At 39.2% G+C, this 144,179-nt stretch overlaps 5 protein-coding genes across 11 annotated transcripts; 1 reads left to right on the top strand and 4 right to left on the bottom strand.

Annotated features, from left to right (window-relative positions):
* Positions 1-38,019: 38,019 nt before the first annotated feature.
* Positions 38,020-67,621, bottom strand: klhl4 (kelch-like family member 4). Of its 2 annotated transcripts, XM_044364051.1 has the most exons (12): positions 67,458-67,620; positions 62,322-62,788; positions 54,275-54,442; positions 52,962-53,098; positions 51,963-52,159; positions 47,310-47,522; positions 45,004-45,190; positions 44,691-44,915; positions 42,885-43,047; positions 41,499-41,711; positions 39,920-40,091; positions 38,020-39,544 (listed from the first exon to the last, which is right to left on the bottom strand). In XM_044364051.1, the coding sequence occupies exons 2-12, from the start codon at positions 62,780-62,782 to the stop codon at positions 39,485-39,487; spliced, it is 2,196 nt and encodes a 731-aa protein (XP_044219986.1). In that variant the 5' UTR covers positions 62,783-62,788; positions 67,458-67,620; the 3' UTR covers positions 38,020-39,484. The 2 variants fall into 2 exon arrangements, with proteins under 2 accessions (XP_044219986.1, XP_044219987.1); XM_044364052.1 differs by lacking the exon at positions 62,322-62,788 and having other exon boundaries at positions 67,458-67,621.
* A 2,664-nt stretch (positions 67,622-70,285) lies between these two features.
* On the bottom strand, positions 70,286-105,332 carry ahnak (AHNAK nucleoprotein). 4 transcript variants are annotated; one of them, XM_044363600.1, is made up of 7 exons: positions 105,071-105,331; positions 97,483-97,546; positions 91,046-91,103; positions 90,764-90,920; positions 90,409-90,635; positions 82,710-90,309; positions 70,286-81,968 (listed from the first exon to the last, which is right to left on the bottom strand). In XM_044363600.1, the coding sequence occupies exons 4-7, from the start codon at positions 90,918-90,920 to the stop codon at positions 71,296-71,298; spliced, it is 18,657 nt and encodes a 6,218-aa protein (XP_044219535.1). In that variant the 5' UTR covers positions 91,046-91,103; positions 97,483-97,546; positions 105,071-105,331; the 3' UTR covers positions 70,286-71,295. The 4 variants fall into 4 exon arrangements, with proteins under 4 accessions (XP_044219535.1, XP_044219534.1, XP_044219533.1 ...); XM_044363599.1 differs by having other exon boundaries at positions 70,286-84,677; positions 85,386-90,309; XM_044363598.1 differs by having other exon boundaries at positions 70,286-86,810; positions 87,168-90,309.
* Positions 105,333-116,069: 10,737 nt separating this feature from the next.
* Positions 116,070-123,307, bottom strand: eef1g (eukaryotic translation elongation factor 1 gamma). Of its 2 annotated transcripts, none has more exons than XM_044362997.1 (10): positions 123,210-123,307; positions 122,233-122,391; positions 121,909-121,972; positions 121,283-121,425; positions 120,956-121,099; positions 120,674-120,803; positions 119,515-119,719; positions 118,483-118,655; positions 117,225-117,349; positions 116,070-116,435 (listed from the first exon to the last, which is right to left on the bottom strand). In XM_044362997.1, exons 1-10 carry the CDS (start codon positions 123,219-123,221, stop codon positions 116,277-116,279), a joined length of 1,314 nt encoding a protein of 437 aa, XP_044218932.1. In that variant the 5' UTR covers positions 123,222-123,307; the 3' UTR covers positions 116,070-116,276. The 2 variants fall into 2 exon arrangements, with proteins under 2 accessions (XP_044218932.1, XP_044218933.1); XM_044362998.1 differs by lacking the exon at positions 123,210-123,307 and adding an exon at positions 123,078-123,100.
* Positions 123,308-123,527: 220 nt separating this feature from the next.
* Positions 123,528-128,361, bottom strand: polr2g (RNA polymerase II subunit G). The gene is made up of 8 exons (XM_044363001.1): positions 128,216-128,361; positions 127,892-128,001; positions 127,080-127,239; positions 126,493-126,543; positions 126,325-126,390; positions 124,389-124,460; positions 124,160-124,193; positions 123,528-123,892 (listed from the first exon to the last, which is right to left on the bottom strand). The coding sequence occupies exons 1-8, from the start codon at positions 128,225-128,227 to the stop codon at positions 123,879-123,881; spliced, it is 519 nt and encodes a 172-aa protein (XP_044218936.1). The 5' UTR covers positions 128,228-128,361; the 3' UTR covers positions 123,528-123,878.
* Positions 128,362-128,566: 205 nt separating this feature from the next.
* On the top strand, positions 128,567-134,757 carry si:ch211-175m2.5 (uncharacterized protein LOC568697 homolog). Of its 2 annotated transcripts, none has more exons than XM_044363000.1 (6): positions 128,567-128,655; positions 128,942-129,047; positions 129,142-129,327; positions 129,421-129,520; positions 132,849-132,979; positions 133,301-134,757. In XM_044363000.1, the coding sequence occupies exons 2-6, from the start codon at positions 128,994-128,996 to the stop codon at positions 133,583-133,585; spliced, it is 756 nt and encodes a 251-aa protein (XP_044218935.1). In that variant the 5' UTR covers positions 128,567-128,655; positions 128,942-128,993; the 3' UTR covers positions 133,586-134,757. The 2 variants fall into 2 exon arrangements, with proteins under 2 accessions (XP_044218935.1, XP_044218934.1); XM_044362999.1 differs by having other exon boundaries at positions 128,590-128,712.
* The last annotated feature ends 9,422 nt before the right edge of the window (positions 134,758-144,179 follow it).

Below are 144,179 nucleotides of genomic sequence, written 5' to 3'. Positions count from 1 at the left end.
AAACTTCTAGCTGCTGCTGTAAATCAATACAGTGCACAGACACTAATTTCATTAAGCACTTCAAGGCTAGAAACAACCTGATCTCACAGAAATACGTGATGTCATTTCACGTATTTCTGTGAGATCAGGTTGGCTAGAAATGCTACCTATCTTGCTAGCTAACCAGCTAGCTTGGCTTGTGAGCTTGGATATTTTTTATTAGTATTTTTCTGTCAAAGTGTAGCTACAGCAACTAGCTGGTTAATTCAGAGTGATCTCAGCAGTTTTATTTGTTCAGGTATTTATTTGATTATATTCATTCATATTTATTTAATATTAGGCAATTTGGAGTTCTGTATATGTGTAATGCACCAGCGAAATGTTGATGTACTTCTATTTAAATATTGCCTAGATAAGTATGTTAAAACAGCAAACAAATATCTTAGAATCAGAATCAGTGATTTCATGTCCTAACCTGACGTGCCATATGGTTTATTACACAGAAGTCCCTAGAAACTGGAAAAGGGCAGGCACTTGTCAGGTGATTGAACCATCTGTCTATCACCGTCTATCATGTGCTATCGTTTGTTGCTGTCATCACACCTAAACCACGCCCATAGATGCCAGTAGGACACTGATTGGTCCGAACCACTGGTGGCCTGACAAGATGGATTCTCGTGTGATCTCTTGATCTTGTCCAGCCTCCATAGTTTCTCTGCAATGGGACATTGGAAAGAAAGCTGTCAGACAATAACAGCTTTATAGAACCAAAGTGCCACATGACTGAGAAATATATAAATAAATTTCTAAGTGTGAGTTGTAGTGTGTGTGCATACATGTGTGTGTGCTGCTCAGTATGTGTGTTCATGTGTGGGTGATATTTTACCTTGAGCCAATGTGGCAGTTCCTGTCTCACAATGGATTCAAAAGGGAGTTCATCTTTGTGTCATTCCAATCCATCTCACCGAGCAGTTTCCAGAAAACTGATATGCCTATGAATATATGCTCCCATCCTTATGTAGATGTGTCTTAATGGACTCTGACAGCTGCGTGGCCATTATTGATATCTCTGGGAAGCATAATGAAAGTGAAATCACTCCTCAACAATAGGTGTCAGTTAAATGGTGAAAATATTCGCCCACTCTGACAGGTTAACATGTATCAAAAAATTACCTCTCCATACACAGACCAGAGTCGTTAGTGAACTAGAAACATCAAATTCATTTTATCTTGAGACGTCTTGTGAAGATATCTATCTTGTACACAGGGGCGCCTTAACATTGCTATAGGTCCCGCTGCTACGGATGTCTTGGAGCCTGCCCTCCACCCTCTGTTCCAAGTGCACGCCTCCCTTCACAATATGCCAAGGCAACATTAATTCAGCACGCTGCATCAACAGACAGTGACAAATAGTAAATTAAGTGCCCTCCTAATCAGTAAACAGAATATGAAACTCACCAAATAAGGCAATACGTCAACTAGTGACCCTATTAACTAGCGACTTTCAGCTAATTGTGTCGTGGTTGCTCTTAGTGACTGCTAGTGTCCTCATGAATACCTTAATTTTTCTTTAATGACATTTTAATACATACTAATCTGTGTTTTTCTTAGTTGACGATTTCTATAAGTGAAACTGTGTGCTGAGTAAGAAGCATTCACTTCTTGTTATTTTTAATGTAGGAAATAATACGCATAGTTTAGCAGTGCAGCAGATTTTATACCATTATTTTCAGTTGGAAAAGTGACTCATATTCATATTAAACTTAACTTTCTCTGTCACTGTGGACTTACACTGTGCAGGAACGTATATTGTGCACAAACTGTGTGGTGGTTGCACTTCCAGTAGCCACCAGATTTGACCAGTCTCATCTGTTTAACCTGTGACCATCAGAGTGGGATACTGCAACAAAGTGCAGTGTTTCCCCTTAAACAAGCAAACATTTAAAGAGATTAATTTCAGAAAAAAATAACTGATGTTGCTTTAATGTAGCATGTAAATGATAATAACGCAATAATGCAGATTGACAAATTGTGTATTAAATACAGGCTATCTAACTGACTGATACTCCATAGTGGATAATAGCCTAAATGTTTTTACACTGGCCATGACTGTGAATAGCTCCCACAACATTTGATTCTAAAGTATCAAAGCCATGTATGTACAATAAGATCTTATAATACATCCATAATCAAAGCAGGTTATTGGTTGGGCCACATTTTCTACTGACAGTAATGTGAAGTCCTTCATGAAACACACTCAAACTAACTTTAAGAAAGGTGGATGCTTCTTGCTGGCAACACAGTTTCATTTACAAACTTAGACCAAAATAATCTGACAAATATTCATTAAACTTGTAATAAAAGTAAAATTACTGAGGAATTTGCGAGGACACTCGAGACACTGTTGTCTTGGTGTTTTCAGCGGCTGCTGTCTCTACGAGCAACCAGGAAGCACTCAGCTTCGCCGGTTAACACAATCAGTTCAACTGCTAATATTTTCATCTCATTGCGCACAAACTCCTGAAATTGAATCACTTCTGCCACAAAGTCCTCCTCCAAGTCCACAGGATATTTTTGTTGTCCTTTTCAATGTCTTTACTTTGACAAGCAAAAGCAGCTAGCCATTGAGCTGGATGAAAACTGCTGCTGCACCGTGCCGCCAAGTAATGTAGTAACGTAATGACGTAAAGCATGTTTTTACATAGAGTGTTGAAGCACTGCAAGAGGATTCACGCCTCATCACAGGTAGCTTACTCTTCTACATTGTGTTAACTGTGTTTTGTTTTGTTTTTTTAGCTCATGTCTCGTGAGGCCCCTGGAGGCCTGAGGCCCGGGGCGAGCCTGTGCTGCTTGTACATGTAATGAGTTACTGCTGTATAATCCTCTGATGATCTTGCCCGTGCAGCAGGATTTTTTATGGCACATTCCATGACAGAGATTCAAATGAATAAAACAACAATGGCAATTTTGTAACTAAAACTGCTAATTTGTAAATTTCCTCAGTTTTTCATTGGAATCAAGGTGGCAGGCATTGAAATTCTGGGCACCTCCCAGCTATGGTCATTGTTAATTAAGGCAGCTGTGTTCTGACTTATTGACCCCCGTAGCTCAAGGGATTTTGATGGGTTATGGAAGAGCTCATGGAATCTGGCCCATGGCCCAAGTTCTTTCCGTTTTGGTCATCCGCAGTGTTTGATGCATGGCAATTTAAATCCTCTCGTCTAATTAAATGTGATCTGCACTTGTGCTAAATGACTTTTTTTTTTCTTTTGCTCGCTGAGAGATATCAGCTGCCTCTCACACAAGGTGACATTCCACTTTTCCATTATGCAGGATTATAACAGGTAGGTAGGACTTGGAGGATATAGTGTATGTAGAGGGTCGCTACCACACTGGAAGTCCCTTTTTTATTTCTGGTGAATAAGTAATGGTGATGAGCAGACTGCCAGCCAGGGGGAATCGAAAGGATTTGGGGCTTAATTCACAGCTTAGCTACCCCATCTCTGGTGTCAGCACAATGCAAAGTTCAGTGCTAAATCATTAATAAAATAATGCCATCAGTCAGCCAACAGTCAACGCAAAATGTTGAATTCTAAAACCTTTTGTGGTCAATACTTGAACTCTCAGACACAGCAGAATGGAGAGAGAGAGAGAGAAGTGTCAGTTCAATTGACAAACGTGTATTGTGATAAACACAAATACAAGATTTAGAAATATATTACATTAAATACACAATTCTGATATGTAATGTGCTGTACTTTAATAATCACAAGCACACAAATACCCCCCAATTTGAATAAATCAATCATTATTGCTCATAAGAATGAATCTAATAACATTTGCATCTAAATGATTTCTGTGCAAATTAATATGTATTAATGTCAATAAACATGTATGTCAATAAACATTGCCATTAGATTTTTTAGATGAGTCACTGTCTCACAGAGAGAGACAGCTTATGAGACTCTTTATCTCTGAGAGTCGAGTACAGTACATGGATCGGACACTGTTGGTGAATGAATCAGAAAAAAATAGTAATTCTATCTAAATGGGCTAGATAGCAAATGTTTTCAATCATTACATCACATGAAGAACCCCACCCATATATGTAAATCTGCAATTGAATCATGATGATTCATGTGTGCAGATTCAACATATTGTTAATAAATGCAAACATAACTTCACAGTTTGAAATTAATGTTTTTATTGACTAAATATATTACAAATAATATAAAATAATAATATTAGTACAAATATTTTCAAATATAATACTCATGAACCTTCAACACTTATGCCTAACAGCAGGTTTTTCTTCAGAAGCAGTTTTTCTAGTGGATCATATGCTGACTAAAAAGAAATTACTTAAAGAACTTTGGTAAATGGTAATGGTTGCCTAATTAATGATAAAGTGTGATCCTGCTTTCACCCTCTAACAATGCTTTGTAGGCTTACCCACTCATCTTTAAATTTTTCTCTCTAAATTTTTATGTATGCTGAGCCAATCAGGAGAGGCCTATGGGGACTGCTCCCCATAAATGGACAGTAGTTATACTGCTCTTTATCCACTTATCAGTTGAGCTTCAAATGCCTCAAAAAAAGAGCATAGCACAAGCTGAGCTATGGCGGCACACTGACTGCTGTTGATAGTGGACAATGAGATTGCTGAAAAGACTCAAACACTTTCAGTGCTGCAGCTGCAGTAACCCTTAGAATGTAGCACATCTTTCTCTGTTTCTTGTGTCCAAATGTGAGCAGTGGGCTAACTGCCCTTCTGAGCTTTCTCTCCATCGGCCTACGGTACAGTGACCTTTCGCAGTAAACCTATTCCCATTGCTCTTATGGTTAAGCTGCTGAGCAGGAAAGAGCAGGCTACTGGGTTTGGCCCAGCTACCAGGGCTTTTTCTGAAGAAAATCCACACCAAGCTGTACTGAACCACGACTGGCAGGGAATTTTTGCACCCTGGGGAAGCAGCGCTTCCCCTATTCTTATTAGTAAATGTCATTTTGTTATTTGTGACAGTGAAAAAAAAAATCCAAATTGCCAAATAAAAGACAATTTTGGAAACAAAATAAAACTTTCTTGCCATTTAAGGCTGTTTACCACTGGTGCCATACAGGCAAAACTACTCGGGTAACAGCAAGTGCAGTTTAATACTACAGCAAAAACGCATTGAACAGCTACTGTCAAAAATAAAAAAGAGCAGTCAACTGTGTATATGTTTACAACACAACCAAAACAGGCTCATACTGTTTTAATAAATAAGTCTGTCAAAAATAATTACAACCACATTCTGATTTCATGCTGCAAGTAGTAGTCCACACAACAACTTGTTGAGTTGGGGGTGTACAGCCTGTCAACAAACCTGTCTAGTTAAAAAGGAGAAAATACACATTTTATCAGATTATGGCAGTAATCTGTATTAAGGCCTTCATTTTCAGCTGTCTGACTCCCCACAATCATCTAAAGGCAGCAGCATAGTTATGTACATTTAATCAAACCTTTCACACTTTATTTCTGTTACAGGACATCACTGCTCTGATGGACTGTTATTGACAGCTGTACTATTAATATTTTGTAATATATTTTGTCCAGTAATACCATTGTTGGTACTGCTAAATTTGTTATGTTTTTGCCTGCTGACTTGAAGCTTCACAGTGCAAAATTCATGTGAAAAGAACTTGCCCACAAACGCAGCAGAACACATCACATTATAAAGCAATTTTAGAGGCATCGATTATTATAATGATGAAATCTCATGAATACACACTTGCTCATGGACAGGTGGTATTCATTCGGTTGAAATGAGCAATTTAGGACAGTTGAGAGGAGAGTTTCGTGAAACTGACTTGGAACACTCATATGAGCGAGCTTGAAAGAGAAGTAAGAGAGATTTAGGATAAGAATCCGAAAATGTTCTCCCATGAGACCCATTGTGTTGCTGCACTGGTTCTGTGCTGTCTTATGACTTATGTAGCATCTGCTTGAAGGATGACTGGTGCATTCTACTGTAAAACTATATGCATCAGCGATTGTCTGTTGGCGTGAGGGGTTTGCAGAAAGGACAGATTTTAGCAGTTCTGTCTTGAAGCATTTTATACCGGGCATTGAGAAGAATCATACAGTGATCAGTTTCTCTGTCCCTTAATGGGGATTGCCTTTGTTTCTTAAGGTCCTTTTCGAAGGAGCCGTTCAAGTACATTTGAAAAATTTATTAAGTCACTGGCAATTAAGATGGTGTTACTACTTTCTTTGACCTCAACAAAGAGAGTGAGTGATTTGTGTAGCTTTCGGTAAACCTGAGCTGCATGTTTAAAAGAGTAGATCTAAGTGGTGCCTCAAACAGAATCCATCCCTCATGCTCTGGTGCAACAACTCAATGCACTCAGTCCTCCCACTCGTAAGGATGACAGGGACAGTGACAGAGAGGTTGCATAATTCGTCCCGGGAAGATGACATATCAAAATGGGATCCTCCTACAGCTGTTCGTGCGCATTCCTCAAGAAGTGTTCAGGCATCGAGACTTGTTCAGTGCAACCTGTGAGGAGGAGATTTGTGGTTGATTCCTCTCTCCATTTATCAGCTTTACCTGCCGAATATATCTGGGTCTTCACAGCTGTACTTGGCATTAAAGGATGCGCATAAAACATTTGTTTTGTGAGACCAAGCCTGTCTCCTAGAAATTAATTTTATATACTACTAAATTGTTTTCCCAATTACTTTGCACTGACCAATGTAATTGCTGTCTGGATTATGTTTACAGGCAATGTTTTTGAATGAATGTACGCTACATTAATTTATTGCACTGAAGACAAGGGAGGTGGTCAGGGTAGAAGGCAGGCACACAAAACACAGAACGTTGACACCAGAGACCGAGGTTTGCATTCTGAATCCCATGCATGGTTAGATTATGCACTAAAAACACTTTGGTTAAAGGGTAGTGAAAGATTATAGTTTCGTTATGTCATGTCTTGTGCTTCAAGTCACCACAGACTTTTTTCTGTATTAAACCAAGACCAAGATTTTTCCCTAAGCAAGTGCTGCCATTGCCTAAATGTAACCATAAAAAGTTGAATAATGCTGACATCAATACAAGCAGATATAGTAGCTTACTGCAAGTTTGGATATTTTGGCGAAAATAAATTCCGTTGTCATTGAACATTTTACTCAGACGTTAGTATGAACTTTTTGTTACTTGCCAGACTTACAATACTAATGGTCACAGCTCACAAACAGTGCAGTAGACCTCATATGTTCAGCACAAGGGCCACCTTGTTCTTGGCTAGCTTCTGTTGAGGCTAGGATAGATGTGGCAGATCATTACAGGCTGGCCTGTTGCACTGTGTCAGTCAGGATTCAATGCAGTGTGTGGCATTGGACAGCCCCCTTCGGAATAACAGTATAGATTTAATTTAAGACTTAAGGCGTTGTACAGTAAGTAACTGTTTCTAAAGTACCTTTCAGAATTTAAAGGTACTTCACAGCTGCACAGAAAATATAGTACCATTAAACAAATCAAGAATTTCAGGGAGTGGCCAAACATATGTGGAGACCTAAAACAAGATATTACAAAGGACAACATGAAACCTTTGGGTCAAAATCATAAAAAGGTTATAAAAATATAGTCTATACAAGAGGGTTTTTAAAAGCTTTTTAAAATGTGGCACTACTGATTCAGGGCATGATCCTCCTTTTTCTTAAGCCTGAAATGCAGATAATATTACTAATATATTATATATAATATTATTAATATATTATCAACTCAGCAGGCTATGTATGAATGATCTTAGCCCCTTAAACAAGTAGGGTCCCATAAGAAGCCAAAGCCAGACAAAGAAAGACTGATAAAAATAGTATCTGTAGTCTGAAAGGTGTGAAATTGAACATAAATTTGAGGACACTAGGGCTTTGTCATTTTAATGAAACATATGTTGTTTAGGAGAACTTACTGAAACAACTTATTTTTTGTTTTTCTCGGAAGGACAGTCTCAACAGACAGGCACAAACTGCACGTACATGGTCAGTGTGTAGGTTGCTAGCTTGCTTCAACATTAACATTGCAAGCAGAGCCCTCCAGTCCTGGAGACTCGGTGAATGAGGGGTTGTGTAGCTGCTGCTTTGTTATGGGGAGAGAGCTCTGCCAGTGATCATTGAACTGCTTCTATCATTATATAAAAGTGAGAAAGCTGATGAAGAATAAATTATCTTTTGCATTTAAAGGGTCACTCATCAGTACCACAAACTGTAGTGCTTTATATAGCACCCGTTATTGTGCAATACATTACTCTGTTACATAAAAGTCTGTTGGAACCATGAAAAAGCCAGTCTTTGCCTTACAGCACATGTCAGTTGGCTTTAATCCATTTGAAAGAATAGTACATCACAAGACTGTATTTTCAAAAAGACAAGAAGAAAGCTTTAGTTGTCAAGACAAAGTCTAATTTATGATAATAAAGCTTTGTATACTTTGAGTGTGTGGCACACCCTTCCCTCTCTTCCTTTGGTTTTCTATCACTGTCCAGCAAAAAACTCAGTTATCTTGATCATATTCTTTTTTTCCCAACTTTACAGGAACAAAGCAGCGCTTTATTCTCCTAAGGGGGTCGAGATGTGCTGTCAGAGACTCTGATGTTATAAGCCTACAATATAATGGTTACCTGATGTATTGTTGTAGAACCATTCACAAAAAGCAGCGAAAACGATACTCACTAAATGGAATGGCAATGTATGACTAACTCAAAGGAGACACATCAATTGAGTCACAATGTGTTACTTTTTAGCAGCTGTACATCCAACTAGAAGTACCCGTAGCTTGAAGTGTGCTTAGTGTGGTTGCCAATTTCGAAATGAATACCCACTCTTAGCGTCCGATACCAACATTAGCAGGCAATTGGCTAGAATAAATGGGAAAGTGGATAAACATTATCTATCACTTTATGCAAACATAAACAGACTGTCTAGATTATTGCTACAATATTTACCAAGATTACAGCTCATCTCATAGTAATACCTTAGTCCAAAGAGGCACCACTAAAAAAACAACACTTAATAATTTAAATCAGTGTCAATTTTAGGTATTGCTGTGACTTTAAATGACACTTGTTTCTGAGTGGTCATTGTCAGGTAAACAAAGGAAAATTAATGTGATGAATGGTCAGGTTGATTTTAGCAGCACATGATTTCCTCTGAAAACAAAACCTTTGGTTCCTCTCCAGGGTTTGATTAAACTTGGCTGCCCTGTTTGCATACTAATATGATGAAGTACCCCAAAGTGTCCATCCTTGATTGCAATATGTGTTTTGATTGCCATTACTTTCAGCAGATAGTCCTTTACAATTGAAGACTGAAGTTATGTTTGACATGTATTTATGTGATGTTTGGTAGCATTGCTCCACTTAAAATGGTGCTGATACTATTTGGAAGCAAAGTATTTGAATCAGCACAGAGTGCCCTGGGAAACAAAACAAATGGTCCTAATTCTAACAAATTGTTGCAACGCCACTGGGCTTCTTCCCAGTGGTTCTTTTATAAATTGGGACATAATGTGGCGGTAAGTCAAAGCATCCCTCATTTTTTTATGGGACAAACTCGATGATCTGTGTGCCGAGTGTGGGCTAGAAGACACACCCATGCAAGTACATTCAGACACAGGCACATACAGACCCAACACCTGCAGAATATTAGACCTAGCTAGCTGGCGATAGTGGGAGGGGATATAAATGGCCCATAGTGGAGCCATTCCCAGTGGGCAGATAGTGATAGTCAAGCAAGTTCAAGGTATAATCTCTGTTGGCCCATGAGGGGGACTAATGAGTGACTGGAAGAAGGGGGAGGAAGATGATTATACTTTACATACTAACCTTGGCAACTGGGCCTGTCCTTTAATGACGGCATAATTCAGAGTTCACCTTGGGAGACTGCCACGGTTTTTGGTTTATGAGGTCACCCGGGTAACCTCAATCATTCAAGTGCACGCTCTGTCTTTGCTTCAGTGACTTCCCTCAACACACAGACACACACACAGGCACATACAGACGCACACTGCCCCTGTGTTACAGATAGGCTGCCTGCCACCACCACTAGCGGCAGAACAGGTCAGATCACAATCTTCCTTTACAATCCATCCCTGTTTGAGATCCTTGTGCAGGCCTGACTTGTAGGTATGAGTGGATTGATAGATGTGCACATAACTCAGGATTAATCTAGTTTGTGTAACAAGGCAGAACAGTAACAATTGTATATAGAGCCTATACAATAATAGTATTAAATTAGTGTCTGTCCAACTCTATATGAAAAGTTAACCTCAGGAAAAATAGTTGTTTTGTCATCCAGTTACACTGTGAAAAAACATATATAAATGTAGTATTTGAACATCCTTTATAAATATTATATATATCAATGTTTTTCATGCAAAGGTCTTGTGTTTGTGAATAAATGCAGCACATTTTAATTACAAAAATAATTGCTTTGCCAGGAATCTTTTTGCCACTTTTGTGTCACCTTTTCAGTAATTATCTTCTTACAGATAGAAAAGTCTTGCACATACAAAACCAGAAAGACATAATTCCTTTGATCAATAGAGTTGTTATAGCTGAGCCACAGCATAATGATGCAGTAAATCTAAAGATTTCAATATTCTGCTTTCAAAATGGCACTTTTAAATCTTTATTGTGTCATTTGTTTATTCCTACTGCAGTGATTTTTCTGCTGTTTTATTTACCTTTAGAGTTGCCATTTTTCTGCTGCTAAATCTCTACCCCCAACCATCACTAATTGATACTAGATCTTATTACATATTGATCAAAAACAGGCTGCACCACGTCCGAGAACATTGTCTAATTAGATGATGTATATTTCATATGGCTCTTTTGCAATACAATACAACACACTGATGTATTAGAATATCCATTATTCATACAGAATGCCAATACATTTGACATATTTATTTTTCAGTCTGCTTTGGCGGCCAAGCTATTTCAGAAGATGCATGCATTTGACACTAATTTTTGGATGCATTGTGCGGGTGGGGCAAAGTGGCTCTTGTCTACATTATTAAAGGCCTCAGATGTGTTTTTCTTGTTTTCAGCTGATGGAAATATATTATCGTGAAGCTGGTGAGAGCTGGAGCAGCACAGAATGTATTAACAGCTCCTGACTTGCTCTGGTGCAAAGTACAGGATGAGTATGCTTGACTCTACAAATATTGCCTGTGCTCGCTACATATACAGGAGAAGAGGCACAGCTTGTGTGTCTGTGTGGTGATCAGAACAGAGTTTATATTTCAAGTGTATGAAATCATCATTTGCACTTGTTATGTTAACTCTTTTGAGTGTGCAGAGCTCCACGTGACTAGAGGGTTAAAATATATAAGAATGGGAGAAAAATGTTCATCCAACAAAGGGAGTAAAATAATGATTCAATAAATACTTTTTGTCAGCAAGCAAACCAGTTTTCAGATGGCAACAAATGTCCTGCGGTAGTTGTCGATATTTTTTAAGCTGCATAAGGCTTTTTTTTTAATGTAAAAAGACACCCGTTTTATCAGCTTCATCACAAAGTGAGGATGCATTAGAGAAGACAGTCCCATCCTCGCTAATTGAAAAAACATTGATTTGGCCTATATTTGCCCAGATGAAATTCTGGTGTTGTTATGAATATCTCTCAGCAACCAGACCTCTGTCCAGAGAAAGCTTACCAGCTGTAGATCTTTTTGTTCCTTTTGCTGTATTTCTTTCTTTCTTTTATAATGGTGTAATGGTAGCATGCTGTTTACAAATATCACCTTACAGGATTTCTGCAAATGAAGTTATAATTTTCAAACAGTTGACTAGCTACAATTTGGAGCCACTTAAACACAGTAACAGGATGAAGCATTTACTCTTAAAAAGGAACCAATGGGTTGCATTATTGCAATCCATAAAAATTATACTGACAGTATTTTTGACAATGAACATAGTATACAATGACAGCAAATTTTGGGAGAAATTGCAGCTATTCTATCACTCAATCTCCTGCCCTCTCTCAATTACACTCAGTACTTAGTCTTGTCAGATTTATCCATGTAGAGTCTCTTTAATGACGACTTTCAGCTCCTCTTTAGAATTTACTGAGAGCTTTGATGTGAGTTGCCAACTCAGATTGCATTCAAGCACCTGTCACTTTTCCACATTTGAAAGAGGGAAGACAGGGAGACATACAGAGAGAGAAAGACCAGCGGGTGTGTGCTAAGCCTAGCAGTGTAGACAAAATACTGTAGCCAGACACAAGCCAGAAAACAGATACAGGCAGCCATTGACAGAGGCGCTGTTATCATTACTGGTGAGTACTCCTCAACCAGAAGTCCCACTTTTATTTGGCCATGGTTTGGGCAAAACAGTGAAATTGATCTGGAATTGATCAAAACGCCCGTACAGCTCTCTGATCTAAAGGGGATTTCATTGATCTGCCAAAGTCCTTCTCTATAATTGCTTCAGTGAAGTGTAGGAACAGCAGTTTCAAGTGGTTAGGTATCAGAGGAAAAAACAAGGCTTGGACAATTTACAGATCCTTAAAGTAAAAGGACCACCTCACCCCGCATCACCACCCCAGACTCCATCCTCTACACCTGCATCGGCAAACACAGTGATCTATTGAAAGGAGAGGAAAAAAGTGTTTACCAGAGTCAGCAGCATCCCGTATGTATGGAACTTCTTTTTTAAAGTTTTATTTCCAAACGCAACATAAATGTTATATTCTGATGCAGATGTAAAACAGCCAAATCTTGTTAATCCATATTATCGGCTCATCTCTCTGTGTCTTGATGTATGCTTGCAGGCTTATGTCAGCCAACAGGTTTTGTGTTACCAGACTGCCACCTAGTGAATGCTCTTGAAAGATCCCCATCTGGTTGCTAGATAGATAGATGCAGCTGCTTTGAGCAAGGTGTCTCAGCTTGTCTGCCAGAGATGCTTTTGATGGCTGTACATTTAGGTTCCTGCCAGCAGTCACACAGAGAATGAATTGTTGATTTGTAAAATTTGGTAAGGAATCCAAACATGTTTCATTTGGTTGCTTTGACATTTGAGATATTATAAAAACAACTGAACAAGAGAGATTTCTGAGTAAGTTGTTATATTTGTCAATCATTTGCAACCTCTTAAGACTACATCAAAATGTAAGCAAAAGATACAGAATGTTGTATGTAATAAACAGGATGCTGTACAGTATCAACACCAATTAGAACTGTACTCCACTCATCTGTCATCCTCGCCATCTAACTCTCTCCTCCTCTCCGTTTGAATCTCTCTTCTTCTGCCCATTCTTCCAAGAAAAAGTACGCTTTCCATTTGTCCAATCCACAGTCAGTGGATTGTCTAATGTAAAAAGCAGAGGCAGTGGCTGTTGTTAAGCCTTCAGAGAAACTGAAATTATTCAGCATAGCTTTTATTAGGTACATAAACCACAGTGAGTTGGCTTCCTGGTGTCTGACAGAGACTCATAATAATTGTCAAAACACAAAAAAGAGGGTTCCACTGGGTATATGAAAGAAGGAAATGTACAGAAGCGAGATAGAGGAATAATATCAGAAAGGTCAGAGACCCTTTTTCTCTACCAGTAAAACAACCGTTACCCCTCCGATGAAGCAGAGCCTCAGAAAATACAGAGAACAGAAAATACATATACAATTTGTACAAACTGAGATAGTTGCTGCAACTTTTTTATGTATCCGCAAAAGCCAGAAAATCGAAAAACCAAAGAAATGCGAGTGAGACATTGTGCGGATTTTTGTCTCCAGACTGTCATTGCCACTTGGCAGTGCAAATAGAGATTTTGTGTTCTATGGCCAACGTTTGAGCTCAACTTGACAAGAACTAAAAGAAATGAATAATATGTAGGTGGTTTTAACAGAAAACCAAAACTGTTCTCAGTTAGTTTTGATGAATTTGGACAATTATGTATTCCTTATTCATCATCAGGAGCCATCAAATTTGGATCGTTTGTATCAGACTGTACATTATGTCTCCCAGATATGCAGATGGCTGTCCCTATCTTGTAGAAATGAGTAATGACTAGTCTTGGTAAGTATTGTTAAGGGACTGTTACAGCAAACCCAATAAATTGCACAGCGGGGGCTAATTGAGAGAGAGAAACTGAGGCATGATTGTTGCATTCTCTAGAGATGGTTTTGTCTGAGGCCAGGCGAAGGGGAATGTCGCCTTATCTCTGCTGTGATTACCATGCGTCAGAAAAATATTACACTCATAAGTATTACTATGTTACTGATATTATTTATTAAAAAGCAACATCGCTTGGCAACTGGATCATTCTCTTAAGATTAATCAGACTTCTTATTCATTCACTTTTCATTTCAGATTCTAAAATGGATCTTAATAATAGATGACTTATAGAACAACAGCAAGAAGGGGTAAAAATAACAGTTAACTGTCATGCCAGTTCTGGTTTTTTTAATGTCATGCAGTGATGGGTTATTTTTGCAGGCTTAAATCAATTAAAGCGCTTTAAGGGATGAATTACTCAGCATTTTACTGCAAGCATATATTCTGCCAATCTATTGTACAATGGCATTTGTATAGACATAATTTAATGAACATCTGGTTTTCAGAGGATGCCTAATGATTTCACATTCATCTTGCTCTAAATGGCTAAAGTGCACGCAATTACGTTTTTAATTAGCTGTGAATATGTTTCTGTCAATTGAATGATTCATCTCTTGAACATGAAATGATTCACGTGATTTCAGAAAGGGTGTGTTGGCTCTGATTTTAGAACAAGTGTATGTCTTCTGGGTTAAAAGTTCTGCTATTAAAATATAACTCTCTGAAAAAAGAAATCTTTAATAATTCTTGATATTGCTTTGTTCTCTCCTCGCAAGTAACCACAAGGGGAGACAACTGGATTCTCTTAAAGCAATGTTCATTCTCTCCCAATTCGCAACATAAAAAATGTAATGATAGGAACACACATATATTTAATCATTGGGCTTCCCAGACCTGCAGTTAAAGCCTGCTGTCTGCTGCTCAAAGGAAATTAAGAAAATCTCCAAGTCCCTAATGAATACTGTTTGGCACTTCTCAGTCTCTGAGACCTTTTGGACTCCTCCATGTGGTGCTGACAGTCATTTCTTCTGGCCCGATCACTAATTCCTCATTAGAAATGATGAGCTTCTTCATCACCTCTCTTTGGAAAAGGTTAGGCCTGGGCCCAGAGGAAAGGTAGGGAGTCCTTCACTCCGGACCTGATGGAAAGCTTCACAGGCCTGCAGCTATTGATTGGGGGCTTCAGGTTGCCTCTCCACCAATGTAGGGGTCTGCACTGCAGCATACTAAGCTGATGTGTAATCAATGACTCATACCACAGCCGGCCTCTGTGCACAGACCCGTCAAATTATACAGTAGTCATCCAATATCTGACATAGTGTGTTTTTAAAACTGCCTTCCGGAAGAATGACACACACAGTGCACACATACACACCAGCGCACACAGGTAAATACACTTTGGATGGCACACAAGCTGAACGGTATACAAGGATGTGCACACATGTGCAAAACAACCCACATGCACACACTCTATCTTGTACACCACACTCAGATACACACAAACAATCACTGGGTCCTGCAGGGCTACTCTGATTTTTCTGCCTCTGTCCAGATGAAATGTTTATCATCTCAAATACTTTGTGAAAAAATATACAAGTTATAAAACCCAATCCCTCTTAGAAACGGTTGCCTTTGGAGTCTAGAGAACGCCAGCTGTGAGACGTGGCCTATCCATGCACTTCGCTGGGCAGCAGCTCCAACGTGCCCTCCTACTCCTCTTCATGGGGCTTAATGATATGCACAAGCACACTCCGGGGCCAGCTTCCCAAAGCATTTAATCCACAGAGATATGATACTATGCTGGATGTTGTGTCATCCATCACAATCTCTCTCCTCTCTTTCCTTTCTCTCTCTGTCTATACCATGCTCACATTGTTTGATTAGGTGCTCTGTCATCTATCTGTTTATTTGTCGAACTGTCCTTCTCGTCTATAATTGACGCGGTAATCCCAATTCTTTTAAAGTTTCAATTAAAGACTTTGCTAACAACAGTTTTTGTTGTTTTACTTTGCCTTTGGCTTTGGTGCTAAGTGCTTATTGCTGTGGTGTTGCTGAACTAAGCTCCCTAGAGATGTCTTCTCAGTCAAATACTGTTTATTTCAGTTGCATCTTTTTAGTTTGATTTTCCATCTATGAAGTTTGAGTGACTGTATCTGGTGATGTTTCCATTATCTGCTCAACCTTAGTGGGCATCACAGCTCATTATGGCAACTTTGTTCTTGTGTTCAGTTTTTCCTTTTTCTGTTGATGAGAATGCAAAGCATCACCTTCTCTGCACCAGAGGATTTATTTTTATTTTTTGTAGAAGCACTTTGCGGTGTTTAGTGTAGAACATGTAAAGGCTTTCACAGTATCTAATATAATGTAGTGATAAAGAGTAGCAAAACACACATTTGTTTTTATGAAAATGTCACACATTATTACTTTATGTTGAGGCAAAAGCTTTGAGCTATTCATTGTATGAATCATAAAAACTGCATTAGTGTTTTGGTGAAAAATGTTTTTGCATTTATCAATATAAATTCTCCAGATCAATATTGTTAAGTCAACACATGCCCATCAATACCATCCTTTATCCATTACATGGTCCATTACATTGTCCCTACGGCTTCCGGACAAGCCATTAGGTAACAAAATCTTGTGAAAGAAACACAATCTTTCACATCACAGGGCGGTCAGTTTGGAGCCTTCATTACGATATGTTGCCCCACCTTCTTCTGAGTTTTACTGCGCAGTATGGAAGACAAATGGGGAGCCATTAGTAGTGTATTAATTACATGCAGAGAATTACTTTGTTCATCAATCAAGCAATTTCCCCTCCACTTGTCAAGTGTAATTTGGTGACACAATGAACAAAACCTGGAAGGCCTGTTTTGTTCTGATCTCTGCTGTTAACAGCCTGTGTGGTGTTGACAGACTGGAACACTGAATGCATCTGCCTCTTGTTTCTTCTACAGACGCACACCACCGTGCCACCCTGCTGAGCAAAGGTTCACAAAAACACCTCAAATAGAACAGACGCAAATTATCATGTCAAGATAGATTAATTGCAAAGATCGCTGAAAGACTAATGATTACCACTGTCAGAATGCATAGATGCGCAGACACAGCAGTGTAACCGCTTTTTAGTGGGTATCATATACAATTATCTGTTCTTCTCTGCAAGAATGAATGTCAAAGTAGCAATGCATCTAAATCCAAACACCACAAATGATTAGAATGCGCAGACTTTGATCCATCATTACAGAATAAAAGGACATATTTCTGTGCTCTTTTAAATTCATTTGAATTACTCAAAAGTTATTTATGACTTATACTACTGCACAGTATTTGTGAGGTGGCTGATGTAATGCATCATCATTTGGGAAATACAGTATTTTTGGAAAGATACAGGTAAAAAAAATACATGTTAGTGTGATAAGTGTAAGTGAAAATCACATAATTACATGTTAAATAGTTCTACCCTGCATATAGAAACATTTCATGAACTCTCTGCACAATTACGTTTTTGATATTGATTAAATTGAACAACAATCTTGATTACACCACTACAAAGGAAGAGATGCTGATAAAGAGAAAGTTTAAGACGTGGATTGGGCAAAAGTGCCTGCAACTCAACAAGGATGCCCCTAATATTTTGTTCATTTAGTGACCTGATATACCTGACATATTAAAATATTCTTGTATAATTAACTACATTTATATCACATGTGGATTGACCTATGTTATTGCTTTGCAGCATTAATTGAAACTAAAACTGCACTGTTTCTATTCAATACATTAATATTTGCGTATTTTCTATAAATACAGATACATTTAGTCTTGTAGGATGAACAGCTTTGCAGAACACTAAGCAGAATATTGGATTGTCTCTGCTGAGGTATGAGTAACTCTGGTGTAGGCCCTGAGGCACGGGTATGACAACAGAGGTAAGAACAAACATTTTTACCTCCTCTGAGCCTCTGCACTGCATCCTTGGCCGGTTTAGTGTGTACAGGGCCCCCTGCGAATACTCCGTGTGATACCATTGACACAGATTATGGATTTTACCTGCTTAAAAATATGCTATGTGGGAGCGTGGAAATGTCAGGGAAGGCACCCAGGCTCCGAGATTTACTGGGAATTTATAGATCACCACATGCTGCTCTCTAAGGAAAACGAGAGGGAAAGTCCATGCAGCATGCTCGTCAGAATGCAACCACTGTTTCCCATTTTACCCCGAGTAAGAACTGATATCTGGCAAATTTGCATATACATGTATTTTCACAGATCCAATCAAACGTCAAGGTGCCGACACAATTCCAGGATTCAAAGCAGAATACCAACCAGTGTTTCAGCTGTAACTAATACCCACTGCCCAAGGAAGTGGAGGGGAGGGTGCTCTATCTTTGAAATAGATAACATTTGTACCACTGAGGAGTTTTAAGCAGACGGCATAGCAACACAGGTCGGGTCACTTGTTTTTGTTACAGCTCCAGTGTGTCAAGCAAGTAGAATGGATTAAGGGTGGACAAGTTATGCTGTCATGTACAATTCAGTTCAATAGGGCATTTGTTTATGCATAGTGTTGATTAATTAATTATTTTTAGAAAGCATCTCTTGCCCATACAGTATTGCCTGATAAACAGAATCTTAACATATTTTCATGGTGGATGTGTGACCAATTTCAGATCAAATCGAGGTTACCTGGTGAAGCCTATGGCCGTATTGAGATAAGGAGTTATGCTTACATCAATCCTCATATCTGCAAATCTCTGCATAGAAAATTTCAAACCCTTTGCTGCTCATTTCTTGGTCTTGTGCTGTTTCTAAGACTTCTTTCTAGAGTCTTTTTTTCTATATCAGCAGCCAGTGACCACATACTGTAATAGCAAGATGCATCGCTTGTTAATATCATATATAATCAAAGTGCAATGATTGTTGAAAATCTTTTTTTTTTTTCTTTTCCTGAAATACAGCTCATGAAAGTGGAGAAACACAGTGGAGGAAAGGAAATGGAACAGAGGTGAGTGAAAAAATGTATTAAACTCTGAATGGAGAGATAGAGGGAAAATATTCCTCATTCGCAGCCTTCAGAATGTGTTATTAGGGAATGATTTCAACAGGCTCTTAGTAGCTCTCATTAGATGGTGTATCAAACCAGAACAAAACTCACTTCTCCTAACTATGTGGAGGAAGTGGATTGGAAAATTAAATGGGGAGAGGAGAGTGAGGGAGCAGTCTCTGCCACGCTCTTGTCACCGTGCCCCTGCTCCCACTAACAAGTCCGCTCAGTCGACTCGCGCTGAAAGTCATTCACATGGTCTTTAATTTCACTTCATTGATTGGAATTTAAAGCCCCGGAATATAGCAAGGAAGACATTAAGATTATCTATTCCCTAAACCGTGCGCTGAACATTTGTTTTTAAATTGTGGTACAGTATGGCTGAATCCTTTTGAGTTTGCAAGCCCTAAAACTTCAGAAACTTGACAAACTGAGCTTGCACTTGCTGTTGTGTACGATATGAGTGTCTGCAGTTTCTAAAGAAGTATATATTTATATACTGCAAGCTGTAGATCAATAAAAGTAACATTTCATTAATCTTGACATGCTGTTCCTGCTTGATGCCAGATGCTGGGGACACAAGCTGTCGAAACAATAGACATGCTCTTCAGTGCTCACTTTCCCCTTCCCCGTTTTTCTTTGTTTGCACTTCCAAGGACAGCATTACATCTGTCAGCAAGATATGATTTACATAAACATCAAACTATTCTTATGAGTATCTGTCAGGGAAACTCTTGAGACTTGCGAAATATTAGCATTTCAAGGTTGCATTTACACCATGTTCATATCTGTTTTGCATATACTATTTACAGTTATATGGTCGCTCATAGTTTGAATTAGTCTCTTTCCAAAGACGTGGTGTTGAGATTTTGGACATGAAATTGGTCATTAAATAGCGATCAGTTTTGAGTCTGTGAAACAAACAAACACTGCCTTGAATATCAGATAGAGAAAAAGTCCATAACTGGGCATCTTGTGCGGTAAGATGCAAGAAAAACATTCAAAATCATGCAGTATCCAGCTGGTGATAAGAAAATCAATCAAGAAAAGAAATATAAACAGTATTCCAATTCACTTCACTCAGCAACTGCATGCAATCACATCTTGAAATGGAAATTACACCTTGCACAAGTGCATGGCTATTTTATGGATTACTTTTGCCACTGATTGTATATCACTCATAAAGTCCGACAGCTTCTGCATGATGGAATTGCTGTTAACGATAACTGTATGGAAATTTTGTGATGTTCGTCTACAGTATGTATTTTTAAGTGTATCTTTGTGTTGCTGTTGCGTGGATGTGTGCGTGCTTATGTGTGTAAATGTCTATTTTGTGTGGGCACAGAGTGTCTCCTATGAAAGATACAAAAGTGGCACTCTCGATGCCATTTGCATGATTAGTTGCTAAACGGGGCTGAGCACTGGCTGTAAATTACAATTGTACAGAGAAAACCAAATGACCAGATTGATTGACTTTTTAACACCTAAAAAATCTGATTAACATGGCTTGTATTTCTGTAAACAGCTAATCTGTGCCTATTTAGAAAAGCTTTTCTAAGTTTTTTACAATCTATACATCCACTTCAATACTCCTGAACCTATTCTTTTGTTGTTGTGCAAGCAAAACACATACATGTACACACAGCCCTAACCCCTCAACTTTCCCCTTGTTCTTTTCCTGTGTAAACTAAAAAAAGTCCTGCCCTACAAATTTTCCAAGGTTAGAGGACCTGCACATCACTGAGATCAGATCAGACCTCCTCTTGGACTTACAATATGTGGTCCACTGAACCTGTATCTTAAACATTACACTGCAGGTACTGTATACATCAATATTGCCTTTATATGTGGTATTTTACTTTGCTCAAGAGTAGGGATCGATACTCTATGAATTTTTAAGCTCATCTTGGCTTCGGGGATAGACTGTAACCTGTGGCACTGACAATCTCATTTGTGCCTTCAGTCCTCTTCAAAGCTCTGAACTACGTTAAGTTTAAAGTACCAAATTTCTCTAGACAAGCAGGTGATTCTCGTGTGCTCTATAATATCAGCATTATAATGTTCAACACCATGGAAATGATTAAACATATTCTTGACTACATTACTGGCTAAAACAAATTGCATTCTGTGGATGGGAACTTGTAGACATACATGTATTATGATTGTATATTCACTCTTTAAATTCCCTCAGCTCTGTGCTGTGTGTGTTCACACTTTCGTCCTGGTGATGGATCTGTAAAAAAGGCATAGCTCATCTGTCAGTAAGGAAAAAATGGTGGAGCAGAGAGCTTGATTTACTTTCACATTGTTTCATTTTAGTTAAATGAGAAATGAACAGTGAAAAGCAATAAATTGCAGGTTTGGGTAGCATTTTAATAATAATGGACCAGAGGTTCTTCTGTTGTTTCCTTTCCATTGCTGACCATTGCACATGTGCCTTAAAATAAAGTTTATGTTTAACAGTTTTCAGACAGCAACTGCCATGCCTGTGATGTATTTTCAACTAACACCAACTTACACAGACTACATAATTGGCTGCTTTGCATTTTCTGTCTGTGTTCAATTTTTTTTTCTATTTCGAGCTGACATCCTCAGCTGGCTTTTTTGCAGAGTTTTTTTTAAATGCTGAACATGTGCGGAAAACATTGTCCTCAACTCTAAACGTTGTATTGGCTGCAGCAGAAGTGTTCAACAAAGCAGTATGACCTTTGATAACTGGGATTCACTCCTCTAAGTGACATGTGCCATAATTTACTGCTGCAGTGAATGAAGTACTCTCGAAATAAGACGTTTGATTGCTTTAATCATACTGTAAATCTTTAAGTGTGCTATAATCATGAATTTTAAAATAAAGTTTATTTTTGCAGTTAGTTTATTGAAAATGGTATGACATTATTGACTTTTTATTGATAAAACATTTTTTATCTGTTGTAAAAGACAAAAAAAACAGCAAATCATTAAGCTGCAAATGTATTAAATGTCTAGGGTAGATATGGCTTCATCTCAAGAAATTCTATGTAAATGTAAAGTGTTAATTTAACTAGCTAATTTAAAAATATAATTCGGTTGATGCAATTTTTCATGATAAAGCCCTCAAGGTGTCTCCAGGCATTGGCAGGTGAACCTGTCCGTTTTCTTGGAATTAAGGCCAAGAGCTTTTTGCCCCTGATTTCAAAAGCCATGGGGCAGGAGCTTGAGATGAGTGATTTAAATATTTCTGATGTTGTGCCCAATTTGAGAGTTAAGCTCCAGCACAGCACAGTTCTGAATACGAATAACTTCACCTTGATATAGATTTTGGTGGCATATAAAGGAAACATCAACATAGAAAGTCTGTTTTGTGGTGTTGGGCCACTGAGAGCTAGAGAAAAACTTCCAGAGGAGCTGAAGAGTTTATTTTTGGAGCTGCCAATGAAAACTTTTTTTACACATAGGATGAACAAATGTCGGCTGAGCACACATTATACCAAATGTCTGCCACCATGAGAGGTAGGAAACCAACATTTTATGGTATGATAAGGAATATAGATAAACAAGGGGAATACACAATTTGTTACCAATTGACTAAACCATTGACTTCAATGACTATTATAATATAGATATTTCTTTTAAAAATGTGTCTTCTTTTCTACTGATTATAGACCTGACTAAATCACTCCTATACAACAGACACTATTGTTCTCTTTCTTTTACTGTATATTCCTTGTGTATTGTATGTGTTAAATGTTTTTGAATCGCTGATCAATTTTTTTTCAAATAATGAAAAATCTTTGTATATGTTCATGTGGTGCATTTAAAGCAACACATCCTCATAATTAAATGACCTCATAGGTCGATTGCACTATGCACTCCAGAATGACCCATAGGAGTGTTTTCTAATATGCTGCCTCTATTGTTGCTTTCCAAAACCATTACAAATCACTGTTAAAAAACAATGATGTTTTATGTTGTGACAACGCTGTGGTTAAGGTCTGGTTAGGTTTAGGCACAAAAAACACTTAGTTAAGAATTAGAGAAAAATCATGGTTTGGGTTAAAATTATCACTTGAAACGTGATGTGGGTTAAAGTCATAGTTACGGTTTTTAAAATACTATCCCAACTCATAGCTGGAAACGAGAAGTGAACAGCAGTCTCCTGCAGCTAAGTCCACTTTTTGCCATCTATCTATGTAGCCCTCCACCACCAGTTATGGAAATATGTCACCTTACATTGACATCATTTGAACTGCATCACTTCTTTGAGTTACTGCAGCCGCTAGATGGCGTCTGTCACTCAAATGTGACTGTAGGTCATTTTTGACGGCTGAATTTTCTAACTGTACTGTTGTTTTTCTTTTTAGACATTACACATTTTTTTCAATTTCATCAGAAAAAATAAGAAAAAATCATTATGATCTTTAATCTTCCATTGCCAAAAAAAACCCCAAAAACATCCTAAATTCATTACCTTGATTTAGGGACAGTGCATTGGATCTGTGTAGTCAAAATAGTATCCACCTTTGATGTAATTTCATGTAGTCTGAGTTTCCTGTGACATATGATTTCTGGTCCTTATCATCAGCTCAACCTTTCCTTAAGTTCCTTTGGCGGAGAGAGGTAATACACGTGGAATGGGTTGGACTATAATCCCTGTGGATACAGTGAATCTACATTGGCAAAAGGACAATAGGAATGATATTCACCTAATCTCCCTTGACAGATTCAGGACATGCTTTTCATTAACACAAAAGTGGATAAGAGAGCAATAAGCACTGTTTCAGAGTTTACCTAAATCCTTTAAAGCTAAGTGAGATTCATATTCTGGTGTCGCCCGTCTCTGTCTGCTTGAGCTTAAGCCAATGCAGGTACCATATTTACAGAGCTCTTTGACATACTTTTTCGGCTGTATTTTTCAAGGTGTGACGACAAACAATAGCAGGGACAAAGTTAATTTCACACAGCTGCCCATGTAAACTTCCATCCAGAATTCCTAAAATCAGTAAGATGCTGTGCCTCTGTGCGTTGCTTTAATGACTACCAGTGACATTAACTGTGAACAAAAAAGGGTTATTTTTAAATCTTTACTGAAGCTGTTGAAATCTTTTTCAAAAGAATTCTATGTTTCCTAATGTGATGGTGCCTAAAATCTTCATAAAAGCGTGTCTATATAATCTAACTGCCTCTGCAGCTGAAGTGTTAATTCCCAAAGCATTATAAACATATTGGGATAAAGTGATAATGAGCCAATGATCTCATCAGATTATGATCTTATTCAGTTAAATTAAAACACACAGGTACCTGCCTGCAAAGTGTATCTTCTTTGTCAGCTGCATTCTTTGTCTGAAAAAGAAGACTCAGATTGTGCTGTCAGTCATTTTTGGTAAGATCAAGTGTCAGTTTTTTCAAATAGAGCTATCTCATTTTATAAAGAAACTTTTTATTTATTGATGTTTGAGGGAAAGTTAATCTGAAGAATCTCAAGAAAAGACTATTTCTCCATGAAGTGTAAGGCTGTCAGCAGAGTTTCCATTCAGATTGCAAAGGAGGTAAGAAGAGGGAGGATAGCACTTATTTTTCTTTTTAATTAGCTTCATCTGAGGAATTATCCAGCCCTAATATAATGGCTCGATTCATCTCCCACACCATCTGGTGTGAGAGCGGTGTACCTCTGGAGCTGATTGCTTTCCCCCGGTGCTGTGTTGGGGTAATAGGCTGTTCAAAGGCTGTTCTGGGCTCGGACAGCTGAGCAGAGGTGGGGCAAGAGCAGCTGGCCTTGGCGCCATCACCTGCTGCCTGTCAGAAGGCTTTCGAATATGGTCCATCCATGCCCTAAGTGTATGTATCTATGTGTGCATATGTGTGTGCTTGTGTACATGTGCAACATACTTGAGAGTCAACTTCAGGCAGAGCACAAATCCCATGCTCTTCCTGAAGAAGATAGGAGAGAGAAGGAGAGAAAGAGCACATCATTAGGACCCTTGTGAACATCTGGGGGAGATGAGACAGGTGACAAATAAGAAGTAGTGTCTGGAGATGATTCCAGCACTTCAGTTAGTTTGCACTTCTGCACCACATGTCAAATGACACAGCCAAGAAGACATATAATTTTCTGTATATAAATTGCTTTTTGGTAAACTGTTCACAAGCCTGGCTCTCGGTAGTATTTCAAACACTTGAGCACCCCCATCTTTTTTTTTAATCATGTCATTGTCACTCAAGTTTTGCTTCAAATACTATGTTTGTCGCAATGGTGCAAGTTCATTTGACAGATTGGCAACATCTGGTTTGCCCTGAGTCTTTCAAGCCTGTCCCACAGTGCAGTGCACCCGCAATGTCACCGACACCTGTTGACTGACCTGCTTTCAGCCAACAACTGTGGTATAAATCTACAGTTTAGAGAGGGATGTTGCTTCTCGTGAATAAATGATGATGATAATGATAAATCTGGAATAATCTATATATTTTTCTATTTAATATGGATCAAATTACGTTGTGTATTGTGAAAGATATTGCTTATGGTGACAAATCCACAAAGAATCATCAACAGACTCTGCAGTTCGCCTCAGCTCTACAGATGATTTTAGCATCTTTCAGCTCATTGTTTTGGTTTTACAGCCAAACTATACTGATTGTGAGTCACTGACGCTGCTCTTATACTCTATGCTAACCCACTTGCCATATCAACTGTATAAGGTGATAATATGTCATGGTTGTGTTTACAGCATGGATGTATGATAAGAACTGGATACCAGACTCCAAAATGGCATCTGAATGAAAATTGCTCAACAAGCGCAAAAGCCATTTTTGCTTACGTGTTGTGCGGCTGACAGCATATTAATGTTTGTCCCACTGGCCCACCTGCCTGTTCCCATTCGTCCCATAAATTTCACACAGGGATGACTTCACACACATAAAAGTCACCTTTCAAGGCTCAGGGAAAGTTTTACAAATACACAACCTTCATGGACTCAAAAATGCATAATACAGAGAGTAATCATTTACATTGTTAGAAGTGCCCTGTCAAAAGTTTTACAGATGTCTCTTTTATAATGGTGGTTTATGTGGAAAATACTATTTGGGCTGCAACATCCATGATTTACAGCTCGGTGCACTAACCCCGAGTGGTCAAAAAATGCAGGTTTAATTAACAGTTCAGTTTTTTAAATATTCCTCCAACATTCTAGTAATTAGCACTAATACGTTTGTTGATGGGGATATTTAACTCTCAAAAGCTTCCTCCCTCTCAAATTTGTTTTCCATAACAGTATTATCCAAAATGTCTAAATCAAACTCAGCAAGAACTTAAGAGGAGTAGATTGAAGACATAACGACCAAAATAAAGATCTCACTGGCTGATTGACTGAGTTGATAACAGTAGCTACTTTTAGCTTGCTATAATGAATTTTATACACCCACTTTTGGGCAATTCAGGCTACCATGAACTACAACCTCGCCCAAAAACAAGAATGACAGATGATGTATGAGGGCACTTCTCTGTGTTGGTACTAATGAAGCAAAGCAAATACCTGCAGAGAAAACATGTAAAATAAATGAAGACATATCAACTGAACAATGTTAAGCAGAGGACCTGAGTATGCGTGTCTGTGTAGAAGGGGAGGGGGTGAGAAGGAGGAGGTGTGGGGTTATTGAGGGTATCTTATCTAACAGTTGAGCAGCTTTATGGCTTCTAATAGGCACCCTGTCGGATTGAATTGTAAATATGGAGCACCATTGTGCATTCAGAGGTGTGTACATCCTCTGCTTCATTTACCAGATGCTAAGTGATGACCAACTCGTTTATTACACCTTGCAATCCACAATTAAAATGAAGAGAAGCTCGCAAGGAAAAAGCCATTTACCTTAGCCCAAACTGCACTTACACACCAGACACAAATTTCACTGTTACTTGAAAACTTTCCATGCATGGAGCTCATTATCATTTGATTTCCATCCAGAGTTCTCAATTAAAATTATACAGAGGTTGCATTTCATTTACCTGAGCTCGGGGCAATTTGCCGGCCATTAAGCTCCTACCTGTATCAGTGGAGATGTTTTCGAGGTGAACATCTGGGGTTGAGGAGGCAGAGCATGAAATGAAATGCCCCTGGCTCTCTGCTCTTCCTTTTGTCCAAAAGGGCCAAGGGTATTAGAACGCCATGCATAGTAAAGAGCGTGTTTCCACGGGCTGAAACAAATTGGTCTGGGATCTGAATTGAAATAGAAAATCGACAATGAATGCTGGATACCAAGTTTGTCATACAGCCACCAATAGCCACAGTAAAGTATTTCAGTCAGGTACTGCTGGATAGAGTTGTAGTGGATACTGGTATTTATCTGTTGTTTTCCACCAAATGAATTATTAGAAGGAGGAGAAGGCTTGTTTCAACATGCATTTGGCTTCAAAACACCACAGACATGTCACTAGTGAACGCTTTTCATTACTGTCTAAATCCGGCAGACCTGTAAAAATGCAAAGTGTTCCTTGCTGAATTCCCCATAAGGGATCAAGATTCTCTATAAAACTGTAATTGATTTCTGTGTCATGCAATAATAAAGACTTACCATAAAGAAACTACACTCATGAGACCTTTTAAGAATCAGACCTCATTAGACCTTGGATCTAATACTTTTTACTCTAAATCATTTTTAAAATACAAATTGCAATTATGTTGCCTAATGACATAATGTAATTTTTTTGGTAACATAATAAAAAGAGAGGCTTAAAAGAGAGGCTTAAAACAACTCTGGAAGTCTCTGATTGAGATCTGATATGTATTCCTTGTGAATGTTTGCACAGTGTGAGGTGCTGAAATATGCCCACAGACTGCAGTTAGAGATAAAAAATAATCATATCAGATTTTTATTTCAAGTCATGTAAATGCCATGGTGATGTGCTTTGGATGAACTTCTTGGAACATAATGTTATTTTTGTAATTTTAGTGATTATAGAAATTTGTTAACCTGACATGGGTATTTTGCCTCACTTTCAACAAAGTATAACTTAAATTGTTGAAGTTGGAAGCAATAGCACATTTTTATTATTAGTTACTCATTATGGTATAATATCCCAAATTTACAGTCTGCAGAATGAAAAGCTGATTTTAGGCAATGTTGTATTAATTTACGTCTAAATAATTGAATCATTAGTATTGCATATTGAGGCAAACACATTTACAGAAGAGATAATATGAATGGATTAGAACAATTGGATAATAATGCCATTAATAATGTCATTGCATTTGATTTAGCATCTGTCATTACATTTGAAAGCATGCTGTCACTGGTTTCCTTCATGTAAGAAGTAATATCTACTGTATGTAAAGAGCTGTTTTATCAAGTGTTACTGTGTTTGCTATAGAGTACCATCCTTTAATCTTCTGTACTTGAAAGAAGGGACAAGAATGAAAAGTCAGTCTAATATCTTTCATAAAAAAATTGAGAAAAAATGATCAAAACCTGTAGCAAAACCCGCACTTAGTGCAGGGCAGCTTTGGTGTGTCTCTGTTCACACTGTTGTGAATAATAACATTTCTTTGTTGGGGATTATAGGTCCTTGCTACAGGGTGTTCCAAATAATTTTGCTTGTGACAGCCTGAAATGGCTTTCAGTTTGTCAAATAACTGCAGAGTTGCTGTCTAAGTCATGCAGTGAACATTCGAAAGATCACTTTCTTCAACACTGCGAGGCGGCTGTGAAAAGAGAGCCTCAACACAAACTAGCTTTTCATTTCTGTTATCATACTCAAACAGTATGGGGATCTCACTGGAGATTTGTGTGGTACAAGTTGTATTCTAGATGATATGCAGTAATCAGGCCCTTTGAGTCTCCTTCTGTCTCTCTTTCTCTTTTTCCCTCTCTCCGGTCTGTCTCTCCCTCTTTCCCCTGCCCTCACTAAAGCTGGTGAGCACTCAAGTTTTGCAGTGTTTTAAGCATTACATCATTCCACATGGCACACTATTAAGCTTTTGGGAACTGGGAAGACAGCCCAGGCCTTCAGATTTGTCATAGCATTGTGCTCCATTGTTGCACTGAACAGATGAATCGCATGCTGACCAAACCGCCACTAAGCTAGGGGAAATAATTAATGCACAGTCCTATTTTTTTCTCCTCTAATACAGCGCATGGACAAGACACGGCACTGCGAGTAGTTGTCAGATTTTGTCCCTTTTGTGTCAACATTAGTGACACATATTTATTCTGCAAGGGGCATGGCCTCTATCCATCTATCCCTCCATCTGCCCATATGATATTCCATCCAGGTACGATGCCATGGCGACGCTTAGTTATGCAGTGGAATTTATTGTCTGCACTGCGGCAGATTACCATTGCTTAACATGCCACACAGGAGACTTAAAGAGGCAGCACCTTTCACAGTGTTGCATCCTGCTGGCAAGTATGTTGGAAAGCCTGAGGCATGCTGGGAAGCCTGGTCTTTATGCATGGTTTCCTGTGCTGTGAAGGACATAAAGTATACAGCACAGAGTAAGAGCAAGAGAAGGGGCAGCTTGAACACAATAAAACGGTGGCATTCACTGTTTGTCTTGGCATATATTCATGTTTTTGTTTTATTTTATTTTAAAACACTGACCTGTTAGCTTAGGACTGCTGTAACATTTTACTGACTATTTGTCACATGTATTGACTGTAGAGATTATAGTCATTAAAAGCCGGCTCACAAGCACTACTCTCCTGAGAATTTTTTCTTGAGAACACTTTCACTTGTTAAAATGTGAGGTGCTTAGGGGCAACAGGGGAAACATTAAGTCATGTAATGATCAGGTGTACAAACCCAGTATTTACAAGGTCAATATCCTGTGCTTAATTCACCCAAAGCAGCCTTCATACCCTGTAACTTGATACATTTTAGTATTCTTGCTTCCCACTCCATTCTATAACAAAATACAGATTCACTCTAAATAATTCAACACCTCTGCACGTCAAACAGGGGTATCAGGCATGAGCCTGCCTCAGGATGAATTTGAAGGGAAAGCTCTTTACCAAGCTAAAGGCTATGTAACACAAGAATCAGGCTACTTTGAGTACAAGAGATTTTCCTGCAAAAAAAATGTGTAGTAAGAAGAGAATGAATCTTTTGAAGTTGTTATCTGCATGCATACGCTCTCAGATTCAGACGCAAGGCTATAGGAGGATAAGAAAGGTTCAGCTTTTGTCCACCGTGGGCAATCCTCCTGGCAATATGGCTGCCGTGTGGGTTTTGCCTGTGTGATTCTGATTGCCTGGGGTTAAGCAAGAAACAAAATGTTCTAAAAATTGATTAAATCGCCCTGGTGTGTCTGTGTTCAGATCCCATCTGTAGGTAGTTATAGACCAGATCGCCTACAGCTGGAATGTTGTAGCAGAAGTGTTCAGTTTTGCAATATCACACCATTGTACTTGCACTTTACTTTAGAACTTTCATTTTCTTGTCACGTTCATATAAATGTCATTTCATCTCTGTGCATGTATATGTATATGTGTCACATCTGTATTGTCTAGGGAGAAGTTACTCAAAGATGTAAGATGATTTGACCAAACCTTTAAGTCTCTATATAGTTTTCAATAAAGTACATTTTCCTGTAAGATACATTTGAAGGTTTTAAAGTGATTTAAAGATGAAAGTAATCCATTATAAAGTATTTTTACAGAACGGAATCCCCTTTTTTTACCCTAATTGCTCATGTTTGGCAGGACTTTCCTTGGAAAAAACGTTAGTGCACAAGAAGGAATACATTTTACTTTTATAGATTTTGTCTTTTGTTATAAACAGAGGGAGAAGAGGATAGAGTAGCACAAAGCACTATGGCTGAAAAAAATAAGATAGCACCAGCAGTCATTACACCACTCTTCATAAAAAAAAAGTCTCTGGAAAGTGCTGTACAAAAACACAACAGGCTGGCACCAAAGATGATGCCAGAAAAAAGCAACTAAAGTGTAAAGTTTATGACTTAAGCGTTCTTTTACTACTAACTTTTACTGTCTCAAAGATTATTTGGTACAATATGTGTTCATTAGAAGCAAAACAATCAACAAGTCAGTCAGTTTATCAATGAATCAAACAACTGTGTCACCATATTACAGTACATGAGGTGACTTTGCCTGAGCTAAAGCTTTTACATCAGTTTTACAAAATGTTGCTTTCTTTTATGGAGCATTGCTTGTTTCTCTGACATTAGTTATGATAACATTTGCTTTTCAGTTAGCTATCACTGAATCACACAGTGGTTTTTTTTTTTTATTTCATCATGACCAGATACATAAACATTTAACAATTTAAAATGAATATTTATTGATTTGATTTTTATGATGTTCAGAATCTACACATCCCACAGGAAATTGGAACTGCAAACAAACGGAGTAAACAGAGAGCAATACATGGTATAAACCAATAAAGCAGTATTCAAGGTAATGATCTCAGTTTGAATTTTAGTTTGAATAATACAGTCTAGATATAATGTGTTATATACTATAAAAAAGACATATGTATTAACATTTGCATATTCCTCTTTTTTTCACATTCTTTTTATTCTTTTTTTTATGGCAGCCAAGAGAGCTCAATGCTCTGCAACTGAAGAAAACACATAGCAAGAAACAAGAAACACATTCACCAATCTGACAACACATATACAACATTAAGAGATGTGCAAATAGGGAACACAAGAAAGTGAAGCAATGCTGCAAGTTGTATATCACAACAAAAATAGTTACAACCAGCACTGGGCAAGTTACCTGAAAACTTTAATCAATGTATTACTCATTAAAAAAAAACTTTACTTTCATTATTCAGCCTAGCTCCGTCAAAGGTGCCTTTAAACAACTCCAAAACCTCCTCTGGTTTACCAAGCAGCCACCCTACAGTTTAGAGGTATGTACTGATGACATGGAGCATTAATTAAAATAACTTTGGAGATACTGGAATTCACATATTTGTTACTTTTGGTAGAAGTTAGCTGCTTTCCCACACCTCCATCCTCTGCACTAAGCTAACGGGTCTGATCACACAGAGACAGCATTTATTTAATTTATTTCCCTCCATCAAACCCCTGGAAAGACAGAGAACAAGTAAACCCCAAATTGTCAAATAGAGCCTTACTGTAATGTAATTATTGAATTTCAAATTGTAATCTTTTCTATCATATTACCGTAACTGCCCAACAATAGTCACAACACAAATAACAACAAACAATTAAAACTGATAAGCATGCAAGTAATTAATACATATTAATTCAGTTATATCAAAGTCACCTTATCAGAGTGTTAAAACTAAAATAAACATTGTTAGCTAATTTTTAATCACCATTGCCCAGTAATTGACATATTAATCGGTTTAAGTGTGCCCCGCAGTTGGTCTTGCAGCTTTTCAGATGCTTGTGTTTTCTGTATTTGCAGTACATTTCTTCAACTTTCAGTAAGTTTCAGTAATATTCTTGCCATGCATCCCTCAGACCTCTGACATGGCTGTATAAACTTGACCCAGTGCATTCAGAGCAGTGGACATTTGTTGGCTCCTAGTCCACTCCAAGACCTTCCATTATGGCCCTAGATGACAGATGTAGATATTGCAATGTTCTCCCTTCAGGCTGTAAAGCATGAGGCCTAACCTTCCTTACAGCAGAAGTAATGGTCCACACCTTTAATTGTCGTGGGCCGTTCATCTTCGCTAACAATAGCAGTAAGCAATGGGTCTGGGAAAGAAAAGCAGTCATGTCTGACAAAGGAAGTGATTTAGTTCTGGAGGCAATTCATAAGCGGGCCTTGCAGGGGCAGCTGTAATGTGCCAAGAGAAAGATCATATGGGGTAAGAGGCATAGCTGACACAATAGTGGCACACAAGCAACTCTAGATGCTTTTTTTCCTCCCATTGCAAAGATTCATCTGAAAAAAAGAGGCAGTAAAATGTATATTGTGTGCGTCCTTCAAAGAGGGAGAATTTATTATTGAAGTGGACATGATGTTCTCTGAATGCTGTAAAGGCTTAGAAAGTGAGTTGGACAAGAGCAACTTTGTTGTCACAGCTGTATCAGTCAGAAAACAAACAACTCGTCTTATTTAAAGAATTGGGCTGTTTGCGTATGTGATTCTTTTTCAGGTTTTGATGTTTCCTCATTATTCCATTTGATGTCAAAACATCATTTGATGCTCAACTTTTAAAAGTGTGCTTTTAGCTCTGTGTTTCTTTTATTCCATCCAGCCTTCTAAAGAAGCAAAACTGCTATGAAAAAATGTGCCATTGATGGGTCACTGGTTTCCTGACTGAATTAGACACACAAAATAAGAAATAGACGAGTGTAGTTACCAAATTAAAGCATGTTTCCTGGGAAAGTTGAGGCCCATTAAAATGATAGATTGCATGGTGTATGCAAAGGGATGTTTTACACCCACAAAACAGTCTAATTGCATTCATTCCTGTGAGAAGTCTACAAATGTTGAATCTAGATTCTCAGGCGTATTGGCAGCAAGCTGCTAGACAGCAGATGACTAGCTTCAAACGAGTAGTGAGGGGGAGGGATGTAAAATCTTGACAAACAGTGAGAGCCAGTGTCCACATCATCTCTCGCCCCTGACAGGCTTTCCCATGCATGAATTCAAAGCTGGTAAAAACATGGCTGGATTCATTTTGATCTGACATCCATCATGTATATCAGTGTAGTGGTTTCACTGTACTGTGTCCACGATAAGATGTTTTGGCAATCGGCCCATGACATCTTTTAGAGCCAGTCAAGAGAAACTGGGACCAATTTGGCACTTTTGTCACAAGTTATTGTTAGCTTTTGGCTTTGGGTACTACTCATTCACATTAGAATAGTCACACAAGCACCAAAATTAGTGTCTGAAAACTGAAAATTTAAAAAAGTTAATTAAGAAGTATGATGCTCTATATGTGTGTGTTTATTTTTGAGGCTGTAGTTTGTGGTGTCATTGCATCAGATTGTGTGATTCTGTAATATGTTCAGAGTTTTCTTCCTCTCTGTTCTGTTTCTTTACCCTGGAGAAGTTTGCAAATTGGAAAATAGGGAGGGACTGTAGAAGTGAAATTTTGTTCTCTTTTCATTTGTCAGAAGGAACCAGAAAAAAGCCTTGCAGCCAGTTGCCCTGGGGGTAAATGAGTTCTGCGTTCTAGTTTAAAACCATTAAGAAACAAACTGCATCATAGGCTGCAACATTAATGATGATATGAAATGCAGAATAGATGCATGTCAGGGGCTCTTTGTTGGTATCCAGCCCTGCTTGTACTCATCCGATTCCAAAGTTAGTATTCCCGCACTGGCTCATATTTAACTGTGCAGTGATTTAGTTAATAGCAGTGTCCCAGCCTGCTTCTTATACGAGTCTTCTAGCTGAGATTTAGAACTACGGATTCAGTAGCAGCGTGTATGGCTGAAGCATGGCGGTATGTGTGTGGAAAGCGTTAGGCAGATGGGATGTGTCTGATATCTCTCACTCAACATAATGAGACAAGAATGCGCTTCACCAATCTCAGGGCCCGTCTGATGGCAAGAGACACAGTGCCCACTCATACGGGAGGGATCTTTCCCCTCTTCAAAGATAATGAGATGACAATGTATTCAACTATCATTAGACAGAGACAGGGTTTGGGGGGAGGATGGAGGGAGAAACATTCTACAGCACTTGTCTGCTGCCTTTGATCAGACGAGAAAAGCAACTGTCATTCTTTGTATCTGTGGTGGACTTATGAAAGCTCAGCTAACTACTTCATCACCGCCGGTGTCACTTAAAGGCTATAGTTTGCATTGTAGTTCCTCAGGTAAGCAGGTAATTTTTCAGGTTGGATTGTTCGCTGAACGGGAACGAACGTCTCTGCAGTTAGATATTGTCCTGCTGCCTGTGCAATATGTTAAATCTCTGTCTGAATTCAGACGCTTGACAAAAAAAATGTTGCAGTGTAAAATCAATTTGCCATCACCTGGGAAGAGAAGACACAACATTTTGCCTGACACGGCACTACATTGCAAGATGTCAAAAGTGCCATGTTAACAGGCTTATTTAAGCAGGCTTGACGAGACAATCTTATTCTAAGTTGACAGTTTGTTGTGGCACTTGTAGAGGGATCCATCTTGTCTTTTGTCCCTGTGGTGAAGATGATCCCTCACATGCTATATATATATTTTTTTATTATTATTATTATTCTCAGTCTTTCTTAGAACACTGTGTCTTGACAAATAAATCATCCAAATCCTTTTTTTTTTTCTCAGGCATTCTTCAGTGAGCATTAGGCCAACGGATCTGCACTGAAGTTCTGAGACTGTTGACAGCAAACAATTATGCTGCATTATCATTTATCTGACAGAAAAAAGAAAATGTTTGGTGAAATCAAAACTCAATGACTGTAACATGTTATTTTTGTATTGCAATGATTTTTAATTTATGAAAGCTTTCATGTCTCCTAAATCCAAAAATATATATTACATAAGAAAGCAACCTAGTACACGTACTGTATGTCTTCACCACCAATCAATATTGTACAATGTCTGCAACTCATGCTGTGCTGTTGCATCTTTCTCTCATCACTTTCCATCTCTGTTCACTGTCACAAAAAAAAGAATAAAATACGAGGGAGAGCTGCTCCCTCACTCCTAAAAAAAATAAGAAAAAAAAGGCTAGGAGCAGAGATCAAAAATAGAACAGTCTGTCTACATTTGTCACACAATTATAAGAGATTGTTCAAACTTTTGTGATACCAAAATCCTTTTAAAACCTGACAAATCATCTCTCATGTCAGAACTCATCTTGCTCGTAGGCTTCTCCTTAAAACTCAGCAAGATGCTCATTTGTAAGTAAGAGAAGGAGACGACTTAACATCCAATTTCCCAACATTTCATCATCATGTCTCAATAATTATGCAGGGTTATTAGCTCAAGTATTTGTCCTTGGCATTCTTAATGCTAGTTGACATTTATTATGAACAGTAATGGTACTGGAGATCTTTGATTTGCCTTTTGCGGTGGTAAGTGTGGTTTGGTACGTCCTCTGCAGTGCAACAGCACCCTCTCTGGATAATTTATGATATGATTACATCACCATGAAAGAGCAGACTGACTGTGTGTGATGGTGGTGGAAATATACTAAAACCAAAATTGCTAAAATTAACAAAGCTGATTACTCTCTAACAAAATCAAAATGGATGGATGTATATTTAGAATAATTTGACTTCATCCTTTCATTAAAGTGCCTGAATTTGAATTTGACAATGTAAGTTACTGCAGGGACTTCTGCACTCAAAAAAACATCCTATTTCTACTTCCTTTTTATTTTGTTCTATATTGAATGAACAAAATCCATTACTCATTTGTCTCAAAGCCTAAAACGAATTCTGCAATATGTCTGTTCCTCTCTTTCCTCCATCTCCTCCTTTATAATGTTTCTGGGTTTCAAAAAGGAAATCAGTAAGGCACAGTGGGTTTTATTCTAATTCATTCAACACTGGAAACATGAAACAAATTCATTCAGTGTTGAAATCTTGAAAAAAGAAAATGTTCCTTCTAAGTGTATGTTTTATATTCAATTTATTTGCCATAATGACCCAGAACATAACGTCCTAATTATTCTCTCTATTATTATTCTTTATCATTTCAGGAATAGCTCTATTTTATGGTGTAAATATGAATAGTTTGGTGTGGATTTGTGGATTTTAATTAGTGCACTATTTCAATATGGCATTGATGGTGACTACAATATCAGGAAACATGCAATATTCAGATTAAATTAATTCAAAGTTCAAGAGGAAATGAAAAAATTCTTCAAAAGTAAGATCAGGTTTTATTTCAAGTGATGTCAATCATGTTAAATACTTAAAAGGCTTACATGTTAGGATTGCAATATGATAATAATAAGTTTAATGAACCTCTTTACCTCTAAATTGCTTTAGTAAATTTTATAACTTAAGAATTCTGACTGCAAATGCAACAACAGTCAAATTAAGCCTTTGTCATCTTTGTGTTTTGTTGGTTTTTCCAGCTCTGTTCTATAATGTAATAATGTCATATAGCACATGTTTCCCTGAGCCCTTGAATCAGATTTGGAAACCTGATGACTTTTAGATAGTGTATTGCATCATACTCACATAACATGGTACTGACTGTCATTGTTTAGATCACTGTGTGTGTTTAGCTGTGGTTGCTAACCTACTATATGGGTGGCAACTAAACAGACAAAGCAGTTTTGTCTGACAGATGTGGAACTGAAGATTGAGCAACACTAAGCTAAAACCAACGGATGAATATAACAGAGAAGTATGAATTCGAGAAGGATCTTCCACATTTGCAACAATCCAATGCAGGGCAAATTGGATGAAGCTATTTTCATCATTATGGTCTCATGTTCCTACAGCCATAACACTATGTTTCTCCAATTAATTGGACAGAGATATATTAAGATAAATGTTCTACATGTTGACAGTAATCTTACACTCTGACGAGGTGATTTCAGGGAAAAGCTATTGTCCTTAATTGATTTCCTTTATAAGATCTGACAGGAGGAGATGCAGATAAACAGAAATAGAAGGTTGGAGAAGGAGATTAATTTTCAAATCAACTGAGATATGGATTGTGCAAAGGAGGTTTTGCTCTAACGGGTGTCTAATATTTTGTGTATTCTGAAGAGACCTGCAAGTTTCTGTATTAAAACTGTACATGTGGACACATAAGCTGGTATTTTGTAAGCAAAAACCATCACAATCAAACCGAACAAGCTATAGGAGAGTGCGGAGGAGGGAATTTGAAAACTATTTGGAGGGTAAACAGTGAAAAAAAACAAAGGAAAGCAGTAGCAGTTGGTCCTCAGTCTGTTGATGAGAGTGAAAAATACACAGCGATATCAACAAACATGCTTGCTTGATTTAAAAAGTGGGTGCTGAGATGAGAACAAAACGGAGGTTAATGCTGACATCAAAGTAGTATCCAAGTCTGTTTAGTCAAAGAATCAGTTTAGTTTACTTAAAGCAGAACAACAAGAGAAATAAAAATATGCCCGCTGAGGGGTCACATTCAGTTCGAAACATGGATTTGAACATGCAGAGAAGACTGAAGTCATTTAATTTATAGGTTTGCATGCTGTACAAAATTAGGATAAAAACATAAAAAGTAACATTTGGCCCCCAAAACATGTTATAATTACAGTTACAAATTGTTCTCATCGTGAACAAGTTAGTTATCTTTTACTTTTAAGAGCAGAACAACCAACTACAAATCTAAAAATTCTAATCAAAGTCACATCAGTGAAGTGCTGTGGAAATCAGGTTTTCGAGTGTTTCACATAAAAATGTAAAACAGTACTTGAAATTCTCTCATAGACTTGGGTAATTAGTTTGGATGTAGTGTGTTGTGTCAGTGAAGATCATCTACATGACCCAGAAGGCATTATATACTTAAAAATACAGAACAGACAGTGATATATACTATTGTATAAATCAAATAAAACATTTGCTCAGCTAGCGCGCCCAGAAATAAAGACAAAAGAATAATAAGTGTAGTCACCAGAGTACACTGGTTTAGGCATGGTTCTATCAACACAAATGTAGTTTCAGAAAGTTCACAAAAATCTGTACAGCAATGTGAAATATCAATATGATATATTTTCTGTAATTCACAATTTTGTAAACCTTTATTTAATGCGTAACAAGACTTCTAAGACAAGCAAATGACTTTGGTGTTCTGTAGCTACAGTTTCAATAAAAAAGAACTATAAACATGTCCAAACACATTTTTTCAGCGAAAACGTTTGATTTCCTCTCTGTTCTGCAATTCAGCCTGGACAAACTCTTCACCCTCAGTGTTCACAGTGGTCCTTTTTGCTAAAGAGTCTGTTCAGACCACTCACTCAGGAAAGACACTGATACATAGTTACATCTATGTATTATAACATTTTTATTTGAGTGGCTGTAAAGGGAAATATAAACCCAAAAATATACTGTTTGTGATGGCACTGATAGGAAATGTTATAAATGGTAGAAATGTAATCTAACCTGTAGTTAGGCTTACTTGATCAAAACTTGTAAATCTATATCTTAAAGACGTACACAGAACTTTTCATAAATCTAGTATAACAAACCAGTACAACAAAGACTTGGCACTGATTGCTACAGCTTAGCCAAGTCTGTGAAAATTCTTGATCGGTTGAGAATGTAGAGAATGCGCCTTGCATTCCAGTTTCTGAGCAAGTCCTCCCCAGTGGGCAGATGTGTGCACTAATGATAGAAACAATGGTTTATGGGCAAGGCTCTGTCTGTGTTTTCCTCAGAAAAATCTGGAGGAAGAAAAAAAAACAAAAACTCATGACTCTCGAAGGATGTGTCCTTGATCTGTTGTATTGTTTGTCCACTCTTCTTCGCAACTTCTTTTCATTTCTTTCCCATGCTGTCGTGAGACAAAGCGCTCAAGGCAATTTCACCACCACCACACAGGCACCTGCCCTGCCAATGTTGAGAGGGACCTCCTACAGGAAGACAGAGAGGTTAACATGCAGCTTCTCATCTGAGGTTGTCTTAAAAAAAAATCCCATTTGACTTCATGCAGATAAGAGGGTTGCAGTGGCAAGATTGGAAAAATATGTTGCAAAAAAGAAAAGCAAGCCATAACATGTTTGATAGGATTCCGTGACTTCAGCAGATGAACCCAATGGGTTTGTAAAGTAACAAAGTGTGACAAAAGCAAGCAACAGTTCCTTAAAAAATGTAACCAAAGGTTCCCTAAAACAGAATTAGCATCATAATATTTTTACTAATATCTAAGAGTATGAGTCACATGCACTGTGTTTTGTGTTGTGATGGACAAATACTCATAATAAATGAGTTTTGGTTGATGTAATTACCTCAGTCCACTCATTGTTTTGTGCATCGTAGGACTCGACAGTGTTCAGATATGACTGGCCATCATATCCTCCCACAGCATACAGCCTGTCACCCAGCAGGCAAACACCCACTGCATCCCGGGGAACGCTGAGGGAGGACACAGTGGTCCACGTGTCTGTCTTTGGGTCATATCTGAAATTACAACATTTGGTCAATGATTGTTTTTGCATTATGGTACTGCATGGTTTATCATCACCAGGATGAAGGGTGAAACGAGTTTTGTAAAAATTCATCTATCCAAGCAGCCTAAATCTCCAGTGGAAAACAGTCCCCCATCCCCACTAATTGAGACATCCTTATGTCCGCCCTCTTTAATCACAGATGTCTGAATGGTCACTAATGGGAACTTCTTTCAGCACAGACAGAGAACCAAATTGGAAAAAAAAGCAAAAATGCAAAACTGTCTCTTGAACAACATCTGGCGGATGCTGGGTCCAGAGAGAGCTGGACTAATCAGCGAGGGAAGAAGTTGCTGCATAAAGTAGTTTTTTTCTTTACCATGTGGACCACTAAGATGATAAAATGATGGTGAAAATGATTTACTTTCTATAATTTCTGTGTAGTGAAATCACTCAAATGTTCTGAAATTCATTGATGTTTTAATGACACTCGAGGCTACCAAAGTTTGAAGTTGCCTTATGTTGCTTTAAATCAGTAAGTTAAATTAATAAAATAAAGATGTGGCAGAAGGCAATCTACATAATTTTATGCACATAGACAATAAGTAAAAAAAGTAAAACAGAATTACAGTAATCACACAAATATATGACTCTGTAAGCACTAAGTTACTCATTATTTGATTTTACAAACTGGTTAAAGTGCCTAAAACATGCAAAAGTTAAAAGTTTACAGTTTGCCCATCTCTATTGAAATATAAGTAGGTCAAAACAAATGCTGATAATGTTTTTGAAAATCATTGAACTCCTTACAAACTGATACGACACAGAAAATATGTATCAGTCAGAATCAGTCTATAACAGCATACTGTAAGGTAATACACATGTCAATATATAGATGTCATGTGCCCATCTAAAAAGATGATTCAATCTATACTAACTGAGTAAACTTCTATCAGTACCACTCTCAAAATAAAGGCATCAATTAGCATTTCATGTTATTTCAACATTATTGCAATAATCATAGAATCCCTACACGAATTCACAAATAATGGGAAACAATTTAATTTATTTAAACAAGAGATGTTTTTCTTAGCAGTAAATTATAACTGAAGGTGTCATTCTACCTACATCACATTAGGTTCAGATACGGGAGAATATTGTGGCCACAAGATGGTGCCAGATACTATAAAATGAAAGAATCAGTGGAAACTATGATCTCTTCAGTGGAGTATCACGTAGTATAACGCCGACATGTCTCAAAATGCAGGAACAGGGTGGGGATCAAGATGATTTTAGCTCTCTATTGTTCTTAAGAGAAAGTCAACAGCCTCAGCCCCACCTTTGACTGAGTTCCATCAACTGCTTGCACAACATTTTTTCTTGTTTGTGTCTTTTCTCCAGAGAAGAAGCGTTTACTGACCTCTCTACACAGTCGGAGAGTCTCGAACAGTGGTTGGAGGCGGGAGCATCGTGTCCGCCTACAGCATACAGGAAGTTGTTGTATGTCGCCACACCCACTCCTCCTCGCCTCTTGGCCATGGGAGCACACATGCTCCACTTGTTGGTATGCGGATCGAAGCACTCCATGGACCTCAAACATGAGCTGCCGTCTCGACCACCTACTGCAAACAATCTAAGAAAATAAACAAAACAGGCTCAAAATCAAATATTTAACATACTGTACATACAGTACCTACCTCTGCATCTCTGGCAGGAATAACTCATATCAGTTGTCGAATAGTGACAGACCAGTGATAATGTGACAGATTTTATGAGATATAGCAGTGAGCAGTGGAGAGCATCTTGCAAAGGCTCTTTCCTTGAGAGTGTTCCCTCCAGAAATATCACATCAGTGTTTTAAGTGCTTGTAGCTCAAAGACCCGACAGCAAGAAAGTAGAGGCTAGGGAAACAGTTTCCTTCTTGTCTATTTTTGACCTAGATGCAGAAATAACTCAGCGTCGACTTTAACACTGAATTCTGGATGTAGCCGAGCAGCAGCAGCCTCTTTTCTCCTTCAGCACAGAAACATATTTAAATTAGGCTGAGCTGGTCTGTTTCTTGCTTAATTTACTTTCAAATAGCGCAGTTAGGAATTTAATACATACAAATACATGAAGTGTTTTGCTTTTATGGAGTCTAGATTACACAGTATAAATTATCAAACTAATCAGACCAGCTTCTGCCTTGAGCTGCTGAATACAGCGCTTCTGCTTTTCTTGGACCAGCACACTGTAAGTTATACAACCGTGCCAATGTTATTGTACGCTGTATTCCAAGTTACGTATTACATTACTGCTGAATGTTGACCATTTTCCAAAGCAAAGCATGCAGTAGTGTTTTAGATTCTTTCTCATTTTTCCATTTTCATTTATTACTGTACATTATGCAAATTAACTTGCAGATTATTGAATATTGTGGATTAACATAATACAGTATCTGCTTTTATTTATTTTTTGGAGAAATAACTTATCTTTAGCAAAAATAAAAGCAGACATGATGATAAAATTTCAAGCAAGTCTAAATACAAAGTTAAAACATGCAACAATATGCAAGAACACTGGTAACTTCAACATTTAAATAGAAGAATATTTCAAAATTCTGCACTAATACTGGCATTCCTTTTTTTATTGCACATTGCCTGTACTTGTCTGCCCCCTCAATGTCTGTTACGGTTGCCACTGACCTCAGCCTCAGTATGGAAACAAAGTAGCAGAAGGACAACAATATATTTTGCCTTATAGTGTAATTTTATCATTAGGCCATGTTGGGATAGTCTGTGAGTTGAATATAGACAAGGCAACTTACTTTCCATTGAGCGCTGTGACTCCCATGGTGCTCCGTGGTGTCGACATACTGGCCACGTAGTTCCACTGTCTGGCCTGAGGGTCCCAGCGTTCCACTGTGTTGAGATAGCTCCAGCCGTCGTGGCCTCCTACAGCATACATGGGGCCCTCCAGCACAGCAATACCTACACAAATTGATGCAAGAGGCACATGTTACCCAAAATAACATGCAGTTTTTTTGGATGATTTTGTAAAATAGGAAGAAAATTATAACATTGAATGATTAATATACTTTATTATTACTTCGTACTTGTGTATTTTTATGTTTATTTATCTATGCAAACACAAAAGGACAGCGCATTTGTAATCATTATCAGCAATATAAGCACTTAATGAATTAGTACAGGAGTACAAGTAGTACAGGCACACAGTTGATGCTGTAACATCTGTGACCTCCAACTGTTGTTTTTATAATGCTAAACGTTTTATATCAAAAGGGTGACTAAAGCTACAAAACTTCTTTGAGGCTTATGAAACAAAGATCAGTTTCTTTTTTCAAATTCTCATCACAAAGCATAATGCCAGCACAATGTAATGTAAACCACATGCTAGCAAATAATCAGTGAAAAGAGATTAAATGACATTTTAAAATTGAACCCCCTCTTTCAACAGTTCTTGGAAAGAGCTGAGGCAGAGGTACATTTTTAATCTTAGAGCTGAGCATGGAACAGAGTGAGTCATGCAGCTGACCAAATGTATTCAAACAGGAAGACTATAAAACAGCATTGTTATTCCTCATTCCCAAGTCACAGAGGAAAGCGATTTTCACCAGCAACAATGCAGAGGATGTTTTAACACAATGGGTTTTTATATTACCACCCTTATCCTTATTTCCTTTGGTGAGAGTTCAATTATTTTGAGGGAACATAAGAGCAAGACCACATTCAGAGAACTCATGAATGACATAAACACTGTCAGACAGAAGCAATTCTTGAAGTGGCGCTCTCTTTATACTACTGAATGGTGGTTTTGGAATAAAAAAGAAATACTTTTGTCATCTTCAAGAAATTTCTTTTGTTGTCGTTACTCATAATGCACACAGCAGGCAACGGCTGTGCAGGGACGCTGGTGGACACTAAGCTCAAATATATTCATACTCAAAATATGCACACCACAAGCAAAGCAGCAAGAGATATTTGCTACATGAAACATCAAAGACAACACAGGTAATCTGTACAGTGTTATCTCCTGGGCGCTCCGATACCTCCGACCACACCGAGTGAGTGAGCTGAATGCTTTGACAAGATCTCCCTGTTCTGTTACCCAGACCTGTTTCAACTGTGAATCAAAACGCCTTCTGATATGAAATTTATTGGGCAGGGAAGGGTAAGGAAGAGCAGGGCCAGCACAGCCTGCCAATCTTTGATAGGGGAATGGGAAAATATCAAAGGTCTATCTCAAAAGAAACGTGTGATTTTTTAACAGCATGCCAGCTGTGACGCCTCCGAGCATGCATCCTGCAATTTTGGGTGTTTTATAACACCAGGTAGGCTGACCGATATAAAACCCAAACCTTGAATTTGTGTTTTATTGTCAACACACTTCATGTCATATTTGGATCTTTGAGAATAGTAACAAATAGTTTTCTTTGTAGCAGATTTACTGCTTTGACAGAGGGTGTCCTTGTTTTATTCTCTGTTTTAATCTACTAACTAACTAATCTAAGCAAAACAATGTTGTTATGTCTCCATCATTAGATTATTTATCAGTGTTACTTTCTTTTTAACGAAATAAGTGGAGTTGTCTGGCAGACATTGTGAACACTCACCAAGTCCATGTCTGTGTGTTGACATGGGGGGCATGGTGGACCACACTTTGTTGATTGGATTGTAGCACTCCACCATGTTGGACGTCTTGAGTCCATCTCTTCCTCCGACCACATACAGCTTGTTGTCAATCACCGCCACGCCAAACTGCAACCGGCGTCCATTCATAATTCCAACCTGCACCCAAGTGTTAGTCCGCAGGTCGTACTTCTCTATAGTGGTGGAGCCTGCAACCATAGACACAGCAGGTATTACAATTTAAATAACATATCCACACACAGCTGTATATAGATACATGCTGTATATGGGCCATACCTTTGGTGGCATCCATCCCTCCTACTGCATAAAGTGCACCAACAGTGGACTTTCTAGGTTTGGTTCTTGGGCTCTGAAACATGGGACGTCGCTCAGGCAGAAGATGGTACTTCATGGCCTCCATCAGCAGCTTTTGGCATTCCAGATCATCAGAGAACATCTTGTTGTTTTCCAGATCTGCAAGAAGCTGGATTAAAATAAAAATCTCATCAATAGGCTACATCATAAGAAAGAATGCATTAAAATATAAAGAAACATATGTGGTTGATAACGTTTATGGTATTTATACAAATGACCTTTGGAGGGATGCAATGAAAGGCCTGTTAATCTAAAACCAGGTTAATCTCATGTAGAATTACCTTGAGTACTTTATATGTGAAATGTTAGATTAAATGTAACAGAATGCAGAGTAACAGTGAAGAGCAGTTTCAGTAACAGATAAACTCAAAGCACACTGTTGGAAATGTTTGTCTGGCACAGACATATTCAGTGATTTTAGTATCTGTCTTACTTAAATGATTAATTTATGATCAGAGTCAAGTGAGGACATTTTATAAGACCCTTGTACACAAAACTGTCTTATCTTTAGATTGGATACAAGCAAGTCTTAACATATTATTATTTATAATGGTTTATGTTAAATGCAAAATATTTATGACAATTCTATAGTCACATTTTGCATCTATTTGGGAAATATCTAAACTCAAAGACTTAAATGTCTTATGTCCATGTATCATCAAGCCTACACTGAAAACTAATGCAGCTGCTTTATTGTCTCCCATAGGAGAAAACTGTCTTGGATGAAGAGAACTGCTGCATCAAACCAGACATTACAACAAAACACATTAAATGGAAACACATGTGCAAACATCAGCCTGAGATAAAACAACTGAGCAAATTAGTCACAAAGCCATTCACACTATTACAACTTATATAGATTTGAAGGCATACTTTTATACATCCTAGTAAGATCTTATGTGTTTTTATTGAATACCAACACATTTCATTTTCATGAATTAATGTTTTGTATAAATGTATTGATGTTGATATGCCTATGAGTAATGTCAGCAACACTCATCTTCTTAGTTTTTAAAAAAATAAAGTTCTGGTTTTCATGAAAGCAGTGGTTCATTTCTGTTGTTTATTTGCCTCACAGTGAGCAGTATCTCCCAAGCCGATAGATGAGATAACTTATGAATTAGATCATATTTTCCACTTTTTTTTCCATTCATAAAAACATTGTCTTCATTGTTGTTTTCAAACAGCAATACTGTGAGTTATTATTTCCTGCCACCCCTGTCACCCAATATAAAGTGAATTATAAAACTGACATGTGCAAAATAAGCTTTGGAAAGTAATCCATTAAGCAGTGTTAATGTAAAAAAAGGGAAATATTTTCATATTTCAGATCTGCCAAAAAAATGGCTTATTTGTGATTGATGTTATGTAAATTAGGATGACACAATTGTAAAACAATGCTCCCTCTCAGAAATATGGCATTCATAAAACATGAGTTGCGGTGTTTAAAACAACAATAATTCAAACATAAGCAAGCTATTAATTGCCTCATGCAAATAAAAACTTGTTGTCATACTGCCAGTTTGATTTATCATTACGAGAGGAGATTTTACTTCAGCCACCAACATAAATAAAGTCATTATTGACAATTCAGTGGTTCATTGCTTTTCAGTGGTCAGTTGAAAGGCTGAGGTTATACTGGGCAATTCTCCTGCAGTAAATGTATGTGGCTTAGAGCTGTGGCAATTAGTCGATTAATTGATTAGTGCATCAACAGAAATTTAAGTGTCAAATATTTTGATAATTAAATAACTGTTTCACTCATTTTTCAAGCAAAAATGCTAAACATTCCCAGCCTGGTTCCAGCATCTCAACTGTAAAGATATGCTTTCCTTTGTCTTATTTGATAGTAAAATTAATATTTTTGGATTTTAGACTGTTGTTCAGACACAGCCAGACAAAACAAGACCTTTGAATATGTAATGCTAGCCTCTGGGACATTAGTAAAATAATTTTTCACCTTTTCCTGACATTTATAGACAAAATGATTGAAATCCTATATAAATATGAAGAGACATATTGTGAAATAGTGCATTATAAATCCAGCAGTTTGCATCCTTGACAGATTTGGCAAAGGGGGGGAAATGACAGCTATTGTTGACAGTGTGGACAAAGGAAGCATCGTGACAGCTTAGTTCTCAGCTACATACTCAAGCAAATGCACCATATACAGTCCTGATCATATGGTTTCCTCCGCCACCACCCTACGTCTTCATTTGCTGTCTCACCTGTGGAGGAAGAAGAGGCAGACGGATATAGGCAAGGAGCACCCCTAGGTCCTGTTGTCGATGCTGGACATCATACCTCACCCACATCATCAAAGCCTGGAAGATTGTTTCCTCATCTGGAACGTTGATGTCATCGCTGGAGAGCAGCTTAACAATCTCAGCCGTAGGGAGCAGCAGGAACTCCTGGTTCTGAATGACCTCCAGGAAGTGTTCCTGGAACATAGAGGAGACGTGGAGGAGGCAGATAATCATCAGTCATTAGCCAAGGAGTACGCGTGGTGCACTGAACTGTGTGTGTGTGTATTTCTATGCCTATGAGGACCAAATAGCACACAGAGAGGTGAAGAAAATGAATGCAAGCACAATGCCAGTTTGAAGGTCTCCATCCATTATATCCTAGACTCCTACATCACTAATAACAACAGTGAAGTACTCCCTATTTCCAAAATTTTTTGAAAGAACAGATGAAACTATCATCTGTTAAGCTCATTAAATAAAAATGATCCACGCAACAGCAGGCTACAAATCAATCTGGCATAAAACATCTCCAAAAAAAAAAAACATTCTTCATCAGCTTATAAAGCATTTCTGCTGCTGCTCATACATGACACCATTAAGCCTTTATAAGCTTATTCATGAGAAACAAAGGGGCACAGCACACCAACATTAACATCACACCAATGCAGTGCCCAGCTCTAAATTTTGTGGGAGCTGTTCTCTATTGCCTTCCTAAAGATTGATCTTCCATTTACTGGCCACAAGCCCAGGCGATATTACAGCACTGCATGGCTACCTCTCAAGGACATGTCTCTGGATACTTCCATTAGAGATTATGCCATATAAAACACCCTTCCTGCTTTACACCTCTACAGTGTGTTATGTCCAACATTAAAACATATGAAACACATACATAGCAGGCCTCGGCCATAACGGTGCCATGTTACCTTTGTGACATAAGCAACTGAGCATTAATTATTAAACTGCCCTGAATAACACTGATGATTTTAGACTCTTTTTAGGGGTGCACAAGCACACTTTAATATCTCAGCAAGACAAAAAAAAAATACATATATTATTATTATAGATTTTGTTAGATTTTTCAAACTTGTCTGAGGGCTTAAATGCTTGTAAATTGAAAATCAGTGCCATGCTACCCACCCCTAGTTTCAAACTGAGCGTGTGAGATGTAGCTAAGTAGTGAATTTAAGATTTGATGGTGCAGAAAAACACAAGTTGAAACGTTAGCAAATAAAATTGCTGAATGTTCTGACAGAGAACGTTGGGTCAAATTGGTCATTATTGCTGTGCAGTTGATTTGATGTATTTGGCAATGTATCAATGTAATTTTAATGTACGGCTTAAAGGTGAAGAAGTTATCAGACACTGACGTTTCAGAACAAGCCATAATGTTAACTGCCAGTAGTTTCAAATGTTAACTTTATTAGTGAGCTCACAAGCTAGCTAGCTAGCTAACTTAGAGATTATTGGGTAATGTTAGTTCTCTTGTTGATAAATAGGAAGAGAGGAGGATAGAGAAGGAGAGAGAGCAGGATAGAGTAGGCAGAGAGAGAGAGAGAGAGAGAGAGAGAGAGAGAGAGAGAGAGAGAGAGAGAGAGAGCAAGTACCAGGTGAGAAAGTAGACATATAACCTTTGTAAACCTAGTGATGGCTTTGTGGCTCAACATTAAAGTAAGTTTTCACAGATTTGTTGGTGTCTTTCTAGTCACATAATTGAATAGTTGATCTATAAGAGGAAATGCTTTTATTAACAGGTCTAAAATGGTCAGCAGAGAGTAGCTGAACAAATTGGCAACTCTTAATTACAGTAACACACTCACACACATGCAGTTGTGTGCACATTGGCAAATCAGTTTGAGCTTGAGCTCAAGTTGCATGGACTCACTTGTAAATAGCATTTTCTAAGTCTCAGCACTGACCTTTCATAACATTCAAAACATGGCTTGCACTGGATCACTGCCATTCCAAGATTGAAGCAACAGACTATAAACCTATTCTTCACTTTTGGGATTGGGGTTCATGGGTGATGGTTTGTTTGAAGTTTAAAACCATGGTGCCTCGGGCCATTTGTCACTCAGATCTTTAATGAGTTTCCCCCCATTTTTTAGAAAAAGTAATGGCTTCTTTCTTGCCATCATGCCATATAGACCATACTTGTACAGCATTCAGAAAATGTGACTCATGTACTCTTTTTCTTATTGCAGGCACTGACCTTTTTCAAAGTTGTTTTTGGTCTCAGGTTGTTATCTCTTACCAGTTTGCTTCTTGCCCAGGTGCACAGATTGGAGTGATGGCCTGATTTGACAATATCTGTATTGTATGATGCTTTGTTCATTCCTTGATGATGTAGTGGACTGTCCCCATGTGGTTCAGAGACTGAACAATGTTTTGTACATTTCTCCTCATATCTGCTTTGCTATAACTTGATCTTTTACTTACTTTGGAAAGTTCTGGTCATTATGAATGAGTATTTGCCTCAGGTTTCATTAACTGGCTGAGGGTCCTCTCTAAAACAGGTGTATTATATTGAAATCTGTGATTGTTCATTCTGAACCATTATTATAATACACTACAATAGACCACCCAACCAATTAAGTTGCTTCTAAAGGTAATATTGTGTACCTAATTGAATTGAGGTTTACCAGTGTGAAACCAGTGTTATTTACTAGTAATTCATTAAGAGCATTACTGTTGTAAAATATAATATATAGAAAAATATTAATGTATTCACTCCAGTGAAATGAGTGATTTAGAAGGGGTGTTGAACACTTTTGCAAGGCATAGTCTACATGTCATATTCTCATTAGGTGCTGAGCCCCCCTCAAGGTCTGATCCTAGATTCCCCCTGCCGAATAACTTTGACAAATCCAGCGCTCACTGTAAATTGGATGCTCAACAATTACGAAAAACAAGCATGCTATTGATCATCAACTCTCAACAAATTACAGTGTCCTGCTCCAATTTATTATGAGAGCAGGTTTTAAGAGCTTAACTCAGAAAGCCTTAATGAAATGAGGGACATCCATTGATCTGTTGTGGTAATAGTGAGGGAGAAATGCCATCCAACTCTCTGACATTGCCTTAGACCAATTATTTGTAATTACCAGTCTGACAACAAAATTGAAAGCTCAGCCCAGTTTGTTTCATAACCATTTAAAAGGATGTATTTTCAGATGCTGGCAAACTCATTGGTGGGTAAACTGCTTGGAAAACAAGATCAGCAGGAAGGACACTAATTGATTTAACCACAGCACAAGAGCAATTGTGTAATAACTGTTTTCTGATGAGGAGGGACACTGATGTTTAATCAGGGAGCGGCTGGGAGGATCAACATTCAACAACTTTTTTGTTACCATGTAATTTAGAGAAACTAACCACTATATTTTGTTATTTTTTGAAACTGGGATTCATTAAGCAAATCTAAATAACGTAATATTTGAGATATGTGAGATATACTTTTTTTGGAACTGGAAAGAAATACTGTTTTCCCAAACAATGAAACATTCCACTTTTATCTACTGCAACATAAAAAAGAGCAACTCTTTTAGAAAGGAAAAGGATGTCAGAGGCGGACTGTGGCTGCCATGCTCAACCAGGAAACACAAGCTTATCAAAACACAACTTGCTCCACTCAGAACCCAGAGGATAGACTTCCAGGAAGCCCACAGCTCTTGCTGCTCATTACTGAAGTGATTGAACAGGAAGTTGGCCCTCTTGTGCAGTTTGATGATTAGATTAACCTCCTGGTCCTGGATGGGGACTATGTAAACAGGCTGAGCAGATGTCCTTTAGGAGATAACGCTTGCCTCGCGCTGTCACTTCTGCCTGGCCAGCAAGACCTTATCTGACAAATATGTGCATGAATCTTAATCCAATGCAAATATCTCTCTCAGAAATATATAGAAATTGCAATTTCTCAAGTCAGGCAGTGCACTAATCAGTGAGCAGCTACGTGGTATCTCTTACTGACAGCCACATAACCAAATTAGATAAAGTGAAAGCATGAAACTATTCAATTTCTATTCAAATGTGCATGTCACCCATTTCTCTGCTGAAATTAGATGATATAAATAACCAAGACGCCAACAGTTTATTCCTTTACAGGTTATGACAGGTTATTTGAATTAACTAGCCTCAAAGCAGAGGATGGTCGTAAATAATCAAATGTTTTATGTACAGTATATCCAGCCATGACACTATCTATAGGCCACATATTGCATTACTGACTGAATTCACAAAACAAATAAATTTTAATGTCAAGTTGAACTGATCTGATTGAACTGAAGATTATTTTACAGGACACGGCGGAGTTTATGTGAGAAAAATAAAAATCTGAAACAGGCTAAAAAGGTTTATTCTTAAGAAATCTCTGTAAATCCTGTGAGTACTGTACTTTAGACTATGTGGTTGATTTGATTCACTATGCTGTCTGCTGCCTTTAATGTGAAATTACATAGTGGTGATTAAACTAAATTTTTAAATACTCCTGTTAACTTTATAGCTTTCATTATTACAGCTGCCCTTGTGTATTCAAGCAATGAAGACTCACTTTGAGTGTGCAATCCCTTATTACAAAATAAATAATTTAGCCCACCCAGCCATATAAATATAGTCTAGCTCTATTTGCCTTCCTACCATAGTGTAGTTATGAGCCACATTGAGCAGGTCCACACAGCCCTGGGCATCTGCAAAGGAGCGTATTCCCAGGCAATTGGAGGGATGAAGCTGCTTCATCAGGAAGTTACAGCAGACCTGGATGACTTGTGAAAGCTGGAGGAGGCAAGCTGCCGCCAATAAGCTCTCAATGGTCTCCTCTTTCAGCTCAAGGACACCTGCAATGTCAGGACAAGCATGATACATTTTATATGTACAGACTGAATGTAGCTGCAATGTCAGAAACAGCTGGTGGAAGAAGTATTTCATTCAAAATTTCACCAAAGTAATGTAAACAAGTATTGGCAGTAAAATGGACCCACATGTTAAAGGTACAGGTATGCATAGTTCCCTTTTCAATGCATATCAAGTTACTGATATGCATTGCTTAAAGGACCAGTGTGTAAGATTTAGTGGTATTTAGTGGTGAGGTTGCACATTGCAATCAAATGAATACACCTTTCCTCATTCTCCCCTTCCAGACGTGTAGGAGAACCTGTGGTCTTTTGCAAGTTTTCGTGAAAAATGCGAAAGGCCTTCTCTAGAGCCAGTGTTTGGTTTGTCCATGCTGGGCTACTGTAGAAACATGGTGGTGCAACATGGCGGCCTCCTTGGAAGGGGACCCCCTGCTATGTAGATATAAAGAGCTCAATCTAAGCTCACAAAAATACAATGATTTTTATTTTCATATTATATTCCATTTCTGCCAAGTCTGTTCTGCTAGATGCCACTAAACTTTACACACTGGTCCTTTAAGTGAATATACAGCAAAACATACTGGAAAATCTTCATTATGATGTTTTACCATTTACCACACATGGTAGGAGATTTATCAAAGGGGAATTGGCTCTTATGTTGAAGTGATGCCCTGTCAGTCAGCCAAGTGATATATTGCCTTATTGATCCATTTTAATCATGGTTGGATTTCAGAAGTCTCATAACTACTTACAAGAGCTAGTGAATGTCTTTATGAGCACTCACCAGTGTAGGCGAAATGAACCAGAGATCTGAGGGCTTCAGGATCGACTCCCTCCATCTTGATCTCCTCTTGTTTTGCCTCTCTTACGTCGCTGGTGAACATAGCAGCAAAGTAGTCCGATACAGCACTGAGGACTAATCTGGCATTTAAAAAAAGAAAAAAAAATGCAATGAATTTATGCTCTTGTACATTAGGGCATATCTCCTGTATCACACTGTACTGTAATTTCATACACTACTGTTTCTCACAGGGAATAAATGATGTTTGTGTGCTTTTTGAACCATGCTAGGTCACTGAGAGATTGTGTAATTTACGTTCCTCCCACATTCTGTATCATACACTTTGTCAGTGTATGATGAATGAAATTATCCCACATGCTTCATGTCGCTAATAGCTACAGAGGTCAGACATCTAATTATGTTAAGTCATTTGTCTAGCTCACATAACACATCAGCTGATTCATGAAGGAAAGGATAGATCAAATGGCATTACAAGGAAATGACATTGAGTAAAGTGACATAAAACTTTCCACATCCGTATTTCCATAATCTGGGAGTGTCTAATATTTATATTTATTTTATCAGGTGCTGTTTATTATATCTATACACCACCCCCACCCCCCACCTCCACCCCCACTTTAGGTGGATGTGTCCTATGAGCAAATAAAGCCACGTTGAAATAGGCAGTCGCAGCACTGTTCATTTCACCCAAGTAGGTCAGTGACTGATACTTTTTTTTCTCTCTGTGGAGTATTCTGGTTTCTGCTTCATGACTCTGTCTGGATGAACTAACAAAATATGCTGGTGGATAGACATAGAAGCACATGCTCTTAGTGAACACAAGGTTTCGCAGCATTCAGGGGATGGCATGTGATCTGTTCAATTCAGCCATTCAACTGAGGGATGGATGCCCAAATATTGACACCTCTATGTGGTGGATCACAGTGTTCTTCCATGCCTCAAACTTAATGTGGAGATGAGGAAGGGCAGAAGTGTAATTAGATCACATAAGTGTACATTATTTAGATGCAGACCGCAGTTTCATGGGTTTGCTTATATTTCCTGTCAACTGTCACCTGAAAATCTGGCGAATCCTGCTTTGAATTTGAGAGATTATTGGATTATTCCTCAGATGGATGTGACTGATGTGTTAATGATATGTTTCAGTATGCAAAATGTGGTGGAGACCAAAGCTTGAAAAATGCCCGCATTGACAACTTAATGAACTGAATCCAAATGAGCTGCTGTATCTTTTAACTAAAGCAGATGCAGGTGTAATTAATTCAATGAAAGCAGACAGAGGCACAAACACCAACCTGTGAGCTGGAATCTTATGATCCCCTGCTATCAAGAGGACATCACACAGCTGCTTGTGCTGGAGGTAGGTCTCCATCTTACGGAAAGTCTGTTCTGCATGATTTGTCGCCTGGAAAAACTCATCGGAGGAGTTGGTGTTCATTCTGGAGAAAGTGCTCAGAGCTAACCTGAGGAAGACAAACAAGAAGGGAGAAAGAGAAGAGAGATGTGATGTAACCAAAAACATGGACTAAAGCAATGAACCCCATCTGAATAAGTATAGCATATTTGCTTTCTGTGCTTTTTGTGCTTTCTTTTGATTGAACTTTCACTTTTCTACGTTCTGAACATTTGAATGAATAGATCACAAAGGTACATATAGTTCTGCTGCATTAGGTTTGTCCAATACTACTTTTTTTGGACATAGACATGTATGAAATAATAAGCTGTAAGCAAGAACTTCATTTGATGGGGACTTTACAGAACATGACACAAAAAACATAAGAAAGGTGAAATAAACAAGGAAATTTAATTTAGGGAGACAAATTAACAAAACAAATTAATTAATTTCACTTACTGTTTCCTCTCTATGTCCATTATCACAAGTATGAAATAAAAATTTAAATTAAAAAGCTGTACACAGCGAGATAAGCAACAAATTATTTAAGACACAATAGGGCTTTTTTGGGCACATGACACCCCCGAATCCTCTACTCCCTGCAGTGCATCTGCATCTTTCTTGCCACTCTAAGCTGAAATTAAAACTGTTCTGGACTAAACTCCGTACATAAGTGGATAACTAAGCACTGCAATCCAATGGGACGAGCAGTACCACAATCTACGCAACAGCCTTCCATACAGAATCTGCCTGTGTTTGTATGTGTGCATGCCTTTGTGTGCGTCTGCATATCTGTGTGTGCACGTGTGTTTCCCAAAGACAGGGACATAACAATGAACAAGCCTGTTCCTCATAGCATTGTGGTGAGGCTGAGTCCCTGTCCCCACAGGCTGCTAGATTACATGCTGTTTTACAGGCTTCCAAGTAATCCCTCAGACGCGTGGCAAATAATGCAGCCCAGTCACTTTGGTGTCCTTCACAGAGCAAGTCCACTCATTGACATTTAGGGTTGTTTGTTATGCTACATAAACAGACCAAAACCGTCTCTCTGAGGGAATTTACTGTCATCTCATGGTCCTTCTGCTGTGTTAAGACTGATAGTGCTCAAGAAAAAATGTCACTGCTATTTAAAGCAACACTTTATGTCCTCACTCATTACCACTCATGTGCTGATATGAGAGCTGCATAAATGTGTACATTTACAGATTCGTCAATACAAATGAACTGAAAACCCTGTAATGCTTGGCAGCACAATGTATTGACATACACTAAGATTGATAATGCAGGGAGGATGTAGGGGGTGGTGGCTCTTATTGACACCCTGATTAACGCACTATTATAAAGTTTTTAGCCAAGTGTGTGATTTTCTCCTCTTTGATTCCCAAAAGCAATAACATTTTTTTTCTGGGAATTGTTTATATTGCACTCTGGTCACTGCAGTATCCTATAGTCTAATCTTTATTGGGAGACTTTTTGCTAAATGCAAGTGCAATTTATTGCCTTGTCACTATAATTCCCCACTGACTCTGGTGTCTTGGAGAGGAACACCAAACAAGACTGAATAAGCAATGGGGCCGTAAAACTGAGATGCATTGCCTTTGTATTGGCTCCAAGGCATGCTATAGGGATTTCTCACGCCTACCAATCTCTTCGACACTAATTGCTTTGGTATCACATTCTGGGGGGCAGTAAATTTCTCGGAGGTGTATATTTCGCTTTCAGTAGTGGGTTCGATCATCAGAGGTATAGCCCAATTTTATTGAGGCACTAAAGCCCCAGAACACCTTACTCCAGAGAAACTGCTGTAGGGACAGTGCTGTACATCACATATTACTAAACAATTCACAGAGAGTCACAGAGTCTAACAGGGCCTATAGATTTCTTTTGTGCTCTGCAAACTACAATTTTAAATATGCTAACTTGCAGTCTTATAACTGTGAGAATGTAAATTAGTCCAATAGGATAGAATACCAAAGAACAGAAGAGGTTTTTATTTCCCATCTCAACATATCCTACTGTACACATCAGGTTTCTTTCAGTAACCTGAAGTTTCATCATGCTTCTTGCTCTTCACACCTATCCAAAAATATCACACCACAATGTGACTAATTAGATCTGAGAAAAGACACTGCATATTCAAAAAACTCTGCTATACAGGTGAAGCAGAGGCAATGAGGTTTTTCCTTATGTTGTCACGACTGGAGGAGACTGTGTTATGGAAACTCCATATGCTATTTTTTAGCACAAGGTACAGAAATATAAGATACACATTAAATACAGAGGAGTTGTATAAATTATCACATTTAATGCTCTCTCCTCGGTCCTGTCTGCTGTAATCAGTCTGACTTCACACTGTGCCAAAACTGCCTTTCTAGATGAATGGCTGGACGATTCAAGATGTGCTTTTGTCAGCCCAGATTAGCCCCTAGCAGTAAAGGTTATGAGTCGGACATGCTACTGAAGATCTCAGTCTTATTCCAACTAGTGTCAACTCCATCCCTCTACAAGAGGGAGAGTCGTGCCTGCCTAGGCCAAATGGGAAATGTCTCTTTCAAAATGGATTATAACAGCCATTTGCCCATGAAGGCTGCTGAGTAGCTTGGGTTGGGTTGAGAATCCAGCAACTCCTACAAAGCCTCACACAGCATGTGCCAGGTCTATACAGTATATTCCATGAGATCTTTATGCCTCTGTACTTTGACAGTCAGTACACTGGCATTCGGCTTTGTGTAGAAAGAAATATATACACTGACTGTAATAACTTGAGCCCAGCAGTGAGACTGAGATAACTCTGCAGAGAAATAGATTTTCCTCCCTGCACTTTTCCTATCTCACCGAGGCTCAACACTGACATTCTTCGTCTGATGCCATTGTTATACCGGACATACATGCTTAATATTGATAAAGATGGAGGAAATGTAGCTGCAAACAGGAACTGTGTCTTTTGAAATCTGCTCTAAAAGTGGCCAGCGGGTCCTTTATGTAAAAGAGTGCAGTGGAAAATTGCCACAGCTATTAACAGAAATGAAATATTGCCTTCTTATTGCTTTTCCCCTCAGCTTTTACCAAAACCGCACACGTTGTAAAGAAGAAGCGTGGTGGGGAAGTCATGTCAGCATAATGCCTGCGAACAGATAATGAACATCTCAGGTGGGATACCCATTCCTGTTTTGAATATTAAAAAACTACGTGAACAGGAGTTCAATTTTGCATGGTAAAAATGTAAAATCAAGTCAAAATATCTGATAGTTTAATAATGAAATTCTGCATAATTGACTTGCACACATATATGAGATATCTGTTTGAGGCCACTGTGGAATAATGTGTTAGAAAATTAATATATTTCAAAATAGAGATTTCACTTTTTCTGTTGTTAAGCACAACATACTAGCAGTGTAACTGACTTAAAACAAAATCATTGGTGAAGTACATTTTTATGGTATGGTAAATAATTTTCTGGCCTTGTTCATAGATGAACTATGATTACATTGCTCTGCATTCTAATGGAAGAGGAATTTAGTGTAAATTGTGTGTGTGTTGGGGGTTGGGGGCGTCCTGTAAGTGAAAAATGTGCAGATCTTAGCAGAAAGCTCCTCACTGGTTCGCTGATGGCAGGTTATAGTGTATGAGACTGTCATCCTTGTTGGATTGTCCATAATTTACTTACATCGGATGTGAGTGGGTAAACAATTGAATCCGCATTATTACAGCAGTGTGTCCTGTGTCCCATGTGGTTTTCTGTATGTATGAGAGATTTATAGATATTTATATATATATTAGATATTTAGATCGTATATGCATTTTCAACCTATCTAGATTGATGTACTTAAGAATTAGAAGGCTAAATATTTTGCCTGTTGTTGACAGGACCCTAAAACTGGGTCAATGATTTCTCAAATCAAACACATATTTTTAAAAAATCATCCTGTCTGCAGAACTGTAAACATGGTGTATTTATACACTATATTGTATGGTCCTCTGTACATTTTCCACAATCATCTCTCAGATGTTATATTTTATTATATAATCTAAATACTATGGAAAAATGCACAGAATATTGTCTTAAACACCTTCCTCCCAGATATGATTTAGTTGAACCACATTTTCAGCTTGATCACAGTTATCCATGCCCCTTTGTTTCATTTTCAATGCAAATTACTGAATGTGAGTGCCTCAGGACACTGTTGAACTAAGTCATGGCCTCTACTAATAGTACCCATGTAAAATTCATGAAAAGCTGTGTCAGGGATTATTTTCTTTGAATTAGGGCCATCTGGGGGGAAAAATGACTGATTGAACGGAAATGAGGGAATGTGTCCCGTATATAATGCTTCTGTATCTCTTCTCACCACTGTTCAAAGCCTTTTGCAAATGCAGTAAAAGGGGCTACTAAAAACTCTGGCTTGATCTTCAGCTTCCATCTAAGATGGCCTTGTTGCATAAAGAATGCTGATTTGGCAATGATAAAATGAAACATTCAGAATCAATTACATGATCACAAAATCTCCTTATCCATGAGGATGTCATTTTGAGATTACAACAGATATATTTTGTTTGGTAATTTACAGCATCTTGGATGCCTCCGCTGGGGGTGTCACACACAGACCAAGACCTTATAAGCCTTGCGGTGTTATGAGGCATCCAACAAATATCTGAATTACTGCTGTTGACATGGGGGAGAGGTGGTGCTATTTCTTTTCCAAGGCGATGGAGAGGGAATTGAGATATCATTCAAACTAACAGCCCGCTGACTCAAGCCTCTGTTAGTGTTTATATGGGAGAGGTCAGGGTTTCCATTCCATTCAGGTTAACTTCTGTCATATATTCTCTGCCAATGATAGGGAGAGGGTTATTTGGATGAGAGTCATGAGGACAGAACAAATACAGTATATAGATATGTTGGGGCATTAGAAGCAAGAGTGGGAAACAACAAGGTATTATTTTTTTGATATTATTTGATTAAACAACTCTCTAGATACATATCAGTCAGTTAGATGAGGAAGGTTCACCAAATTCAGGGGAAAGCTAATAGAGTGAGAATAATTATACCCGTGGCACAGACCATGACATAAATGAGTCACTGACTTTATGAGTTATCTTCAATACTCATGACACCCACGCAGATTTTTAGAATGTGCTACAAAAACTTAATTAACTACATGAAATAAAAAGAGAATAATCTGTTTTATTAGCTTTATGTTGAGGTTTCCAAGAACCTCCCAGACAAATAAATACCAGTGAACTATTGTGAACACATAAAATTAATGATTTCAATTTATGATTTATCCTTATTAAGTATGTTAATGTCATCAAAATATCATCATAACAAATTTTCAAGTCAAGCAGAATCCTAAATGGATGGTTTATCACATAATTTAATCAAAGAAGGTGCACCCACAAGTTAGGATGAGTTGTTTTCACTGACATTGTCAGTTGGATCCAATTGACAACAATATTAAATATTAATAACAGAAGTGAGGACCAAATCAATGGAGAAATGGAAGAAAACAATGGGGTGGATTTCTTGTTGACATTGTGTGAATGAAAGTAATCACTAAGGAGCATGAACCACAAAATGACATTTTCCAACTACAGAAGAATTGCTAAAACTTTTGTATTTTTCACATCCAGCAGAACTCATTTCTAGATTCAGCCAGAGGGATTGTGACAAATTATGTGTCAAGGATTTATGATGTGAGACATAATAGGGCCACCCAGCTGGTGGAGTAAATGAATGTGCATATCTCAGTGACATCCACACATCTGCTTAGCCGGCGATGAACATGCAAGCCATGATGTGACACACAGTCACTGGCAAAATTATACATCTACAGATGCGGTGCTTGTCCAAACATTTCCAGCAACCAGACTTTCACAGTCATCGAGTGACTGCCTTTCCATTAAACACAATCTTGTTTGAAAAGTAGCATCACGCACATAACAATGTATGTCCCTGATTATTGTTCTCATCAAAGTGTTTTTTACTACCTTGCTTGCCATTTAAACCATTGAATAATCAGAGAATGTTAATTCCTTGATTTAATAATTATGTAAAACAGATGCTGACAGGGTGATCAATTTATTTGTGTGAGAGAAGGGGGTGATGGAACTGTCTGTCAATGTTCTTAATGAGTGACACTGCCATTTAGAATGGAAGATGTATTTCCTGTGTACCTTGTTTATAGTTTGGGCAGGGGAAACAGGAATCAAAGCTATCAAAATGACTTTATATGTCAGATTCTTTTGCTAATTATCAAATGCATAAATGGATATCACTACAATCAAGTACAGTTAAACCAAGGATATATTTTATAATCCAACAAAGCAGAACCATTTTAATATTTCAGTATCATTGTCAAAATATGATGGTTGCACTGTATTTTACATGGCCAGCATGAACTCAAGGTCCCCCTGAGAGCTAGAGAGTTACACATTTTTACTGTGAGGCACATCTTTTATGCATGCACTCTTCACACATAGGGACCCCCAAAACATGAACATCTGCCAATTATGCCAACATGAAGAGCAGAATGTCGAGCTGATTCCAAAACTGTATCTTAACTCAGAATAATTCATGTTCTGTTCAGGGAGCCCGACCGTCCACTGCCCCTAGCAGTCATTTTATCCACATTGACACATTTTTGGCTGTAGGTAGAGAGTATGTATTTAGAATTATCTGTTTAATCACAGTGAGCACCTCGTGAAACAAAGGGACAGGTTCACTTTCATTGTTCACCTCATCATCAGGTGAACAAAAGCGTATAGGAATCAGCAAAGCTTACCAATCACCTTAGAATGTCACAGACAAGATAAAAGGAGACGTAGTCTTTTCATCCTTGATGTGAGGTGCTTTTAGTGTTCAGCCAGACAGCACATACACATACACACACAAACACTCACACACATCTCCAAACCTGTTTACTTCCTAAAGGAAGATGTAGGATCACAAGGAAGACAAGGGGAAAAAACGCAACCTGGAGAGGCAGGGGGTGGGATTTATAGCTGGAAAAAAAACATCTATGACCGTGACAGTTTTGCATCAGGGTTTGTATAATGATTTTGGTAAAAAAAAAAAAAAAAAAAATGAATCAAATACCCTGTGCCGACCACTAGCTATGATAGCTTTTGGCTTATGAAGTGGTTGTAGTGGCAGTCTGGATAATTCATGTGATTGCACTGCTTCCTTTTTTTATAGGGCCTATGTGTGTTACATGATGTAATGGCTCTTTCCCGCCATACACTTTTAACTCTATGGAAGATTGCATTAGTGTTCTGTGTAAAAGCTAAATACTCTAAGGACTCAGGCAAAGACATACTTTGCATGTAATCTGGACCACAACACATACAAGGGAGCAGAAAAAGCCTTGGCTTTTGATCCACTGAATAATTAAAAGGATGCTTTATTGGTTTATCCTGGCTAACACGTTGTGGACAACAAGAGTGAGCTGTCCCCAGGTGAGCCATGGTGGCAGCTGCCTAGCCTGAGTAAATTGGAAAAAGATAGCTGTGCAGATAATTTAATATTTACCTGATTAAAGGATGTACATGCAGAATTGCACTGCAAATGTGGAATGAAATGAGGTGGTAGCTGTACTCTTCATATATATATATAATTAGTCTCATGTTGAAAACATGTTTTGAATACGACTGATATGTGCTACATAAGCAACATTTGCTGTTTAAGGCAGGGTTGTGCTCATCTTTCCTCTCCACAACAAAACATTCTTACTTTTTAACACCGGAATGCTGCCTCAGGCGCCAGACTTTCTTCATTACATGAAGATTTTATTTAACATCCATACTCTTTTCTATGAAATCTGAGGGAACCATGTGTTCCCAAAATAGCATCCCATAATCTGGATTCCAGTAACTGAAGATATGATATGTAGCATGACTGATGTGGCACCACATAATCAATCTGTGTCTCTACCACCTCATAACAGTCATACCTCTCTCTGGCCTCCACCTCTGCAGGTTCCTCTGTGCTGCTCTTCACATCTTCTTGGCCAATGTTGGCTTCCACTTTCCTTGTGGTGCTGGGCGATGAGCTGCTCTTTGAAGATTCCTCGTTGACCTGGAGACCCTGGATGGTGTTCTGCTGATGGTGCCATGATTGATGACCCCCTCTGACATAGACAGGCGTGGGCCCCGGCGTCGGTGCTAAGATACTGTGGGCCGGGCTGTTAGTCTTCCGTAGTCCTCCTACACCTCTTTCCCGTGAGTGACTCTTCAGCCGGCCCTGGACGGGGGTCCCTCTGTGGTCCAGGCCATCCTGCTGGATGTAGCCTCCCACCCCGCCAACGCCACCACCCCCACCTCCAGCCGAACCTTGGGATGAATGGCTGAACCAGCGCCAGCGGAGCCTGAGGATCTGCTTTACATCAAATTCCTTCTTCCCCGACACAGACATCCTCCTCTGGGTTTGGAGACGAAGGCAATGGTACGTTGAGTGCCCAAAAACATGGAGAGCAGAGAAGAGAAGAGCCTTGGTTTCAGTCCTCACTGACTACAATGTGCCTCCTCTTCCGTTATTGTCTCATCACTATCATGACTACCCCCTCCTCCTCCTATTACTCCTCCGTTGTTCTTTTAGTGGAGATGGAAAGCAGTCCTCTGCAGCTTTTGTTTCTGTGCCTGAGACTACTACCCTCCCTCCAACTCTCCCTCTCTGTCTTTCTCTCTCTCTTTCCCTCCTGTGCTGCTGCTGTTTCTGTTTGCTGCTGCTGCTGCTGCTGCTGTGCCGCTGGAGCTGGAGCTGAGTTAATGCACATGCATGATCCACACTCCCTCCCCTTCGCCTCCCATGTTTCGCTTTCTCTCTCTCTCCTTCTCTGCTTGTCTCTCCTGTGCACACACACACACACACACACACACACTCTCTCTCTCAGAGATAGACACATATACTCTGGAAATAAAATGAGAAAATCTCCCAAGCCCTGCCCAGTCCCCTCTGCTGCTGCTCTGTCCCTGTGTGAGTATGTGAATGTTTGTGTGTGCGTGTGTGTGTGTGTGTGTGTGTGTGTATGTGTGTGTGTGTGTGAGATAACAAGGCTGCCTGCTCTTGCTGTGAGGGGGAGGTGGGGTATCATGGAGCCAGGATGATGAGGTCACACCTTAACAAAGTAAATCATCGCTTAGTGAAGGAGGAAAAGAGGAAGATTAACTACATTGTACTATCAGGTGTATTAGTAAGAGCTTGTTATCCATGTTTGTGGACACACACACATGCACATCCATTAACAGAAATGTGGAGATACAGTGTTAACTCTCTCATAAATAACCAACACACACCAACTCACACTGTTAAAGGCAAGCGAAATGTATCTCACAGTAACACACATCTGTGTAGTCTGCTATTCTCACATCAGACAGAATCCCATGGGCTCAGTGTAGGTAGCCATGCAGAAAAAATATTCTCCTTCAGTCACTGTCTTGAAAGCCCCCTGCGATTACAAGTGAAAAACTACATACTGATGAACCTTCAAGGTCAGTAAGCTGCCTATTCCCCTGTCAGGGCTTCAGAAAACATTTCAAAAATAAATCCTGCTTCTGCATAAGCTTAACAGTGCACCATCGTAAGTAACTGATATACAATATCTAAACTCCTGCTTCAAAATCAAAAGGACAGCATACAAAGGTAATTTGGGGATACTCAATCAATGCTGACACATCACAGGCATCTGAAAACATGGTATGCTAGGGTATTGTGTCAACACTATTGGATCTGAGTGCTTTAAGTACTTTGTTATGAGTCAGTTGTCAAAGGAAACTGTATATGCCCATGGGGCAAGTGAAGTAATTGGATTTAGAAATGAATTGTGAACTAGGAAAGAATGTGAAACAGAACCAGCCTTATCCTACCTGCTTGATACTGCATAGCATCTGGTAAGGGTTTATGGATTTCTAAATTGGAATAATTCAATCAGTGTTGGTTTTTCTGCACCTGAGCTCCATGTTATGTAACGCTGTGTTTTTATCACTATAACATTACACAGACTTAATAGAACTTCAGTGAGCTTAATTTCAAATCCTGAAAAATGGTTGAAAATGAAAATGCAACACTGTCTTTCTGTGCTCATTCCAAATTCCCACTTCCATGACAAAGGTGAAAGGGGAACTATGCACTCAAACTGCTCGATTTCAATACTGTGAAAGCTCTCATCCACCTCCACTCACTCCCACTGCAGGTTTGGAAGAGAGGACAGTTACTGTTAACAAGAGGTTATTCGTAACCAGCTCGTGTCCACTATCTACCTAAGCCATACTTGCCCAAGTAATTTATGGGGTAATTACACAGAAATTGATCTGACCTATAAAAGATGTTGAAATATCTTCTGCTCACAAACTGCGTATTGCATCCATTTGCTGATTATAAATACCATGTTTAAAGCTGAGGATGAAATGCACACATTTTCTTTCCACTTAAATGCTTGCAACTTGGGCACAGAAGCATTTGTGAGTTAACTGTTCCCACTAAAATTAGCTGAGAATGTTGCTTTTACTTAAAGTCTTCGTTTTCTTCATACACACAGAAAAATATTAAAGTAGAGACAAAGATTATGATTACTACAGAGACAAATGAGATCAAGAAAGACATGTTATAAAATGTTCGCGTCAATGCATTATTCAAATCAGCTCTATGGTAGAAACTACAGCAGGCTGAAAGACTGCATGAAGAGTGTGGATCATCCTTTGTTTATATCCAAGTGTTTATGCTAATGATACAATAAGAATGGGTGAGCTTCAAACATTATTTTCACAGTGAAGAGGCAAAACACTGAATTATTAATAAGAGCTTTCTCTGCATATAAAAATATTTTACATTGTATTATGTTATTTTGGGGGCCAAAAGGGCCAGCATGCAAGAACTGGTCCCCACTGGTGACTGATAATTGAAAGGGTTTATACACATGCTTTGAGTTTGTGTATCCACCACAGCAGTGGTTTAGTTCCTCTGGGTTTCCTTTTGTCTGAAAAGGAAGCCATCTTGGTTTGCTAGTAGACCTCCTGCCTTAGACCTTCACCTTCTGACATCAACTGTTTCATGACAGGGATAGTGATCATCTATAATGTAATAACTAAGTCAAAAATTGCCATTCATTAAAAGCAGCAAATAGATGTATTTGTCGACCATACTGTAGTATAAGTATAAGTGATCAGTTGTGCACTACATAATGCCATAAAACACTCTTGTTGTTGTTGCTGTAATAACATGCAAAACATTTTGTTTAAATGTACATATAATTGTGGTGATATGAACCTCATTCTGCTGTCCCACAACCAGGATAGGACACACTTAACTACAGACATTAAAATGTAAATAACTTTTTTGTTTAACTGAGCAAAATGATAGTAAGGAATATCTCGTTGCCCATGTTGAGGTTAATTTTGTTAATAAACAACCTAATTATGTAGGGATTTTGTTGTTGTTGACGCTGTTTATTTATTTTCTTTGCAAGTGTGCCTTTCCATGGAAGTTAACCCCCAACAGCAGATCTTTACACAAAGTAATAACTAAACGTCATATTAATCACCCCAGGTAGTATTAGCTGTATGCATCAATTGAATAAAAAATGGAACTCAGTGAGTATTTAATGTCCCCTTTGTTTTTTTTTTTGTTTGTTTTTGTTTGTTTGTTTTGTTTTTTTATCAGACAGAAATTCTTCTCATGTCCCATGTCAATGAGGCACATGGCACTCCTTGGAACTTGATACCTTTCAAAATCCAACATATTATGGAAGCAGCTTTGCCAATTTTATCTTGCAATCAAGCTGTAGGCTATGTGTGCTGTAATGTACCCAAACACATTCATATTTAAAAATCAAAGAGAGCAAACAGCACAATTTCCCTGAAATCTCTCATTACCAGTAAAAGCAATGCCAAATGGATTCCACATTACATGTAACCCAGTGGGCGGGCAACTTATAAATATAAGCACTCCTTTTATGGTTTTCTAAAATGAATAAGGCATTTTGTCTTGAACGTCTAGGTACATCATAATAATACAGCCCCATTAGAGTGAGATATGATCTGATGTATAGTAACAAGCTATCACACTGAGTAACCTCTTTTATTCTTGCAGGAGTCAAGGACACCATCTGGCTGCACTTCGCATGACACATAAGATGTCAGATGTCAGACTGGTGTGGTAAACCACATTATTATCCAACATCTGCCTCCCCAGTGAAAATACCTACGTGCCTTGTCAGAAATCTGGTAACGTGATCTGCCATCTAACTGTTTGAGAGACATTATATTTATTATATTTTAGATTGTAGTCAAAGGGTTACACTGTGGAGTATTCTGGATAATACGAGATACACGCATGAATGGAAAGCCCCTTCATCCCCGGTTACAATTATAAGATCTTAGCATGAATACAAACTGAATGCAGCTTGGAAAGATGAAAGAAATGCTTTGCATGTCAAATTTTCAGCTGTGTTGGGCATTGATATTTCAAATATAATTGACCATTGTCCATGTTCATGAGACTAACAAGAGGATATAGCTCAGCAAATAAAATGCAATGACAAACACAACCACACACACAAACATGTGCTCACATTCTCACCAGCACTCTTATCTTAACAAAAGGCATACACACAAATGGCGATTTGAAATTTCAGAGCAATATAAAATACTACCTTTAAATATACATGTTTCTAATTCTTCGTTGTAACATCCCTAACCTCATATGCCTATGACTACAGTGCAGAAATTAGGTGTAGCCTTTCACTCACTATGGAGGTGAAAAGGGACAAGTTGAGAAATAACATTTAATGTTCCATTTATGGCTGAACCTTCAGACGAGGTTACAGTGCCTCCTGAGTCAACATCATACGCTATTTTACACACATTTGAACGTAACAAAGGACACACTGTATCCAGAATGCAGGATCCAACACTGGTAGATGGTGGATTTCTTACTGAGGAATCAACCTAATTTAAACAAACCAGTTAAACTAATGTGTATTTCTGGCAATACACTAATCCTTGGTAATGTATAAGACATGCTCATTTACAACAAATGTCTCTGAAAATTTGTAGGGAAAAAAATTATGACAATCCGTAGTCTTTGCTCTTACCTGATAATGGATTCTAAGTGGGACTCCTTTGCATTCACAGAGGGAAGTTATCCACTAAAATGAATAGCCAACAGAGACGATCTACATGTAATCCTAACTTTAGGCATCACAACTGTGCAGGACTGTTCCAACTTTTTCTTCTCCTGTGTCCCTCTTTCAGCACAAAAATATTTGCCTCTCTAGAAAGGAAGGGGGCACTTTCCTCTTTCAAAGGAAACTCTTGATAAGTCCCTTCCTCTGCACTACATCAACAATTGTATTCAAGCAAGCAGGAGCACAGGGATCATATCCTGTGTTTGAGACAAAAAACTGCTTTGTTTCCATGTTTCTGTAATTGCACTTGTATTTATAAGTTTTAATGTTACCAAGATACAATTGCTACTGAAGGTAGCTGTAACTAGTCCATTTTGATATTTATTTAATCACAAAAACATCAACCAAAGTCTCAAACTGTATTCATCAAATTCTTGTAGCAGTGGCGATGCATTACAGTTCAACCACTGGGTGGCGTATTTAACATTTTCTTGTCAGTACACTCATCTTAATGTCTTCATCACGGAGGGGTTTTTTTTCTTCTTTTTTTTCTCCCATTCATCACAGAGGTTAATGAGCACAACCTTGATGTCAGTGACAGGCATGTCAAGGGTATTGAGCCATAAAATATTTTTATTTTCAAAAAATGTGCAGTTCTTCATCTACAGTCCCACGTTCAAGCTCAATGTGAGGTATATTATAGATAATGTGAACAGTGTGATGATAGTAACTAGGGCTGAATTAATCCAATAATGTCAAGTGCTACTTACTATGTATTGCTCTATGTCTTACATTAATAATAATCTTTTTTTCTGGGCAGTATAATAAAATCTTATTATAATTATAATCATAAATTTGTGTGTGACATAATTGTACAATTAACTGTAATTGTCTATTCAGTTATGCATTACATAGCTGTTATTTACAGTATACTGAATGCTGATAAACCACCACTTGCAGTCATGTAAATATTAATTGTCTTCTCTGAGTAGCAAAGGTCGAAAAAACATGTTATATTGCTATACCACCATAAAACCTGTGAGGCAGGACATTGGGGGGATGGTGTGACGTAAAAAGTGTGTTAAAAACTTCAACATCAAGGACTGTGGTTCACATCTAGTCTACAACCTACCTTTTAACCATAGCTCAGTCAGCCAACTTGCATGGAATGGATTATTCACGAATGAAGAATATACACAGTTTATATTTGGCATCTATAGGCTCTGATCTTGTGACCAAGTTAAGCACTGAAGAGACTGGGGAGTGATAATAACTCAGAAAATACAAATAGCTTTTTTGTGTAGTGCAGGGACCTTCCACTATGTGGTCATTCCCCTAATAGGCACATCAAATGACAAGGAAGTACTGTACAATGATTTAAGATTTATTTAAACCCTGCTCTGCACCTGATATGCAGCAGAAGGCTATGACATGTTACCTATGAAGCAAATAAAACTTATTTGTGCATATAATAATCACAAATTCAAACAGACATTGTTTTCTTAACAAATGTAGTGTTATGCGCAGGTGACCATCAGTACATGGATATGAACTTAGATTCTCAATAAGTGCGGCTAAAGAAAGAGTAACATGCACTGAGGAACATGACCTCAGCAGTTTAGATGTCAGTAATATGAAGAACAATAAGAATACTAAATCAAGCTTACACTTAAACCCATGCTTACAGTTGAACTGTATCATTCCACTTTGATGTTTAACTAAATATATTATGTGAGGAAAATGTGAATGTTGCAAATATTAGCTACCTATTATGTGTGACAAAAGCCTTATTGGGCTTGTTATGCCAGTACTTCACATAGATAACACAGAAATTAGCAGTCATAAATACCATGAAATTGCCTATGAAATGAATCATTCCCCATCTTGATGGAGTAACAGTTGGCCCTGAGTCACTGGACAGAGGAGCGCCCCCTTCCACTAGTGTATGTTTTTGGGCCACAGTTGATATTAGGAATGGCTGACAATCAGAGTTGTGCATACGGAATATGTCCTTCACAAGAGCCTCCTTCACCATTGGTAGCAGTAGCGGCTAAACAGTAGTAGTCCTACTTAAGTATAACACCCAAATGCAAAGGGTGTGTTAGCGTGATTTGGCTATCTGCAGTGACTTTGTTATTGAAATTTCATTCTATTCCATAGAATGCATGAGTACAAACCAAAGTAGAAAACTGAGATAACTTGGTGGCCTGATAATAACAAGTTAAATGGTACACATATCATGTAGGCACAGATGATATAGCCTAACCATTTTCCACAACCTGGCAATCAAAAAGTTTTTCTTCCTTTCTTTTCAATGGCTTATAAATAATCTATAAAGTATGTCAAGTATGTCAAGTATAGTATAGTGCATAGTACAGTGTTGTCTGTTATGTCTCTGAATCGGTGGTGAACAGTGTATAATGACAAGTCTCACAAGTCTCACAAATACAATTGATAATTAAAGTTGCATAAATTGATGGATTATTACCAATAAAAATAAGTAATAATCCAAATGCCTGCTTCACCATGAATAATGTTTTTACTGAAATAAATTTGAGAGCGTGATGGATTTGGATACATGGGCAACTGTTCAAGGTAATGCAGTTGAGCAACATTAAGGACATAACTGGGAAATTGGATAAAATGTGTGGAACAAAATATAGACAATCCCAATAAAATATAGCCATATATCATATATATCATGTATCATATCATATCATACCATATCAAACAAATGATATGTTGGGTGTGATAAAGGCATTGACAAATACTGATTAAAAACTTCATAAACTGAATAACTTTTTTAATTTAGTTTATTTGGCAGAATGCACACAAAAGAAAAGACCCAAATAATCATTCTCTATATCTCTGTCATGTCTGATCAAAACTATGCAACTCTCATGCAACACAGATTTTGTTAGCAAACAAATGACATCAAAAAGTGACTGTTTATTTGTGACATGTTTCACGTAATCATGAAGTGTGTGTACAAAGAGAGTGACAAAGAAAAAAATACAGAGAATCATAAAACAAATAAGACAGAAAATGGCACAGTAAAGGAAGCAACACATGATTAAAAACAAAGGAAGCAAATGCATACTTTTGGTAAATGGCACAGAATTTAAAGGTGAATAAATTCACTTTAAAAAAGATTGGGAAGGCACTGACAGCACTTTAGAGAGTTGATAGTTTCCAAACAGTGATTGTCTTTGCAATTATGGTCTATACAACACCATCACTCTTTAGAATATGTTATACAGGGCCAGCTCTATGTTGCGTAAATATGCTTCTGCACTGATTATATAATATCAAAGCTTGAAAATAAAATCATTTCATACATAAAAAAATGATAACTGTTTATATTTGTTTATGGATGTATAAACAACATTTTCCTTCAGAAAAGCTATTGTGACTATCTGTTCTGTGCAATAGACCCCTGGATACAAATATACCACACCCATTCATTAACAACTTTCATTTGATAGAATGAAATATGCCAAAATGACAAACCCTGTAATAAACTATTAGTGAAAATTTGGTGAGATGGTATATGTTTAATAAATCTGGACTATGTACAAAAAAACAATATTTATTACAATACAAATTAATCTTATTTACAGTTTGAAGGGACTTTAAACAATCTCATGCACTCTTGTCTAATTAATGAAAAATACTCTTAGTTTACAACAATGAGATGATTGTGTACTTCCCCTCTGGTTTTAAAGAGCTGAAGTTTGAAGGATTTGCCCCATTGGGAGAGGGTATTTGGGTGTACATGAGAAAGTTTAATTTGCCTCATAATTAATCATTTTTTTGGTGAAACAGTTAGTTCAACTCTTGGGAACCTGAAACCACCTCTTGACCCACTGTCACTACTGGAAGATGAAGACAATCTTGACTTTTTAGAGGGTAGAGAAACACCTGCACTTCCCTCGACTCCTGCTTCACTGTCCTCACCAAGTGTCACTTCATATGAGCCTTTTGACTTTGAACCAAAACCTCCAAAAGTGCCAAACTTCAACTTGCCTTTCTTTCCTTTCACCTTGGCTCCTCCTAGGTCTAATGAAATGTCACCACCCTCTGATTCTAAGTGAGCTGAAGGGGAACTAACTGCAAGCCCCCCCTCATCACTCAGAGAAGAAGATCGATGTCTTGATTTCTTAAATAGATCCAGTGAGGCTGACTTGCCTTTGGGTGAAACATTAAGTCCAGGATCACCCTCTAATTCCATTTTTCCACCCATCAGTTCCCCACTATGTACACTTAAGTCTTTAGAGACCTTACTGCCTTTTCCACTGGTACTCAATTCTACCTCTGGTCCCCGAAGGTCACCTGCACTACTACCCTTTGCTTTTGATTTGCCAAACAATTTTGGCATCTTGACCTTTACTTTGCCTTCCCTGTGCCTCAATTCTGGACTGGGAACCTCAATATTTTGTGAACTGACATGGCCACTAACAGATGGAGGCTGTATGTTTATGCCACCACTAGCCGCAAGTTCTGATTCAACATTTCCTCCACCCTTCTGGCCTTCCAACTGGGGCAAAGCAATACCAAACTTTGGCACCTTAATTTTGGGAAATGTTACAGTACCCTCTGGGTACTGAAGGCCAGTAGTTCCACTGCCCCCTGAAACACTTGCATCCATCTCAGCACCACCTTTCACATTCATTTGTTGGCCTTTAAAACTGGCAGACATGGTTGCCCCCCCTTGTCTGTTTAGATTTGTATCAACATCAGGAGTAGACACATTCACATTTGACATTTTAACATTAGGTGTCTTTAATTTCACATCTGGCCCCTCCAAACTAACATTGGGACTGTCAATACCAGAACCCTCAATTGCAGTGTTCAAGCTAGCAGATGATGATAAAGATCCATCACCTTTCACCTTTGGTGACATGATATCAAATTCCACATCAGGAAAATGAAGCTTACCAAAGAGAGGCTTCTTTACCTTTGTTTCTTTGACATGGATATTGGGTGTGTCTACATCCAGTTCTACTGCTGGTGTTTCTATGTCAACATCAGGTTTCTTGACCTTTCCTTTTACTTTAGGAAGTTTAAATTTACCCTTCTTCCCCTTTACATTGATGTCAATATCGGGGGCATCAAGACTTGCCTCAGTACCAGGAAGACTAACGTCTGTTTTGGAGCCTTTTGCTCCCACACTGAACGTGGGTGTCTTAACCATGGATTCAGGCCCCTCCACTTCTGGGGATTTCCTTCCAAACTTAGGACCTTTGAATTTGGGAAATGTAACACCTGTTCTTTCAAGATCAATAGAGGCACCTTCCATGCTGATGGAGGGCACTGTAATGTTAGCATTTGGACCATTGATATCACCTTCCAATTTGGGCACTGATGCATCAATCTTTCCTTTCACTTTGGGACCTTTCAGGTTGATATCAGGTACTTCAAAGTCAGTGTTGGATTTTGGAAGGTTTATGTCTACATCAGGACCCTCCATGTTTGGACCTTTAAAACCAAAGGATGGCATTTTGATTTTAGGTATGTCAAAGCCACCCTTAGGCCCTTTAATATCAACCTCTGGACCTTTGATGTCAACACCAGGTGCTGTTATGTCTCCTTCAATCTTTGGAGCTGACACATCCACATCAGATTTGAGTTTTGGACCTTTAAGATTGAAATCTACATCTGGCATGGAAATGTGGGGTCCTGAAATGGATGGCATTTTGAATTTGGTCCCTGTGATTTTAGCATCAGGACCATGAATATCAAGGTCTGGCCTCTTAAGATCAACATCAGGTACGTTTACATCAATATTGGCTTTGTGAAGTTTTATGTCTCCTTCAATATTTGGAACTGAAACATCCACATCTCCCTTTATCTTGGGCCGTTTAATGTCAAAATCTGGCGCTGTTAGTTCTCCTTCAATCTTTGGAACTGACACATCCACATCACCTTTTAGTTTGGGACCTTTCAGATTGAAATCAACATCTGGCATGGAGAGTTTAGGTCCTGAGATATGTGGCATTTTGAATTTTGGTCCTTTGATCTTCCCACTAGGACTGTCAATGTCAACATCTGGTCCTTTGATGTCCAATTCAGGGCCTTTAATATCAATGTCACCTTTTGGAAGATTGACATCGACGTCTGGGCCTTCAACATTTGGACCTTTCAAGCCAAAGGACGGCATTTTAAATTTAGGCATTTTAAATCCTCCTTTGTGGCCCTCAATGTCAACATCTGGTCCCTCAATGTCAAGTTCAGGAGCCTGTAGGTCTCCCTCAATCTTCGGAACTGACACATCCACATCTCCCTTTACCTTGGGCCCTTTCAGATTAATATCCCAGTCTGGCATTGTGGGTCCTGATATTGATGGCAGTTTGAATTTAGGTCCTTTGAGTTTTGCATCAGGGCCTTCAAGATCAACTTTTGGCCCTTTAACGTCAAATTCAGGTGCATTAACGTCAATATTAGCTTTTGGAAGGTTGATATCGACATCTGGACCCTCCACTTTTGGACCTTTGATGCCAAATGATGGCATTTTTATTTTGGGCATCTCAAATCCTCCCTTTGGTCCTTCAATATCAACCTGGGGACCCTTGATGTCAATATCTGGTGCTGTTAGGTCTCCTTCAACCTTTGGAACTGACACATCCATATCACCTTTGAGTTTGGGACCTTTCAGATTGAAATCCACATCTGGCATTGAGAGTTTAGGTCCTGAGATATGAGGCATCTTGAATTTTGGTCCCTTGATCTTTCCACTATGACTGTCAATATCAACATCTGGTCCTTTGATGTCCAATTCAGGGCCTTTAATATCAATGTCACCTTTTGGAAGATTGACATCGACGTCTGGGCCTTCAACATTTGGACCTTTCAAGCCAAAGGATGGCATTTTGAATTTAGGCATTTTAAATCCTCCTTTATGGCCCTCAATGTCAACATCTGGTCCTTCAATGTCAACTTCAGGAGTCTGTATGTCTCCTTCAATTTTCGGACCTGACACATCCACATCTCCCTTCACCTTGGGCCCTTTCAGATTAATGTCCCAGTCTGGCATTGTGGGTCCTGATATTGATGGCAGTTTGAATTTAGGTCCTTTGACTTTTGCATCAGGGACTTCAACATCAATTTTTGGCCCTTTAACATCAAATTCAGGTGCCTCAACATCGATATTAGCTTTTGGGAGGTTGATATCGACATCTGGACCCTCCACTTTTGGACCTTTGATGCCAAATGATGGCATTTTTATTTTAGGCATCTCAAATCCTCCCTTTGGTCCTTCAATATCAACCTGAGGACCCTTGATGTCAACATCTGGTGCTGTTAGTTCTCCTTCAATCTTTGGAACTGACACATCCATATCACCTTTGAGTTTGGGACCTTTCAGATTGAAATCCACATCTGGCATGGAGAGTTTAGGTCCTGAGATATGTGGCATCTTGAATTTTGGTCCTTTGATCTTTCCACTAGGACTGTCAATGTCAACATCTGGTCCTTTGATGTCCAATTCAGGACCTTTAATATCAACGTCACCTTTTGGAAGATTGACATCAACGTCTGGGCCTTCAACATTTGGACCTTTCAAGCCAAAGGATGGCATTTTGAATTTAGGCATTTTAAATCCTCCTTTATGGCCCTCGATATTGACATCTGGTCCCTCAATGTCAAGTTCAGGAGCCTGTATGTCTCCCTCAATCTTCGGAACTGACACATCCACATCTCCCTTTACCTTGGGCCCTTTCAGATTAATATCCCAGTCTGGCATTGTGGGTCCTGATATTGATGGCAGTTTGAATTTAGGTCCTTTGACTTTTGCATCAGGGACTTCAAGATCAACTTTTGGCCCTTTAACATCAAATTCAGGTGCCTCAACATCAATATTACCTTTTGGAAGGTTGATATCGACATCTGGACCCTCCACTTTTGGACCTTTGATGCCAAATGATGGCATTTTTATTTTGGGCATCTCAAATCCTCCCTTTGGTCCTTCAATATCAACCTGAGGACCCTTGATGTCAACATCTGGTGCTGTTAGTTCTCCTTCAACCTTTGGAACTGACACATCCACATCACCTTTGAATTTGGGACCTTTCAGATTGAAATCCACATCTGGCATGGAGAGTTTAGGTCCTGAGATATGTGGCATCTTAAATTTTGATCCTTTGATCTTTCCACTAGGACTGTCAATGTCAACATCTGGTCCTTTGATGTCCAATTCAGGGCCTTTAATATCAATGTCACCTTTTGGAAGATTGACATCAACGTCTGGGCCTTCAACATTTGGACCTTTCAAGCCAAAGGATGGCATTTTGAATTTAGGCATTTTAAATCCTCCTTTGTGGCCCTCAATATTAACATCTGGTCCCTCAATATCCACTTTAGGAGCCTGTAGGTCTCCCTCAATCTTTGGAACTGACACATCCACATCTCCCTTTACCTTGGGCCCTTTCAGATTAATATCCCAGTCTGGCATTGTGGGTCCTGAAATTGATGGCAATTTGAATTTAGGTCCTTTGAGTTTTGCATCAGGGCCTTCAAGATCAACTTTTGGCCCTTTAACGTCAAATTCAGGTGCCTTAACATCAATATTAGCTTTTGGAAGGTTGATATCGACATCTGGACCCTCCACTTTTGGACCTTTGACATCAAATGATGGCATTTTTATTTTGGGCATCCCAAATCCTCCCTTTGGTCCTTCAATATCAACCTGAGGACCCTTGATGTCAACATCTGGTGCTGTTAGTTCTCCTTCAATCTTTGGAACTGACATATCCATATCACCTTTGAGTTTGGGACCTTTCAGATTGAAATCCACATCTGGCATGGAGAGTTTAGGTCCTGAGATATGAGGCATCTTGAATTTTGGTCCTTTGATCTTTCCACTAGGACTGTCAATGTCAACATCTGGTCCTTTAATGTCCAATTCAGGGCCTTTAATATCAATGTCACCTTTTGGAAGATTGACATCGACGTCTGGGCCTTCAACATTTGGACCTTTCAAACCAAAGGACGGCATTTTAAATTTAGGCATTTTGAATCCTCCTTTGTGGCCCTCAATGTCAACATCTGGTCCCTCAATGTCAACTTCAGGCGCCTGTATGTCTCCCTTGATCTTCGGAACTGACACATCTACATCTCCCTTTACCTTGGGCCCTTTCAGATTAATATCCCAGTCTGGCATTGTGGGTCCTGATATTGATGGCAGTTTGAATTTAGGTCCTTTGAGTTTTGCATCAGGACCTTCAAGATCAACTTTTGGCCCTTTAACGTCAAATTCAGGTGCCTTAACATCAATATTAGCTTTTGGAAGGTTGATATCGACATCTGGACCCTCCACTTTTGGACCTTTGATGCCAAATGATGGCATTTTTATTTTAGGCATCTCAAGTCCTCCCTTTGGTCCTTCAATATCAACCTGAGGACCCTTGATGTCAATATCTGGTGCTGTTAGGTCTCCTTCAATCTTTGGAACTGACACATCCACATCACCTTTGAGTTTGGGACCTTTCAGATTGAAATCCACATCTGGCATAGAGAGTTTCGGTCCTGAGATATGTGGCATCTTGAATTTTGGTCCTTTGATCTTTCCACTAGGACTGTCAATGTCAACATCTGGTCCTTTGATGTCCAATTCAGGGCCTTTAATATCAATGTCACCTTTTGGAAGATTGACATCAACATCTGGGCCTTCAACATTTGGGCCTTTCAAGCCAAAGGACGGCATTTTGAATTTAGGCATTTTAAATCCTCCTTTGTGGCCCTCGATATTAACATCTGGTCCCTCAATGTCAAGTTCAGGAGCCTGTATATCTCCTTCGATCTTCGGAACTGACACATCCACATCTCCCTTTACCTTGGGCCCTTTCAGATTAATATCCCAGTCTGGCATTGTGGGTCCTGATATTGATGGCAGTTTGAATTTAGGTCCTTTGACTTTTGCATCAGGGACTTCAAGATCAACTTTTGGCCCTTTAACATCAAATTCAGGTGCCTCAACATCGATATTCGCTTTTGGAAGGTTGATATCGACATCTGGACCCTCCACTTTTGGACCTTTGATGCCAAATGATGGCATTTTTATTTTGGGCATCTCAAATCCTCCCTTTGGTCCTTCAATATCAACCTGAGGACCCTTGATGTCAACATCTGGTGCTGTTAGGTCTCCTTCAATCTTTGGAACTGACACATCCACATCACCTTTGAGTTTGGGACCTTTCAGATTGAAATCCACATCTGGCATGGAGAGTTTAGGCCCTGAGATATGTGGCATTTTGAATTTTGGTCCTTTGATCTTTCCACTAGGACTGTCAATGTCAACATCTGGTCCTTTGATGTCCAATTCAGGGCCTTTAATATCAACGTCACCTTTTGGAAGATTGACATCAACGTCTGGGCCTTCAACATTTGGACCTTTCAAGCCAAAGGATGGCATTTTAAATTTAGGCATTTTAAATCCTCCTTTGTGGCCCTCAATGTTAACATCTGGTCCCTCAATGTCAAGTTCAGGAGCCTGTAGGTCTCCCTCAATCTTCGGAACTGACACATCCACATCTCCCTTTACCTTGGGCCCTTTCAGATTAATATCCCAGTCTGGCATTGTGGGTCCTGATATTGATGGCAGTTTGAATTTAGGTCCTTTGAGTTTTGCATCAGGGACTTCAAGATCAACTTTTGGCCCTTTAACGTCAAATTCAGGTGCCTCAACATCGATATTAGCTTTTGGAAGGTTGATATCGACATCTGGACCCTCCACTTTTGGACCTTTGATGCCAAATGATGGCATTTTTATTTTGGGCATCTCAAATCCTCCCTTTGGTCCTTCAATATCAACCTGAGGACCCTTGATGTCAACATCTGGTGCTGTTAGGTCTCCTTCAATCTTTGGAACTGACACATCCACATCACCTTTGAGTTTGGGACCTTTCAGATTGAAATCCACATCTGGCATGGAGAGTTTAGGCCCTGAGATATGTGGCATTTTGAATTTTGGTCCTTTGATCTTTCCACTAGGACTGTCAATGTCAACATCTGGTCCTTTGATGTCCAATTCAGGGCCTTTAATATCAACGTCACCTTTTGGAAGATTGACATCAACGTCTGGGCCTTCAACATTTGGACCTTTCAAGCCAAAGGATGGCATTTTGAATTTAGGCATTTTAAATCCTCCTTTATGGCCCTCGATATTAACATCTGGTCCCTCAATGTCAAGTTCAGGAGCCTGTAGGTCTCCCTCAATCTTCGGAACTGACACATCCACATCTCCCTTTACCTTGGGCCCTTTCAGGTTAATATCCCAGTCTGGCATTGTGGGTCCTGATATTGATGGCAGTTTGAATTTAGGTCCTTTGACTTTTGCATCAGGGCCTTCAAGATCAACTTTTGGCACTTTAACATCAAATTCAGGTGCCTCAACATCGATATTACCTTTTGGAAGGTTGATATCGACATCTGGACCCTCCACTTTTGGACCTTTGATGCCAAATGATGGCATTTTTATTTTGGGCATCTCAAATCCTCCCTTTGGTCCTTCAATATCAACCTGAGGACCCTTGATGTCAATATCTGGTGCTGTTAGGTCTCCTTCAATCTTTGGAACTGACACATCCACATCACCTTTGAGTTTGGGACCTTTCAGATTGAAATCCACATCTGGCATGGAGAGTTTAGGCCCTGAGATATGTGGCATCTTGAATTTTGGTCCTTTGATCTTTCCACTAGGACTGTCAATGTCAACATCTGGTCCTTTGATGTCCAATTCAGGGCCTTTAATATCAACGTCACCTTTTGGAAGATTGACATCGACGTCTGGACCTTCAATATTTGGTCCTTTCAAACCAAAGGATGGCATTTTGAATTTAGGCATTTTAAACCCTCCTTTGTGGCCCTCAATATTGACATCTGGTCCTTCAATGTCAACTTCAGGAGCCTGTATGTCTCCTTCGATCTTCGGAACTGACACATCCACATCTCCCTTCACCTTGGGCCCTTTCAGATTAATATCCCAGTCTGGCATTGTGGGTCCTGATATTGATGGTAGTTTGAATTTAGGTCCTTTGAGTTTTGCATCAGGGACTTCAACATCAACTTTTGGCCCTTTAACATCAAATTCAGGTGCCTCAACATCGATATTAGCTTTTGGAAGGTTGATATCGACATCTGGACCCTCCACTTTTGGACCTTTGATGCCAAATGATGGCATTTTTATTTTGGGCATCTCAAATCCTCCCTTTGGTCCTTCAATATCAACCTGAGGACCCTTGATGTCAACATCTGGTGCTGTTAGTTCTCCTTCAATCTTTGGAACTGACACATCCATATCACCTTTGAGTTTGGGACCTTTCAGATTGAAATCCACATCCAGCATAGAGAGTTTTGGTCCCGAGATATGTGGCATCTTGAACTTTGGTCCCTTGATCTTTCCACTAGGACTGTCAATGTCAACATCTGGTCCTTTGATGTCCAATTCAGGGCCTTTAATATCAATGTCACCTTTTGGAAGATTGACATCAACATCTGGGCCTTCAACATTTGGACCTTTCAAGCCAAAGGATGGCATTTTGAATTTAGGCATTTTAAATCCTCCTTTATGGCCCTCGATATTAACATCTGGTCCTTCAATATCTACTTTAGGAGCCTGTAGGTCTCCCTCAATCTTTGGAACTGACACATCCACATCTCCCTTTACCTTGGGCCCTTTCAGATTAATATCCCAGTCTGGCATTGTGGGTCCTGATATTGATGGCAGTTTGAATTTAGGTCCTTTGAGTTTTGCATCAGGGCCTTCAAGATCAACTTTTGGCCCTTTAACATCAAATTCAGGTGCCTCAACATCAATATTAGCTTTTGGAAGGTTGATATCGACATCTGGACCCTCCACTTTTGGACCTTTGATGCCAAATGATGGCATTTTTATTTTGGGCATCTCAAATCCTCCCTTTGGTCCTTCAATATCAACCTGAGGACCCTTGATGTCAACATCTGGTGCTGTTAGTTCTCCTTCAATCTTTGGAACTGACACATCCATATCACCTTTGAGTTTGGGACCTTTCAGATTGAAATCCACATCTGGCATGGAGAGTTTAGGCCCTGAGATATGTGGCATTTTGAATTTTGGTCCTTTGATCTTTCCACTAGGACTGTCAATGTCAACATCTGGTCCTTTAATGTCCAATTCAGGGCCTTTAATATCAATGTCACCTTTTGGAAGATTGACATCGACGTCTGGGCCTTCAACATTTGGACCTTTCAAACCAAAGGACGGCATTTTAAATTTAGGCATTTTGAATCCTCCTTTGTGGCCCTCAATGTCAACATCTGGTCCCTCAATGTCAACTTCAGGTGCCTGTATGTCTCCCTTGATCTTCGGAACTGACACATCTACATCTCCCTTTACCTTGGGCCCTTTCAGATTAATATCCCAGTCTGGCATTGTGGGTCCTGATATTGATGGCAGTTTGAATTTAGGTCCTTTGACTTTTGCATCAGGGACTTCAAGATCAACTTTTGGCCCTTTAACATTAAATTCAGGTGCCTCAACATCGATATTAGCTTTTGGAAGGTTGATATCGACATCTGGACCCTCCACTTTTGGACCTTTGATGCCAAATGATGGCATTTTTATTTTGGGCATCTCAAATCCTCCCTTTGGTCCTTCAATATCAACCTGAGGACCCTTGATGTCAACATCTGGTGCTGTTAGTTCTCCTTCAATCTTTGGAACTGACACATCCATATCACCTTTGAGTTTGGGACCTTTCAGATTGAAATCCACATCTGGCATAGAGAGTTTCGGTCCTGAGATATGTGGCATTTTGAATTTTGGTCCTTTGATCTTTCCACTAGGACTGTCAATGTCAACATCTGGTCCTTTGATGTCCAATTCAGGGCCTTTAATATCGATGTCACCTTTTGGAAGATTGACATCGACGTCTGGGCCTTCAACATTTGGACCTTTCAAACCAAAGGATGGCATTTTGAATTTAGGCATTTTAAATCCTCCTTTGTGGCCCTCGATATTAACATCTGGTCCTTCAATGTCAACTTCAGGAGCCTGTATGTCTCCTTCGATCTTCGGAACTGACACATCCACATCTCCCTTTACCTTGGGCCCTTTCAGATTAATATCCCAGTCTGGCATTGTAGGTCCTGATATTGATGGCAGTTTGAATTTAGGTCCTTTGACTTTGGCATCAGGGACTTCAAGATCAACTTTTGGCCCTTTAACATTAAATTCAGGTGCCTCGACATCGATATTACCTTTTGGAAGGTTGATATCGACATCTGGACCCTCCACTTTTGGACCTTTGATGCCAAATGATGGCATTTTTATTTTGGGCATCTCAAATCCTCCCTTTGGTCCTTCAATATCAACCTGAGGACCCTTGATGTCAATATCTGGTGCTGTTAGGTCTCCTTCAATCTTTGGAACTGACACATCCACATCACCTTTGAGTTTGGGACCTTTTAGATTGAAATCCACATCTGGCATGGAGAGTTTTGGTCCTGTAATGTTTGGAACTTTGAATTTTGGCCCTTTGATTTTTGCGTCAGGGCCTTCAATATCCATCTCTGGACCTTTGATGTCAAATTCAGGTGCTGTTATGTCTCCTCCAATCTTTGGACGTGACACATCAACGTCGCCTTTCAGTTTTGGTCCTTTCAGATTGAAATCCACATCTGGTAAGGAAATTTTAGGCCCTGAAATGGTTGGCATTTTCATTTTTGGCCCCTTAATCTTACCACTGGGACTTGCAATGTCAATATCTGGTGCTTCAATGTCTACTTTAGGAGCCTCTATATCACCTTCAATCTTTGGACCTGTCACATTTACATCTCCCTTCAGCTTGGGTCCTTTCAGATTGATATCCCATTCTGGCATCTTGGGTGCTGATATGGATGGCAACTTTAATTTGGGTCCTTTCAATTTTGCATCAGGACCTTCAACATCAACATCTGGGGCTTTAATGTCAATTTCAGAAGGTTTGACTTTCATATCAGCTTTTGGAAGATCAATTGCAACATCAGGACCCTCCATGTTAGGACTCTTGATGCCAAAAGATGGCATTTTGATTTTAGGCATTTCAAATCCACCCTTTGGCCCTTCAATGTCAACCTGAGGACCCTTGATGTCAACTTCTGGTGCTGTTAGGTCTCCTTCAACCTTTGGAACTGACACATCCACATCTCCTTTGAGTTTCGGACCTTTAAGATTGAAATCTACATCTGGCATGGAGATTTTTGGTCCTGAGATATGTGGCATCTTGAATTTTGGTCCCTTGATTTTACCACTAGGACTGTCAATGTCAACATCTGGTCCTTCCATGTCAACATCTGGAATTTTGATTTCAGCCCCAGCTTTGGGAAGATTAATATCAGTGTCCGGCATTTCAACCTTTGGTCCTTTGAAACCAAATTTTGGCATCTTGAATTTGGATCCTTTAGCTTTTGGGCCAGTCATACTCACATCAACATCAAGACCCTCAGAACTACCAGTCTTCCCTTTGATGCTGATGTCTCCTTGTCCCAACTTTACATCGGTTTCTGGGGCCTTTGCCTTTGGACCCTTAAATCCAAACTTTGGCATTTTAAATTTTGATTTCTTTGTGCCAATGTCTGGAACATCAGCAGTCACATTGGGTCCCTCAAGTTCAACTTTCGGCAATTGAATGTCCCCTTCCATATCACCCTTTACTTTTGGCCCCTTCAGATTGATGTCAACATCTGGCAGTGATATTTTCGGTCCAGAAATTTTTGGTAACTTCATTTTTGGCCCAACAAAATGTCCCCCTGGAGATTTTAAATCAACATTAGGACCTTTTATGTCAACCTCAGGTGTTTTTATGTCTCCCTCAATCTTTGGAGCTGACACATCCACATCACCTTTGAGCTTGGGACCTTTCAGATTGAAATCCACATCTGGCATGGAAAGTTTCGGTCCTGAAATGGTTGGCATGTTGAACTTGGGTCCTTTGAGTTTTGCATTTGGTCCTTCAATGTCAACTTCTGGCCCTTTAATGTCAACGTCAGGTGCTTTGACATCAATGTTAGCTTTGGGAAGGTTGAGGTCCACATCTGGACCCTCCACTTTTGGACCTTTAATGTTAAATGATGGCATTTTGATTTTAGGCATTTCAAACCCACCCTTTGGCCCTTCAATTTCAACCTTTGGCCCTTTGATGTCAACATCAGGTGTTTTTATGTCTCCCTCTATCTTTGGAGCTGACACATCCACATCACCTTTGAGTTTGGGACCTTTCAGATTGAAATCCACATCTGGCATGGAAAGTTTCGGTCCTGAAATGGTTGGCATGTTGAATTTGGGTCCTTTGAGTTTTGCGTTTGGTCCTTCAATGTCAACCTCTGGCCCTTTAATGTCAATGTCAGGTGCTTTGACATCAATGTTAGCTTTGGGAAGGTTGAGATCCACATCTGGGCCCTCCACTTTTGGACCTTTAATGTTAAATGATGGCATTTTGATTTTTGGTATTTCAAACCCACTCTTTGGACCTTCAATATCAACTTTTGGCCCTTTCATGCCAATATCTGGTGTTTTTATGTCTCCCTCAATCTTTGGAGCTGACACATCCACATCACCTTTGAGTTTGGGACCTTTCAGATTGAAATCCACATCTGGCATGGAAAGTTTCGGTCCTGAAATGGTTGGCATGCTGAATTTGGGTCCTTTGAGTTTTGCATTTGGTCCTTCAATGTCAACCTCTGGACTTTTAATGTCAACATCAGGTGCTTTGACATCAATGTTAGCTTTGGGAAGGTTGAGATCCACATCTGGGCCCTCCACTTTTGGACCTTTAATGTTAAATGATGGCATTTTGATTTTAGGCATTTCAAATCCACCCTTTGGCCCTTCAATATCAACCTTTGGCCCTTTGATGTCAAAATCAGGTGTTTTTATGTCTCCCTCTATCTTTGGAGCTGACACATCCACATCACCTTTGAGTTTGGGACCTTTCAGATTGAAATCCACATCTGGCATGGAAAGTTTCGGTCCTGAAATGGTTGGCATGTTAAATTTGGGTCCTTTGAGTTTTGCATTTGGTCCTTCAATGTCAACCTCTGGCCCTTTAATGTCAACGTCAGGTGCTTTGACATCAATGTCAGCTTTGGGAAGGTTGAGATCCATATCTGGGCCCTCCACTTTTGGACCTTTAATGTTAAATGATGGCATTTTGATTTTTGGCATTTCAAACCCACCCTTTGGACCTTCAATATCAACCTTTGGCCCTTTGATGTCAAAATCAGGTGTTTTTATGTCTCCTTCTATCTTTGGAGCTGACACATCCACATCACCTTTGAGTTTGGGACCTTTTAGATTGAAATCCACATCTGGCATGGAAAGTTTCGGTCCTGAAATAGTTGGCATGTTGAATTTGGGTCCTTTGAGTTTTGCGTTTGGTCCTTCCATGTCAACCTCTGGCCCTTTAATGTCAATGTCAGGTGTTTTGACATCAATGTTAGCTTTGGGAAGGTTCACATCAACTTCTGGTCCTTCCACTTTTGGACCTTTCAAGCCAAATGATGGCATTTTGAATTTAGGCATTTTAAATCCACCTTTATGGCCCTCAATGTCCACATCCACTCCTTCAATATCGACCCCTGGAGCTTTTATGTCTCCTTCAATCTTTGGAACTGAAACATCCACATCTCCCTCGACTTTAGGACCTTTTAGTTTGATGTCAAAATCAGGCATCTTTGGTCCTTTTATGGATGGCATCTTCAGTTTGGGTCCTTTGATTTCTGCATCAGGGCCCTCAATGTCAATTTCTGGAACTTTAATGTCAACGTCAGGTGCTTTCACGTCAATGTTACCTTTGGGAAGGTTTAAATCAATATCTGGACCCTCTACTTGTTTTCCTTTCAAGCCAAATGATGGCATTTTGATCTTTGGCATTTCAAATCCACCCTTTGGCCCTTCAATATCAACCTTTGGCCCTTTGATGTCAACATCAGGTGTTTTTATGTCTCCCTCTATCCTTGGAGCTGACACATCCACATCACCTTTGAGTTTGGGACCTTTCAGATTAAAATCCACATCTGGCATGGAAAGTTTCGGTCCTGAAATGGTTGGCATGTTGAATTTGGGTCCTTTGACTTTTGCGTCAGGTCCTGCGATGTCAACTTCTGGTACTTTCACATCAACGTCAGGTGCTTTCACATCAATTTTTCCTTTGGGAAGGTTTACATCAACTTCTGGTCCTTCTACTTTTGGACCTTTCAAGCCAAATGATGGCATTTTGAATTTAGGCATTTTAAATCCACCTTTATGGCCCTCAATGTCCACATCCACTCCTTCAATATCGACCCCTGGAGCTTTTATGTCTCCTTCAATCTTTGGAACTGAAACATCCACATCTCCCTCGACTTTGGGACCTTTTAGTTTGATGTCAAAATCAGGCATCTTTGGTCCTTTTATGGATGGCATCTTGAGTTTGGGTCCTTTGATTTCTGCATCAGGGCCCTCAATGTCAATTTCTGGAGCTTTAATGTCAACGTCAGGTGCTTTCATGTCAATGTTACCTTTGGGGAGGTGTACATCAATATCTGGACCCTCCACTTGTTTTCCTTTCAAGCCAAATGATGGCATTTTGATCTTTGGCATTTCAAATCCACCCTTTGGACCTTCAATATTGACTTCTGGACCTTTGATATCAACATCAGGTGTTTTTATGTCTCCCTCTATCTTTGGAGCTGACACATCCACATCACCTTTGAGTTTGGGCCCTTTCAGATTGAAATCCACATCTGGCATGGAAAGTTTTGGTCCTGAAATGGTTGGCATGTTGAATTTGGGTCCTTTGAGTTTGGCGTCAGGTCCTTCAAAGTCAACTTCTGGTACTTTCACATCAACGTCAGGTGTTTTGACATCAATGTTAGCTTTGGGAAGGTTCACATCAACCTCTGGTCCTTCCACTTTTGGACCTTTCAAGCCAAATGATGGCATTTTGAATTTAGGCATTTTAAATCCACCTTTATGGCCCTCAATGTCCACATCCACTCCTTCAATATCGACCCCTGGAGCTTTTATGTCTCCTTCAATCTTTGGAACTGAAACATCCACATCTCCCTCGACTTTGGGACCTTTTAGTTTGATGTCAAAATCAGGCATCTTTGGTCCTTTTATGGATGGCATCTTGAGTTTGGGTCCTTTGATTTCTGCATCAGGGCCCTCAATGTCAATTTCTGGAGCTTTAATGTCAACGTCAGGTGCTTTCATGTCAATGTTACCTTTGGGGAGGTGTACATCAATATCTGGACCCTCTACTTGTTTTCCTTTCAAGCCAAATGATGGCATTTTGATCTTTGGCATTTCAAATCCACCCTTTGGCCCTTCAATTTCAACCTTTGGCCCTTTGATGTCAACATCAGGTGTTTTTATGTCTCCCTCTATCTTTGGAGCTGACACATCCACATCACCTTTGAGTTTGGGACCTTTTAGATTGAAATCCACATCTGGCATGGAAAGTTTCGGTCCTGAAATGGTTGGCATGTTGAATTTGGGTCCTTTCAATTTCGCATTTGGTCCTTCAATGTCAACCTCTGGCCCTTTAACATCAATGTCAGGTGCTTTGACATCGATGTTAGCTTTGGGAAGGTTGAGATCCACATCTGGGCCCCCCACTTTTGGACCTTTAATGTTAAATGATGGCATTTTGATTTTTGGCATTTCAAATCCACCCTTTGGACCTTCAATATCAACCTTTGGCCCTTTGATGTCAACATCAGGTGTTTTTATGTTTCCCTCAATCTTTGGAGCTGACACATCCACATCACCTTTGAGTTTGGGACCTTTCAGATTGAAATCCACATCTGGCATGGAAAGTTTCGGTCCTGAAATGGTTGGCATGTTGAATTTGGGTCCTTTGACTTTTGCGTTTGGTCCTTCAATGTCAACCTCTGGACTTTTAATGTCAACATCAGGTGCTTTGACATCAATGTTAGCTTTGGGAAGGTTGAGATCCACATCTGGGCCCTCCACCTTTGGACCTTTGATGTTAAATGATGGCATTTTGATTTTAGGCATTTCAAACCCACCCTTTGGCCCTTCAATATCAACCTTTGGCCCTTTGATGTCAAAATCAGGTGTTTTTATGTCTCCCTCTATCCTTGGAGCTGACACATCCACATCACCTTTGAGTTTGGGACCTTTCAGATTGAAATCCACATCTGGCATGGAAAGTTTCGGTCCTGAAATCGTTGGCATGTTGAATTTGGGTCCTTTGAGTTTTGCATCAGGTCCTTCGATGTCAACCTCTGGTACTTTCACATCAACTTCAGGTGCTTTCACATCAATTTTTGCTTTGGGAAGGTTTACATCAACTTCTGGTCCTTCCACTTTTGGACCTTTCAAGCCAAATGATGGAATTTTGAATTTAGGCATTTTAAATCCACCCTTATTGCCCTCAATGTCAACATCCGGTCCTTCAAAATCCACCTCTGGTGCTTTTATGTCTCCTTCAACTTTTGGAACTGAAACATTCACATCTCCTTCAACCTTGGGACCTTTTAGTTTGATGTCAAAATCAGGCATCTTTGGTCCAGTTATGGAGGGCATCTTCAGTTTGGGTCCTTTAATTTTTGCATCAGATCCCTCAATGTCAATCTCTGGGGCTTTAATGTCGACTTTAGGGGTCTTTATATCAGCTCCAGTTTTGGGAAGGTTAAGATCTAAATCTGAACCTTCTGCTTTTGGACCTTTAATGTTAAATGAGGGCATTTTGATTTTTGGCATTTCAAATCCTCCCTTTGGCCCTTCAATATTTACCTCTGGACCTTTGATGTCAACATCAGGTGTTTTTATGTTTGAAGCTGACACATCCATGTCACCTTTGAGTTTGGGACCTTTCAGATTGATATCCACACCTGGCATGGAGATTTCCGGTCCTGAAACAGTTGGCATGTTAAATTTGGGTCCTTTGAGTTTCACATTAGGTTCTTTAACATCAACCTCTGGTACTTCCATGTCAACAGCAGGTGCTTTCACATCAATGTTAGCTTTGGGAAGGTTTATATCAATATCTGGACCTTCCATTTTTTGACCCTTCAAGCCAAATGATGGCATTTTGATTTTAGGCATTTCAAATCCACCCTTTGGTCCTTCAATATTGATCTTTGGACCTTTAATGTCAACATCAGGTGTTTTTATGTCTCCCTCTATCTTTGGGCCTGAGATATCCATATCACCCTTGAGTTTTGGACCTTTGACACCTAAATCCACACCTGGCATGGAGATTTTTGATGGCACTTTAAATTTTGATCCTTTGATATTACCACTAGGACACTCAATGTCAACATCTGGTCCTTCAATATCCACTCTTGGAGCTTTTATTTCACCTTGAATCTTTGGAGCTGACATATTTGCATCAACTTCTGGACCTTTTATCTCTCCCTTAATCTGTGGAACTGATACATCCATATCTCCTTTGACTTTACCTATTTCCAAATCTGACATCTTTGATCCTGATATGGATGGCAAATTGAACTTGGGTCCTTTTATTTTCACATCAGTGCTTTCAACAACAGCTTCTGGCATTTTAATGTCAACCTTAGGAGCTTTGATAGCTGGTCCTTCAATGTTAGGACTGGGACCTTTGATTAGCATATGTGTACCTTTGATTTCTATTTCAGGTTTTCGCACCTCTTCATGTGTCACCGGTACTGACATATCTGTCTCACCACTGAGTTTAACTTCAACACTAGTTCCCTCTTTCTTGATTCCTTTCATTCCAAATGCAGGCATCTTGATTTTTGACATTTTTACAGTGTCCTCAGTTTCAGTGTCTATTCCTGATGCTTTTATTCCTCCCTTTGAGCTTGGCAGGTTGACATCAACCTCACTTTTCAACTTTGAACCTGTAAGGTTCACATCCACACCCGCCATTGAAACCTTGCCTGGCCCTGAGGAATATCCTGAGGTATCATAGCCTAATGTTGGTACTGATCCTCCTATCCTGCTTCCTCTCAATTCAGTATCAATATCCATGGAACCTCCATCATGTGTGACATTTGGAATATGAATACTACCTGATTCCTTTGCCTGCGGGTGACTGATGGTAATTCCAGATACCTTCACCTTTGTCCTCTCACCTAAACTGGTGTCAACACTTCCCTCTTGTGTTTTGTCCATTGATGTAGTCATAATCTGCATGCTTTTTCCTGGTAAAGACAGACTAACTGACCCTCCATTCTCATCAGTTGAGATTGCCTCTGCACCTCCCAACTCTCCTTTTGTAACATGCCTACTACCAGTGTTTGTGCTATCTCTTATTGTCATGCTTGTTTCTGACACCTGAATGCTTCCATCTCCATGCTCTCCACTCCCTCTTGAGATCTCAATGCCTCCCTGGCCTTTACCCCCTGTTATTCCAAAGTTAGGCCCTTTAAATCTAAGACCTGTACCTCTTTCTCTTTCTATCTCTCTTGTAATTGTTGTGGTCTGAACTCCCCCAGTGCCCAAGTGTGTCTCTGTGGAGCTAAGTTGTGGCCCTGTGTAAGAGACATTGCTTGACTCAAAAACTCCCTCTTCTGTTCCCACTTTACCTGAAGGGCTGCCATGTGAGATTCTGATACGAGGACAGCCATCCCCAGATTCATGTCTTAGCCCCTTGAACTCTGGGCTTGAAAGTTCAAGTTGCTCACTTATGCCACTTGGCATATCCACAGTGTAGGTAGTGATGCGGCGGGTGATGGTGGTAATTGTGCTGCCATCGCTGCTTGTGCTGCTATGCCGCTCTGTGCGAACATCTACTCCCTCTGCAAGATCTTCAGACTTCAGCCTTGGTTTTATTTTTTTTGTGTATATTCTCTTATAGTCCTCATCATCCCCACTCTGTTGATAGAAAAAGAAAGGAAGGCATGTATTTTATTTAGTAGCTTTCCAACAAACAAATAAGAGATTAGAGATTATTCAGAGATTAATCAAACTTACAAGGATGATGTCTGGACTGGAACCTCCAAATCGGGTCTTCCCTTCCCATGTCAGGGTGCCCATTGGTGAACGACATGGTGTGCTCAGGGGTGAGCAGTAAGGGGATTTGTCTCCTTTGTTTTGTAGTTTCAGTCCAACCTTGTGACGGTTCAATGTCTTCAGTAGCTCAGCTGTTTCTTCTGAGCTCATGTTATCAAAGTAGATAGTAGCGCCCACAATCTGGTCACCTATTAATTAAGTGAAGACAGCAGCAAAACGTATTTTAAGAATATTAGACATTAGTTGGCATATAGTTGAGACAAATTTTACTTGAAAACTTGATAAAAGACACTGATTTAAGAAAAAAAAGTGTTACCTTCATATACTTTTCCAGACCGTGCTGCAGGTGACTCCCCTTTCACCTCCTTGACAAAGATCTCTCCTTCCCTTGTCTGTTCAATGGTTAAGCCAGTTTTGTCTGGACCCTCCCAGTCTGGAAAGAGCACCTCCCTAGTTTCCTCCTCTTCAGCCATCTGCAAATATGGCCATACAAATAATGGGTTCAAGAGAAAAAACACAAGGTAGAGGATATAACTTTAGTTATATGCATTTCCACCAATTAATGTGGATTTAGTGTGTCTTTAACTTCATAAAATACCTTGTTTTGTGTTCTTCTATTCAAGCCCTGGTGTGATGGAAACTCTACCTTGGTTTTCCTGCATAAAGACAAGATAGTAATAATCATTAAGACAAAATCATGACAAAATGTTCTTCTTTCACCTTTAATATAACTTGAACATTTGCCTAAGTTTAATATTTCTAACCCTGCTCTGTAACAGGTCTGACTTGTAAGACCCAATGATGAACACTAGATGGTGTTAAAACCCTTTCAAACAACACAGCCTTTCTCCCCAAAACACCAAACCATCAGTTCCCTCCCTCTTGTGTGTTCCGTGTTTTGGAAATTGGGTTTAGTCAGACCACACCCTGCAGTGAGGAAAGCAGCCCAATCCTGCGCCTACACCCCAGCTCCAATGTCAATAGAGAGAACAATGATGGTTAAAGCTGGCTTGCTTTATGAAAACACACACAGAAACACATACACCAACATGTGAGCGCACACCCTCTCTCTTTAACACAAACACAACCCACATTTACAAGGTAGTCTAATACTAAACCAAGTATATATTTGTATTTGCTCATGCACACAATGCCCATCAAACTTCTTATTCTGTTTATTAGTGGCAGCTAAATATCAGTTTCAATCTACATTGCTGTAGTTGTATTCATGATTACCACTGCATCACAAAGTTAGTCACCTTTAAGGTGTAGGAAAAGGAGAGGCTATCTGCACACTGGAATTTGCAAGCCTCCAAGTATTTATTGCAACATTTTTATCTCCAAGGTCTTCAAGCAAAAAAGGCAAAAAGTTTTTGCCTAATTAGGACCTTGCACATTGCATTGAACTGATGCAATAAATAATTGGGAGCTTGTAAATTTCAGTGTACGGTCATCCCCTCCTTTTCCTTGTTGCTGTTTTTGTCCTGCACCTGTACCTACACCTAGGGTTGAATGTGCACACTATCCACCTTTTTCATCATCAAGTGTATTCAGCATTACAAAAGCACATATATTACTTATTGGGTGTGGTCATTAGACCTTACTAGATATCGCTGGGCACAATTCTGGATCCTTTTAATAAGCAAACAATCCATTTGAGTAAGCAAACAATGTCGCAATAATTCACCTTACTTCTATCAGTTCATATCAAGCCAATTAACAGACATGCTTAAAGGACCAGTGTGTAAGATTTAGGGTAATCTATTGGCAGAAATGGAATATAATATTCATAAGTATGTTTTAATTAGTGTATAATCACCTGAAAATAAGAATTGTTGTGTTTTCGTTACCTTAGAATGAGCCCTTTATATCTACATAGGGAGTGGGTCCTCATCCACGGAGCCCACCATGTTGCACCGCCATGTTTCTATAGTAGCCCAGAATGGACAAACCAAACACTGACTCTAGAAAGGGCCTTTTGCATTTTTCACAAGTTTCAGAGCCACTGTAGGTTCTCCTACATGTTTGAAAGGGAGGGGTTAAGGGGAGGTGAGGGGTATTCAGTTGATTGCAATCTGCAACCTCACCACTTGATGCCACTAAATCCTACACATTGGTCCTTTAACTTTTCTATCACTGTCTGTCTTTTTGTGCACTGAAGTAAACTTGCAGTTGTCACGATTGTATGGTTTGTTTATATCAATCTCAGACCTGCCTTTTCAAACATGCCGACTTGTCCTACCCACTCTCCTCTTTGGAACAGACAACCAATTGTTTAATTGATACCAAACTCTCCACAAACCACCCTTTTAATTACACAAGGCTGCCTGAGCCATGTGTCTCTACCAAGCCAGCAATGGTTTGCATGTTTCCACATTACATTAATTTGGCAGACACTTGTGTCCAAAGTGAATTACATTTTCTCTCCACATACACACACATAAGGGGTTCAGCGTTAAAGACTCACATTGCTTAAAGACTCTTTGCATAGATGTGAAGACACATAGTCCAAATCACCAAGCTTAACATTAACAGACTATGCTTTCAACCACCTGAACTGTAGCCACCCAGAAATTTAGTGATTCAATGCATGAACCAACAATTCAGTGTTCAGAGGACTTTCTGACTACAGAGAATCTAAATAATAATCTGTGAAAATTCATTAGAAAAGCTGTACACAGATAACTGTTGTAAATAGTTTCCTCTAAAAATCATAGTCATTCAATGTGCTGTGTTTTCATCCAGTGTTTGAACATTTGATTTGATCATGCCAACTGCTACCAGTCAATATTTGACAGTATTGACACAATTCTGTTGAATGATATTGCACCATGAGACACTGAAAAAGCTTAATTCACAACAGTCATTTTAATGAGACAATCATTCAACTGCCTGGTGCAGCTTACCACATCAAAAATGTACAGCCATTCAGTAGGTTTCAGCAAACTGTCTATTTGCCTCTAACCAAACAATATAAGTGGCAAAAGCCTATCCATGGGACAGCACAAAAGAAACAGGATATGAGTCATGGTGCTGACTGTTTGTCTGTGTTGTTATGGGGTGGACTTGACAACCAGAGACGAACTAGGAAAGGGACTGTGAGGAATTTCAATGACTTTATCAATCCCCTCAATACCTATTCAGAGCAATGCAAGATACAACTTCTAGGTGGTCAGCAAAAAGGGTGGGAGGGTGTGTGTGTGTGTGTGTGTGTGTGTGTGTGTGTGTGTGTGTGTAGGGGGGGGTAATTATGCCTTTGCAGTTGGTTTATGAGTGCCGTTCTTTGTTTGTGTCATCTATTGCCATTCACTGGGCTTGTCTTGGCTTAAAATTTACCCCAAGATAAGTAGGCCTCCTCCAAGACAATTATTTAAGGTGACATCAAGTAGTCAGATTTTCAGATACTGTAACATAATAACAAGCCATGAGAGATCATGTAATTCATACACACTTGAATATATAACAAGATAACACATGTATACACATAAGAAACTGACATAACTAGCCTCTAACATGTTGATGGAACTTTAGTTGTAAAGCTAGATTTCCATGTGATCAGACAGATCAATTTAAGGTCTGAATAAAGACTTTCTCTTTTAAGGAAAAACTATGACTGAGAAGAAAAAAAAAATTGTAACAAATCGCTTCACATTCTCTGTTTTTCAAAATTATCTGACAGAATATTGTCAGTCTGAGATATAATTACTAAAACCACCTTTACAAATGTTTTTCATTGCACAAATTATTTATCACCACTGTAAATAACATAACTAAACCAGTAAGCCACAAATCCCTTCCCCATTCGCTGAAGCTGCCAGACTGCTCTGTAAGATAACAAGTTACTGGGAACAAGAGGAACCTGAGGCAAAGATAAAGAAACAGCTGTTTCCAAAGGGTCGGTAATATGCATCATTCCCTCAACGGCCATCTGCCACTCTTGCCCCCTGCCAATATAAAGTATTTTGAACAGATGAGAAAGTTAGAAGAAGATAACACCGATGTTTTGGCTAGTTAAGTGGGATGTCAGACAATCTAGGTGGTGCATGTTTTTCTTTGTGACTGTTGACTGTTGACCTGTTTGTCTCTTAACATAATGGTATCGTAACCATTTAAATTGTAGGCTATAGTTACAATTTTTTATTTAGGTCGTGTATCAGATATCACCATGTTGCTAGTTTTGTGCCATGCACAGTAACAATAGTTGGATATGCTACAATGACTTTACATTAGAGACAGACCCAGAGATGTTTTTGGGAAATGTGTGTTTGTCACTTTTTAACAAAATCTCATTTTTCCTCTCTGTCTGAAAATCTGGACATCAACCGTTATGTTGTACAATATCCAAATTAATGAAAAAACACCGGAAACAGAACAGATGAAGATTTCTGTGCAGGTAAAGATCATAAAACTAAAATTAACAGAGCTGAAAGTTGTGAAAGTTAAGGCATGTGAGAAAGTTTACAATACCAAGTGACTTGTATACTTCTCTCCCTAGTTTGCTGGACCCAGTCCAAGGGCACATAACAAGCAATACACCAATTAACACAAGTCAATAAATAGACTGGTCTTGCATGACTGGGAATACTGGAAAATGTATGCAATGCTTTGAGGTAATATTAACCCCTGTCTCTAAAATAGCAGTTTGCAGACTCTCAGGACTGAATAACAAGGGCCAGGGCCACTGAGAGTGATAATACCAGGGATAGGAATGGTGTTCGTGCCAAAGATGACGCCAACTACCCGCAGGCATCTACAACCTGATATTCTTCCCTCTCTCTCTCTCTTCCTCGCCTACTATCTCTTTCTATCTCTTTGTGTCTGTCAGTGTGACTTGACTGAGGCTTGTAACATGAATCTATTAAGACCCCAAGCCTTACATTATCTGCCAAATATGCATCAAACACAGCTGAAATGTGTGAGTATAGAGGGGACAAACAAGGCAGTTTGCAGTGCCAAAGAACCCAGCTTCACCCAATTAACTTCTGTAGATCAAATTCTACTCAGGTCAACTGACACTGCCAGTTATAGTATCTTAACCAGGCCCTTCTGATCCCAGACTGAGTGCATTTGGACTGCACCAAAGGAATTTGTGTTTTCCCCATGAGTCACAATGCGGCTCATTTTACACATCAACCTCTTCACTTCATGCAGTCAATGAAAGCAAACAAAAATAGCTGACAAACTTTTCACATGATCTTGGTTTTCCTCACTGAGGTATTTTTTTTTTCTTCCACATGCTTCTTAGGGCTTGTTGACATTGCTTTGCGGACAATGAAGACGAAGCATTTTAACTCTCAAACAAGGCAGATATTATCATTTGCTGGATTAAGTATTTACAAAAAAAAAGGCTCACAAAGGGAGGGAGAAGGCAACATTCATGTGTTCACAAAAATTCCCCAAGAGCAAGAGAGCGAAAACAATATTTTTATTCATTTCTCCATCCCTCACTCAAAAAGGCTAACCTCTGGACACAGCTCTATTACTTTCTCTTTCTATTCATCTATTTTCATATGTAATTATTTTTCATATTTAAACTTCTTTTCCTCCTCCCACATTTCATCCTCGCTCTGAGGCTCTCCATGGTCCAGAGTGAACTATTTGGGCCGTCCCTGTTCTCACAGCTTTGACATATTTCTGGCAGCAAACTGCAGGGAGGAGCTGAGGCTCACAGCAATAGAGAAGGGAAGGAAGAAACTTAGAAAGAGGGAGGAGGTAGGGGTGAGGGGGTGGTTGAGATGGAGAGAAGAGGAAATGGTAAAAAAAAAAAAAAATGAAAGTGAGTGAGAAAGGGAAAGGAATGGTTGTGAAACTGCTCTGTGGAATGTTAGCCTATGAGTTAACAGTGCAGAGGGGGAAAGAAAACAGCCAAGTAGAAATGAAAATACAGGGCTATCACCAAAGAATCTCCTCAGAAGCTTCCAGCACCACACTGTGCATAGAACATCCTGAATATTTACAGGAAGACTTCAATTTTCCTCCTCAATCTTTATCAGAATTTCCCTTTTTGGGGTAAGTTTAGAATATGCCTTAACTTGAAAATGATATCAGTTGAACAATTAATATGATCCAAAAGAATCATATGATTAGATATGGATTGTGTTGTAAACAGATGCTTCATAAGTAAGCCTCTGTTCTTGGGATCATAAGACAGGCAGGCAGTCTGTGACTCAAAGCTATCAGGCAACATGACAATCAAGCAGTCCTCTATTCTTTCCCTTTCATTTCACTATCTGACATGCCTCAGAGTGACATTCCTGGTGTCACATGTTCTTAAATTTGATTAGTGATGTCATCAAAAGCATATTTGAAGACCACACAAAATTAGATTTTTCCAAAAAGCTTTGAGGGAGAGAGAGAGAGAAAATGAGGGTAAAGGGGGGCAGACGAGCTAGTCTATCTACCATGTTTTATTATGGCCTGGTATGTGTGTTGAGCAAGGGGGGTGTGGGGCAACCAGCCAGACAAAAGCCTCTGTTAGCTAGAGTGCAACCACAGAGCATTTTGGTGTACGTCTATCTTATGGTCTGTCACTGGCCATCAGGGGCTGCATACAGTTTGGGTTTGGGATCGCCTCGTCTACTAGTTTTCCCTCCACTCAAAATGAATAACTCGTCCACAGCTGCCGGCTACAAACAGTTAAAACAGCTTGAGGTTGGCGGGCTTTTGACAGGGTTGTTTCATAAGAAGGGGAAAGGGGTTCGAGCGGAACAGGTGGTCGCTGGGGGAGGAAAGAGGCGTGCAAAGAGAAGGCACAGGGAGCAGAAGCAACCAAGTGTCAGGTTTCCACAAGGCAGGCCTTTCACAGTAGAATTGCAGTGGCATGACCTTCCAGGTTCAAAGGAGGCTTTGCAACAAACATTCCAACAGAGGTTTGGTGTCTGGCCACATAATAAAACGCTGTTCTGAGGTGACACTGACTAGATGGCCTTGGAGTGGAGTGATGGATGATAAGAAATTTCGTTGTCTTTCCCTTGTTTGACCAGTAACACATGTGTTATGTGAATCTTTTTATGCATTTTGTGAAAGGACACTTACCTCGGATTGCTCAAGCAAAGCCAAGGGCTTCAGTCTGATGCTTCGGTTTTTCGATTCTTGACTTCTGTTGACAGAAAAACAAAAACAAGGTTAGGATTTACTTAATATCATTAAAAATGACTTAAATTACAAGAATAGTGGGTTAGATTTAATGAATCATCTAATGCAATAATATACAATGTTTCAGCTGCATGTTTAACAGATAATGAAACATATTACTCTCATTCTTGTTATTGTTGCATTAAGGCATGCAGTGTTATGTCCATGCTCAGACCTTACATGACCAACCAGAGCCTTCAGAGGCTTTAATAATTACCTAACCAATCGTAGTATATTGATCCTGGCAGGTAATGATACAAAACACTCATTTTAAGTCAATAAATCCAGCTACGTGTTTGGTGTGAAAGGAGGAGATAGACAGACACACTAGCATGCTACCTTTCAAGAATCCAGTTCAGTTTGATGGAATTTGAAACTGAGAGTTGAAAAGAAGTAAATCCAGTTGTAGAGGAATCTTGGACTGCCATCATCATTGGCAGTCCAAGACTGGACTGCCAATAATGATGGCTGATCCAGAAATCAGCAGACATATAAGTCGGTATAGCTATAAATTGGATTCTAAGTATTATTTTGCATGCCAAAAATAAATTTTACTTTCACCCGCTGCAGCTAGCCAAAAATCTTATTGGACTTACAAGTATTATTGCTTCAACCTACTGGCATATTGTGAAACAAAGCCTTCTCTTTGTTAGTCCTAGTACAAACATAACCAGACTTGATGTGTACAGACAGGCATATACCGGCGGGAACATGTCCCTCAGAAAAATTCTTCAGAGACAGCCTCTCAAAGCCCATCATTAACCTCCCCCTACCCAATCCCCCATGTTCAATAAACTAAACTGCTCATTACTTTAGTGAAAATTATGCCAAATAACTGTGTTTGTGAGACTGAAAACATTTCTTAACAGTCAGGCTTCAAATACCTATGCTAAACAGTAAATTCAATAGAGAGAAAGTGAGTAAACATGCTCCTTAACACTAGTGACATTGGTGCAAAACTTGTAAAACTCTTTAAAGTTTTGCCAAAGACATTCATTGTTGTTGACTGTCTTTTTGAAGGGGGGGCTTTACTAAAATAGATGGCACATAGCCAAGGTAAATGCCAGCCAATATGTGGTTGTCATTATGTTTGTGTAGGGAGACTTGCAGTTCAGCAGCTGTGTACACTTTCTAGCCCATACTCTTGTTACACAGACTTATTAATCAGACCACCATGTTGGGGGTAATTCAGGTGAAGGGCTGAATTAAAGACAAAGGTAAAAGTAGCAATGTGGCCTCGATCACTGATGTGGGTAAATGCTTATGACTTGTTTGTGTGAGATTTGTTGATGAATGGGATTTGCTATGACTCTCAGATATGTACTGTAAAAAAGAAATATTGTATTTTTTTTTCAATGCCCATATATGAGTACACAAACTCAAAAGATAAGGAAGAGGGTGCTCCACCTTCTGTTCTTAATAGTTTGGTGAGACCACACACACACTCATAAACAGACAGCAAGGCTTGCACAGTAAGGTGAAGTGTGGTTACCAACAGAGGGGAAAGCAAATAAAAACACAAGGTGTGTTGAGGAGTAGAAACACCACGCCACGAGGTGGATCACATCGCTTTGCCTCTGTGCACTACTTGCATAGGGAACAGCTCAGTGCGCGGCCCCACCCAGGCCTCCAGTCACACACATTCCTTCAAAGAGCCGTTGGGCCAGCTGGAAGTGAGCCCAGCCTCTCCCCACGGTGACTAACTCCAAAGAAATGTCCTTTTTCTCTCTGACTCTGACTCTAACTTCATTCTATGTCGCCCACCCTGCGCCCAGCCTGAGTGCTCAACCCCCCTGTAGTCAGTCCACCACACCCCCAACCTCCAGGTTCTGCTCAAATAAACAAGAACACCACACTCAGTCAGATATGCACATTTTACTGGCACACTGACACACACTCTCAAATGATAACTGAGGAGAAACACTGGGTCGGCTAAAGGGATCCCCTTTTCACTATCATTATGATCATCATTTGAGTTCCACCCAGGAACTGCACCTGGTTGATGCACCAAACAGCACTTTACACCTCTCTGCCATCCGTTTTCACCCAGCTCCAGACCTTATCTTTTCTTTCATGCCTTGAGGGCACATACCTGGACTGTTTGACTGTTATAGTTTGTGCTTAAGTGGGTCACAGCACTCTGGAAACTGATCAAAGTGGCTTCAGTCAATCCATCAGGTTGAGTGCAATCCAATCAATTTGGTAAACGGAAAACAGGAGCAGTGTGACAATGATTAAAGCTCAGCAGTGTGGGAATAAGACACAGTGGTGCTGGCTAGTGATAAGATTTGATTATGAGCAAATAAAAAGGCCTCAGTGCAGATAAGGAAAGAGGGAGAGAGGAGCAGTGACCAAATCAGTCTTGTTGTCAAAACAGAGTAGACTCCCTGTTCCTCTCACTCCATTGTAGTTTGAGGCAACAAGTTCAACAAACACAAAAGGAAGGATACTGAGAGACACAGCAGGCCCCAGTTTAGGTTCACTCTTCCCTCAAAAAATGCAGATAGGACATGCATGTGTGACACATATAAAAGGAATGTGCGTCAAAATAAATGGTTCTTTTCTGCACTCCATAGTCCACATTGCCCTAAACCAAACCACAAGTCCTGCACAAGACCAAAGCCTGCCCACTGACGCCAACTTGGCCTGCTGCTGATTAAACCATTGTGACTTTGGCAGGAGTCGTACACAAAATGGAAAAACTGAAGAATACTCTTAAAATTTTCTTCTCTTGTTTTTACGAGATCACAAACAAGAGCAGAGGTTGCATTAAAAGTGAACTTCCACTATGCCTTGATTTCCATGTAAATCTCATTTTAAGCCTCATGTTCAGTCAAAGAAAGTTAATATACAGTATGAGGCAGTAAGTTACAGATAACTCATCCTATTATGTCTCATTGTTTTCTATTGCACCCCTAGACATCCAGGGTGGAAGATTCGCTCTTTGAATTTCCTCTCCAGAGGTTTCTTCCATTTTTTCCTTATACACTAATGTTTTAGGGGAGTTTTTCCTTGTCTTCCTAGAGAACTTTTGCTGTGTCAGGAATAGTTGCTATTGTTGGTCTCTAAAGCCCCCTGAGACAACGTATGTAATATTGGGCTATACAAGAAAAAAAAAACAGCAGCATTTTTGCAAAAATGAAACAAAACATTTTGGTGATGACGTAAGTTCTGAAAGGACTGAAATGAGAAGTGATCCTGGGCTGGTACTTTGGGGCAGTTTCAGAACCAAAAATAATGAGCAGATAATAAAGTAAAAAACATAGGATGTAGAGAAGCAGAGTTGCGATTCTTCTGCAAAGAGATGTACAGATCAACCGAGCCAAAGATGCAAATGTTTGAACTGGCATAACTAGTTACACTACAAAGAGCTAATGAGAAAGACGGATAGTGAAGTTTAAACAGTTATACCACAAATATAACACATCATGTGAGGTTTACAGACAACCATAGCAACTTTATCTAGGCCGCACTATGTAACTGCCCAACTTCAACTCAATTTAGTTTGGCAATTTAGTCAGGATTTGTTTCTGTCTTCCACAGCTGCTGTTTGAACAAGAACAAATGCAAGTCCATTCATGGAGCAGGAGACAAGAAGGTTAAGAGGAGGGCTAGACGGCAACCATAGCAGAAGAATGTATATATAGAAATAAGACTTCCATAGCTGTAGAACTTAAGGCATAAGCACAGCATGGGGATATGTACTCTGTATGTATACTTAGTATGTAGATCACACCAGAGTAGTGCAGAGTTGTTTAGAGAGAGAGTGTTGGATTGCGAGGAGTGCCATCCTTGGGTATCTTGCCAGATAAAGAAAACCTAAACAAAGCTGAATGTATTTCTAAATTTACATTCCAAGCCCTGCTGCTCTGACATTTTGGACACCTCATTCCAAATAGTTTTTGTAACAGATGCTGCATGTCATTCCTTATTCACAGAAACTGAACAGCTTTTGTGGGGGTTGGGGTTTAGGTCAGACAGTAGTGGGGGACAGGTAGGGCGTGCAGTACAGCAAGTTACATAAGTTTTATTGTTTTTTTGACAGTTTCATATCAAAGATGTCTGGCTATGATCTTGCTTTATCAGGAAAAAATTATTCACACCCTTATTAAATTCTAAGCAAGTTATAATAAACAATCTGAAACAGCATATGCATGGGTGTGACTATCAGGGGTATTACGTGTGACCGGTGATGACTGTCTCATCATTTCTCTCAAATCACTATTTCTCAACAACAAGGGAAGCAATGCTAATCATAGACGCTGCACAGAGCATACTGAGGGCATGCTGAAACATTCCAAACCAGCACTGGGTGGATGAGAAGGGAGTGGCTGCTGGGTAGATTACCTAGAAAGACTTTCTAAAATCACACACTACAGTTGGATGTTTACTTGCAGCTGGAAAAAACTAAATTTCCCTCACTGGAACAGTTGTGTATCTTCAAATTTGCTATTGTTTTATTTAACCCATCTCTAGGGTGGGACTTTAGTGAGTCCATGGGAGCTTCAGGACATCCAAGAGTCTAACTTAGCTTCTAAATGAATACTAAGTGTGAAAAAATAAGCTATAATTTGGTTGTAATCACCATCCCTTCTCTCAGTTTATTCACTATATCTACCTCGCTCTCTTTGCCTCCCCCACGCTGTCCCTACTTCCAACCACCCACTCAACAAACCCATGAGGAAATGGCAGAGGAAGTGTGCTAGAGACCAGTTTCTTTCCGTTTAACACTGGCACAGCTGAGTAACACCACTTGTCTCATCTGTCCTGCCAGTCAACAGGGAAAGAATACATAATGTATTCTTCTGGTGGAGTGCTGTGATAAATACCTTGACATATACGAGCTAAAACTCCAAACAGTCATAAGGCATGTCCTTCGTCTTTAGGCTAGTAAAGATGCTGTTTGTCACATGGATGGCAAGTGCAACAAAATCAGCGTGAGTGGCACTGTGTACTGTAAAAATTAGCTACAATGATCGAGCAAGATTTGATTAATAAAGCTGCTTCAAAATTTCACAGCGTGGTTTTTAGAATTCCAAGTCTTATGTTGCTTCAGGTGACAACATAATGTAGCCTCTGTGCTGCTGCATTGCTGGACAGTTCCAGTATTTAAACAAACAGTATCCGCCCCAAGCCAAGACCGACAAGTGTTTTAGCTGTAGGCAGTCAAGAACCAGTTCTCAAAATGTCAGCGCTTGAAATATATGTTCCATATATATTACCTGTTTGTATAAGCCCTTGCCCTACTTGGAGCAAAACTCTGCACCTATAGTAACATATGGAAAACAATACTTCACGACATTATCACCAGGTAAAACATGATTTTTTTTAAATTTAAGAACACTTAACATACTATAGCTTAAATGACAACCTACGACCTAAGGACCTTTTTGCCCTGTGTCACCATATTGCTCTTCAAGCAGTCTGTGTCACAGTCAATCACCTTGACAAGAGCAATTTGAGCAATGCCAGACATTTACAGTTGTGGTGCACTCAACATGAGTTAACTGCGTATTGTAGAAACAACTGTGCAGAGCAAAGCAGAAAGCAGCTTTCCCTCGAACACTCCACTGAAATGACTTTTGGGTGTGGCAGGAGAGGGCTGTGGAGGCTAGGCAACCATACACACAGTTGAAATTTGACTTTCAATCATGATTCAACAAGGGATTATGTCTGGTCTTGATTATTATCTGCTATTTCCTCAATCTGAACAAATACAGTTTATCACTATGTGATTATTCAAGTTGGAACCACACCTTGAAAGATGCCGTTTATGTTTAAATATGTGCTTAAGTCAAACAGAAAACGTTACATCCCTCAACTTTTGGGTAGATAAAATGTATTTCTCTCTTTCTCCAAATGTGCGAAGTCTTAGCTCCCCCTGTATGCCTCAAACCTGGTTTCAATTAGCTTGTCTTTCCAAACCACTACATTCCATTACTCCCCTCCTCGCCCCCGCCCCGCCCATCCCCCCTCACTAACTCACTCCCTGACTCTCTTTCCCCGTCTTGTTCCCTCCTTCTCCTCTCCCCATGTCTCTCCTCCCCTGCACACCCTGGCCGAAAGCCCAGGTTAAGAGAGCCAAGGTAAAAGAAAGAAAGAGGAGAAATCTCGCTATGCCCAAAACTTTAAGAAGCCAGTCATAAAAAAAAAAAAAACATACATGCCTCAGTACAAAGCAGTAGTGATAGTTTTTAAACATTCTCTTGCGTAACGCTTGTGTATAGCTGGAGAGGTGGTATGCCTTGTTCAAACACTGACTCATATCATACCAAGGACCCTCAGACAAGTCAGTCTCATTCATCAAAACCAGACTACATTAAAAAGATAGCAATATGAGATTTTCATTGCTCTCTATGAGTATATATAATTATATGGCACAGTACAACTGAGGATAAGCAGAGAAAAAGTTATGATAAAGGAGTCTGGATGTACTTAGCGAACCCCACTGAGACGCCTCATGTATGGAGATTTTCCTCTCTCTTTTTTTGGGGGGGGCGTAAAGGGTGTGCCTCAGTGAGGAGACAGCGAGGCAAGAAGAGAGGGAGAAAAAAGGAGGGGTGTGGAGCGAGGTGAAGGAGAGGCGTCCACACCCAAGCTTGTCACTGCAGGCTATAGGGAAGAACCTTTACTTTTTAAACTTGCAAGTCACCAAAAAATTATTTGGATATATAAAGGAAAAACCTGATAACAAACAAGATAACATTATATCTTTCCAGTGCTTCTTTCATTCAACTTTCATCTAATGTCTGAGATAATCCAGGGCTGTAAAAGAGTTTTATCTCCCAAATACTTGGGATTACGTGTGTAAAAAAAATCAAGTTGCGCCATAATAAAATTTCTACAAATAGACTGATTTTGGGTGTTACCTCTTTATTTCTAAAGGGACTGTCTAAAACCATATGAAGATGCAGTATATTCTCATTAAAAGAATGGGTTTAGCCTTCATATACACCTTGAATAACTACCTTTGTGCTGCAGTTAAAGGAAAACTGAAGTGCGCAACTACAGTCAAGCCTCTGCATTTGTGTGGTAGCTGTGCGTACACACCCACTATGACCTATACTCTATCTAAAATCATCATTTAAAACTTTTGATGATAATCACAAAATCACTGCCACTTTGCACGTTTACAGAAAAAAAAGTGAACTAATATTACACAGTTTTTCTCCTAATATAATCCAAAGCCACAGCAAAGCTTCCCCTTTCAAAAAAAACCATAGGATACCACAGGAGACATGTCATAAAGTAAGATAAAGTCACTGTAATCTTACCACTGATACACACTCACTACAAGTGCCAGCTGGGCTGATAACTTAATCACTTTTGCAGCTTCATTGTTTGAACTTTCACCAAGTTATTATAAGTTCATTTCTATTTTGCAGCACAATTAAATTTGAAGCAAAGCACAGCTGGCAACAAAGTTCAGAAACACAGTTTAAAAAAACATTCACTTCAATCTAGGAAAAGAAAAAAAGTGCATCTTTACCTGTGCGCAGTCTTTGCGCCCAAGAAGCCTCACACCAGCTTGAGCATCCTTGAAAACGTGTCCTCTCCCCTTCTCCCCAGCCCAAGAAAAAGCACTTCTTCCAGTCTCAACTTTGCAGTCTGAAGGGATTCTGTCACTCTTTTCCTATTTCTCGATCAACCGAGTTTCCAGGGCGTTTTCTCACCCCTCTCTCCCTCCCTCCTCAGCTCTAAGTTGATTTTAACTTCTTTTTTTTCTGTGTGGCTGCTCCTCTGGGCTGAGCAGAGTGCTTGGACAGGGAGCTGGGTAGGGCTCCTGGTTTGCAGAGGGAGGAGAATGGAGGGGAGGGGACCGGTGCGAGGGACTGGCCCTCAACAACCACGGGACCACCCACTGCTTCATATGCAGGCTCCAATGACAGGCAACAGGAAAAGTGACTTCTGCTTAAAAAAGTTCAAAGAAACATCAATTCACCATAAAATACCCACACTAAATGTTCATAAGTTCTTACGTTTATCAAAATTTAACCAACAGTGAGTGCTTTCGACACTACTTTTGTCAAATACTGTCGAAGTGAGAAACTACCAGTAGTCACTGGTAGTTTCTCACTTCGACAGGAAGGATTTTTTTTTGTCATTTCATTTTTTATTCAAGCAAAAAAACATATTGCTTCATCTTAACTGATAATAGTAATTAAAAAAACCCTGAAGTCATCAGTTTGACTCAGTGTGCCAGTTTTAGGAAAAAGCATGGTACGTGACGCACCTCAGTATACCCAACTAACACCCGTATGAAAGGGGTGGCCTTTAACTTACTCACACAGTGATGAGAGCAGCCTTGCAACGGATCAACAAAATCTGCTGAATCTTTTATATGAACTTGTATGTCATTTTATCATCAATTTAAACAAAATAAAACAGTTTCAAATTGTTTTTCCATCTGCCTCGTTTTTGTTTCACATTTCAGAGGAAGAACGAAGTACACATGCAAGCGCACCACAGAATGGGTATCATATGATAGACAATGACATAAACATATTATTACAGCATTTAAATTACTGCACACAAACTGACACAAAGTTATCATTACCAAAATGACTCAGGAGTGAGTCCTTTACTTACATAAAAAGGCAAAGTGTGTATTTACAAAATAGGTTTCGCTAAAGTTTTTGTATAACAATGACCTTGTACCAGATCTTACTAAATTGTGTGTTTTATATTGAATAACTTTTTTCAGTTTTGGATTTTGAAATGTTTTCAATATTTTGAGACTTCTTTCTTCTTCATCTTTCTCCATGATTTCATAAGCAGTAAATAGCGATAGAAATAGTGATCTCAGTAATTGTCAGCAGGAAGATCATATTCTCTTCCCCGCAATCATTTTTAAATAGCCATTTCACATGATTTTTTTTTCATCTGGAGGGTGCAATATTTCAGAACGAAACTCAAAAATCACTCTTATTGTTGCAAGTACTGTTCCTCTTACAGCAGACTGTTATTTCACTTAATACTGCTTTACAGCCATCATGTATAGTAATGATGTGTCAATTTTCCTCTCAAAATACTGTTGTTGTTCACATTTCAATCTTGTTTGTAGACTCAATTCAAAACTTTGCAAATGATCATCAAGAGTTATACTGTACAATGACGTTACAGCTGATTTGTGCATCTGTTTCTACAATGTGGTCAAGAAATGAGAGAAGCAGATATGAGTCAAGGAGACAGTCATATTGGGTGGTGTCTCAGACAAATTCAGACCGGGATTATGGGTAATACTGGGTCAGTAAATGAGATTTTACAGGTTTGTAGATTAAAATGTCTGATAGCCATGAGTATAACGACTAAAACAATAAGAATGATTTAAGATATGTGAGTGCATCCAAGTTTAAGATGTCATGTGGGATGTGCATGGAAGCGTACGTGTGTGTGTGCATGACTATGCTGCCTGTACTTGTGTGTCTGTGTGCTGTTCCACCTAACACACCAATGATCAGCGTCCTTGAAACACCCCTTTTCCACATGTCACATGTGTTCAATGAGGTGAAATAACAAACAACATGCATGGAGTAGAGCAAACACAGGGGAAGTTGCTGCGTGTCTTTGTAAGGAGTTAACAGGGAGTGGCACACATACACACACATATGCACACACAAATATATTTTAATATTACTACATGACACCCCCAAGAGTAAAGAGAACTCTTGCTTTGTTTTGGGTTTTTTTTTTCTGAAAAACAGGGTGCAGCTCTTTAACAATCACTATTTGTGTGCATGCTGAGATAAAAGTGAAGCAGTAATCCCAAGCATGTGTAAGATAAGTAGGGACCCTAAAGATCTCTGTATAAAGGGTGTTATTGCTTCACTCTTTGGACTGCAACAGTCTTTTAAATAAACAATACTAAAGAACAGTAAAAAGGCTCCTCATATAAAACACATTGCTATATAACTATTCTGTGAATGAGTAGATGAGCAAAATATCACATAATTTTATCAACTGCAGAGATCATTTGTCATTTGACCACAGTTAACCCTTTGCTGATTTTCTGTGTACACAGCTACAAGACTAGAATTGTGTTGCTGCACCAGAGAAAAGGATCTCTATCCTCCTCACTCAAAGCGTCTTGCCACTGCACCTGTTTGCTCAGATCTTTGCATATTTGACTTTTTGCTACTGAGGTGTGGCTGTGTTTTGCCTTTGATGAACAATTTCAGTTCAGAGCAATTGCTACCTCTGGACAGACGACTCCTGTGATGTGTGCATATGTAAACAGCAGGATGCCTGTCTGAACAGTGTGCTGCTCAACAACTTTTCTGCAGGTTTTAGATGTTTATGGTCACATAACAACCCCTCAGTAAACACTTGCCCTGTTACATGCTCATTACCTACTGCTCAGTGGCCATGTGTAAGCACTTTCACTGTTACTCAAGAACTTATTCTTACATTAATGAGGTGAGTCCAGATAAAAGCTTTTATCACCTACTGATTAACCCTTATTAAAGCTAAATCAATCCACAGGATTTAGAAGAGAACTAGATAAGCTGATAACGATAAGCTAATGAGTTGGACAATGAGCTTTTAAAGAACTGAAATGTGGATTGCGCAATAGGGATATCACGTCAATATAAGGGAGATGACTATTTTGCACATTCAGAGCCTGTTTTTACAAAGTGAATCCTCTCTGCCCGTTACTGTTTTGTGGCAGGTCACCATAGTTGAATACAAGGATATGTGGGAATGGGTGTGTTTCCTGGCCCTAGGTGTGTCAGCCAGTGTGAACCAGTGCAAATAGCTTGGCTCAGACGCACGATGAGTCACAGCCCATAACTACAATGAAAACAGGGCAGCTCAGACTGTAGAGGAGAGGAAAATCAGAGGATTAGATGAGGATGGATGGTTGAATGTGTATGTGGGTGTGTGTGTGTGTGTGTGTGTGTGCCTGCATGTGCTTGTTTGTTTGTTGAGTGTGTGTGTGTGTGTATATGATTAATATCTCCCGCAGGATAAGGAAAGTCACGTGGCACGGGCATGAGCAACACTGTAGCTTGTGATATGATTACAAAAAAGTGACACCACACCTGGATTTAATGATCATTTAAATTGTATCACATATACTTGAACAACTGTTTGGCTCTGCCCATTTTAGCAGTAAGAGCCAGATGGGTGGGAAGTGCACATTTGATTGCGTAACACAGGTTTAATCAGACACAATGGACTGTCTTAACGCAATTCAGTAGTTTTTAACCCAGAAGACCCAAAAGCTGATGAAGGTTTGGGTGTGATCAAAAGAGAGAAAATTCTTGTATTATATTTACAAAATGTCACAATCATTAACAGAAATTCTTCCCTCAATTCAGACAATGCAAGTAGTGTGCTTGGCAAATGTGTGCTGTTTCTATGAGTCATCAAGATAATTTGCTAGAACATGAGATACAAAAGGATTTTATTCCAAAACACGTATGAGAATGTAACTCAGTGTTTGGTGCTCGTTTATTCTTTTTCTTATCTTAACTTTTTTAGTACATATATCACAGGAGACAACTTCTAAATTTTACTTTGAAAGTAAGGGGTGACCAATAATTAATTATGTAATTGCATGTATCTTCAATTGTCTATGTGATATATAACTTTCATTGGCAGTAATCCACAGCAAAATTGTGATTTACATAAACAGCCAAACTATTCAAAGCATCTGCTTTCACTGAAACTGATCTTGTTTGCTGCTTTTGTGGTTACTTGAAAATGTCAATAAAATTAAAAGTCTTTTAAAGAGCCCAGTTTGCATCCCAAGAGGTCATTGTTAAAAACCGACACTCACTGCACAAACCAGATTGTGTGCACATAGAACTGCTCTTTGTATACTGACTTCATTAGATTTTTAACACAATGCAACATTGTCAATATTGTGACAAGTGTTTCACCAGCCGGTACTGAAGATACAGACAGATAAACATTGTCAAAGAGGCATTGTCAGTTTTGAAGAATGTCAAAAGAAATCTACTACAGATTCAGTCTGTGTTCCTCATAAATGAATGAATGCACCATTGTTGAAAATGAGTCAAAACAGCTGCAAAATTAAGCAGCATGGCATATGTCCCTACTACTGTTTCCAGTTTACTAATACAAAATGAAGTCTCTTCTACCTTTTTTTTTTTTTAGATATTTTCAATAGATCTTACTTTTCATTAAAATAGACCTGCAATTCTTTATCGTAAGATCATTAATTTAAACAGCCTAATTGTGATCCCAATGCACACGACAATATGTAAAAGTATAACACAAACAAGCCAAAGAAAATCACAGATTTGCCAGTTTGAGGCTGTGAGGGAGATAAATTAAAAAATCACCTTTACTCCAGTATGAAGATACAGATGAATGCAAGTTTTTGGTCATAAGCTCCCAGTCCCAAGATGATGACAGAGAGCTCAGTAGGTGAAGCAAGACAATTTATTCTTGTGATAGTTTTATCATGTATTTCTTATTTTTCTTTATGGTTAACATAAAAACATAGACTTACACACACCAGTTGAATTCTGTATACTGTATACCATTTTTTGTCAGCATTGCTGCATAATCAAATTAACTCCACAGGTTGTTGTTGCAAGCCCCTTGAATTGTATTGTATTATAATGTATGTAGTATCATGAGCAGAATTTTAATTTAATGCCATTAAATTCAATGAACTAGGAAGAAAAGAAAAGCATATAAAACAGCTGCTGTTATAGTCCATTTACCATTTAATAAGGTCTTTTAATAATTTCCTGTGCATAGAGGCCATTTCTATTTAGAGAGTGTAATTTTATTCCTAATAATGGAGCTGAATTAAATTCAAAATGTTAACCAGTCAACTTCTTTGTTTTAAACTGATTCGGTGACTTTTCCTTCTACCTTCTGTTTTCTCAAAAGGCCAGTGACGCTTTAAATATAATTGGAAAATTCCTGACTTGTATAATTGCTGTGAAAGTTAAGAAATGGCTTTATCCTCTATGCGCAGCCTGTTTTAATTTATGTCAATAATTTGATTTAACTTAATTTAATTAGCACCACTAATTTGATTTTCTTCATCTTCTTGGCAAATTAGTTAGACCATGGAACCAAAACCAAACCAGAGCGATAACGCACAAACAAAAAGTTTACTCATAACTTCATCAACTCTTGCATCATGTGTTACATTGTATGTATTTCCATGCATGTGATTTTGTGTAGTGAGTAAGCAAACCACAAGTGGATTTAAAGTCACATTTGAGAGCAGAGTGTATCCATGGAGAGATTACAACTACAAAGAAATCACAGTCAGCTAATGACAGCGTGCACTACTCAAGATACACTATCTTGCAACACGCAGGTCGATCCGCCTTATATTTGCCATCACCATAGTAACTCATCATTGGTAATCTTTTTGGAATTCCCCACAGCGCGTGCTCCCTCACACACACACACACAAACACACACAAACGCACACAGATGATTCAGAAAGGCGAGCTGCTCCTTTGGTACAGAAAAGAATGTAAGGGAAAAAAGGGGAATGAGAGACAGATTGAATTGTGGTTTCCACTGCAAGTTGTGAGTCACGAACACGAGGGAGAAGACTATTCTGGGATGGCTGCTATAGCAACATAATAAGCAATGGGGGCAGGTACTTGCAGGCATGTTTCCATAGCAATGCCCTGTGTGTGTATGGATAAATATCACATGCCACAAAGCAGTGTGTAGCGTAGTAGGGAACTCTGCTCCACTTTGTTACATAAAGTTTGTAATTGTTTTTTAGAGAAGATGTCTCCCCCTCCCCTCTCTTCCTGTTTTCCAATACAGCCTAAACAGTCTTTTTGTGTTTGCACACAACTCACCTGAACTGACCAATGCTGGGAACACCTTTCACAGGTTGAGGCTTGCTACTGCTGTCACATTGTACTGTCAGAGTAATTTAACTTAATAACTTAGCTTCAGGTGTATGTGTTACCCAATTGTTTCAACATATCAACCCCCAGAATATGAAGTAAGTCCCTAGATATGACACATTCATTGAGAAACAGATAACACAACTGTGTTTCCACTATGTAATCCATTTCCTTACAGTGCCTTACAATTACTCACTGTTCACTATTTTTATCTATTGATCCGGGGAGGGGGACTGATAGAGAGTTTTGCAAGAGTTTCTCTTTCCTGTGACACACCTCCCATCTGTTGTGCTTCAACACAACCAGATACCTTTCCGAGCTGCACATTCCAGTCATAGCTGTAAATGTTCCAACACTCCAACTCTTTCTCTGGGTGGGATGTAAACCACCGGCAAGTCAATACATGAAAACTGCAATTAATCCTTTCATAAGCAGGGTTGGGGTACCATACCTACTGGTTGGTTCAGAGAGCTCCTCCAGGTCTAAACTGCCTGTTACCTAACTGAACATTGCAAGAGGAAGTCTACAAAGGTCTTTAAAAGAACTGAAACAATATAGGTTTACTCTTAATTGTGCTGATTTGAGGTCCTGCAAAATACCTATTTGCAACAAGAGACAATTGCACTTCTATTCCATGAGAAGATAATTGATAGCCTGGAGCCAATTTGAAAATGGCAGATTCAGTCCACACCCAAACCACAAAGTGGTTGCAAAGCTATTATGTCTAATTTGAATGTAATATTTACTAATATACAGTGTTGTATACTATACCTTTGATAGTATACAACACAGGACAGCACAGGAAGATCAATGAACTAATTATTATTATTATTATTGTATTTTATTTATTTACTGAACTTTTTTATTGTTTTCCTCATTTTCCTTGGGACAGATCAATATTTCTGCACTTCATGTAAGTGCGTATTAGTTTTGTTTTAGTTTGACAACATCACTCCTCCCGCCCCACCTCCAGATTCTGGTAATATGAGCCAGAGGCAACTCTGGGGTTTCATGTCCAGAAAAGCAGGGGCTGTCTGTTTTCCCTCCGCAGTACCTCTCCTCTCCTCCCTCGTGTCACGCACTTTCCTCTCTGTAATCACACTGGCAACCCTGGTTGCAGGGTAACACAAACTCCCCAAGAAATAACTAATTAAAAATCACTTGGCTGTCCCACTTCAACTTAAGTATGTTAATTTGCAGGCGATGTTATGTAGCCACGCCTGCTTAGTTAATAAAATGCCATATCATCTTGTCTTTCCCTTCCTACTTCAACTATTTCCCCTCAGCAGACTCACCTTTGACCTCCCTCATTCCATTCCAGTGCTGAATTACTACTGTTTTAGTGCCACAGAGAAATTTGCGGCTCACACCCCTTTAAGTGCACAAATGGGAAGAAACGCCCCTTACTCCAGAACAGAGGTTACAATCGGAAGGTCATTTTCTTGCGTAGATACAAGATACATGGATGTATATAGATACATACATTTCCACCACGATAGAAAGCTTGCAAACTATGTTACACATTTTTCATAGAGTCCTTATTTGCCTTTTTTATTAATTCTAGTTTAACATTCAAATGCCCTTGGCTCTTCCTCAAAAGGAAAAAGGGGACATTAGGGGTGAAGTAGCTCTCAAGTGCTGACTAAGGATCCATTTTCCTGCCCTCTCTCCTTTTGCTTAAGTTTAGAGTGTTTTCTGTGTGTGAGTGGGATCTGAAGCCCAACCCCAGACTAGAGGCTAAGGAAAACTCTATAAAAGTCAGAGGGTGGGACTGTGCATGTGTGGTGGCTGAGTGTTGTTTCTGTCCGCCTGGAGACATCCCTACGACCGATTAACACTGACACACTCTTGTATTGGCTATTAAGCCCAGACCGTGTTGCAGATCTGTAAACATGTCTAAAGGGGAAGAAAAATCTTATTTAAGGATTCTGCGGTCCCAGCTTCAACCTAAAAAAAAATCCAAAAAAACTGCACATTCTACTATCTAATTATAAATCTCTCAGTCTGGAGTCACAAAAAGCTAAAGCCAAACAAGAGGAACTTCTATACCTACAACATCCACAATGTATTAAGGTACTTTAGTGAAAACTGTGTTGGATTTCAGCCTTTAGACTCCCCGGTGTTAGTGCTTCACCTCGCTGTCCCGAGCCCTCCACCGACCGCCTCACTCTTTTCCAGATGTGTGTCTTGCACCACCAGATGCTCAGCACATGCAGACCATGCCTAAAGCTCCTACAGGGGGCTGACAGCCACACAGGGACCTTGTGTGGCGAAACAATACCGCCTCTCTCTGTGTTCCTCCCTTGCCAGCACTCTTCGCTGCCTTTAAGAAAAATCCCCCCTTCATGCACGGACATAGAAAATGTCCAGAGAGCAAGGAGAGAGGAAGGAAAAAGAAATAGTGAGTGTGTGGCCAAGAGAGAAATAAAGACCAGGGGGAGGAAGGCTGGCAAGGTTGGAAGAGAGAATGTTGCTGTTGGCATAAGACTGCGTATTGTTCTTGTGGCTTTCTTTAGTTTCGCTTTTTAACTCTGAAGTTACTAAACACAAATAAGGATCAGGATATCGTATGGACTTGATTTTACTGCTGTTGTGCAGGAAATGTGCCATAAGCACCTCCAAACTGACATTAATCTCATATTTGCTTGCATAATGAAAAGGCTTTTATAACACCACTCCCTCAGCTATCGAAGGGTTAGCCATCAGCAGTGTTGTAACTGCTGCGATGCTGTGAGTGAAGTCAAAGTTATTTGCTCAAGTTACAGCCCTCTTCCACCACGATCCACAGGATGGGTGAGTCATGTGTTCAAGGACTTGGGCGCTTCGCTGTTGTGGGAACATTTCCATTTTCTGATTTCCATGAGACCACAGAACAAACTAAAATGGCCTCCCTGATTCAACACTATGGTGGAAGATGGTTGCGCCAAAATGATCTTGAATCACACTTAGTGAGGTGGAAAAAATGACACATCTGACTCACTCCAAGATGAGATTCCTCTCTTGTGCATCTCTCATATGAGTGTGAGTGTTTGTCAGGGGGAAATAGATCCACCCATGATCTTCTAAACTTTACAAAACATTCATTGATTAAATTTGGATTTACTTTAATACATTGTTTGTTTTTTCTCCTTTGCTAAATATATTGCCAAACATTTCAAATGATGATGATATGAAAATAATAAAATAATACGGAAATAATGATATGCCTTGGTCCAAAAGCCCTATTTAACCCGCAGCTACAAACAGTCCACAATGACGCACTGAACAAAGAATTCAGATGAGACAGTGGTGAATAAGCCAAAGTGCAGGTGTGGGGAAAGCAGTTATACAAACTTTCATATGGTTGGGTGTGTCCAATTAAATCAAACCCTTTGTCTTCACAGTACAGCATAGAATCTACCAAGCACAGACAAAATTCATGTAACGCTTCAGAAACATTTACTTCTATCCCAGCAAAAAGAGTAATTGAGGGTAGAATTTTGTTTGATTAAAGTCTTCAGTCATGTGAAAAGAATGATTGAAACAATATCAGTACAGAAAAAGGCAGATTAAACATGGTCTATCCCACTTACAGGAAATCTTTTCTTCTAAGCTCTAATGTTATCAAGTTGCAGGAGCTGCATTTCAGCATTTGAATGGGGCGTGGTCAACAGATACAACATATCTTTATATCTGCCTTTTCTCTCATATTCTCAAATATGAAACAATTGCAATATACCATATGTAAATGTATGTATTTGCATAATTAACATTTAAGTTGATTTAACTTCAGCTTCTCAATAATAAACAAAGCTCTGGTATCTCACTCAGAGGGAAACTCTCAAGGAAAAAGGAAAAACCTTACATCAATGCCCCTTGTGCCTAGTCAGAGGACATCCAAGTGGATGTTTTTTTATTTATAAAGTTTTGTTCCAGGCTTCCTCTCCTAGGAGTAACACGTATTATCAAAACAAGAGCCCATGGTTTAAGACAGACACCATTCTCATCTTTTTGTGCAGACCACAGAGCTCAACCCAGTCATTTTCCTTCTCTTGTGGATGTTCTCTATTCAACACAGGCCCTACAGCTTTCCTATGGTAAGTCTTTGCCTGCCCTCTGCAGGGTTAACACAAAACAGCAGCAGAAGCAGAACTGATTCAGAACAGCTGCTTCAATTACACTAAAAGTTTGAGTGTCTGCTTTGAAAACCTTTGGTGAGTCATGAACGTCATTTAATACGAAGTTGAAAAGCATTGTTTCACTAACCTCGTCTGGTTGAATGTTTGAAATCTGATACAGCTCACACCATACTGACAATTAGTTGGGTGTGGTCAAATGCAAACTGTTGCATCTGTAACCACACACGGTGAATGTCAGGGTGTACTGAATACACAACTTCAGTAATGCAATAACTTCAACCACCGGAAGTCAGGGGGGAAAAAAATGCATTTGAACTGCCATTATTTTATTCACAGTGCACCAAATGGTTTGTCCTCACCATTAACAGTCTAGGCACCATTAAACAATCAACTGAGCAGGATTTATGAATTGAACACATATGTAAATTAATTACCACTCAAAACACAAATAACCCCCAAAAACTCACATTTGACTCAAGTCACAGATCACAAATCAAATTCCATGAAGGGCATTGTGGAAAATGCTTTATTTCGCAGCTCAAACAGAAAGCCAGTTTGGGGCCATTGAGACAAAATTCACACTTGTCTTCAAAACACTGTCATTCCAAGTCATTGTTGCAGTTTAGTAAGCACGTGGTGGTTGAAAGTCCATAGGTTTTAAGTGTTGGAGAGCAGAGGCGTAGAGTGCTTTTGTTCAGACTGTCTCAGTGTCCTCTCACTTGAAGACCTTGCCCTGGTTGAAGGCTTTACCCACGTGCTTGAAGTCTCCTTCCCAGGCAAAGTATTCTTTTACCATGGTCTTGCACTCCTCACTGTTTGGATCCAGCTTGCGCCAGTCGTATGACTCATAGTCGATCTGCCAGTCTTCAGACAGCTGGAGCACGGAATAAAAATAATTTCAGTGTGAGTGAATTACCTTCAAATTTGATAGATTACACAACACTCATAGTGGCTTATCCAACAACGAATACTTGGAGCATCACATGATGAGCATTCAGAGGAAGACCATGAATGTTCAGTGTTTGTTTTAATAATCTGAAGAATGTCAAACTTCTAAACTTTTACTGATAAGACTTTCATTTACTCAAAGCAATGTTTAAAATTTGAGATGCTATCAAATTTAGCCAATAACAGAGACCCAAACAAACTAAAGCAGTGCAGATTACCTACTCAATCTACTCCATCTGATATCTCATGTCCATTTAAGATCTCAGTTTGATCTTGTTTAATGTGCCCACAGCATGAACCAGCCTTTATACTCACTGAAACAGAGATGACTGGGATGAATATGGTCTCAGTTCTCTCTTCCCCCATCAGATTAAGACTTAGTGCCATGAATGGACACTGCCTTGCCCAATGACAGGGGATGTCTACTTAGCACCCAAAAGATTTCCTGACTTGTGTCAGTACACATGTACTTATCTACCATGTATGCTTTAATATGAAAATGTTCAATTTTGCAACATTTGCTGATAAGACTATCATCCAATCGCTGTGTCGCTCAGGAAGCTTCTGTTTATTGTTGAGCGTAAGTCAAAGTATTTCATAGTAACACTACACATGAATGACAAATCAGTGTCAAGAAAACAGCCAGGAAATGCTTGAGAATGTAATAAGATCAGGACATTGTGGAAAGTGTGATCATATTTTTGCTAATACTTACAGTGAAAGCCAGCTCCTGGCCTCTGAAGATCCAGATCCCAGAGATGCTGCTGTCGTTGTTGGTGCCAAACAAAATGACACTGGCAAAAGCGTTCTTTCTCAGTTTGTCCAGGCGCTGGAACATGCCTGTGAAGAACACAAAAGGAGTTTTTAAAAATCAATAGAAAAGAGGGGAAAAAAAACAAAAAAAAAAACAAAACCCCACAAACACATCACTAAACACTTGACTACAAGAAGTTTATCTGGATGCTCCACACCAATTTCATGCCAGTCTTTTGAAATATGGCCTAAGAAAAAGGAAAAAAAAGATCCAATCTCCAGAATCTATACTACCTGTAAAGTAGTTCTGTCTCCTAGAGTAACATTTCAGAAACCTCAGTCTCATTTAATGTGCCCATAGCATGAACCAGCCTTTTTACTCACTGAAACAGAGACGACTGGGATGAATATGGTCTCATTTTTCTCTTCCCCCGTCAGATTAAGACTTGGTGCCACGATTGGACACTGCCTTGCCCAATGACAGGGGACTCAATTTTTCCTAAGATAATGGTGAATCCTGATTAAAGTACCAACCTCTTTCTGCCACCTACATGGTCTGAATGCAGACTACACGTGGTATACTGTGCTCTGTATTCTTCAACAATTTCAAGAACATGTTGACTTTCTGGGCGTTTCCTGATAAGATCTCATATCCTCTTGTTCTCTGAACATGATCCTTATCAACTTCCCTGAAAAGCTATGCCACATTGAAGTCTGGGCCAAAACCACTGATTGAAAGAGGAACTGGTTGCTACTTGTTACTACAGAATCTTCCAGGTGATTCCCATGGAGTCAACTTAACATGAATGAGATATCCACCACTATTTTGACTCCTCCATAAAAACACTTGCCTCCTCTGATCTACTTCAACGCCAAAAAAAGTTGTCAAAGCAGCCTGCAAATATTTGGTCATATTCACATAAATGAGCAGAACCACCTCCAAACTGGACTTGCATCGTCTTTGACAATGGAAACACACGAGCAAAACCCACACCAACACAAGAATCTACTAACCCCCCATACACAGAGAACCAATGCCAAAATTTGATCGCAATATCTTCTGACCAGTGAGCCACCACATCGCTTCAGTTGAGCAAGTAGGACTGATAAAAATTCAACGTGCACCTTCACAACAAAAATGGCTTCAATACACTATACAACCCCTCATTCTCTTTAGGACAAGGGTTGTGCTGGGTAGAGTGGCTGCTGTTAAGTCTCACCTGTGATAAGGTTGCAGCTCTTGAAGGTAAGTGTAAGCTCTTCTGGGTATTTGTACTGACTGTACCAGATGGAGTATCCCTCAGTGTCAAAGTGCTCCCAGAAGTGGGGAACGGCTACTGTTAAGGTGTCCTCATTGGAGTACTTCCTCTTGAACTCATCCATGACAAACGTGCTAAAGGAAAAAGAAAGGAGAAAAACGAGGTCATATACATCTGTACATGTAAGGTGGAGAGTATGACAAAATGGGAGAAACTGTGTGTTGGCAAAGGGACATTGCTGAAAAGTCAGCTACATAAAACATTATCTTGATGCTCAATGTTAACTAGATTAGTTAAAGTTTCTAGTTCTCTTACAGTAACCTTCCAATATCCTAAGGTTAATTGTAGATCTTGTGGTGCAATTTAATACATTGTGCCCATAGCATGAACCAGCCTTTTTGCTCACTGAAACAGAGATGACTGGGATGAATATGGTCTCAAGTTTTTCTTCCCCCGTCAGATTAAGACTTGGTGCCATGATTGGACACTGCCTTGCCCAATGACAGGGGACAATATGCTTTTCCCAAAGAGGGAAACTTCTTGATTGGTGTTGACGCCAATTTCCATCCACATCCAAACATGAGCAATTTAATGTTCAATATGTCATCAAAAAAGTGCACTCCACCTACTTCCTGAGGGTGAAGCACACTCATCTTTGAAATGTGCCTACTTCCTTAGCAAAATGTAAATGTGACTATATTTTACTCACATTTAGGTAATAAACATTACAAATAAAAACCAGGGGTGGTAAAAACATGTGCCTCACACAGTCAACAGTTTCCACCCACTGATTTGCACTCCGAGCGGAGGGGTAAGTATTCAGGGAAACAATCTGCCAAGATGATCAGCTGGTATGCAAATTTGCAGACTATTGGCTCAAATGACCACTAGTGATGCAGACTACCATCTAGAAATTGCTAAGCTAAGAATGTGAAATTCTAAATGACAAAAATGAACATACTATAGACAGGGAAAGGCTGCAGATCTCTCTACCTCTTTGGCAGGTGTGCAAAGGGGTCCTTGGCTTTGGGCTCAGCGGCCAAAACAGCATCGCAGTCATCCATCTCCTCCTCTGGAGCGGGCTTCTTCTCTTCCTTTTTCTTTTCTTTCTTCTCCTGGGGCTTGGCTGCCTCCTTGCCTCCCTTCTCTTTCTTCATGGGGGTCTCTTTCTTGGGCTGCATCTCAGCAAACTTCTTGGCTGGAGGAACGGAACAAAACAATGAAAAACATGTTTTCTGTGTAATACGTTCCAGTTATCTGACTTTTGTTCTGCACTCAGTCCAGGACTTTGGAGCTGAATTGTGAAATAGTACAAGCAATTACAGCAATGACGTCTGTTTAAATGAATTTTTTTGTCCCTTAAAAGTTATTATTTAATGAACACTAACTTAAACTACTGTGTACACCCAGTTATCTCAAAAGACATGTAGTGCAATCCTTGTGCCAAATAAATCATCTTCCTGACATTTAAAAATACAAGTAAAGCAAAAGACCTTTTGAAAAGGACACCCTTTCACTTCAACAATTTGGGGTTTTCAAGAGACAGTTTACATGTATGTATCTGCATTAACAGAACTGAATATCCTTTATAAAGAGAAAAAATAAAATTAGAAATTAGTCTTGATAGGATACTTCAGCAGAACCAATTAAAGGTCTAATGTGTAGAATTTAGTGGCATCTAGTGGAATGATTTGGCAGAAGTGCAATATAATATTCATAAGTATGTTTTAATTAGTGTATAATCCCATGAACATAAGTATCTTTTGTAATTTCATTACCTTAGAATGAGCCCTTTATATCTACATAGGGAGCAGGTCCTCTTCCATGGAGTCTGCCATGTTGCACCGCCATGTTTCTACAGTAGCCCAGAATGGACAAACCAAACACTGGCTCTAGAGAGGGCCTTTTGCATTTTCCATGAGTATCGCAGCCACCGTAGGTTCTCCTACATGCTTGGAGGGGGGATGGGGTATTCAGTTGGTTGCAGTTTCCAACCTCACCACTAGATGCCACTAAATCTTAAACACTGGTATTTTAAAATCAGTGACACAGAGGCAATGTCTCTAATTTCACAGTCTCAATTAAATGATATGCTTCTGCAGCCAGTCTTGTGCCAAGTGTGTGCCTGTTGATCTCACTGCTAATGACTCACCATCAAACTGGGCCATCTTTTCACACAGCTTGACCTCCCCAAGGACAGCCTTGAACTGGGGCTGGTTGATACAGGTGACAAACCAACGGGTCACATTGGGGTAAGGCTGACGGAAGGAAGGCTCAAGGACCTATGAGGGAGAGAGGGGCATTAGGATACTCAAGGCGGAGGGGCTTTCTGGAAAGCATTGTGACTCAAATATCATTAGAAGTGTTACTCTAAGACGTCAGAATCAATCAGCAATGTGTGGCTGGATGTGCAACTGCTGTGTTCATGTCAAACCTGTTTGTAGAGCCAGAGCATGGAGCAGGCCACAGTGATGTCAGCAAGGCTGACCCTCTCTCCCACCAGGAAGGTACGGGTGTTCAGGTGCTGGTTCAGCACTGTAAGGGCCCTCTTCACGTCCTCCTTGGCCTGCTCTGTGGCCTGAACAGACCCAGACAGAATAATGACTATGCAGGATTACACAACTAATATACAGTCAAGTGCCCAATCATGCCAAGTCCTTATAACAGGGTGTTGCACTACAGCCAGCTGAAATGGCCACAAACCACAGTTACCAAAGCACTTAAGTCTGAAAGCTTGACCAGAAAATGCTGAGCTACACACCTGCTTGTTGAACTGCATGATTCCCAGAGTGGGGAAGACCCATGCGCTGGCTGGAGGGATGATCTCTGAGTCAGCGAAGTTCACCCACTGCAGCACCTGGGCTGCGGCCTGGGGAGTGGCACCACGCAGGGCATCATTGCTCACTGCAGTTGAAAGGGACAAAATAATTCTTATAAAAGAGTACCCCAATTTATCATTGCACTCCTATAAACGCTGTCAGACTCATGGCATGTTTTATTCCTTGCATTCTTCTTCTGGCGCCTACATTACCAACAGTGCAACTCAACTTCATTAACTTGACTGTGCGAATTTGGTTGCGTTATTTCGTGCCCATTCTACACTTTGAGAGATGAGCCTTCAAAAAAAAAAAAAAGTGGGATTTCATGGCATCATTAATCTATGTCCTTTAATAATTAGCGTAGAGACAGTTAAAAGTGCAGACTAGATAAAAAGTCTGTTTTGATTGAAATGTACCTTTCCATTAAACCTACTGGCACATACTATACTTTTTAGACTTTAGGAAATATATAAATACAGACATTTTGGGGTCAACACCTAAGTTGAGTGCATAAGACACAGAGCAAACCATTATTATAATTATAATTATTAGTAAATGTGAGACTTACAGTAGTGAGCAATGGCATTACTCTCAAACAGACAGAAGCCGTCATCTCCCTGGTAAGCGGGTACCTACAAAATATAGCAGAATTGAAGTATAATTTAAAGCATTTAGCAAGTTTTAGTACAGATAATCGAGCAGGTAAGTGCATGAGAACATTCAGTTACACAACAGTGCTGTAGTCAAACCGGTTAAAGCCTTTCAACTTTGACAATTAGTTAATATAATTGGACTAACTGATTCAACTACATTCATTGCAGACATTGAAACAAAAGTAAATGTAAAACACGACGAGCATTTCTGTTCAACCAACAAAATCAGTTGCACTAACCTTGCCCAGAGGGAAGTTGTTGAGGAAGGCAGGAGTACGGTTTGTCTGCCCGAAGGTGAAGGCAGGGGAGCTGCTGGCCACTTTGAGGCGAGCACCACTGTACTGGGCTGCAATCTGAGCCTTGAAGGCCCGCCAGTTCTCTGGGTACGTGTACAGAGTCTGTGAGAAGGAGCGGAAACACTGCAATTATTGGACAATTAAATGCACTGAACAAATCTACATCTATCAAAGGATGCTCTCATATCAATATATTGCTAATGTACAACAAATCATGTACTCTGGCCTTGTAATGCAGTTCTACTTTAAAATACTCAACGTAGCGTCTGGGAGAATACTATTCTTAACTCTGGATGAATGATGCCATCCAAAGCTACATGCTCAGCCATTTAAATGGACTGGGCAGGAAGGGGAACAAGGAGAAGCTGGAGAAGATACATCTCTCCTAGCTACCACGATCACATGTACTTCAATTAGCCAACTACAAGTGAAAGCTGAGTTAACAGCTATATTCACGCGCCTATTAGCATGCTTACAATGCTAACTAGCCATCATTAGCGGAAATAAAACACAACAGTCTTCCATTACTTAGCTTTAGACACTAACTCAAGCGAAAGGTCTTCTTTAGGACGACACAAACTGAACATAGGCACTGACGTTAAGCGAAAATGTCCATTAAGGTTCCACCAAGTTTTCCCACAATGAAACTAGCTAAGGTAACGTGGCATGAGCCTGGCCCAGGAGAGGGGCGTCATTCAGCTTGAATGCAACGTCAGGATAGCAAAAGCTAACGGCTGTTACAATGAACACTGAATGAAATTATCGGTAAATACACAGAAGAACAGCACCATAACAGCCAGAGAGGATCAGTGACATACAAAGGTGCTCAATAATAGTGAGGATGGGGCTGATTTTAGACGGATTGCACCAGGAAAGTACAAAGAAAGCTCAGTTTCTAGCTATCGCTCCATCTTACTCACCCCTGCCGCCATCTTCAGGACGAGAGAAAGAAAGAACGAGGGCGCGCTCCACTGACGTATTTACGCCCGCAACACGTGCGCGTCCTTGAAATTTCCGCGTTCACGCATTTCCCCTCATGTTATATACCAACCAGGTGATGCTTTGTCACACAGTAGCGCGTCTCAGCTGATTCTTTTAAAGATAATAAAAAGTAATACAGATGTTATAATAACAACAGTTGAGCTGTGCATCGAATATCTTTGCACACATAAAAATAAAAAAGATGGTTCTGTGATACTTTTTCCTTTTACAAGTACAGAAAATGAGTACCAAAAATATAAGAACAAATAAAATATTTTATTATGGTCCACATACAAAAGCAAACAATACATAATGAAAATGACGTTCAATATGAAAGAAACTGTTAATTGCGCTGGCTACTTTGTAAATCATCTTGCTATCAATTTAGCAAGCATTCTCTTGTTTATATTTTTTTTGAATTTCACAGCAGTTCCAATAAAAACCAATCAGATCTAGACTGTTCATCATAGTAATGAAATGAAGTAGTTACAGGGATTCACCATCTGTGCCCATACCATATTGAAGTAGAAAAATATTGTTTTTAACAAAGAAACTGCTAGGCTACAACAAAAACTGTCCAATGTGATATTTACTCCCTCTGGCGCAAATCAGCTCACAAGACCTGAAAAATGAAGCACAGAAGGCAAGTTTAACGATCGATCACTTTTTTTTTTTTTTTCTTGAGTATAACTCAGGTCATACACAGTACAGATAAAATGTTCCACACTCCAAATTGAAGCAATAACAAGCCTGTTTTGAGAAACTGCTTCACTTATTCGCAAAATAATTTGATGCAAATTAAATCTATGTAAGCCATTTTTTTCAATTCATGCCATCTAATGAGAAGATCTACCACCCACATGACAATGTTCTGTGGTGTAATACTCACCCAGATAATCATCCATGAGAGATCCAATGGCAAACTGAAAAACAAGTGAAAAGCTTGTTTTTAACTTATTTTAGATCAACATGCTGTATGCCACTCCTATAAACTACTGTGTAACATCTGACATATAGTGACACACACCTCTCCTTGAAATTTTTGCCAGTAGTAAGCTGGAGTTACATGGTCCTTTTTTTTTTTTTTTTTTTTTTTTAAGTAAGAAAGAAACACTCACAATGTCATTCTTGTCCACTCTTGTTCCCACGATCTTTAGCCGGATCTCATCATCTTGCTGGATTACAATGTCCTTAAAAATGGGGAAAAAAACATCCTTAAATGCAAGACTCAGCAACAGTAAAATGAAAAAAGCACAACAGCAGTGAGCAGCACCACGACTACTTTGCATACAGAATTTAGGACGTTTCACATATGGGCTCTATTTTCATGAACAGTTCACTTTTCTGGATGAGTTGATTATTGAGCAGTCACCATGTTTTTTGTGCTGCATGGCGCACAGTTTTACTTGGCATTATAATCGATACAATAACCCTCTGCAGTTAAACACCATCACAACGCAATTAATAAAACGAAAGATGTGGTCTAGTGTTTTGCATGTTGTTTGGTTTCTGAAATATTTTTTTAAAGTTGAATTCAATTAGATTTGACTGGCAGTTTTTACCAGTTGCCCTGTGCCTTTGGATGGAGACACTGGGAGAGGATTGGCAGGAACAGACGGTTTTTATTGCCCTAAGCTTTTTCATAGGACTCTGTGAACTGTTTTCAATGTGTCATTCTCCAGCACACTTGTTGATTCACACTGCAGTAAAAACCACGCAGTATAATTAATCATAACCAATAACTGAAGTTTGAAAAGTACATAAGCACTGAGGTTTCTGGTGCTGGATGTGCAACATCTAACCAGTGGATCTGCTGTGCTTAATCATGGCCTGACAGTGTGGATATTTGCTCCAATTAGAGATTAAAGATGGAATAGATACCCGCCGCCATCAGACAGCTGTAATGAGAGTTACCAGAGTAAAGGAAAGGCCATCAGTATAGGATACAAGCTGTCATGGATGACAGAGCTGGTAAGAATCACTCATTAATCTTTATTCTGTCTCACTAGCATTAATGTCATAATATGAATAAACCAGATATTTTTCTGTGATCAGCTGGTAAATGAACGTAGAATGAAAGTAAGAAAAGAGAAAAACATGAATAAAGGGCTCTGTGAGATTTTAGAGAGGTTTATGTGGGTGTACTTTCACCAAATAAACACACTTGTGTGCTGAGCCATCAACCGGCTTGAAGCCTCTTGGCATCAAGATTGCAGTGCACTGCTGGATTGGCAATAACACATCCCTTACCGCACTTCTCCTCCCACTGGAGAGTACAGTGAGTAATCAAGATAACAAAATCAATGCACTGGTGTGCCCTAGGTAAACAATTTCCTTTTCTCCATGCACCAGCTCCAAACTATATCCCTGTATATACAGACACGTGACAAATTAAAGGAAAAACCAACACTAAGTGTCTTAGTAAGGTGTTGAGGCACCACATGCAGACAGAACAGCTTCAGTGCACCTTGGTATTGATTCTACAAGCATCTGAACTCTTCTGGAGGGACGAACACCATTCTTCAAAAAAATATTCCCTCATTTGGTGTTTTGATGATGGTGGTGGTGGAGAGCACTGTCTAACATGTCAGTCCAAAATCTCCCATAAGTGTTCAGTTGGGTTGAGATCTGGTGACTGTGATGGTCATAGCATATGAGTCACATCATTAACATACTCATCAAACCATTCAGTGACCCCTCGTGCCCTATGGATGGTGGCATTATCATCTTGGAAGAGACCACTCCCATCAGGATAGAAATGTTTCATCATAGGATGAAGGTGATCACTCAGAACAACTTTGTATTGATTTGCAGTGACCCTTCCCTCTGAGTGGACAAGTGGACCCAAACCATGCCAGCGAAATGCTCCTCATAGCATAACAGAGCCCCCAGATCCCCTCACTGTAGGGGTCAAGCATTCAGACCTGTACCAGTTTTTCCTTTAATTTGTTGCCCATCTGTGAGTCTAATAGAGAAAACTATCTGGTGAACATGTCAGGTATTTTGTTAAACACATTTCTAACAAGTGGCTGGTAATAATATAAATGTTTTTACCTCATCAACTGTCTTATAACAAGGAGGATTAGAGTTGGGGTCAAACTCCATTTCTGAGGGGATGGACTGCAAAAAGAAAGTGTGCGGTTAGATAAATATAAAATGATTTTAAGAGCATATCAAAGGCAACCAATTCAGTCAAAAACTATAGATGTTAAGCTAACTCACATGGCGAGAGATGAAGCAAGACATGGGACCGATTTCTGTGAACAATCCAACCTGTAAAAATCAGAAAAATATCAATTAGATAAGGTGCAAAAGAAAAGTATCCATTTTCAATTACTCATCTTCATACTCAATTAACTCTTCACCGGACTCTTCACATCTACTCTGCTTCAACAGTTAGGTATATAGTTTGGAGTGTGCCAATATAAAATACAGGTATGCCTACTACAATTACATTGTTAAAAATCAAGATATACAAAATATATCTTTATATCACAAAACTTTCTTTTTACCTTTCAGCTACTTGATTCATCCAAAAACATATGTAAACATGAGTTTTGGGCTTTACAATAATCAGTTATAATAAAATATTGTACACATTTTCAGAAGTACACATTTATGAGATTTAAATAAGAGTATCATGGAGTGCAGAGTCAGGTGATGTATTATAGTATCCTGACAACAACAGGGAGTTGGTGTCAGTGATGAGCTTTAGTTAGCACTGAAAACCGATCTGTCAGATTTTCTTATCGATTTTCATGTTTCAGCTTGAATATTGGTGACTATTAAAGTTGCACTGCCCCTCTCACCTTGTTAACCTGAGTCACCACAGCATCCACCACTTCACCTTTAAATGGGCGGAACACAATAGCCTTGTACTTGACTGGATACAGGACAAACCCTCTGCCCGGCTGGATTACACCTGCCCCGATGTTGTCAATGGTGGTGACTGCAATGACAAAACCATACCTGCACGAGAGGTGGAAACAAATTAAATGCTTGCATACATCAAGCTTTTCTAAACAGGATAACGAATACAAGACTAAGAATTTTGTTAATGTGGTTTGACACTGTCATGATGACTTAAAGCAGAGGTTCTCAAAGTGGGGTCCAGGGACCCCCAGGGGTCGTTATGGGTCTTCCAGTCATTTATTTTCACCATAATTACATCCATAAGTAGCACAATGACAGAATGTATGACCGTATTGGTCATGGGTTTCATACACTTTCCATAATAAAACATCTAAAAGCAAAAATCTTATCAGATTGTGGACCCTGAGACAAAATCTTATCAAATGGGGGTCCATGGTCTAATTTGTGCGAGTTTAAGGGTCCTTGATGTGAAAAAGTTTGAGAACCACTGACTTAAAAGGTAAAACAAAATATCAACCCTTCTCTGTTGTCTAAGAGATTGTGTTTTTAAACGCAAAGTCAAAACTGAGTGAATAATGCCCTTTTAACATCAGATCTAAATTAATACACACACCATGTTATTAAAATGACAGGTTAACCTTCCAGTCAAATTACAGACATCTGTTCCACTTATTTAGGAAGACCAGAATAAACAAAAATCGACATTTCTATGTTGCTGGGTACATAATTAAGCCTTGCAGCCACTCACTTGCCAGTGCAGGTACCCTCCACTTCTGTGAAGAGCTTCTGCTTCACAGTGTTCAGGAGGTTAGGACCAAAATACCTCGGGTGTAGCAATATTTCATGCTCCAAAGAAATCTGTGAATACGAGAAGCACGCCTCATTAAAGCTTGAAGACAACACTGGTGGTGATTCTGTAGGGAAATGCTAAGGACGAGGATTTGGAAATGCACAAGTTTTGTTTAGCTGCATTAGCAATGCTAACCAGCCAGCGATCACGCTAGGCAATGATTTAAAAAAAAGTACATTCCTATTATCCAACTCATACGCCGACAATAATGCACGTACTTACATGGTAAAACATTTCTGTTTTGTAAAGGTCAATCCGTCTTTGATTAATATACTTGTTTGAATGAGTTATCTATACGTTTATCCACTTATTGAATGAAAACAACGAAAACCTGTCGCTCATTCGCAACAAAGTCATTTCCGGTTCACGAGGTCGATGAAGGAACCTTTGTTGCCCCGCGTTTGTTTCTCAGGAAACAAATTTGTCTTTGCTAAAATTGGGAGACGCAAACATAAACTAACCCTTAACATCTCAAAGCTAAGTTAAATCATCTTTGTTGAAAGCTTGTTTAAAATATATATAACATAAAATACAGGTATAAACGCCTAGGCACAATGTAATTCAACACACAGCCTGACCCCTGGCGGCGAGGAGGTGGAAGTACAGCGGAGCGGACAGACGGGACAGACAGCAAGGCGTGACTCCATCTTGAACTGTGATTGGTTTGTGTGACGTGACTGTTAACATATCATTATCATTCAACAATCAGGAGATAAATGGTAAAGGTAGTCAGGAATACCACAATATAGAATTATACATAATTTCTAATATAACCCAAAACTGAGCAAAAGTTGGAAAGATGAACTAGATAGATTATTTATTTTATTTTCACTTCACCAGAAGCAGCAACGTTATCTGTATCTATTTTGCAAATATTTGTGTGACTTCCTCGAGACAGCTGACTGCAGTTTTCGACACTCCCTCCGCCTGCTCTTTTGCACTTTCCAGCCAGGAGAACGAGAGAAATAAACTCAAACCAGATATTTTTTAGCTGGCTGCTATGGCGAGTAGCCTCGTCTCGAAGTTGTTTCGTCCTCCTGTGTTCACACAGCTTGTAAGTTGTTGAATCCTTCTCTACGTCGTACTTTCTTTAGCCCTGTTTCTGTATGACTGTCTCATGTAAGATAACTCCCCTGTCCTCCGTCCAGGCGTCTCTCCGGTCGAGCTGCGTGTTTCGGGGGAAGCCAGCAGCAACGGCGGCGGTGGTGGCAGCAGCAGGGACCAGACATTTCTCCAGCGATCCCCCTCCTGAGAAAATCAGTCGCTATCCAATACCCTACAAGAAAGACCTGCCTTATGATATAGTGGAGCTTATGGAAGAAGTGGAGTCAAAGGTAATAAAGAGAAAAAGTTATGCTCGGGCATTTAACTTAGTACTGTGCAAACATTGTCTTGACGTAGTCTGATTTTACACTGTTTCTTTACAGGGAGGCTTTTTGCCCAATGTCTTCAAAGTCCTCTCTCATAGACCGGCAGAGTTCAGAGCTTTCTTCGCTTACTACAATGAACTAATGAACAAGGAGACAGGTGTGTGTCCTTTCTGTTCCTCCGTGTATGAGTTGTGGCACCAAGTGTCAGAGACGTTGCTAGAGGTTGAGGGCACACTGAGGACTTCACTTGGGCCCCTGAAACAGTTTGAATAGGTATAATACATGGCATGCTTCAGGGGCTCAAATAAATCCCCTTTTGACAGTGGCAGGTAGTGTACTCCTAACTCTGTGGTGACAGCTCCTGTTGCAGATGAGCTGTAGCTAATAAGTTGTAGTAAAACAGGTTAATATCAGACAGGGAAACAGAAAAAGCTTTCAGTCAGATTGCCAAAAGCTGTTGTTTTGTGTGCTGAATTTTAGTGCAGTGGAAAACACACCCATGCGGTACAAAGTGGCTCTGTTGGTTTTGGACTACACCTAGTGTAAGAGTGGAAGTGTGTTACATACTGATATAATGAAACAGGCTTTATCTTATATCTCACTGAATCTGTAGCTTCAGGATATTTTGGCACTGAGCGCATAATTTACAGTTGGGAGTTGGAGTTATTTTCTGGCAATCCCACCATATGAAATCAAGTTTTACAGGATCATTCAATGCCTTCTTTATGTGTTGTTGGAAATGTTTGCATAGCAATATCTTTACCTGACCTGGCAATGCCAATGTGCATTTGTGTGACTTTATTACAGTTAATTGCAGATCAAAATGTGTGTTGTAGAAAGATTTTCTATGAACATGTCAAAGCATTTATACAATACTGTAAAGGCAATTTCCTGTTGGCAAAATAGAATCAAGGGAAATAGAATAAACTAAAACAAAAGAGTTCTGAGGGTAACAATAGGGATCAGTTGGTATTAGAGGAGCATTCACATGCAAACTTTCATTCATGAAAGAAAGCAGATAATGGGCCTCATGCAGCAACATTCAGAAAAAATAAGAGAAGTCAACTCCAGATGCACCAGACGTTCTTAACCATCCAAATCTACTCTTATCCAGGTGTGCTGAATGATGAATCCTACTTGATCATAAATTGGAGGCATGTGGCCAATTGTTTGTTATTAGCATAGGTAACCCCTCCTAAACACTATATAAGGACAGGTGTTGTGCCGTGTGCAAATACTCTGGCACGAGAATTGGAGAGATGACACCAAAAAAGGCTGTAAGTAGAGGAAAAACTTCAGCAGTAGTGAAACTGACGAACAGTTAAATAAACTTAAACAATGTAAACATGATTTTCCAGAGCATCAGTACTGGTGTTACACGAAAATCAAAATCCCAGCAATGGCAAAACATACAATATGTGATGCTGTAAATGCCGTGTCAGCAGAGGGATGCATTGTACCCGAAATTAAAAGAAAATGGTTTGACATGAAAATGGGAGCAAAAAAACATATTGCCCAAGCCAAGCGTGACAGAAATAGGTGGCAGTCTCGTAAGTAGACCTAATAATTCAAGAAATAATTAGAGAGGTGGCATTGACAGGTGTTCAGTCAGACGTTCAGACGTCTCCTTGGCAGTGATGCCACTCGAGGTGTATCATTTTTCTGAAGCCCCGGACACAGACGGTGATCCACTGCCACACACATCTAGGACTCAAGCCCCCACCAGCATGAATTCACAGACACACCAGTTGCTTAAGGAATATTTTGCATGTTTATGTTGAAATTGGGTTCTTATATTAGAAATAAGTCTTGCTTTTCCTTGGAGGCCAACAGGAGACTTGTTGCTGCCACCTTTATGTCTGTGCTGGACTATGGAGATGTTATATACATGCATGCATCTCCGCGATGCCAACACACGCTGGATACTGTCTACCATGGAGCACTGAGGTTTATTAAGCCCTTATTCACCATGACTCTTTGTATGCTCAGGTTGGATGGTGTGCCACCTGCAGACTTAACCATTGATATGTTCTTATTTATAAGGCCATTCTTGGTCTGCTTCCATCTTACCAACAGATCTACATCCTTCAGAAAAGTATTAGAAGTTATTGTCTTCGCTCCCAGGACTTATTCCTACTATCTGTCCCTAAAGCCCATACTGAACTGGGAAAAAGGCGTTTAAGTATGCTGCTCCCTCTGCTTTGAGTCAAACTGTGTTTTTATGTCTGCAACTCTGTTAATTGTCTTGGCCAGGACACTCTTGCAAGAAATTTTTAATCTCAATGAAACTTTTCCTCGTTAAATTAAGGTTAAAAGAATGTTGGAGATCTACTGTATAAACACAGTAAAAGTAATTTATACACGTCACCTTTTTTCTACCTGTGGTAGTGTATAGGCTTTTTTGCTGGCATTTCAATGAACACTCAAGTGTTTGCCCACAAATTTAATAATCCAGTCATTACAATTACTCTAAGACATATAATAATCTAAATTTGATTACATGATATTCATGCATTTTTTTATGATCCTCAAATTTAAAACGTATGTTTCCTTGCATTAGATAAATAATTTGTGGACTGTGAAAACAAGATGTTTTTTTCTTATCTTGGTAAGAGTACTCTGACCACTCCTAAAATTTTCTCTTATCTAAAACAAGAGCAAAAAGCAGAGAACATTGAATCCCAGAAATCAGTCGGTACTAACAAAATAAGAACAAATTGTGGATACGAACAAAAATAAGACATTTGTTCATATATCACTTCCTGCATGAGGCCCATTGTTTTTTCAAAAAGTTACTTGATGTGTGGTTAAGTTCTTGTGTTAAATAAAGTCATTAAAGAGGTCTTAGAAATCACTTAGTTGGCAAGTTGGAACTAGTCGTTGGTACAAGATGACTGTAAGGTATCAAGGTTTTTGTTCTAATGCTTTTTATTTTATCAGGTTTTAAACTGCAGTTACACTTTTGTTATTTTGTTTTGTGGAAAAAAAATGAAATAGGTGTTTAGTTGGCCCATATGAAACTGTGACTTAATGATTAAGGAGAAATGTGTATCATGAGGCTAGACCAACTGAGAACCAATGTCTTGGAATGCAGATAGAGCACCTCATTATCATGTATCAAGCTTTTCAGAGATGAATGATTAAAAAAACAAAAAACCTTAATGAGAAGACAGTGGAACAGAAGCTGACCTCCTCTCTACTAATTGACTTTGTAAAAGCAAACTAAGCCAAAACTGACCATTCAGTCTTTCTGTGTGTGTGTGTGTGTGTGTGTGTGAGTGTGTGTGTGAGTGTGTGTGTGTGTGTGTGTGTGGTTATTAGATAACCACAATCTGGTTTTGTATTGATAAATGTTTTGCCACATAGTGGTTATCCAGTCTACCTCTGAGCATTTAAACTTTTTACATTAACTTCTGTTTTTTCAATACAATTAAATCAAAACTTTTCTCACACAATCTCATTATATGTTTCTTTTTGTCTTCCAGGCAGATTAACCAAGGCAGATCGTGAGCTGATAGTAGTGGCTACCAGTATCTACAATAAGTGTCTTTACTGTGTGGTATCCCACAGTGCATTGCACCGCATCTATTCTAAGAAACCCACTCTTTCTGACCAGGTATCATCTTTAAGTGACTTTCACTGTCTTCCTCTGCTCTTCTTATTGTAATGCACAGTTACTAATATAGTAGTCAGTTAAGTTATTGTAGGCAGGGACCCAGTGGAGTGGATTCAGAGCTTGAGTTGTTATCTTTTATGTTAAAGAGTTGCTTACTGGCATATTTTGCATATGTTGTATGTTGATTTTTGTTTATTTCAAAATTACTGTAAAACAATTGGAGAGACAGTTATTTTTTTGTGATTGCCAAAATTGTATATGTTAAGCCACATAAAAACATCCTGGTGTATATAAATGTCCTCCATCACTACTTTCACCCAGGTTATTGTTAACTATGAGAATGCAGAGCTGGGACCTCGGGAGCGTGCCATGCTGGACTTTGCTTTGGCTGTGTGTCGCTGCGACACCATCACAGAGCAGCACTTTGAGTCCTTGGAGGAAGTGGGCTTCGACCGCGAAGACGCCTGGGACATCGCTGCCATCACTGCTTTCTTTGCCATGTCCAACCGGCTCGCCCACCTCACTGACATGAGGCCAAACCTAGAATTTTATAATATGGGCCGCATACCACGGGACAAGAGCAAGGACAAGGCAGGGGAAGAGTGAAAAGGGAGTAGTGTTACAGACAGCTAAAAGTGCCTCAGTTCTGTTTTATATTTTCATCTCCCTCTCATGTGTGAACAATCAGATGTTTTCTAATTTGTGATGATATGAAGTGCAATATCAGATCTACAGGTGTGCAACGTGAAGGCAAGTAAATCTGAAAGTTCATATTGGAATTAGTCAATATGTCCTGAGATCATAATTAAACACTGTGGTAGCTTGACTGAGCCAGTGTTGGCATGGGATACAACAAGAGACTGACAGAACAGGTGATCTTATTGTCTGTAAAGTCAAGTCATAGTAAATCTACAAGTGTGAAGTCAGAGGAAACTGGACTTTCTTCAGAATCTTAAAGATGTTTTGCCTCTCATCTGCTTGTGATTCCCCACCAGTCAGTTAGAACTGAAGAAGCCTTGTGGATGAGTGACGAAATGTCTCCGAGAATCTCAAAGTAGGTGTGACTTAGCACTTAGCTGACTTGATATTTTAAGAGATGCTTTATATCAGTCAGAAGTCTCACACTGTATCCAAAATGCCCAGCATGAAAAAGATTTGAGAAAGTCTTTGAAATAAAAGGCCTCCTGTTTAAACATTACTCCAGAAACATGATATTTTTTTGAAACTCCCCAAGTTTTCTTCATAATCCTTAGATGTTCAAACTTACATGAGAATGTGTTTGGCCTTTGGAAATTGTGTTGATTCAGATCTGTGATTGTGAGATAAGCAACTTCTTGTATGTTGGTTCTGTTTTTTGTTTTTGGGGTAGACATTTTTTTATTGCTGACATAACATAAATTGATTGATGTCCTGTCTAAACTTAGTCATTATGTCTGTTTTGTTTACCTTGACATTTTGAACTTTAGTTGGTAGTGTTTGTTTATTTGACACTTTCACTTTACTGTTTTCCAGCTAGTTGTCCATTACATTCAACTAAGCCATTGTAATTCCTTATAGAGAAATATTAAGGTCTATGAAAAATAATCACCTAAAACTCAGAATTTAAAGACAGCTCTTTATTTCCTTGTTCAGCAGTTGAAAGAACTCTTTGTTTCACTATGTTGCTTAATCTGAGTGTTACTGTCTCTGCCAACAACAGTGTAAATAAGTCACTAGAATTGTTCACAATAATGTGTTCTTAAGTTTGTCCTCTCAATAAACTATCTTTCTTGATACTAGTATTCGACACACATTTCTGACATAACCATCTTACTTCCACAAAACAGGATGACATTAATAGCCTTTTTTTTCACTAAATCAGCTTCTCCACAGTAACATTTCCACTGCTGGCTGGACGGTCATCTTGGTGAAGTACTGTTGGTCAACTCCAGGTGGCACCACATCCATATACATGTTGGAAGGATCTCAAATTATGCTGCTACTTCAGGTAAAAGATTTATGAGATGAGACATGTATCAAACAAGAGCTGCACATTGGAGAGAGACTAACCCACACACCATGTACAAGAAAGAAAAACTTTTTTCAGTGAGTACTAATACTAAATCTGATGAATCACTGTTCCTCATCTCATTTCTGTGCACCACACAACTTCCTCTCTCCAAGTTTATCCTCTGACAGCCTACTTTTAAAGCTGACATCCCTGTGCTGTGTGATATCTAAAGTGATACGAGTCAAACATGACTCCAGGCGTCACCAGAAGAGTAACGTTGGTGTGCATGTGTGACTGACCATTACCAAATTACACAGACTGGATTGCAATGAGAGCACCCCTGCTCTTGTTTTTTTGTTTTGTGTGTGTGTGTGTGTGTGTGTGCATGTATGTGTCAAAAACTACCTTCCTCATTTGATTTAAGATGAATTACTCATGAACAGACCTCTTGCAAATAACTGATTTCACTTCAAAGAATCACAGCTGATGTATCAGTTTTAACATGTTGAGTGATGAACAGAAAGTCATTCAGATTCAGACAGCCATACATACTGGATATTTACTGCTGTGGAAGGGGAGTCTTCACATTTAATTCCTCAGACAGAGCTTGAGACACATTGTTAAACTATGTGAATGGATATCCATTGACATTAAAGGTCATCTCATTTACAGTTTCCTCCCTGGGCCTCTCCCTGTCCCGTCCTTCTCACCCTGATAAAGTGTCATATGTCTCAGGAACTGCTCATGTACTATTACAGTTCCTTATTAAGCATCAACCCTCCTGACCTCCATGTCTCCTATTAGTATTAAAAGGAGACAGCAGGCTCCAGACAAGGGTAATTTATGGTCTGCAGCTGCCCTGTTTTTCACTCACCAAGATTGGAATAGAATAGAATAGGATAAAATAGAATAGATAGTTTCTGACATCTACTGTTTGTGGGCATCGATCACATGAAAACAAGTTAAACAGCTTTCAGGCAGTGGCATTCACCCGTTTCTTATTGTAGTCTGTCGGTATGTTGATGGATAAATCAATAAGATTTTATCCCTGTTGCGGACTACAATAGGAGTCTGGGGAGGCTTGGCGATGTGTCTTTATTCTCGTGAGGCAGATTAAACCTGCCATGATACACACACGTTACATAGGGCTTGATAGAGAGGAGAGTTAGTTGCAGAGGAGGTGGAGGGAACAGTGAGATTGTGGGTCAAGTGAAAGAGAAGATTGGTGAACTACACATCATTTATGAAGTTTAACTTGCATGTGGATATTAAATCAAAGAGCGGTAGCAAGAGGTTTAAGACATCTTTCATCTGAGTAGACCTCAGTGGTTCTTAAAGTGGGGTTCTGGGATGCAGAACCCCAGACTGAATCTTTCCAAAATGGGGCCTGCAGCAATACTATACATATGTATGTTAACAACATGTAAGAAGCACTTCTTTAAACTACTACATAAAACTGATCTTAACCATAATGATAATAGTGAAAAGTTTATGATGACTATGGTAAATAAATATTTTGATTTAAGATGAGGCTCAAGTGATTGTTTCTGCTGTTTAAAAGAATGAGACTGGACTCTGGTCTGAAGTTTTTTGTATTTATTATGGTTTGCATTGTAACCAATGGTTTTCCTGGGGGAAAATTTCAATCTGCTGGTTGCAAATCACATCACTCCTGTGAGACATATTTCCATTTTTCCTTCAAATAAATATAAACTGACAGAATGTAAGCTGATACTTAAATTAAAAATTCAATTGAAAGAAAAGTGGCTTAATTCGTGTAACTCAGCATGTGTTCTTTGTTGTAAATCTGACATCCCTTTGAGTCTGCACAGTCTCCAGACTTCCTACAGTTGGAGTCAACCCACGTAGATTTAAGAGATAAGAAGCATTTGTTTTTAGGGGGGTGGGGGTGGTTTGGAAGAAGTGCTTCTCATCTTTGATGCCTCGGCTGGGTGTTCAGAGAAACCTGTCCACTTAAACTATGAGTGTTGTCAAACAACTCTTCCATTCTTTCACACTTGCAGAGGTGAGGAGGAGGACGTGGCTCAAAAAAGGAAAGTGAAAAAAATTAATTAAATTAAAAAGTTTGAGGGATGTTCTGCCCAAAATTGTGTGTTCAGCTTTTTTCTCTTTATTGTGTAGTGTTCAAAACTCTTCCAACTGTTTGGTAAAACATAGATGATGTGATGTCATGTATATTTCCAGTGAAGCTAAAATTATTTTTAAAAAAATAAATAAATCACATATCTGACAAATTAACACAAATCTTTGAAAGCAAGGAATAATGGTTTCTATGGATCAGTGTTCAGCAAACACAGAAAATTTATTTCGAACCAGGCAACACTTTCTCAACCACAGCAGCCTCAATAGACAGTAAAGAAATGTGTTTTGATTAATTGGTGCTACTATGATTCAGTTCATGATCAAGTGTTTGGCAATTTTTGGCTACCTACCTACAGTTACTGTATAAGCACATTCACAACCAATTTTATTTAAATCATCATTACTAAGGGTAATGCCCACAGGGTTTGTTTAAAACTAATTAAGGGAAATAAAATCACTGAACTAAGTAGAATTTGGCAAAGCATGAAAAAAGAACATTGCACTTGATTACAAAATAAATAGGAAATAATAAAATATACTGACTGTCACGAACTGATTATATCAGAGAGACTATTTTAGCATGGTCTTTTTACTGAGATGCATGCTCTATTTACACACAAGGGATGTACTTGTACTTTGTGACTCATTGAAGAGAATGCAGACAGGCAGAAAGGCTGAATTCTAACCAAACAAGCGCATATGGGACATTAGCAAACAGACAGACACGAGGATGAGACCATTATCATCTGTGTAAAGAATGTGTCTGTTCCTGTTAAGAATATGCGTGTGCGAGCATGCATGTGTGCAAGTCTGCATATGCGCATGCAGTTGTGTTAATGTGTGTGCACAGTAATTTACCTTCTCCAGTAAAGTGTGTGCGTCTGTACTGAATAAGAATATTATGAGCATTTTGCAGCTGGGGTCATCTGCATTAGTTTGGCTTGACTGAATTTCCCGTGTAACAGAGTGGCTACTTGTCGCTTATCTGGGAGTCTAAATCCCGACAGACTGTGCATCAGAGATGCGAAGCACACTGAGATGCACTCACACAGCTGCGACACAGAGAGGATGAGCAGCAAAAAGGCACAACTTTCTTTGAAAAGAGGTTGTAATGGTAAAACAGTGGAACAATTTTTGGTGTGCGTGCATGGGGACGTGTCATCTTATCACTGCTGTACAGTTAAAAGATTCCCAAAAATCATCATTGATGAATATCAGATTTTGACAACAGGGCTTCTGTCTACAGCTGACATTTTCTTTCACTGACAGCCTGAATATACCAGAATGTAATATTGCTAAGAAATGTGTTCTAAAAGCAGGAGATGAGTCTCACTTTTCATGGAAAAACTCCCTTTCTTGTTCCTCATGTGGTGAGTGAAAGAAGTTCGCAGCTATGGAGACTTCACAAAGCATTAATTCTAAACCATAAGTGGTATAAATTTCCCCTCCGGACATGTTTTAAGAGATAAAAATACTTTGCTTTGAAAAATAATTTGTGTCCGATGTGGTTTTTCCACAAAGAAAGTTCAATTAACTCGTTGACAAATCCAGAATTTATGCAAATATTTTTCATTTCAAAAGTTTGACTGCTGGACACAAGATGTCTCCTCCTTTATTGTAAAGTCAATTCTTAGTGTATGTGCATTGGAGATTTCATGTTTCACACATATCACATTTGTGCAAGTTATATACTGAACCACAATTGGTTCCAGACTATTTGTGATGTCACAAATCATGCTCATAGGTAGATGCCTCAAAATCTGATTTTCAGTGAGCACAGAGAAATTTTCCCCCTTCACCAGATCAAAGTGAAAACTTCTGGTGTCAAACTCTGCAGATACATCATTCTGCACAGTGAAGCTCAAACATCCAACTGAAGTAACAAGAAGAAAAACACATTTTGACTGGAGGGGGACTTTAATTTGTTGCTATTCTTGGGTTGCTAATTTCACACCAAAGCTCTTAATATTCAATGTTTGTTCTACAGATTTAAACCAGTATATCACTTAGATGATATGGCATAAATGTTGTCTTTTTTCTGGTTTTAAAGGCTGCATTACAGTAAAGTGATTGCCTTTACCCACTTAGTCATTATATCCACATTACTGATGATTATTTCTCAAAAATCTCATTGTGTAAATATTTAGTGAAAACACCAACAGTCATCCCTGCAATAATGTTGCAATATCGATATCGAGGTACTTGGTCAAAAATATCTTTTTATTTGATTTTGTACATATCGCCCAGCCCTAGTTGAATGCTGATTTTGGAAAAGAAAATGTAAGATGTAAGACATGAATAAATTTAGTAGTGTAGTGATGAGCCAGAACAAGGGTGGTACAATGGAAAAGTAAATTATCACAAATTGGAAACCTGATCAGGGAGCTTGTAGATCTCTCATAGCAGCTGTCATATAATGCATCACGATGAAGAAAGTCACATTGACTGTAATGTGTGGCAGCAGCCAGAAGAACTTGAAATAGCAGCCAATGATTACCTAAACAGGAACAAGTTGCATGCTTAACAAGTGCCAATAGCAGAGGTAAACTCAAAACCCAAGTTACCAACCAATCTAACTTAAACTGCCACAGCACTTAATATTCCTCACTAAGTTTGTACCACAGTAACAAATACGTATCTTCAGTTGTTTTTTTGTTTGCAGCCAAAAATGAATGTTTTGGACCTGAAGCTGTACAGCAAAGCAGGGCTGCAACAACTAGATGGGTCTCCAAGCTACTAATCATCCTGACACTGCTGTGAATACCGACATGCTGCATCTCCACATAGCTGAAGCTCTTTCATGACCTCTCAGTCAACCAGTTTGAGAAGTGTTTCAGATTAGACTGTTCCAGACTGATAATCCAAATGCACATTCACTCAGATTACTTCATGCCTGCGGATTATCTCATATTTGCTGCTGAAAGGGAACGATTCATGAATGCTTGTACTGTTTTTATGTTTGTGTGTCCCTGATTGTTTTCATGCAGGTATTTGTGCATTATAGTGTGTATTTCCATTTTTAAAATTTGTGGCTGTCTGTGCACTTGCATGTATGTTAATCATGTTCTCTGATGCTTTCTGTCTTTCTTTTTTTTCAAATATTTAATTCACAAGGTTTGACCTGTGATGTGTTTGGTTTTATCATCATTCCCTGTTTAAAACAAAGCATGTAGATTTCAGATTTTGGTTGAATCTAGGTTGTAATACTTAATAACTGTTTCAGAAGTCGGTGTTCTTTCTGGTTGTCCTTGAAAATTGGCAAGATCATCTCTTGGCAGACTTTATTGTACATATTTGCAAAGGCTGTGCTCATTTGTTGGTGTGTGCCATGAATATGAATATCATTTGACTCATTTAATTGCTGCTGTATCTCTTCAGGGGGATTTACACGTCTCACATATAAAACTTATTTTTTGGTTCCAGCATGCAGACGGAGCCAAGTAAACAGCTATCCAGACCTCTGGCCCACAGAGAGGAGGAAGGGCTCTGCTTTGTCAGGAAACCCAGAGGAAAGTGAAAGGAATCGAGACTGATGGAGGACAGCACTCCCCTTCCAGCCAGCCTCAGTGCCGTTCTCTCATTTGGGGATGCGTCACATTAGCATTCAGGCTGTCCCTTTATCCCACCCACTGAAATGAATCACAGCTTATTACAGTAATGAAAGTGTCACGCCAGAATTAATTAAATAATGCCTTAATTAATTACTGAGACGGAATAGCACAGCAGAGAACATACAAAAACAGAACACAATAAGAGAAGAGAAGAGAGCACAGGAAAAAACAAAATTATCAATCAGGCAAAAAACAGGACATAGAGAACAGTTCAGAACAGAAGTGAACCAAACAAACCAGAAGAGAAAAGATGATAACACTAAAAAGCTAAAGTGATGTGGAGGCCATGAGGCTGTACTTGGGAAAGCAGTACTAAATGTTAACGTCAATATACTAGCATACTCACAATGTCAATGCTAACATGCTGATGTGTAGCCGTTAAAATGTTTACCATGTTCAGTAGCTTAGTTAGTTTAACATATCAACATTTCTAATTTCCACTTAACACAGTACAACTGAGGCTAAAGGGAATGTTATTAATTTTGCAGGTATTTGGTCATAATCCAAAGTATTGGGCAAATACAATTTTTGACCTGATGGTGGCGCTAGAGGAAAAGTAAAGGGATCAGCAAAGTTATTACAATAAATCCAGAGGGGGACATGAATGTGTGTACCAAATTAGATGGCAATCAATCCAATTGTTGTTGAGATATTTTATTTAAAACTACAAATGTGAACTTCATGGTGGTGCAAGAGGAAAAGTCAGAAGATCACCAAAGTCAGTAGGACTCATCGATCTGGGAATCATCAATGTGTGTACAAAATTTTGTGCCAATCAAATCAGTGGATATTAAGATTTTTTATTTCGGACCAAAGTGGTGGAGCGACAGACCAACCAACTGACCAAAAAGTGATGTAAGTAAGTGAGCAGCAACAAAAACAAATGAAAAAAGAGCAGAAAAATCCTCTAGACAAGGCACTGATTAGACTGGGATGGTGTGTGAGTGTGAGAGACTGTTATAACCTGAGGACCGAACAGGTGGCCTGGTAACATGCAGGGCAAGGAGGGGAGAGACGATCATCTGGTGTGGCAGCAGCATCCAGCAGGGTTGTTTCTCAACTCCAATCCCCAGGGGATTGTGGGAGTGGTAGATTGATTGGGACGGGAATGAGAAAACGTGAAGAGGGAGCGAGAGAGGAGGTAAAGGCCAGAGGTGACATCCAGTATCTCTGCCTGGGAGCTGATTCGTTTGTGTTTGTGTGTGTGTTTTTGTATGTGTGTGTGGCTGGTGGATTGCAGGTGGGTGGAATATTGTTTGGGCCTCATAGACTTACATTCATTTCCTGGAGACTTACCCTAACCCTAACAAAAACCACTACTTGCCTAACCATAACAATAACCCTAACCTTAACCACTGACCCAGAAGTCAGCTTTTTCCCAACTGGGGACACGGCTTTTGTCCTCAGTTGAACAAGCTGTCCCCAATTAACTGGTCTTAAGCCTGAAATTTGTCCCCAAAACATGACAGACCACACACACACACACACACACACACAGAGCTTCATTTTTCTTTTAGCTAATAATGCTGGGCCAGCAGTTCAGGAGGCAGACGTCAGTGCCATATTGGATGGTAATAAGATTGAGCTTCAACCCATAACTTTTTTATGGATTTCATTACTTTCCTGCCCTTTCCTTACTTTGCCCTATAGCTCCCTTGACCTGTTTATGGTTTGGATTTCAAAATAACTCACCTACAGTATACCATCTATTGTAGTTGCATTATTAACCATCGCAGATTAGATTTTAATCTGTATTCCTAGAAAAAAAAGGAAAGCATCTGTATTGGTTCATAACTTTTTGATACCCTGTGAAGTATACATCAGCTCCACGCTGAGCTCAGCAATCTAACCGTTTGACACTCTCTGAACATGCAATCTGGTCTTTCTCAGGCCCCTGCTGTGCACAGTGTGTGCGAATTATATTTATGGTGTACAAGCATGTTTGTGTTTATGTGTGTGTGTGTGTGTGTCTGAAAGTGGCGCCTGCAAATTTCTACACCTGTGTATGTGAGACATCCAGGTGCCACTTTACCACCTTTGCTTTACATCATCAAAATCTCACTTCAGAGCTTCCTGTTGCTGGGCCTGACATAAAAATAACAACAACAAGCACAACAGACACAACAACAACAACATATGTTGACATGTTGTCATCTCAGAAGTCCCTTGACTGTGGAGATCTGGCGCAATATTTCAAGCATTTGAAGAGGAGCAGCTGAGATGCTCTTCCTCACTGGGGGTTTGCTGTGTGTACCAGGCAGTGTTGATGACATTAGGGTAACAGCATCTGTTCCAAGGGTTTGTTTTCCCTAACACTGTTATCTAATTTTCATAATGTAAGATATACATGTAATCCAAGCCATATCAGGCAAAGGAAGTAAGTGAGGAGAGGCAAAACTTAAGAGAATTGATGAAGAGGGTTCTAATGCGAAAAAAGAAATAATTTGCACCATTTAGGAGAAGCATAAGTAAAATACCTACATAAAAAACTGTTCTAGTTCTGATCCCTGATGTGTGAAATTCTTACATGCCTCTCAGAGGGATATGAGAACAAACAGATTTCTAATTAAACAGTGTGTAAAGTGTTGAGTGGCTGCTACAGCATATATTCCCGAAATTCCTGAATAATTACATGGGTAAACTTAATTTGGAAGATCATACTTTTCCCTTATGACAAACATCCTTGTGTTAAGCTTTGCTACAGTCACACAAAATCAATGAGGCATGTGCTCTCACATCCTACAGCAAATTTGAATCAAAATTTTCTGTTTCTGTTGCCTTTCTCAAATAAAACTGTCATTTCCTAATTTTTTTTTCGACATTGCATGGAGTTGGTGGTTCTGTATTATGAAGCGGTAATGGCCCACGGTGCATTCATGGTGCAGAGGCTCCTCTCTCGAACTGTGGGAATCCACAGAGAGCTGAGGTATGCAAAGATAAAAATGATAATGAGAGAAACTGATGCATTGCAGGTGCACACAGACACTACACAGACAATATATATATTTTCACCCATAAAATTCCCATGATCACAAATAAAGTCATCAGTATATTTTTCACTCAGGATGCTGCCTTTGGTTCCTAAATCATCTGTGCTTGACATACAATATAACATGCATGTACTTGCTCATACCTTTTTAGGCCTTTAAAGTGTCACAAGCTCTTTGACCATTCACAAAAAAACAAACCAACAACAAGCGAACAAAAACAAAACTGTATATAGCAGAGATTTTTCTTACCATACCTCCTATCTTTGGAATAAATAGCCATAATACTTTGTTGTCCTTATAATTTGGTCAGACTTAGCTTTGTGCATTCACTGGCAGTGTAAGGTTTAGGTTACTAACTAGTTCAGGTTCTTGCCGGCAGGAGTTTAATTTGTCTGTGGTTTGTTTGGGTGTGTTTCCTTCTCATTTCAGGTTGTGGCTGCAGTTGGGTAGTTTGGGCGTCCTTGACTGTGCCTGCCTCCAGTGATGGTTGTTGTTTATGTGTACCA

This window comes from Thunnus albacares, chromosome 10, assembly GCF_914725855.1.
Source record: "Thunnus albacares chromosome 10, fThuAlb1.1, whole genome shotgun sequence".
Lineage (NCBI taxonomy): Eukaryota > Metazoa > Chordata > Actinopteri > Scombriformes > Scombridae > Thunnus > Thunnus albacares.
Note: the sequence above shows the minus strand (reverse complement) of the source record. Positions and strands in the feature narration are given on the sequence as shown.

Coding starts and splice junctions, on each gene's coding strand:
- klhl4 (XM_044364051.1), bottom strand. CDS start 62,782: ATGTCTGTGTCGGGGAAGAAGGAATTTGATGTAAAGCAGATCCTCAGG. Junction 54,443..62,321: donor GAGGTGGAGGCCAGAGAGAG/GTATGACTGTTA, acceptor TGTCTTCCTCAG/GTTAGCTCTGAGCACTTTCT. Junction 53,099..54,274: donor CATAAGATTCCAGCTCACAG/GTTGGTGTTTGT, acceptor TTTAAATGCCAG/ATTAGTCCTCAGTGCTGTAT.
- ahnak (XM_044363597.1), bottom strand. CDS start 90,920: ATGGCTGAAGAGGAGGAAACTAGGGAGGTGCTCTTTCCAGACTGGGAG. Junction 90,636..90,763: donor GTCTGGAAAAGTATATGAAG/GTAACACTTTTT, acceptor CTTAATTAATAG/GTGACCAGATTGTGGGCGCT. Junction 90,310..90,408: donor CCAGTCCAGACATCATCCTT/GTAAGTTTGATT, acceptor TTCTATCAACAG/AGTGGGGATGATGAGGACTA.
- eef1g (XM_044362997.1), bottom strand. Junction 121,973..122,232: donor ACAACTTCCCTCTGGGCAAG/GTTAGTGCAACT, acceptor TATATTTTGTAG/GTACCCGCTTACCAGGGAGA. Junction 121,426..121,908: donor TAATGCCATTGCTCACTACT/GTAAGTCTCACA, acceptor TTTCAACTGCAG/TGAGCAATGATGCCCTGCGT.
- polr2g (XM_044363001.1), bottom strand. Junction 126,544..127,079: donor TGGTGACTCAGGTTAACAAG/GTGAGAGGGGCA, acceptor TGATTTTTACAG/GTTGGATTGTTCACAGAAAT. Junction 124,194..124,388: donor GAGTGGACAAGAATGACATT/GTGAGTGTTTCT, acceptor CTTGTTTTTCAG/TTTGCCATTGGATCTCTCAT.
- si:ch211-175m2.5 (XM_044363000.1), top strand. CDS start 128,994: ATGGCGAGTAGCCTCGTCTCGAAGTTGTTTCGTCCTCCTGTGTTCACA. Junction 129,048..129,141: donor CTCCTGTGTTCACACAGCTT/GTAAGTTGTTGA, acceptor TCCTCCGTCCAG/GCGTCTCTCCGGTCGAGCTG. Junction 129,328..129,420: donor TGGAAGAAGTGGAGTCAAAG/GTAATAAAGAGA, acceptor GTTTCTTTACAG/GGAGGCTTTTTGCCCAATGT.